Source organism: Gallinula chloropus (assembly GCF_964237585.1).
Source record: "Gallinula chloropus genome assembly, chromosome: 16".
Taxonomy (NCBI): domain Eukaryota; kingdom Metazoa; phylum Chordata; class Aves; order Gruiformes; family Rallidae; genus Gallinula; species Gallinula chloropus.
Genome location: NC_140101.1, coordinates 7,665,241 through 7,809,419, shown reverse-complemented (window position 1 = coordinate 7,809,419; position 144,179 = coordinate 7,665,241).

Here is a 144,179-nt window from a genome sequence, read left to right as displayed (position 1 = left end):
CAGCAGCCTCTGTCTAAGCTCAAAGTCGAGACTTTGCAAGAGCAAAGTTTGATCACAGAGTCAGAGAACGGCCCATCAGTTAGGTATGAAATTATAAGGAAAAACCCCACCTGGATTCTATCTGCATTGGAAACCCTAGAAAAGGAAGTTATTTTATAAAATAGAGTTACGCTTGCAATTTTAGCTGTCAGTTTTCCTGCGAGAACCGATTTGAGTTGGGCTACAAATGTCTCTGCCTATGAAGCTTACACATTCAGTTCTGAAAAACAGGTGGAGAGACCTTTTATCTTCTCTTGGTGCTTGATTTGGAAGCACTATTGTCGTTGGTATCAGAACCAACATCACAATTCCGGCTGTGAGACATCAAAAGCACCTTTTACTATTGATTTCAGTGGTCACAATTTTTTGCCCACAGTACAATTAACTGGCTCATAAAACCAGGGATTTTCTTCACCTGTTTCTGAACAGAAATCATCCCAACTGCAACTCTGAGGAGTGTTTTCTGCATGTGGGAATGTTACACCAGAGTAGAACACACCAGAGTAGCCTCGTGGTGCATGTGTCTGTTTGCCACAGGCAGGATGAATCTGTCCACTCCTGGCAATGTGGTGTGGGTGCATCACTAGGATACAGTCAGTATGTTCCTTGTGATTTCACGAACGGAACCTGTCCAAGCTGCCAAGGCACAAAGTGAGGAGAACTAAGTTAGCAGGTCACTCATTTTGCAATCTACCAGGTATTCGTGCTGTACCCAGGGTGCCAGATAACTGCATTCTCAGTTGTACTCAGAAACACACCATCACAACCTGCCTTAAACTCATCTGCTGCTTTGCACGGGATTGGGTATTACCATACTTGGCATAATAAAATGAAATATCGATTTATTTTCTGCTGGGTAGGTATGAACTACATTACAATCACATCTCTGATGGCTGCACTCCTCACAGCTATGCAGCCGGGCATGTGGGTACAAATGTCCTTCCAGCGAAACACTAGAAACACCCATGGAAGTGGAAGAACTCTGTGGCTGTTCCATCACCATGAGCCCTGTTTTACTCAGGAGGCTTCCAGAGCTTCCAACATCACACAGCAGAAATCTGGGCAGATTTCTATTTCCTATGGAGTGAAATTCCTGGTGCTGGGCAGTTCTTCAGTTAGCAGGAAGCAACGTACTTTAATTGGCTTATGCAATATTACGCTGCTTCACACATTATTACACCTATGTAGCCTTCACCAGACACTTCAATTAAATTTTACAAAGCAAGATACAGAAGATAATAAAAGACGGCTTTGTGCCCCTAAGATCTCGCCACGGAAGGCAGAAAATGGGAGCAGGAAGCAGAGTTGTAGGAGCCTGAACAGACTTGCCCAAGGATGCAGAGACAAGAGGCTTTTAACCGAGGTCCAGTGGCATCGACAGTATTGCTGCTGCCCAGCACGACTGTATCGAATCTGAAGCTAGAATTATTTCTTCTCTGCTATCTTTTGCATCATCAGGTACTTGCATTTTTTGGTCCAAAAAAAATTTACAACAAAACCTCAGCTTCATATATAACTTCCAAGGTCACTTACATAAAATGTACAAAAAGCACATTTTTGTTGATGGAATGGCCTTTTGCTAATGAGGTAATTAGTGATATTACAGCAGGAAAAAAGGGGGGGATTTCTTTCTCCTTTTCTCCCTTTTTGCAAACCCAGTGAAGTGGCAAATTTTGTCGCATTTGCTGTATGTGCACAATATTTCAACCAGCTCTACGAAGTAATGTGTTTTTTGAGTAGCTACTGTATTTGCTGAAACTAAGTTATAATAATTTGATGACTAGGAACAAGATTAATCCAACGAACTACTATTCTCATGACAATTGCAAAAATATGGTAGGGGACAGAGGTAGTAGGAATGGAAATGTTCAGGGCTTCATCAGTGAGAAGCCTGAGATGGAAAAATACCCAGCCAGAGTTTTCGGGGGTCGTATCTCTTGAGGTGCAGCAAGGCAATCAGTTAATTTCTCTGTAAGAAAACCAGGAGCGGCAATGAAAACTATCATCAGAGGAAGCATGAATATATGTACAATAGAAGAATAAAAACCAGCGAAAGATATAATTACATTAAATGATAGCAACTGCCATGTAAAAGTACCAATGAAAGTAACAAAAAGAATTGTCATTTCCTTTAGAAATGATGTTTGATAATATCGCAGAGTCTTCACATCTCCTCACACACATGGAGACGTGCCAGTTATCCAACATCTAAGGGGAAAACAAAGAGCCCCGTTCCAGCCTCAGTTACAGTACAATTGGGAACGGCACTTGGCTTGTCAGTTAGGATGTGACAATCAAAACTGCAGCTCCCGACTGAGCGATCTTTGGGGAAGGGGATGGGCTTCGTAAAAAAAGAAAAGAAAGAGCTATATCATCTAGTACAGAGCGACACTGACCTACCTCTTGTTCTCTCACCATATAAATAAATAAAGCCACCAATAATATTAGAAAGAATTTTTTGTGAAATGGGTCACAGATTAACATTTACACAGTGAAGGTATATGAGACAAATTTAGTGTAAGCAAGCAATACAAACACATTACATAAAGGTCTAACATTCATTGAGGATAAGGAAGTGTTTTTCAAGTGTTTGTACCAGAAAACTGGGATTCAGATCTAGAAATAGTTTGCTGAAGTTATGGAAGAAGAGAATTATAGAACAACAACAACAATAATAAATAAGTAAAAAATAGTCAGAATTAGAGACGGTAAGAAAATTCTCTGTCCTCAATCAGAATAAAACCCAAGGGTTTTTTTCTCCTGCTACCTGTTAAAACAGCATTTTCCCAAAGTCAGATGTTAGCATGAGTGTTTTGGCACCTGCTGGGCTATGGGATACCATGGCCCAAGATTGTCTACATTGTGGTTTATGAGCTCATCCCAATACTTCTTTGGGAATGATTTTGCGCAAACAGAAGAACATGACTTGTTCATCCCACATCCAGCTGGGTGCATGACCACAGGGCCACAGAGCAGAGACCCACCCCAGCCTGTCTGGTGAGTGGGTGATCACAGGATTCATCCTGGATGTGAGGAGGGGTATTATAACTACTGTTCGTAAGCTTTCTGATGTTCTTAACTTTGCCTCTACCATTGGCCAGATGAAACCAGACATAAAAAAGAACCCCCAACTGTTCTCAATAACCCTTGCAAACATTACGTGGAGAAACTGGCACCGCCAGTCAGAAAGTGTGGCAGCGTAAAATTCCCAACCAAGTAGAAAACTGACCCCTTTTAAGTTCTATGACATCTTGCTCGCTGTTGCATACTGTTTTACCTCTCTATACTTGACCTGTGGTGTCCCTGCAGAAGTTTTAACCACTGAAGTCTTAGTACGAGTGAATTTTCTGAATAGAAACTATGCATTGGAAAATGCACAGGTTTCCTTAGCTTAATGTCAACACATGTAAAAAAAAGTAGTAAGTGGGTAATAAAAATATTAGCTTGTAACGTTAAACCCTCATGGCATGGGTGTATTGGCAAAGGAAAGGGCAAAGCACTGAAAGACCAGGACTAGGGAAGTTCTCTCAATCAAGTGACTTAAACATAAGAAATTGAAGCTTGCAGAAGTCTGAATTGTAAAACTGACAGAACTGCTACATTGGCTTTCCTTAAAGTTATGAACTGGTTGGCTCCTCTCTTTTAATAGCAAACAGTGAATCTGGGTTGTCCATCAGCGGGCATGTTGTAAATCGGGTACCGCGAGAGCAGGAGAACCCTTACTGCAAAAGCCAAAATGCTCCTGTGATGGACCATGGGCCTTATTGCTGGGCCTCACAGCAAGCTGCACAGGAACACTGCACCTTCATTTGTATCAAACACAGCAAAACACACAGATCCATATGTTAAAACAGAGTGTACACCCTATCATGACACACCTTGCTTTGCCGGTACTTGCTAAAATGGGAACAGTCGCCCAGCCTGTGACGCAGTTGGTTATATTTACAGACAAACCAGAAGAATCGCGTATTAAGCATTTTACAACTTGAGGTCAGAGTAAAGCTAGGATAAATTAATGTAGCTCAGCTGAAGCCAGAGGAATTGTGCCCATTAATTCGCAGCGTGCTGCAGGGACAATACACTAACAACAGGATGGAGAGATGTGCATTCTTGTTCTGCTAAGGAAATAATGGACCCTCTAATTTACTGATTCAAAACCAGCTTATTCCATTTTAGAGAAGAATGAGTTGGGTTGCACCTATCCAACAAATTTGAGAATATCTATTATTAATTTACTTTTTATGTATTTTTATTGTAATGGCTGATAGCAAAACTTGGGAAGAGTATATGGTCCCACACAAGCAGCTGTGAAAAGATCTCCTAGAATTCAGACAAACTGCATTGTTAATAGACTACTCTTAGTGAAGAGAGAAAACATAGTGTCAATCATGCATGCTGACAGGGTGCAATTAACCCAGCATCAAATTGTAGAGAGATGGATGGGACCAGATGGTCCTGTTATCCTAACAAAGGATTATACAGCAAGTGTCCTTCGGAAGAAAGAGCGTTTTTTAACATAGACCTTTGGAACAAAAAAAGATGATGTGAACTAAAGAGATGTTACAGAAACTGGAAACTAGCAAACGATGTTTTAAATATGAATTCCAATAGTTAATTATGAGCTTTAAATACAAATATGTGCTATTTTTTGATCATAATGATGTCTACTGAAATTTACCCAAAAAGGTGTCCCAAGAGATCGATGTCAAACAGAATCACTGAAAACAGAAAGCAAGGAATGATCGAAAACCATCAGTCTTGCTGCTCCTGAAGAAGTGATTTTATTTATTAACCTAAAACCGGGCAAACGCCGCTCCCCGAGTCTGCGGCACTTATGGGAAATACTCTGAAACCTAATTAGAGAGGAGCAACTGCTCAGCACCGGGCAGAGCACGCCAAAACCCTTCCCAGGGCACCGCTGTGACGAACATTTGGGATCGTTCGGGAAGAACTGATCCTCTCTCCCTAATGAGACAGACAAGTATGGGAAGGATGTAACAATTTATGCAAAGAAATCGGGTAAAATAGGTTAATAGGAGCAGTTTCTAACAAAGTAAAATCTCAGCTTAATAGCAGAAACACACTACTTGGAAAAAACGCCACTCGTGAAAAGCCCATAGTACTTGTGCCATTCCTGGTGTGGGAACATGGGTCTTAATTCTCAGAGCCCCCTGACAACTCAGGGCTCATCTAATTTCCTTCTAAACATGTGGATCTAACCACATCACAAGAGCATACTACATTGCAGATTTCCCAGATAAGGAAAAGGCTGGAAACAAACCAAAATGCCCTGGCACGGTGATGGTTAGGCATTAAAATACTAAGAAATAGTAACAATGCTCAGACATGAAATTATATATTTGACTATACTGACATAACTGTAGTAATAGTTACGTCTGCAATATTTTGAGGGAATCTCTATATTCTTCCTAAGGAAGTTTTAAAGCTTTTTAGCCTAAAAAAAAAAAGTCCAAAAGATATGAGATACAATCCATAACCACCTACTGAATCACTCTCAGGAAAAGACCCTCCTGGGATTCTCTCACTAATTGCAGGATGAGTGACCTATGCCTTCAGTCAGCAGAATCACAGAATCACCGAATTGTAGGGGATGGAAGGGACCTCAAGAGACCATCGAGTCCAACCCCAAGTACTGCTGTATCTTCGAATCAGAAGAAAGCAGGAGGGAGCTGTGCAGTCATACCCAAAGCCAAAGGAAATGTTTTGTGACGCAGATCAGTGTAACCACAACTGAAAAAAAAAGGTGACCTGCTCGATGCCTTTTCAAATTACCCAGTCTGAAGAACATCAGCTCTCTTCCAACTAAGGAAACGATAAGAGATCTAATCAGCAGATAGAGCACAGCCATAGAAAAGGCACATCAGCATACCATAACGAAAGTAAAATAAATCTTGGAAGTTTAATACCCACCTTTCTTGGACTTAAATAGGCCCCTTTGGAAAACTATTTTATTGTTTCTCATTAAATTAGAATTGTGCTGAGATGCCACTATCTACCATTTCCTATTATTATTTATGTAAAAAACTTAAAATAAAATCACTGCATATTCAGCATTCCCCCGTTAAAACAAGACAGAGAGAAAATCTGAGTCCTGTTTTTCCTTAATTCATGCTAATTTAAAAACAGAAAGTTCTTTACTTTTTTCTCCCAGTTTGCATCTGCATTTAAAGATAGCAATATTTTCTAATGATAATTAAGAACCTTTAATTTATTGGTTTATTACTTCTGTCCTACATTAACAGCTCTTACAGAACCAGCTCAGAGATACCACATGTGTGAACGCACTTAATTCCTCTCTCATTAACCTCAGAAACACAGAGTAATTTCTAGCCAACTCACACCACAAGTCAGTGGATTTTCTTTGCTTCCCAAGTTGTTAGTAAAACAGAGGCTCACAGCACAGCCATGTGTCCCAGGTTTGCTGCTCACCGAAATTTCAGCTCCCGTGACCCTCCTGCGTTAGGCAATTACTGCTATAAAGAGGAGCTTGTCGTGTATCATCATTTACATATTAGGGTATGTTCTATTAATGAAATGTTAATATTTTTGCACAGTTTGCTCAAGGCAGGATGCTGGAATCAGGTTGGCATTTTTATCAAGAAACAGAAAGCGACAGAGATTTACATATGGATAAGATGAAATTCTCCTGGTGTACACTAAATACTCTTCTTAATAACGCAACGGAAGGAATCAACACTTCTAATTTGCCCACAGACTCTTCTTATTTGCTACCAAAACAGAGTTACTTAAATTTTTCAGACGTTTTGGTGTTTTGTTTATTTCATATTCACTGAAGTGAGTGGGAGTCAAGTGAGGGCATGAAGGAGAAGAGCTGAAGAGCAAGGAAAAAGGACTGACTCGCTGCCCGTGAGTCAAACTGGGACCAGGGCAGGGACTGTGGTTCATTTGGGTCCTTGGATTACTTCTCTCTGTTCAATCAGGGATCTCTTAATTACTGGGCTCAAGAGGTAGGTTTGGGAGCCCTTGCTTTTGCAAGGACCCCCAGGACCCTAGGGAGGAGCAGTGAGTGCTTGCAGGTGGGATGAACTGAAGAACGGGGATCGAAACCTCAAGGTCAGAGAGTGAAAGAGCTCCATTCTCATCTCCTGTAGGATCCAATGGAGATAAGCACACAACTCAGTGATTCCTACCAAAGATTCAGCGTGATTCATCACAGTGTGAAAGCGGTACAGCAGAAAGCAGCAGCTTTTCTTACAGTGAGCAGTGAGGACATCAGGGTTCTGTCCCAGATCAGCAAGCCTGGCTCTCCATTACCCCCCCAGCATCTCGCACTGCAAAATGAGCTGCACTGCTTGATACTTCGCAGGAGAACCTCCCCAGAAATAGCTCACCCCTCCGCAACCTCCCAAGCTGGTAGATGAGTTACTCTGGTCACCGAGAAGCAACAGTTCTGCTGCTGAACTCTGTAGCCAGGTGGCCACAGAGACAATGTCATCATTATTACTTAAAATAACTGGCAAAGTTCATGCAGGCTGATGAAGAAATATGCAGCTGCTCTTACCCTTATAAATTCCCTGCTCTGTGCCAGGGGGAGAGGGCTGCTCTGGCTTTGCCTATGCTGTCCCTGGCAGACCTGAGCTTTTATAGCTGCAATTTTCTGCCCTGGCAGAGTCTGTCTTTGGAGATTCCACAGTCTCCTCACAAAACCTGATGTCTCCTCCTTTTTCTCACTACTGGGAAAAAGAAAAACTTTAGAAAAGATAGATGCTCTTTGCCCCCTGCTTCTTTTTGGACTGGTAGAGAACTTTGGAGCACCTGCAGCTTGGAAGGCAACGGGGCTGATCACACAAGTTCATTAGTGCCTAATCCACAGTTTTCAGGGCTGGCGTGCCACAAAGTTTCTGCCTGAGCGACCTCGACAGGCAGCGGCGTAGTCATATGGAGTTTTTAATAAGTGTCAGAAAACCTGAAGTACTAACGTATCCCTAATGTTACTTTTTGGCATCGTTATCCACTAGAGATGAAAGAAGGAAATTGAAATGTCTGTTTCCAGAAAAAAAGAGAAATCTCACCTGGGCTGAGTGTGAGGGAACGAATGGCTCCAGAAACCTGCTGGAGGGTTGGGAAAAATCCCTTCCAGCTCCCTCCCTCCAATCCAGCTGGGGTCAGTTGGAAATTATCACTATTTGACATCCAGGCAGGCATATGTTTTGAAACAGGCTTTTCGGTTGCCTTTGGGGATGAGTTACCAATGAAAGCAGTTGGCTTGACTGCGTTAGTATTTATTATGTCAAGTGTTGACACTGTGTCCTCTGTGGTAGGATGTGGAGAACTGAAGAGACTCTGCTTCTCTTCGCAAAGGAAGGGACACAGGGGTGGTTGGATCACAGAGGGTCGGGAGCAACCTGATCTGTCACATGTACAATGGGAAAGAAAATGTGTTGAGCTGTCTGACTGCATGAAGCTCCCCAGACAATCGGCAGAAAGCCTCGTGCTGCCGCCCTGCCGGAACGTGCTCCGGGCATCAGATGCAGCCAATAGGCCACAATCTGAGTCTGTAGAACTGAGTTTGTAGCCTCAGAAAAGCTGTACTGTGGACTAAATTGTGCTTTAACCATCTTTTCTTTTTCCAGTGTAGCTAGTTTGACTGCTGTTACTAAAAGTCAAATTATGAATGTGTAAGGAAAGCCCAAAATTTGACCCTGTATGTCATGTGTCTATTTACAAATACATTCTTAAACTATCAGTGTGATGTTGGTGGTAAGAAGTTTGGTTTATATATATTTTTTAAAGACTATCTTAGATGAAATTTATTTATTTTTTTTAAAAAAAGAAACTAATCTGTCTTTGAGCAAATGAATGTGATAATTTTAAGGAAGGAAGTTTCTTTTCCTTTTTTTTTCTATTTTTACTATTACGCTTCACTGAATAATTTGTAATAAGCTTTGCTTTAAATCAGCATTTTCTCAAATGGAAGAACAACTGATGCTAAAGTGTATGGTAGATTATAATACTTGTAATTTGCATAAAAATAAAAAATGCAGTTTATCACTAGAGTTCTCTCTAGCAAGGATTTCTAAAACCAGTGGCTAGGAAATATTGTTGGTTTTCAGACCACACTTCATCTAATTACACAGAAGCATATCCACAGAATTGCAAGGGTTCATGGAAGAGATAATCAAATCACAGCCATTCAGAATGAGAGAGATGCTCAATGTGGAACTGCTGATACAGCAATTTAATTACAGCAGTTTAACAGCAAAAGACTAAAGTTCTTTAACAGATGCCACAGGTTTAATGGTTTTGAGTACAGAAAGGGATACAGAAATTTAGAAAAACTCCAAACCTACCACAAAAGCAGGTGAATACTCAAGTCAGGTCTTCAGGATGTACCATTTCTTTTCAGACAGTTATATTAATATTTTCTTGGAAAAAAGCAATCCCCGAGTGCCCAGCACAAAGCAAGCATGTAACTTGAGTTAATTCAGAACAGTGGGACAAAAGGCAAACTAATAATTTCATTTAGAAAATTATTAATAATCTCAGATGTATTTCTAGAGATATTTGTGTAGTGACTTCTACATTTATTCATGTACAAGTGAAAAAGGGCTTTATTCTCAAAACCGGATCTTTGTGACTAGAGCCATCATAAAGATGCTTATTGAGTCAGGAGAGGTTTTGCCGATTCCCGAGTTTGAAACAAAACAGATCTTTTTTCACCTTTGCAATGTGCTTTTGTTGTAGAGTGTCAAAACATTGCAGCCAATTATGGTGAAAGTTAATCTAATACCCGTTCTTTGAAGGCAATGTTTCTGCTGCTGCACAGTTCCTTAAGGGGCTTTTACTGAAAATCTGGCCCCGAACCTCAAAAGCTGGCAAAGATGAACCACTGAGTTCTACTTGGAAGCTATGTGGAACCTAAACCAACATCAATATTGAACACTTCTTGGTCTGGAAAGCATGGCAAAGACCATAGTCTGTATTATTTTTCTTTTAAAATTAAATAAGTAGACATTATACCTTTTAAACAACAATGCTACTATTTCCCTTCCTAACAGTCAGTTCTGTATGAACCAGGTAGTCTACATGGGAATGAAGTACCAGGACTTACAGCTGCAGAGATCTTAGTGCTGAGGTTTGTGGGGTTTCTAACACACACCATTTGGGTGCTTCACTGGGAACGGGTTGAAGAGAACTGATTTTGAGATGAACAGTATTTAGCATGTTCCAGAAATCCTATCCTCGCAATGGGTCTCTGGGTGGTGGTTCCAAACTGGGAATATTCACAGTCGCTAATCCTTTGGCAAATTCGAGTCAATGGGGACCTGCACAGAAAACGTGCAGCAGAACAGGGAATTACATTCAAATATCCCCTGGGCTTAGGCTTTACTACTGGGCCATCCCATGCAGCACTGCCACCTACACTGGACTAGCACAGAATGTGTAAAAGATGCGCTACGACAACTGGTGTAAATATCACCAACAAGGAGTGATAAGATTACATGGTTTGGGGATTTTTTTTTTCCCAATTTGTACTGGACTTTAAAAAAAACCACCCCAAATTCCATTGAAACAGCTCACACCTTGTGCTCTCCTAGCCAAGTCACACACTGTTATTGCTGCTTTACATGATGGACGCGTTACACAGAGCAATTGCATTGCCACGTAAGATTTTGGAATGCGTATTTTGCTTCTCCCACTATTTTTATCAGCCCTAAACTTAATGTTGCGTTTACACAGGCTTCTCACATCAATGACACATAAATATCCCGTGACCAAAAATGTGTCAGAAGCACATGGTCCTTTTTTCCCTTATTTCCTTTACTTTTTCCCCATTATTCCTTCTGTTCTATTAAAGCCTGCATGCATTGGTTGCTCTCAGCTTACAGCCAGCTTAACTTGTTAGGCACAGACCTGTCCGCTGCACACTTTAAACATTAACGTGCAGGGTTAAACCTGAAAGTTTTGATGGCACAAGTGGTTTGTTGGCCACCTCCCACTGCCTGCATCAGGGATGGCCCTGCCTGTGTTTATAGAGGAGCAAGATGTGGTCTTCTAACATCCGATGCGCACAGCTGCAGAGCCCAGCCAGCAAAGGGAGGAACAGAAACTCCCAGCCTGGGGTTGGAGCTGAGCATCGTCAATAGGTTCCTCGTTGCTAGGGAAACGATTTCCTTGGTAGCTGCATGTTTGCCACATCTTACTAAATTGGTGTCAATCTCAAGCAAAGAACAATGTGTTGTGGCATCATGAGAAATAAAAACCCAAATAGGCTTAAAGTTTATTAAAGACTAATTTAAAAAAGAAGAAAAAAAAAGCAGCAAACCCCAAACCAACCCCCGAGACACATCCTGAGCTGCAAACACTGCAGGACACCCTTCTGAAAGGCACCAACTGAGGTGTTAGCTGCCCATACAGGTAAAAGTATTTGTGCAGTAAATAATAGAAATCTTTTGTCTCCTAAGGATCTGAAAGGCACCCTTTGACAGGGTGCGCCCTTTCAGCTGCAGAAATCCTTGGGCTATGCATGCCTGTGGCCCAGCAGCACTAGGATCCACATCCTCACTTTTTTCTTCCCGTTGATGTAAACATTAAATGATGGGTTTGCCCCTCTAATATTACACACTGTGGTACCTTGTGAACTCTGCGTGGGCAGAGCAGATTCTGAGTGTGCTTAAGGAAACCCTGAAGTGTAAGAGCACACCGCACAGCTATCGGGGAACATGCCACATAAGTGGCATCAGTCTCCATCTTACACTACGAGCCAACCAAATCACGTCCATATGGTTATCAAATAAATACAATGAACGCAGCTGAAGAACAAGCTCAATTTGATCAGGTGAACTGCACGGAGGAACACCAGCATTGTTTCTATAGCTACTCACAGCCTTACTCTATAAAATCAGAAAACAACCCCCCTCGCACTGTTCCAATATTTGTGCCTTTCCCCAAATGACCCAATGCATCACTATATTGCCCTGCTCAGGCTGGTTTGTCCAGACTCAACATACTCAGTTTGTGGCAAATTACATTTTTTGCAAGGTTTTTACAGCCTTGTAATTCATGGGGAAAGGAGGGACAGCGAACGCTTTTCTACATGGAATAACTGAGATGGAATAAGAAAACAACAAGTGAAAAGCACCATAAACCAGAGACTTCTCAAAAAGTGAGATGCTGGAAGGGAACCAGTGCAAGGAGATCTCTCTGAAACACACCACAGCCAAAGCCTCCCGTTCTTCTGTTCCTTGGATAAGCCTTAATGCTGACATTAATCGTTCGTATATCTGAAAGTTCAGAATTCTGAAGGTGCCCATGCTTGATGGCAATAGACACTAGAGGAAAAAGCTTGAGAGAAAATTAATGCACTGAAAACAAACAGAAACCATCCGGACGCTTCCAGTATACAGATCATTTAACTACCAACACAATTTGGATTTTTAAAGCTTTTTTTTCATAGTATTGAAACCTCTTCTACATCACATCTATCAACTCCAGGAACAAAAGTTTTCCTCTTCAGAAATTGCCATAAGACTGAGATGTTATAAGCGACATTCAAGACAGGAGGTGACCACGAGTCATTCCGTGATGATGTCAGTCCTAGCTCATGGTGTGCTGCTGGATTGGATGCAGCAGCAGAATTTATGTGCTCTTTACTACTTTTCTTGGAAAAAGTAAGCCATATTTTGCAAGCACAGCCCAAGCTGTGTGAAGTCAGCTCTGCTCAGCTTGGCTGGGCTTTGCCAGCTCCCAGTCCCAGACAGAGAAAACCCACCTTCAGCTCTGCATGTGGAGAGTTCCTGATGTCAAGAACACTCACTGGATTCATCAGACTAATGCAAAACACCTCACAAAGTTCCCTCCTGGCCCTCTGCAGGGGAACCAAGGAGACACTGTCTGAGATGCTGCAGATCTAGGAGATTCGTCTTAGGTACAAAACCCGCAGTAAAGCCTACAGTATGGGATATAAATAGAGTCTGACCCGCATTTGATCCCATTCCTGCTTTCACTAAGGAGAAATCCAGTAGGGTGGGAAATTTAAGGAGAGACTATGCAGGAGGAAAACCCCATGTAAGCAGGTTGAATGGAGGGAGCAGTGAGCAGAAACTGGCTGCAATGCTCTGTGCAGATGAGGTGAAGAGCATGTGGCTGTTCCTGCTTATACTCTCCCAGACCCCACCTATTCAACAGGAGCAATATGAAGGCATTGAGAGCAGTTTGGTGGTGGGATGTAGAGTCGCAGGCAGAGATGAGCTTTGCTGCACCTGGGCAGTGGGGCAACAGGATGAAGGGGGAGTGTTCCTGAGCTAGCAGGGTCAATGTTTCCTGAAATGGCCCTTTGTAGAGGAGGAGCTCTTCCAACTCCAGAACCGCTCTGGGACCGGTCAGAAGACACAAGTTCGAGTGAACTTCTGCTCGACAGAAGACTCAGTTCAACTGAAACAGAGACAAAGGTAACAATCCATCTCTTGCTAGTGCAATCTTTCTTTCTTTTTTCCTCAGCATGCTCTAACATTTGAAGTTCCTGAAGGTACCACCTTTTACAGCATCCTCAAGAAGAGGTCAGGTGCACGTCACTTAGTTAAATGTAACCCAGATTGAATAATAGGTGGGTTTAATGCCAGGCACTTTGTATATTTGGATGCTGTTTGTGGCTGCATTAAGAGCAGTCAAAATGAACTGTGCTTAGAGGTGGTGTGTTTTTCAGGTGCTTCTGTTAATTTGTATTCTTGGTGCTTATGTGGATCATACCTTCAAAACTGATGTGCTCCACAGGAGCAAATACATCCTGGCCTCTCTTCTGCTAATTTAAATCTGCTACTTAACACTGAGATCAGAAATACTATGAGATATGGGAAATAAAAAGTGTATCAGAGGACTTTAATGGGGACATCAAGGTTAATATCTGTCTACGCTCTTTCTTGAGAAACTGCAAGCAAGACAATTTATTGGATTGGACCCGAGTTTTATGTTTAATTATCTAAAGCATGGTTTCCTTAGCAGCACAGCTCTCCATTGCCTGCCATCTAGAGAGGCAGCAGACAGAGTCGCGATGAAATCCATCAGCTGGGACCTGAACCAAAGGTTACACTATGAACAGCAAAGTCGGGAATGCCGTGCAGAGGGCTGATATGATAGACCCTAACAAAAAGACTTCACACCAGGCTAACGCTAATAGGAAACTGCTAAATATTCATTAAGCCACTCTGCAACAGCAATATTTTAGCTATCGCAAAAATCAAACTACACAGAAGAGCAAATAAATGGGAAAAAAATATTTCTTGGCATAGGTTCCTCTGCCACTTTATTTCCTTCCAGCCTGGAACTGTGGGGACACATGAAGTTTCCTGCAACTTCAAAATAAAAGCATTGCAGATAGCTGGCTGAACAAGTGGAATATCACACTGGCATTTCGGTATCATTGGCAGCCTTCCTTGATTATTGACACCACTGCTCCCCGTAACAGCCTGCAGAGCTGCAGCCAGCATCTCTAGTATTTGTCACTGTCACTTCACAAGTGCTCGGCATTGTTCAGGAAATTGTATGTGTAAAGCAAAACTGCCTGCGACCAACTTCGACAAGGGAGCGGGGATGTGAGGGTGCTTGAAACTGAAACAGAGGTTTTATGTGTCCTATTATGTGCCCCAGCAAGAGCCATAAATAATTGTGACAAGGAGTTTTTTTTTGTGTTACATGTGAAAGTCCTTGACTGTGCCTCCTGCTTCAGCTCCCCCTTCTCTCTCATGCACTACAGCTGCCAAGCTGCATGATGATAGATGGCACTATGCAGCAAATGACAGCCGGATAGATTTTTTAGTTTGTGCTTTAGAGAGAATCAGATATGCTGTATAAAGCAATAAAAAAAGCATACTCACAAGGTGGGTTAAAAATAGCTAGCACAGCAGTAGATGAGTTTGCTGCTTATCAAAAAGTTAAATCTTTACACACAAAGTCCAGGCGATGTGTTAATTCTTTTAAATCTTAGCAAGTAGCAACCTTAAACAGACAAACGCATCGAGTTGGGGTTTTTTTCCCCTCCATCTTTGAATGCAGAATACTCTGGAAGCCTGGATGTAAGCTCTTCTGGATTAGGACAGCATACAAAATGCAAATGGAAATAGAATTGTTCCTTTTAGTGGGACAAAGGAAGCCCTGAGTCCATACAAGGTATGTTTGAAAAGTTGGCTCTCAAATCAGATTCTGAAATATGAGCCCTGTAAAGTTTGAGTCATCAGGCCACTGAAGTTAGCAGGACTCCTTACTAAGAGATTCGATGAAGATTATTCGAGAATCCATATGGCAAATTATTTTTATCCTTGATATATCATATCTGGTGAAAACCACATATTTAGAGTTTTAGCATATATTATGTTCTCTTATATCTTAAGATATAGTAATTTGGTGGTGACAAAACAGGTAGCATTCAGAAAAGTGGGAATTTGGGTGTGTGAGAGCACTCACAACATGTTGGTGGAGTATGCCTTCCACAGGCACAGGCAGCTACCAGGACTGCACAGAACAGCCAGAAGGAAAGGGGTGTGCAAGTGCTTCTGTTCCACACACTGGTACAACCTGACAATCCCCTGTACAGAAGGAAGTGGCTTTTTCTCATGCTTAATATTTTTCAGTAATCAAATATGATGTCCTTAAGAACAGGATGTTCCCCTGAAATGCTCGCCCTGCACATCCGAGATGTGCAAACTTGGAAGTTGCTCTGTCCTTTCCACTGGATGTTAACTTTCCTTGTTCTCCTCCGTGCTGTCTATTGATCTAGATCCTGTGTAACAAATGGCCTGGCTTCCCAGCCACCTTGGAAATGTCATGCAGGAGTCAACAAAAATACTTAGTGTATGTTTTATAAAGAATTACAGCTGGCTCTGAATTACTCTGGCTTTCATCTCAGAAAGCCCAGTCTGGATGCTCTCTGTATCGATGGATGAGCAGAAGTACCAGGAAATGATTCAGTGAGCCAGTGAGTTTCCCAGTTCACGGACATGACAGCCGGAGACATACTTATTCACTCTGCTTCTGTCTCCTCATACACTACACTTGAAGCTGCTATGTAATTTAAGAGTACTCAGTATATCAGATCTCAACTGTTTTTCCCCCCTGATTTCTGATGAATCATGCTAGGAAAGCTGTGGTTTTAATGCTGGAGGATGTGACATAATGCAAAACAGCACAAGAAGTATATTAAAAAAATATGTCTGTCAGACTTTATATTGCTGGAAGGGGATAATTTGAATTATATGCCCATAATTCAAATTTGGGGATAATTCAACACCCAAACAGATACGTTTCTGGCTGTACCCAGTCATCTGATATAATACTGGCTGTTGTTTATTACTTACTACTCCGTTGTTATAGCATCACCTCCCCACGCTATGCTTAGGGGACAGTTTACATTTCCATAACAAAATCCATTTTCTATAGGTTACAACTCAGTTTACATTTCACAGAGTTGCTGCCTGGCACATGAATTTCAGTTCATGTCTGATTGGCTTGACTAAAAATAACTTTCAAAGCAGCTTACTTCTTTAAAAATAATTAATCGATGCCATGGAAAAGTTTCAGAGTGTGTAGTATCATTTCCCAGCCCAAGGAGTTTTAGCAGCTCCCAGCTATTCACTCAAAAAGGACCTATTAATGTCCTTTTTACAAGAACCTGATGGATTTAGGACCAAATGGAACTACTTAAATAACCAGATGTTCCAGCATCGCTATATTTAGAGGTAAGGCAGAGCAGCAATACAGAGCATTGCTCTAAACCTGAAAGGGAGCATCCCTCTGCTGTGGCAGTGGTAAGGCTGAGGTTCAGGGTACCCAGTGTGCCCATTGCCATGTCCCTACCACTCACACGGGGTGCAGGATGATCTCGTGGTGGGTCCTGGGTGCTGAATACCACCAGGGATCAAATCACTGCAGGGACAAAGGTTCCCACTGACTCTGGTGACTCCTTAGGTCAGGTGTGGCAAACTGGACAGTCTGGAGCAGAGGTATGTGTGACAGCTTAAAGAACAGAGCCATAAATGCCTCATTCTCACCATGAGAAGCAATGCTGGACATTGTCCCTCTCCCAGGCCGTGTCTGATCTCAGACATTCTTCCACACCCGCCTCTTGCACTCTCCACAAAGTTCTGGTTTCCACTGGGATGCTCTCTGCTCTCATATTCCAGCACCCTCACTGCACAAGTAGAAAGGCACATATTGACCTTTGATTTCCCTATCACTTCTCATTTTCTCAGGACCTCTGGCCACAGCAGGGACGAGGAGTGCTAACAAAAGCCAGAGGAACTGACAGGGAATCCCACCTCAACACCTGATTTAGTGCTTGCCCACCAGAAGCAATGAACTACAGATTGGATGTACGTTCCTGCTCAGCAGAAGAACTTCTCCCCATCTCCCAAAGGTGTCTCTTTCGTTTGCTGAAATACTCTGAGATAACAAAATATTCTCAGCCACATAAACAGAAAATAACCTAACAATCTCTTCACACCGACACACTTTCTTCCTGTGCCTGGGAAGCTATTACAACATGAACCAAAGTAGTTACGAGCATTCAAACGGGGAGTCAGAAAGTCTAAGCTTGTCTACCAGAGAGATGCATGGTCTAGTACACACGTGAGAAAATGTGAGAGTTGTACCTGCTACTGGCTCACCAGACCATATAATCATGCTCGCTGTTTTTTCTGATTAGTTCTAGAAAAATAATTATTTATTTTAAATCTGCTTGAAGAATTTAATAGAAAACAGTTGGTATTGACAAATATATGTAGTCCTGTCCTAAACGCAGAGGTTTGTATCTCTGTGTGCAATGACAGCTCTAACCTTTCCACATCTCAGAATCACAGATTGGTGAGGTTGGAGGGGCCTCTGGAGATCCCCCAGTCCCACCCCTGCCAGAGCATGATCCCCTCAAGCAGGCTGCACAGGACAGCGGCCAGGACCATGGGGTTTGGATGTCTCCAGAGATGGAGACTCCCCAGCCAATCTGGGCAGCCTTGCCCAGGGCTCTGCCACCCTCCCAGCAAAGAAGTTCCTCCTCAGGATTAGGGGAAACTTCCTCTGCTCCAGTTTGTGCCCACAGCCTCTTGTCCTGTCCCTGGGCACCTCTCAACAAAGACTGATCTGTCCTCCTGAGCCCACCCATCACAGGTTTCTCAGCACTGAGAAGATCCCCCGCAGCCTTCTTTTCTCCAGGCTGACCAGCCCCAAGCCCCTCTGCCTCTCCGTGTCAGAGAGATGTTCTGGTGCCCTCAGCATCTCCATAGCCCTTTGCTGTCCCCTATCCAGGAGCTTCCTGCCCTGGGGCGCCCAGCCCCACACACAATATTCCAGATGGGCTGGGTGGCTCCAGGGATTATGTGACCAGCCAACAGCTGCTGCAAGACAAAGGTAATGCAACCATACTCCCAAATTTGGGCTGAGCCTCCCCCAGCTCCCCCCGGAGCAGGCAGAAGGAGGGAATGGGGTACAGCATAGCTCCTGCCTGGGCAGGACACGGAGCTTCACCATTGTGTGGTACTCAGCAGAGCGAGGCTTAGAGAGCAGGTTGTGAGTTTGGACACAACCTTGGACTATTGTATTAAGCTAGTGCCAATGTTTTGGTTATTGTGGGGTTTGTGATCTCAGCCTTCCTGAGCAGGGTTCATTTTAAACAACCATCACAAATTTTGCACAGGTCGATACATGTGTCTCTAATCATTAGAGCCAAACTAGGGTTGCACCTCATAAACATTGTCTTTGTTGGAGGAAAATGTTTTCTTTCAGGTCAAACTGAATCATTGGGCGAGCAAGGAGGAGGAAAGGGGGAGTTTGTTATGCGTGTCTAGTCTGTCCAAGAAAAGACGGGATTAACAGCTAATTTCCTGCCATTATATTTCAGCCCCAAAGAAAGCTTTTTCAAAGAAATGACTTGCATCTCAAAATGGCTTAACATCTGCAACGAGCAACGATGAGAAACTCACCAGGACACAGGCTGAATTCTAACTCCTCCTTTGTAACTCTTTCTGCCACAGTGGTATGAAGTTGTAAATCCGTGCCTGCACCAGCAAAGAGCAAACAGTGCCTGCCCTGAGCCAGAGCCCAGCCCTGGTCCTGGAGGGGTGTGCTCTGGTCTCTGGAGTGGTGAGTTTTGGAGCTGTTCTGGTTCCACGAATCCACATGAGTCACATCTCTTGTGATCGCATTTTCAATGGCCGTGGAAACTGCCATCAGTTTGAAAGGCATGGTTAGTGCTGAGCATCAGCCGAAGGCATCAGAGTCCTGAACCGTCTCACTGAAAAGCCACTTTGGTTCTGGTGCTCTGAGATCCCCCCTCCGGACTGTGCCCACTATCTGTCTCCATGTAATCCAAACTGTGCATAACTGCAATTCCTGGAAAGGAGGATACAGGCATCATACAGGCATATATAATACCCATCCTCAGTCCCTTGTTTTCCTCCTGGAGCAGAGTATTCTGAGTTCTTGAAGAGAGGCAAGCAAGAGCACCAGGCCTGTATAATGTCCCCTCAAAACTTAGCAAGTTCCAGGACAGAGAAGAAAACAAAGCCAACTCAAGATGTAAGATTACCTGAAACTTTCTGGGCACTGCTGCTGCAGGGCTGTGCTTGCTTGGAGCATCCATGGCTGGTCCAGCTGCCGTCAGGAGTGGGCAGCGGAGCACCAGTGGTCACCCGTTCCCCTTCCTTGTCCTGTGCTGAATACCCAAACGTGGGCAGGCAGCGGCTGCAAAATTATTTGGAGCCAGGATACAAGGCATTCCCCTCCAGCCCCATGCTGCAGAGAAGCACAGGGGACCTGTGTGGGAGCCTTAAAGTGTCCAATTACCTTAATAGGCACAGTCTCACCCTAAAGTTATAAAACATTTGGAGATCTACAGATGAGCAGAAAACTGTATGTAATGGTGAACAAAGAGTTATTGCTACCTGCACGGAGAGACCGAGCAATTTAAACCACCGTGCCTGTCTTTGTAGGTTCTATCAGTTAAGCGAGCAGACGTGTATAGTGATAAATTACTGAGAGTCAGGAACGCTGTAAAACTCCCTGGAACAAATTCTCTGCTGATGTAACTCTGCTGAAGTCAAAGGAACAATGTCAGGAAATTTGGTCTGTTAAATTAAAACAATATGGATTAACAGAGCGTTCTGGATGCATTTCTGTCTGCATCAATATTACCATTAAGTGTTGTGGAAGTGTTGTGACTCCTTTGGCAAATGAAGTGAAAGGGAATATTAGCTACTGAAAAGGAAACAACCTATGACTTGGCAGATCAAATAATTACACTTAAAAACTGTACTGTGTTTAGCTGCACTTTAGCCAGGTTAATGTAACAGAAGCAGAACATGAAGCAGAATCTCATTACTCTCCACAGCATGTTTATCAGACCTCACGTGTCTTTAGGTCACCGCATGGGTGGTTAGTCGAGGTCACCCTTCATACCCGTCTCCACCTCGCATAGGTGATGCTTTTTCACAGGGACAGGTTTCTCAAGCGACACTTTCTTCCCAGTGAGCCCCATCTGACCTGTAAAAAACACAGCCCAGAGCCTACGCTCCCAGCAGGAAGGGTATTGACTGTCCCTTCCTGCCTGGCGACGGGGCTGTGCGTGCCCACCTTACAGACATGAATCCATCCTTTGTAGAAACATCTCGGCACCTCACGCACACCCAGGGCCACCTCACTCTGCACTCAGGGGAGCTGCACCGGTCCCCATCAGCGGCATGCATGAGCCCCAACGGATTGTCTCAGGCATCAATAAGATAAATGAGTTTAATTCATCCTTTGTGTAAGCAGGGACGACTCCTAGAAATTAGGCTGGAGTTCTGTGTCTCGGCTTAATCCCAAAATTCATTCCTCTAAACAAAAGTCCTTCTTAAAGCCTCTGCTCTTCTGTCTGTCAGTAGGAGTAATTTGTGACATATATACTTTAAAATTTCCCCTTCTAATAGTCCTCACCATAAAAGATGTCTCAAAGCACTCAGTGATACTGGGTCAGAGTCTGATTGCAACTCTCCACTATCTGAAAAACAGTCTGTAATGCATTTGTATCGCAAATTGCATTTATTCAGAGCCACATAACAAAAGAAGTCAGAATCCAGATTAATTATCGTGATTATACTCCAACTCAGAAGTCAGTCAGTCCTCACTAACAGATTTCTTTTCAAAGGTTTGCACAATTGCTTATGGGAGTTTCCAGCTTTATGCACACAACCCTCTGAGTACACACAAAGGCCAATAAATAAAATAAAATTAAAAAAAAAATCATATTGCCAAAATTAGTGGAAAAGCAACGCAGCGAGAAATATGTATTTAACTCTTCCCCACAAACACAAAGTTGCTAGGGAACGAGCAAGCGCCTTGCAAACTGCCAGTACAATTACATTTACAAAGAACTGACAAGGATTGACCTTTGCCTACTCCTTCCTGTCTGCCTTTTACCAGGCATGGAAAAGCCTGGTGGCTTGACAAACAGATTTGATGGGCACATCTCCAGACAGCGTGCTGTCTGGATGGGCGAGGTAGCCCTCTTCTGCGAGTCTGCTAAGAACTAAAGAAGCTTTTAAGAGCACGGCTACTGTCAGTGCTTAGCTCTTCTAGTAAAAGGTGGTCTTCCCTTCCCTAAGCTTTTGTAAGCTTTGGGAGTATGAAATTTGTTTAGCACTCTAAAGCACGGTGCTTCCAGCCGATGCCCAGCCAAACAGCCCTGTCAACAGCTATTCATGAAATTGCTGTATAATTCTTGGGAAAATAAATAAATAAAAGGCCGGCTCGTGTTTCCAAATGTGCCCAAGGAAAATTTACCAACACTTCTGCAAGTGGAAACAGTCCAATCCTACAAAGTTACAGGGGTTGTGTAAAGCATCGTTGTATGGAGGAGATACCCTGACTTCCACAGAAAACCCTCAAAATGCATGGAAAACCAACCCCCCAAGTGTTATTTAGTATAACCAACTATGGAATTCTGTGCCATCGTGTATATTTTAATAATTGCAACTTTCAGTGGTAGTGACACAAAAACAATTACTTTTTTGCAATTCCTCTGTGTATATGCATTTGAAACTACACAGCCATTAAAAACAGTCTGTCGAATTAAAGGTTGTGCAATTAATTAAGTGCAAATCCTGTAAAACTGGACCAAGGAGAAAATTCATCAAATGTGTGAAATATGACCTATCTTGTCCACAAGACAAATATGTTTAAACAAAATATGAAAATTGATGACAAAATTACTGGTAGCAAAATGCACACAGAGCAAATACGAGACAGCTGTACTTTGATTCAGCATGGGAGGTTCACCCTTACAGAATTTGTGATTCATTATCTCCACTGTCTTGTAAAACTTTTCCTAGTTAATCTCTGAAGTACGGCCTTTATATCTATGATAGTAAAAATTCTCAATAAAAATCACATATAACTGTTTAGCAGTGATTTATTGTCGCTTTTCAGAATCAGATTAAATCCATTATAAATTGGATGTGGGTATCCAGCCGGAAGCTTTTACTCTGACACCTGAAATCTCTGCTTTTTGTGGCCACTCCTTCCAATTAACATCCCGTGTCGCTGGTGTGACCCATGTTGGGACAACCAGCCAGGTGGGCGCGGGCCAGTAGCAATGGCACATGTGGGTCTGCCCCTGCTCTGTGCCTGGAGCGTAGTCTGGGCTTAGGGAGGTTAGGTGTCTTTAGCACCTATTTGCTGCTAGGCAGGAACTGAGTCTTCACCATGTTGACAACCATGAAGCCAGATGCCTGGATCAAGTTGAAGCCCATAGGGCTCACAGTTCATAGACCAAGCATTGGTATGGCTGGTCACCATCTTCTGGTTCACCTCTGCACACATGTTTTGAAGGGTTTTCCCATCCAAAAAAAGTAAATGAATCCCCAAATGAGACCTTCCTTGTTTAACTCACAGCAACCCATTGACTAGGAGGTATGTGGAGAGCTGTCGATTCTCTGCCTGGCACAACCTGAAGGTGCATTCTCAGTATCTCCAGGATTTACTCTTGGGTAAGGCCACAGCTGTCTCCTGTTGCCAGCTCTGGGCGCAAGTCTCCGCACACCAGTAGAAACAACTTTTTTTTCTGATGAGCTGCAACTGAAAACCACTGCAGTGGTGTACTGGGGAGTAGGATTTCCTCAGTCATGTTCAATTTAGTGTGTAAAATTAATTACATCAGACAAAAATAAGATGCAGAGAGTAAAGGAGAAGCTGATTGTCTAAAAATATCAAGATGTGAAATTCAAGGAATCCGTAGAATATTTATATTACACGAAGTAGAAAGGATCACAAGAAATGTTTGGGGGAGCCTGCAGCCAGGATGGGCTTGACCATGGGGACAGGAGCACCAAAAGGGTTTGTGACTCTGCCTTTTAAGCTGAGAGAGATGACTTCCTCCTCCAAACCGAGGAGCACAGAGTGAACTGCCTTTCCCTTCATGTTCTACTTGCAGCCTAATAGGACCCAGCTATGCCAGTGCATTGCTCCAGAGAGAGTAGGAGCATGAGACCGGGCATTCTGTTAGAGAAAATCACTCAAATATGCTTAAAATTAGGTTGCTTATATTTACACACACACACACACACCCCCCATTGTCTTCCTGAAGGACATATGCAAGCTCAATGATTCCTGAGGACAGCACATTGTCAGGAGCTGTGTCTTCCAGCAGCTGTGGTTGTAAGGTGGGCATGTATAATGTTCGCTAGGCATATTGTATTACATGCACTTGACATTAGAAGCAGGTTTAAGACTTCACAAATCAAAATCAAATTGTAAAGTGGATGGTGGAGAGGAGGCGGACTGCAGGGAATGCTAGGAATACAGCCTGTTATTTTCATATTAAAATGTAATGGTGCCATTAAAGTTAAAACCACTGTTAAACTTGATTGAGTAAATTAGTTAATTAACCATAGCATCTAATGCATTCCTCCAAGGCATACCTCAGTTCCTCAAGACAGAGGCTTGATAGAGTTCCAGTTGTACATTATCCTAGCCGTGAATTTTAGTATGATTACACTCTTGGAGAGGCTCACTGTCAATGCAAGCTGTCTTCTGGATTTGAAGTTGATTAAATGTTAGCCAGGAAAAATTGATAGGTTTCTTTTTTTACTTTTAAGAAACTCATCACATTTAATAAAACCTTTTTACTCTTTCTCTGCCCTTTCTCAGAAAAAAAATTACTAAAACAAGTAAAAAGCGGGACATTTTGGTTATCTCTAGTTAAGATTAACGAAGGAGGATTTAGTTCCATCCTGCCACAGTAGAAACACACTACAGTCATGCCATACCAAACCCACTGGCCGGTAAAGCTCTGAGGTGGTTCCCATTAGCTTATCCACACTGAAGCATTGGGAAGCCTTACATCTACATTACGGCAGTGTTCAGCCCAGCTCCCTTTATCACCTTACATGTGATTAGTAGAGAAACTCTGCTCAGGAGGAACAAAAGTGCACACAAACTATCCTCATACATCAGAGGTAAAATAAACACATGCAATACTGTGTAGAACAAGGCCCATCACTTATAACCCAGCTCAAACATTACAGCAAAGTCACATCTGAAGGTGTAGCTCCCAATTCCGCATGGGGCAACCTCTCCAAGAAGGCTGAGGTCCTCTGTGGTCCGGCCACCGACACCTCTAACTTAAAAATTGGTAAAAGTGAATCAGCTTTTTTTCCTCTAACAAATCTCTACAGCTTCAGATCGCTGGTGTCATTTATATGGTTAAAGGTCTAAGCATCACTCGTTTGTATTTAAAATACTTTGGCTGATAGAAAAACTGCAAGGAGGAAAATCTGCAGCTCTAACAGTACAACAAAAAAAGTCTGGGTATGCCCCAGTGAGACTGAGAGAGTTCCCTTGGGATGCCACAACCAATCACAGCTTTTCTTCTTTGGCTTTTCTTCTTCAGGGGAAGAAAGATGAAGGATGCCAACCATCAAGAAGGCTCTAAAGCGAGCAACAGTCGCGTTTGTCACCAAAGCTGAAGGTACCTCTCTGTGCCAAACATGCCTTTCCATCGACAATTCTTTTTGGCTGTACCAGAGATGTTGCTCACTACATCTGCAGATGACATGCTTAAGATTCACTGCTACAATCAAAAGCTTCAATGCAAAAATTACTTTCAAATAAAAAGGAAAAAAAAAAAGACACAAATAGCGTGTCAAGCAGAAGGACTGGAATAAAAGAATTGAAACAACATGCAAAAAGTATCGTTCAGGTTTTTTAAATAGCTAAAAAAGCAAAGGTTACCAAGAGAGATTCTTCAAATATGACATTTGAATTTAGTAGTTTGAATTTTACTCAAGCACCATTTCTTTGGAAAATCTGGCCACAAAGCTTGGATGGGGGATTTTTTGTCAGCCTACCTAATTTACAAATGAGGTAGAGTAAAATACAGATTTTCTGATATGGAAATGCCACGTGAGCAGGAAACTAGCTTATTTGGAAATCTGTGTTGTATTAAGAAATAAAATGTATCTCTATCAAGATAGCATGTTCAAGATTGAGCATGTTTTCCTTTAACTACTTTATGTTCAAAGCAGTTGGCTGAGTTACTGGTTTGTCATAGGCACCCTTGCAATCCATTCTTACTATGTTCCCAGATGAAACTTAATTTCTTTTTCAACAGAAATTTTTAAGACTTATTGTGTTTTCATTTACACAATTGCTCAAGACTTTCCCAGCAAACTACAGTTTTCACAAAAGCAAACCCCCCTGTGCATGCCAACATCTCTGCTCATGATTGGTCATGTTGCCCCATCAGCCCATGGTGATGCCTCCAGCACACTGCCAGGTAGCAGGCCTGCGAAAGGTGTGGTGCACGTGCTCAGAGCACCTTTTCTGGGGCAGGTATGTGTCCTTTGACCCACACAGCAACACACAAATGACCAGGCAACTTATTTTCACTCTTCTGAGTGCATGACTGGCCATTTTCTAATTTATTAAGCATAGCACTGCCACAGAAATCTTCTCCCCCGTTTTCATCGTCTTGGGAATGCTTGATTTTGAAAACATTAGGACACAGCCATGATTCATAATTCCCTTATGAAAATAAGGTGAATTTTCTGCTTTAAACCAGCCTACAATGGATCTATCAAGCTGCACTGCTCAGTTTTACATGACCTCTTTGAAGGTATCCCTCCTTTCTCTCTTCTGGCAAAACCGATAACAAAGCTTCCCTAAAGGACATTGGCTTTCTTTTTCTTTTCATCCTTGCTAAAAGATACGTCCTGGAAAATCACTCTCCACATATGGATAACCTCAGTACAGAGTGCAAACGTGACAGATTTCATCCACTATCTCACAAATGTCCAAGAGGTCATAAGCAATCTGAATGACAATTGCTCAGATTTCTGTGTTTTCTACCCCATAAAAGTGTCTCCATTTGCTAAGCAGTGCCCAAGCGTGGTGTACCTCTCTTCTGCATCTTACGTATGACAAATATGCTATTTTTTCATTTAACTTTTTTTTCATTGCCCACTTGATACAAACAAAGGATCTTCCTGAAGGTCAAGCTATTGATCTAATTCAACCCAAGAGGCTCATTCCCTTCCAGTGACAGATGCAAGGTACCTGTGGGATAACAGACCCACGGGAATAACCTATGAAAAGGACAGCGAGGTGGGTCTTCAAAGAATGCTGCTAAAATTGCAGCATTTTTGAGTTGTTTCTCCTTGATCTCTTCTTGACCACAGAAATGAAACTGTAAAGAGAACACCAAGGAACTTGGGTGTAAGGGATCTTATGTACGGTCCTTGTGGCAGACCCCTGAATTAATAGCAAGGTAAAAATACTTGACCATTATCTGTGACACGGACTCTTCAGTTTTACTGTTAAAAATTCTGACCTTATCCAAATTCTACCTAAAATTAGAAGCCATATGACAGCGTTTGGCTGATCTGGGAAAGGAATCTGCTGAAGAGGAAATTCCCTCTTGAATAATTAAGTAACTCACTTTTCTCTCTGTTTTTCTCCCTTCCTCATCAGATTTTTAGTATAGGAAGGAAGTAACATTCTCTTTCCACTGTTGATGGGATAATACTGATGATCTAAGTCATTTCTTGCTACTTTTATGTATTTAATAAGGCATCTAAAATTAGTTGTTAAAGTCAGCTAATTTTACCAAATTATAGCAAGTAACTTACTTAGTGATAGGTAGGCATGACTCCACTTTATTCAGATCTTTAACATACACAAAGAATTATGAATTTACTCTGTCATAGTGAACAACAGTAGTGTTATGTTTTTAACTACTCGGTGATAAAAATTACTCCATAGCAGTGCTGTTACTTAGATATTTATGCTTGTGTTCCTTTTCAGAAATGTATTCCTGGATTTCTAGTCCACAAGGTTTCACTGAATAAGGGCAAGGAATACACTGGTCACCAGGAAGGATAATGGCACAGGTAGAGCTCTGATCAGACAGGATGCATAGGCATATACAGCAAAAAAAAAAAGGAAATAATAAAATTCCACTTATCCCAATAATGGTGCATCATGGGTAAAATCAATGTACATATGAGAACACAGATCATAGACTAGCACTAGTTTTATCCTTCACAGTCTTTCATCTCGATGACAATTGATGGTCTTCTCAAATTAGAAATTTTTAGTGCTCTGGTTGTGAGAGACATTCCACTACCTCGCTTCTCTCAGTTGCCTCCTATTAAAATTGTTCCCTCAGAACATCCTCTTTGTTAGACAATTTGGTTTCCCCAAGGGATCCTTTTTCTTTCCCCCTAACTCCCTTCCCTCTCTGCATCTCCACTCTAGGCCATCGTGTTCAGCCAGATACCTTCAAGCTCACAGGTCCAATGTTCTCATTCTATGACTCTGAGCTTTGCATCTGGATTTTTATTATTATTTTTATTTTTTAACACAAATTCTGACAGCTTGTAACCAACTACCTAAACCACCAGACCTTCATGTTCTTTCCAAAGTGATTTACCCCTCTTTTATCACTTTCAACCCCTCCTTCTCAGCCTCAGAGACCTGACAACGTTCTTGACTCCTTTCTCACCACATCCCCCACTGCAGCACTATGGCTGCACTGCACCCCACCTGGGAAACACTGCAGCTCTATTATTCTCCTCATTGTTGTAGTGCTGGTGGTTGTTGAGGCCACTCCACGCAAGGGTCGCTGCAAAGTCAGTGACCAGGAAACCTCTGTTAATCCATTAAAGCCTTCAGAGTTTACTATCTGAGAAATTCCATGCTCCTTGGCACCTCAGATTGCTCGCTGTGCATCACACCAGCTAATAGCATCCTGAGTAGGATATATATGTATCTGTCTCCATCTCTGGAACACAGACCAGGAAACCACATACACCTTCTTGTCTGCTGCTTCTCTTGGGTTTTCCCTCTCGTTTAAAGCATGGGACTTGGCATCTCCAGGCCAGCTTTGTGCCGGCACTGGGGCTGGGTACAGGCACTTAGTGCTGTCTACATCAGAATTGAACTTTGTTAGGGCAATACACTAAAGCCAATACTGCGGGGACATGAACCCCATAATAAAGAGTTAATCCTAAATAAGTTTCATAGTTTTAATGGATATTTAACAATAAAGAATTATTGTTTTCTTATTTAAATATCCACCATAGCTCTAAGTACCAGTTGACTCTGGCTCAGTGAAATGCAAATTTTGTAAAATCCAATCCATCAAGCAGAAATTTTACTACAAAAGAGTTTCACAGAAATAATAGCTGTCAGCTAACAATTAATGCACCCAACATGCTTAAGTACTGCACTGAACTTTAATGAAAGGTTACCGAGTCTGTTAAATTGCTTCATACCTTGTAAGACTAAAGTTAAGCAAAAATTAACATCACTATTCTGGGAAAAGAGCGTGCAAACAAAATTCACCTTGATAATGGGGGACTGTAATGTTTTCACTTAATATTTTGAACTATGATTCCATTAGAACGTTGTCAAAAAACTAATAATGTGACTCCTCTAATGTTCAGAACAAACACGGTTTGGGATTTCATCAGAAATGATCCCTCAGCAGACATGGACACATGTGAACATTTGGAAACACACTCAGCTCTCCTCAAATACAAGCACAGAGACACCCTGGATCTGTGGTCCTCAGTATTTACCCTGCTGCTGACCCAACCCGCGTTCTGATAAAGGCTCATTTCACCAGCTGGAAAAGGTCATTCCAAAGCAAGGCACTGCAGCAGGCACCGCCGCACACCGTTTGGCTGGGTGTTTGATAATGTTTCTTGTACTGTTAGCACTCCGAATAGGAGGCACTCTCCTTTGCTGAGTTCTTATAAACATTCCCACACTTTAAGTAATACTTGGCAGCTTTACTACTGTTGTCAGGAACTAAAAGGTGCAATAACCCCATACACAATATAAAAGATCAAACCATCAGATCATAACTCATTCCCAAAGGGCAGTCCAGTAAAAGTGATAAAGGAAACCACACTCCAAGGACTTCCTCAGGCCACTGCCCTGGATCATTAGGGCTACTGATACTGCTCATCTATTGCCAGAAGCACACAGCTAGCTCCTTCCCTGATTATCTCTCTGTCCTGGCCTCTCCAAGCCATCCCACTGTTGTCTACAGGGGTAAAACCTCCTCCTCAAATGGGTAGGTATTTAAGCCCTTTGGCTATCACTGTGCTCCCTGATTATCAGTCTTTTAAATAGCAATATTTCACAAAACAGTGCTGAACATGACTGTGCAAACTGCTTGCTATGGCTGCGAGGATGACAGTTTGGGAGGAACAGAACCAGCCCTTTTTCTTTCTGCTCACTGAGGGTCGCAGACATGTAGTGATGAATACACATGTATATTTATGTTGGAGATAGCTTGAGGATCAGACCTAGGCAAGTACATTTGCAACGTTAACCTTTATGCCTGATGAACACACAGTGCTCGCTTTGCTATGTCACCAACTTCTCAGAATTGCAGATAATCTTTGCTTAAGGACATACGAAAGAAGAAATTACACACAGAATTAACTGAAAGAACAGAGTCTGGCTCTCAGAACTGCAGGTCAGCTGAAGGGTTCAGCTCTGAACCTGAAAATAGAAGCATTTTGAATGGACATGCGGAGGGCTGAGCGCACTGAATACTGCAGGACGCAGCTCTGCGTGTACACAGAGAGGAGAGAGCAGCTGTTACACGAATGGGAGACCTGTTCCTGTCTGAAGCTGAGCAGCTACCTGTGCCCAGTGTGAAGCAGTTCCCCATCACCACTGATCAGCTCTGTGCTGCGGCCACGCAGGTGCTGGCTGACTCAGACAGGATCACTGCTTGTCCCACGCTCAGGCCCCAAGAGCTCACAGCTGCATCATGCATGTTGCCTTCTTACTTGCAACCATAAACTAAGCAACCCACTGAGTTTTTCTCTATTTATGAGGATATTTATCAAAGCATGCATACAACAGGAGAAGAGAACTTCCCCCTTCTATTCTCCACGCTGAAGATTGCACTAACTGTCAGCCCTGGATAGGATGCTGTAGGAAGGCAGCTGACCTCAGGGAAGCCAATGATCAGGAAAGGTGTAACAGAAATGTTCATCTCTTTCCCTATTTACCTACCAGTAGAACTATGAGTAGCCCAGAAAGCCAAAACAAAACAAAATTTAAAAAAAAGAAAAAAAGAAAAGGACAAAAATCAAGGACAGAGCACACCAAGACAACAGAGGAATCCCTGATGCACTTCAGCAGTAAAGTTTCATACAACCTATTGCTGTGTCCCCTGCAGATAAATGTGCAGCTTAATGTTCCAGACTGGTAAATTTGGCATCTTTCACACTCACTAAATTCACTTAATTAAAAGTCTCTTTTTCACCGTTACTGTCAGAGTGCAACATGTGTGCGCCCTTGCACAGTTCCATCCACAAAATGAGCCCGTGGAAGGTTCTCTTCCATGCAGATGTGCCACATATAAAATGCAACCGATACCACAACCCTCCCCCACAAACACATTTTCTTGAGATTCTCTAGACTATATTCATGAAAAATGATTTACAAAATACAAATAGATTTTGGCATGAAGTAAGCTTAAATTGACTGCTTTCTATCAGGAATTAATATTAACCAGAGCTTGTCAGTTACTAAATATTTATTTTAGGAATACATACAGCCTCTGCTTTCATGTAGGTTAAGCTGTAATCTTTGGCTTGTCAGTTCCAGGATATAGCAGTGGATAAATCATGCACTCTTGAACTGATAGATGTCAGAGCCGTTGTATACAAATGGAGGGATATGTCAATGAACACCCTAGTTTAGGTTACATTTACTATAAACATTGACATTCCTTTGCAATGAGACCATTTGCTGGCTAAGCAGTCACAGCTTCACAGGATTTGATGCTTTTGTGCTCAATCAGGTTCTAATGATTTCAGATGTTTGCAATTAATGAACCATTAGATTAATTGGTTGAGTGGGGAAAGACTGGCTTAAGAATTGGGTCAGAACCACAGACAAGCTATTACCTGAAGTGACAGCAATCACCAGAGGCAAAACAGTGAGAAATTGAATTAATGATTTTTCACTCTCTCTTTCACTTTTGGCAAAAATTAGCACTGGACCGGTGTTTAAACTGAGAGAATATTATAAGCGTTAGGGGCAAGGGGTGAAAAAGAAACATTCTCATCGTTCCTCGCCTTTCTAAGTGGAGGAGCTCAATCTTCACCACACAGGCTCTCTGTTGAATATAAAGAAGTTACCATATTTCTTTTGGATCATCCAAATCCCCCCCCAGCTTTCTTCCAAAGTCAATGTATAATATTAATTATGTACCACATAGGGCACCTTAGTAAGATGATTAAGTGTACTTCAGAACCGTTGAAATAAATAAGCCCAGCATCAATATATGATCATGTAGGCTTGGTAGAAACCCCAGGGTAGCCATCCTTTAGATAGTGTAGGTAAGGACGTCTACTCCCAGTAGATTGCTGGTGCTTAAATTCCAACAGTGTGACAAGTTATCACAACGAGGTGATGGTGGTTTAGCTGAATCTGTAATTTCAAAGAGTAAAATTAACCCTGGATGTACTATAGGGTTTGGACCGTTTTCTTCCCAGGAAAGGGTTTTCTCTCACTTACTGATATACTCCTTCAAAATCAAGCGTATCCATTGTGGCTGTCACTGCTGTGTGTGTGCTTCCTACGAGAGGCTGACTGTGCTTTTAAAGAAAGAGAATGCACATCCTCCCCACCATGAACTGGTTCCAATGAACCCTGGCTTAAAGGAAGGAGAACATGTTGGACATTAGAAATAACAGTGTGTGTGGTGTTTTCTTAATCCTGGGTTATGTGAAGGCAGCATTACAGTTCATGGCTGGAATGCAAGCTCCATAGCACGAGTGAACATTTTCCTTCTCCCACCGACTCTCCACAGACTCAAATATTTTAAGTTGCAAAAAGTATTTCTGTTAAAGTCACTGTGTTGGGATATGGCTTTAAACTACCTCGAGGAAGTTACATATCCCTTCATGGTGCAGTTTTATTCTTGGTATAGTGAAGCAGCCAATAGACACTTCGTGAGACAAAGTAAACAAAGATTTTTAGCTTTGTTATTATTCCATAAGGAAATGTAATTATTCTGGATCTTCTTGTCCTTTTATTCCCCTAAATATTATTTTTTTGCAAGTCAATTGAAATGTGGTTTTTGATTTTTCAGGAAGTGACTTGGTTACTGCTGGAGAAAAAAAAAGGTTTGCATTTAAGCCATTTTAAAAGTTAACTATGGATTTATATAAATTCAGAATGTTCAACGCAGATCTGCTTTTGAACATGAAAAGAAGCTCAGAACTTGCAATTTTTACAAATGAAACGTCCCACTGATTTCTGAATAATAGCTAGGATTAGTGCCGTAACTTTAATGCCACATATTAACACCCATTTCCATCTTTTTGCCTATGCCCTATTTAGGTGGTTAAAGTCGGATGTATAAAATTTTCACGTCTTTCTACCTGAATTTACAATCTAACCTATTGTAAATAAATCTGCTAAAACAAGCAGACAAAAAGAGCTTTTTAAGGTTTCGCTGTCGCACAATAAACCAGAGCCCACTGGGTCAATGGGAGACCTTTCACCAACATCAAAGACTTGGAGACAACAGAAGAAACAGAAATACTGTATTTTCACGTGTATAACCCATGGGATCTCTAAACAAAGGATGCCTGCGATTCAGAATAAGTTCAGAATAAGTAGGCGTAGAACCAGAGTGGCTTTACCCCATAGTTCTCTATTCCCCCAAGGACTTTCCTGTACCTGATCCCAATTGCTGCCACACCACCCTTAGATATTTTCCCCCCTCCATGTCAGGAGCCCTCCACCAAAAGCTGCAGAAATTGCTGTAATAAATGTGACAATACATTAATCGACCTTAACAGCCCCCAGTTATTTAAGACCTGAAAAGCAGCTCTTCCTTTTGACTCCTTTCTATTAATATATCACATTCATGAGACAGATGAGCCCAAAAAGAGTCTATGAGACTCTCTCCATTGGCTTGAGCATAGACTGGAAGAGTCATTTAGGACAAATGCACAAATAATCCTATTTACCTGAGTATTCCCAATTAACATCAGTCAGACTACTCAAGTATGTAAGAGCTTACAGAACGAGGATCACTTGACTTAATAAGAGCTTCTTACTTATATCTAAAGTGTAACACACACTCATTTCAGTGGGGGTGGGGGGTGTTGGGAGGAGAGGAATGCAAAACATCCAGAGATAGGATCTTATCCCTTACATGAAGAACAAAAGATATAAATGCGAATCATTAAAAGGCAAAACCAAAAACAAAACCTCTAAAGGCACTGTAAATAAACCCCTGTAATTATGCATCACAAAAAAGTCAACTGCAAATGGTTCAGTAATCTCATTACCAAGCTTACTAATAATCATTGCAATATTCTCCATCTCCCCTAAGATAATGAGCAGCACGGTGGATGTTGTAAAAATAAATAAATAAGCTAACAATCAACAATTTCTCATCTAAATATTTAACAAAATGAATCGGCTTGCCTAAAGGTTTGAGATTGAACCCTAGTGTAGCAAATTTTTAATTTGCACTGTTTTCCTAGTTTTAAAGGGGGAGCGAGCTCAGCTCATCTGAGAACAGAGTTCAAACTAAACAATGCTTTCTTGGCAACCTAAAAATAAAAAAAAATAAAACATTTTTAAATATTTCAATACTACAAAATTAGCCTAAGTTAAAGGCAACAATTAGTAAACAACTTTGTCATATTCAGAACAGTATCTTTCCCATTAACATTTCTATAGTTCCCCAATTACATTATAAATCAAAAGTAATACAAACAGACAATGTAATAATGAGAACACATAGACTGCATCAAAAATTAAGATACCAGCTTTTCCTGTACTCTTGGATCATTCTGTTAACTTGGCCTAGTTTAATTTCTTGGCAGCAAGAGTAGAGTCAGAGAAAGTGAATTTATACCTTGGGGAAAAACTCCTAAAATTTGATCTGAAAATTTTCTGAAAGGCTAACAACTCTTCTTCTGAAGCATAGGGCATGGCATTTTAATTCCTCAAATCCTACTTTCTGCTATAGGTCGGGAAGTAAGAGGGAAACTAAGTCACGAAGGAATTACATGGCACAGGGAGGCACTGCACTACCGCCTCTTGGGTTAACTGCCAAACCACTTCTCTATGTTTCCCTTTCACCTTCGTGTTTCTGGCCCGCTGGTATCTCCTCCTTCACTGTCAGTGTGTGACTACTTCTGGCTATGAAAAGGATCTTTCAAAAGCCAGTTGGAGCAATCCCAAATACTCCAGATTTTCTCCTGCAGAGGGACAAGAAGGGAAACAAACTGTACCTGGGCACCGGGTCCTGTGGAGACATAGGGCAGGGCCAGAACAACTCATCACTTTGCTGCATCTCTGAATTTGATGGCTTGGCATCCCAACTCGGCTCACTGCAAATGCACTGGCTCAGTATCTCTCCGCTCAAGTCCTCTGGTTTTTTGCTTATCTGCTACATTTCTGTCATATCCATTTACTACATTGGTGTCCTTTGACAAGGAAGAATTTTAAAAAACCGACTAGAAATGGTTATGGCAGCTGTGAATGCGAGTGATACTACAACAGAGGAGAGCAACTGACTTTGGAAACAGAGAAGCAGAACAGGGGAAGAATTAGAGGTCTTAGATATAGGATAGGGATAAAAATATGTCTTCATAGTTTTTAAAGCACACCAGCTCTGTTAGAACCTGGCTTGCACACAAGATGAAAGCACAGGGGTGTGGATAGGGAAGCACAAGGATGTTAAAATAAATGCAATTAATATCTGTGTTTATCTTAATGCACATACTTCTTAAAACATCACTGCTGCTACACCAGAGATGAATCGTACAGGGTAGAGCAGGAGATTAAATTATGTATTGTTCCTTTAACACTTTCTTCGGTTAAATAACATAATATTTTCAAGGTTACTGTTAAAATAACAGGATTGTCCAGTGGAATTTATTCCCACTGGTGTTTGTGTACTGTATATATTTATACCACATGAGCAGCCCATAAATTCTCCTCATAAATGCTGTTATCTCCACCGCTAGCAGTTTCTCATTTTTATGGTGGTATAACTTTAAGGTGTGGTATACGTACCATTATACCTCATTGCATACAGCTTCTGCTGCCCCATTAGGCTCTGTTTCTGGGGGGGTGCGGAGCTCCTTGTCCTCCCTGACGTCATTTGGTCCTCCTCTCACCCCCACCATCACCACAGTGAAACGGCCTCATGAGCACGGTCACCACGCAATAAACTACAGCTTCCTACTCAGCCCACCCGACCTCATCCAGCTCTGCAGAGTCTAATTCCCCATCTGACCACCTTTCATCATCCAATCTACTCTCCTGATGAGGAGCATCTCTTCCACAAGCATCACAGGAAAAGAAAAAAAGAAAAAATAAAAAAGAAGAAAAAGGAAAAAAAGAAAACAGGAAAAAAGAAAACAGGAAAAAAAAAGGAAAAAAGAAAAAAAGGAAAAAAGAAAAAAGAAAAAAAGGAAAAAAGAAAAAAGGAAAAAAGAAAAAAGGAAAAAAGAAAAAAGGAAAAAAGAAAAAAGGAAAAAAGAAAAAAGGAAAAAAAAAGAAAAAAGGAAAAAAGAAAAAAGGAAAAAAGAAAAAAGGAAAAAAGAAAAAAGGAAAAAAGAAAAAAGGAAAAAAGAAAAAAGGAAAAAAGAAAAAAAGAAAGAAAAAAGAGAACAAAAAAAAAAAAAAGGCTTCCAAGAAAATCTCATCACAATCCCACTCACTTAAAGGTGGCCAACCTGATTAGCAGGAACAACAAAAAAAGAGATACATGCAGAGAGATAACTATAGATTATAGAAAAGTTGCTTAAAAGGTCATCTAAGCTGGGAATTGCTTAGGGTATAGGGCATAGCTAAGACAACTTCAGAGGGGGAAAAATGCCCATGCTGGCACTTGCAATAAGCCCTGTGTACATCCTAAGGGGTATGTAAGTACAGCAAGCCCACCCCATCTACGGATCGGTGCGGCAGCACATCCCCTCTCACAACATGATTAGTATCAGCAGTACATGGAATTTACTTGCTGCTCACATCCATCTGTCCTGAAGTTTGGTGCTGCTAACTCCAGACTTCTGAATCTGAACTCAAATGTTGTTTTCTCCAATTTTCTTTCCTTTTATGACCTTTTTCTGTTGCTACCTTGATTTATGGTCATTTGTGTGATTGCATTGCTTTGCTTTATGGCAGTTTATGTCATTCTGGTCTTGTCATAAATGACTACCATAAAGTGAGGTAAAATATCATAAAACATTAGTGAGTCACTGATATTCAAGGTTCTTGAGTACAAACGCTGACAGGTAGCAACCACAGAAGAACTGTGCCATTCGAGGGATGTATCATTATGAATACATGTGTGTACTGGGATCTGGATGAACAAATGCCACTATGACTTCGGTTGTCAGTGGAAACAATTTAAAAGGGCAACACTGAGTTATTTTTGTAAGTTTAAAAGTCTTTTATTCCTACACTGGTTTCTTTCACAGTAAAATGCTTGGGAAATGGAAGCTGATCCATTCCCCTGCAGAACTTATTATTGTATTTCATGCATACCAAAAAAGGGTGTTTAGGAGTTATTCAGCTAATAAGCTGTCTGTAGAAACCAGGTTACTTGTGCGGGATGATCATCCTTGCTTGTTTGTCGTCTTTGTTCATCTCTGGTTATTAGCACCGAGTTCCGTGCAGCGCGTCTGTTGTGCTGCAGTTGCTGGAAGGTACCCATCCCCAAAGGTACCCATCCCTTCCTAAACTGATTATCCTGATGTATTCTACCTGAAGAAAAAACACATCTTATCCAATAACCTAAGCGCTTATTATTCTTATTACCTTTTTTAGCTAAGAGTATTCCAAAGCATTTTGTAGTTTTTCTCAGTTTAGAAAAATAAACCGCTGCAATCACACGCTTCCCAAATAAATATGAAAATAAAAAACAAAAATCTTTTGCCACTGATGTTTGCATTATGAATCCTTTGTGCGTTAAGAATCGATAATCACTGTTTCCACTATGAATTCCGACTATTGGTTGCTGGTACTTTATAGGAGAACTATTCTAGATTGAAATTGGGCATTTGCTGGGTTTAAAACTGGGAGCACATTACCATTAAGAAATATGGAGATAACAGTTTGGAAATTTATATTTGTTATTTCAACATAAAAACATTGTTCAGATTTTTAAAATAGCTTTTTTTTACTTTCTATTATTACTGCAAAATAAAAGACCTATAATCTCAAAATCTATTCATTCTATAGTGACATTCTGTTATTTATTGGATGATTTCTCTGGATACTTTGGGGAGAAAGTTATTTTTAATGTAGGCTGTTTTGGTTTTTTCTTTTCTTTCTGTGGAAGACCACACTTGTAAAGCATTTTCATTACATATATTGTTGCATCTAACCTCCAACACTGAGAGCTTGACTTCACCCACAAAGGAAAATATTAAACGTGAACCCTAATCTCCCTCAACCATACCAGCCTTCCCCGTGCCCAACGCCAGACCTCTCCCAGCTTGGAGATTTGTAGCAGCTTCTTGCTGCTTTTTAATGCAGTAACTGCAGGTAGCACCACTCAATATCCTTGATACCCAGGGATCTGATTCCGCTCTCCACCAATCTATTTTATTCCAGTCTTAATGGTCTTGGCCTTTTACAGACACACTCAGCTTAAACTTACCGCCTCATCTCAGTCCCTCTGTGCTGCCCAGGTAAGCTCGAGTCTGACCCAAAGTCCCCTCTGGAATTGGAAGCCCATCACGTGTGGACCCCACGCAGTGCTGCACAGCCTCTGTGCTGACCCACTGCCCACGCATGGTTCCTGGTGCTGCAATGGATTTGCTGAGACCAAGAAGCTTGTGGGGTGCAGAGAAATAACAGGGGCTAAATTCTGTGAATTCTGCAGTCTGTAGAGTCATTGCCACAACAACTCCATTTGCAGATATCCCTAATCTGTGTAAGCAGGAGGGGCACTAATATCTTCTGGAACTACACATCCCAAAAGCACAAAAGTTTTCACATGAGGGCGGGGAAAAAGTGGAAAGGAAAATGAAGTCTCTTCAGCAGCCTTACAGCCAGTGACTCGCAGGAATGAGAGAAGTTCAGGAAAGGTAAATCTTATCGGAAGTGTCCCACTGCAATCCTAAAAGCTGGTAAATGAGAGCAGAGCTAGAAAATAATATGTAACCCACCAACTGAATGAAACAGGCACTTGTACAGCGCTGGGATTACATACTGCTTTTGGAAGCAGTTCCCCCCACACACTGCTATGTGACTTCTACACTAAATGCTGGAGATGTTGGAACATGAAAGAAGTTGCCCTCTTGACACCAAACAGTGGCCAAAGGGACGGTTTCAAATGACTTCTGACTTCTAATGCTCCCGCAGGAAAGTCTGTGGAGAAAGGTGCTGTGTCCAACCTCACCTGTGCTGGGTGCAGAGATTCTGCAGAGTTATCTCGGTACTCGGGACAATTAATTTCACTGACACTAATGCTTATGAAACAGGGTTTGTGTCCTGTTCCCTCTGAACGCAAGGACAAAGTTCCCACTACCTTCAAGGATGATGGGATCAGGCTACCTGTCCTTAACACTTGAGAACTGCTTCTCTCAGCACCGGAGCTCAGCTACCTCCTCGGTACAGTCGTCATTCTGTGCAGAGCAGAAACCTGGAGCAAAACATCCCCGCCAGCAAAACTGCAGAGGAAATTTATTTGTGTAGGTACATTGTTGGCACTGACTCTACATATGAATGCCTGGTCACACCTGAGAAATGATCCATGTGATTTGGGCCTCTATGACTTCAGGAATCACCATCTCAGCACTGCGTATGATCAACTCGCATCAGATGATCTCCAAATTACATGAGACGTGAATTTACCATTCACAGCTGCTACCTGGGGATGAGCCAATCCTTTCCCCAGATCAGCCAGAACACAGGGTAGGATTTTCTCTTGCTCTCTTTTTATTATTATATTATTGAGGAACACCAAAAACCTGCCTATTCTTTAAGAAACAAATGCATTCATCACCACTGATTCCCAGCAGAATGCACGAACTAGTGTATCTGAGCTGCTCTAAGAGGAAAACCAGGTTTTGCTGTTAGTACCATGGGATATTTGGGGTTTGAAATAATGTGGAAAAGGATCTTTCCAAAGTGGCACTTCCTGCACTAGAGGGGCACTTTACCCATAGCTCTGCTTCAGTAAGACAGATACCCATGTTGTGCCCAGTCATTCAACAGCTGCAGAAACTGTTCCTCTTTCCATAATAATGGATATTCTCTGTCAAAATGGATAGACTAGCATTTTCTTAGGGGGCAAGAAAACTCCCACTTAAAATTATGTTTGAAAACCAACATGCATCTCCCTGCCCCTCAACCCTCCCCAAAAGCGGACTGGTTATTTGGAGTATATTTTATTACCATCATCTTCCACTAAGCACCATCTGAGCTGGCTGGATGTGTACATGGGAATATCTGAAATTTTCACTGGCAGTAATTGGTAATGAAAGGTAGCAGTTATTGGTTTCCTTTTTTGGTGGGAAGGCTTTGTGGGGTTTGTTTTTGTTTTAAACACTGAGGATGTAAGATGAGGGGTCGGGTAGTGAAAAGTTCCTGCTAGAGTTACTGGAAATATAGGGTCCCTTGGATATACTGTCAGTATTTTTGAAGAAAAATTACAGTTCAACTGACCAACAGTCCTTATCTTTGTTAAGTTAAAACTCTCAGTGGGAAGTTTGGGAAAAGATGTGTTCAGGAATTCATTTTTATGGAAAACACACAATTTCTGTACAAATTTGGAAACATCAGGTGTTAGAATTTCCAGTAGGATAAAAACAGTAAGAATCACCAAACCTCTTCTAACTTGAGACTTCTGCTTCAGCGTTTTGACAGATGATCACAATTCCTGCCTAGTAAATCAGTTAAGAAATAATGAAGTGGCTTAAGCAGAAACCCCTTGATATAAACTAAGCACAGAGTGAGGAAAAGGGCTTTGCACAAAAACCAGAAGAGCAGAATCTTTACCTGTGCAGTGATCTAGATCGAGCATGAAAAGAATAAATTAGAAAAGTCTTCTGTTTCTTTGCCTTGTTGAGATACGAAAGAGAATGCATGCTCACCCAAGCACAAAGAAGTCATTGGTTTAGCGTTATGAGGACACTCTGCATGATCTATTCCAAGCTTTGTTACAATTATTGTGACTAAAGGCTGAGAAATTTAGCACAACTGAGACTAAGTGATAAATAATGCTTAAGCATATCTGCTTCCTGCATTAAGGAGACAGACTAAAGAGTTAATAATGCCTCTGATCATCTTTTAATAGCCTCTAGATGCTTTCACACAATAAATAGATCTGTTGTGAAAATACTTTGGAACACACAGTGAAATACCACATGCATTGTGCCCTTTAAAATGCTTTAAATAGCACAATTATAGATTTAAAGATTGTAATTGATTTAAATTGGTGGTGGAATGTAAAATTTTATATGATGCATGAAACCTCTTAAGGCTTTAAGACTGTAATTATCTTTGTCAGTCTCATATTGCACCCCAAAGCTTTTCTTTTAATGATTTAGACATTACAGAAAGTAAATGAAATGTTCACACGTGTTGCCTAACGAAATGCAAAGCGAGCAACCACCCAGCACTGTACCTTTAGGAAGAAGAGCTGGCATCTGGGTTGGGTTGAACTCTGAGTTCCCCAGCCCCAAAAGCTGAGTAAATAATGAGTACGTACACCCTATATTAGTGATGTTCACACATTTAAGTGCATTACTTCATATGTACTAGTCTGAAACCTCAGCAGATGCTCTCTGCGTACAACAAACCTTTGCTGGTTGTTTACATTAGGGAAGTGCAGCTGTGGGTATCCAAATCGGAGATGCAGCTTTAGATGAGAACTTAGAGAAGGTTCTCAAAGCCAGAGAAACTAATCAATTATTCACTTCTGTATTGGTGAAGAACACATGGCAGATTTCAAGCTCCTATTGCACTTACACATGAAACAGCCATCAGATACTTAAGACACTTGAGTTGGAGTTGGGCATATTTGAGGTTGGAGTACTTTGCCTATCCCCCACACATCTGTCTCTCCTCTTTGAAAGGATTCCACCAAATTTCCAACAGTTTGAGTACATCCAAACCTCAAAATAAAATTCTGCCTCAGAAGAGCACAAGTCCTGGTCAGAGGAGAAGATACCACCAGACTCAGATTCAAAGCACAATGGAGTCAAAACCAAACCCAGGTTGCACCTTTAACCACTGATTCTTGTGATATGAAAATCTGATGCTGTCTGAAGCCTCTAAACAACATTTAATACCAAAACAAAAACTATAAGTAGCTGAAAGAAGAACATTAACTCAAGAAAGATTATTTCTGTTTATCTGACCCATATTTGGAAACGTAAATCAATTCAACACAGCCCAGCTCCCTTCAGTAAATGAACAAGAAAAAATCTCCTCAAATCTGTTTATATTCCTGCAGATGTCAATGCTGATACCATTGCACAATGAAGTAAACAATTAAGAATTTCTTTTAACTTCCGCTGCTTTAGAAATGCAGTGAAGAAAAAGCCCTCAGTGAATCAATGAACTAAAAATGGATAGAGTCGCTAGGAAAAGAGATTGTATTTTCAAGCTAAGAGGATATTACCAACAATAGGTAGTTAAAAATGGAATTAACAACTAATAAAAGTGGTGAAGCATATCTTTTTAAAGACCAATTTGAAAGGCTTTCCATTAAAACAACAACTTTAGTCACAAACCTCTAGGTAATGCAATGAATAGTAATATTTGTGGGCTTGTGGGGGCCAATTACCTTCGACTCCGTATTTATGAGTTTCCAGTCCCAACGGGACAGGTACCAGAGTTTATTTTGGTGACGTGAGTTTCGCAGAATGTTATGCATCAAAGTAAAACCTTGATATATAAGCTGACATCTTTTTCCCAAATTGACAGAGGAAATGTGGCACATTTAACAGTCATTATGACCTCAGCGAAAGGACGGACACATCCAGGCTGTTGGGAAACAGCATCATTATAGCAGCAGAAAGATCACCAATTAATGTGAGGTGAGAATGATTTGCTACAGGAATACTGTTTGTGTGTCCAAATTTTTAAGGTTGAGAGGAAAACACTGATATTCATAATACTTAGGTGGTTGGCACAAATAAGGCAATGTGTAATGTGCTGAGGGAATACACAGCTTTCCAGAGTACATGGAGAATAACAGAGTGTCGTGTTTTCAATGGCCTCATATACAGCAGTATTGTGTTGGTGTTTTAATGGGAAGCAACCAAGAGGTAAGGAAGGGAAATGAGAGAAAAGGAAAATTAATGCCAGCGACACTGATCGGACTGCAAAATCATAGAATCATAGAATGGTCTGGGTTGGAAGGGACTCCACAGATCATAGAGTTCCCCTATCACAGGCAGGGCCAGCAACCTCCAGGCCTGGATCTACACAGGGTTGCCCAGGGGCCCATCCAACCTGGCCTTGAACAGCCCCACAGATGGGGCACCCATCACCTCTCTGGGCAGCCTGTTCCAGCCCCTCACCACTCTCTGTAAAAAACTTCTCCCTAATATCTAATCTAAACCTTCCCTCCCTTAGCTTTAATCCATGCCCCTGCCATTATCTACCCTTTTTAAAAGTACATTTATTGAATGTATTATAAAATACATTTATCAATTATTTTAATTTTCTCTCTCTCAACACACATCCAGACAGCTGCAGGCTGAGGCTCCAAGGGAAGCTAAAGGTGCTTTTTCCCCTTTGTTTCATTTTTTGGGGGTTTTGTTTTAAACAGCACATGTGCAGAGTACAAAAGAAGCATGTGAAAGGTTACTGCTACAGCATAAAAACTGAGATACTAAAGAAGGTGAGTGTGTGTGGGTCAGCACAAGACAGTACCAAAGAGCACAAGCATGTGGATGGACATGAGCTCCAGAGCAGAAGCAATGCTGTGTTTAGGGGAGAAGGCTGGCAAAGAGCATAGATAGAAAATAGAGAAACCCATGCTATTCTGGATGATTTATGTGCTAAATATGGGAAAAGCTTGTGTTAAATTAAAAAAACCTCCACCATACAGGGCACCTAAATACAGACTCTCTCATCTTTAGTTTATGGACTGGGAAACAGAGATAAGAATTAAATTTTAAAGAGTATCTAATGGGCTTGGCTGGGTAGGAGATTCAGTCTCACAGTCTGCAATGCCAGACTGACTTCAGATACCACCGAGCCCATGGAAACCAGAGTGACCCCACAGGCCAAGGCTGTGGGAAGTCTGGAGCTTCAGGAAACTGGGACCAAAGTGGTTCAAAGCAAACCAGATCAGTGGTAGTAGGGAGTTCAACCTGAGTTTGACACGCACAGGGCAAGCACAGCCTGTTACTGCTGCGGCCAACAAGGTACTTACTATGGGAAAAGAAAAAAAATTAATATCATTTTCAGATTTAAACATTTGGCCAAGGTTTTCAGGAAAAAATCTCCTGCAGCAGTTGCCTGCTATTTTCTTCTACCCCCCACCATACTGTCATCCTGCTCTGAGTGCTGCACATGATTTACCAGATCCTACCTGTCTAAATGATGAAAATGAGAAAGCTTTTACCAAGTATGTATATCATAGAAATGTAACTATTACATACATTGTGCTGAATGTTTTTTATCTGGCTAAATACAGTAAGACCATTAATATGAATACTAAGTACAGAGGTCTGCTTAAAAATCCGCAAGATGAATAACAAATCATAATACTGGCAAAGCAAAAAACATCCTTGTAAACCATTCTTTTCCAGAAGCCTTTGAAGATTCTAGTGGGCATTTGATAGTTGATTTAAAATCCAGCATGAACAAGATCTATGGGGCTGTGGAATAATGTATTGTGGACAGTAAAGGAAACCCCACTGTTTAAAAGTAGCCTGGAAAATAAAGACTAGAAAATATATGGTAAGAAACAACCCTGTACTGGCTTGCTGGGTGAGTAGGTAAAGCCTGAAATGTCTTTTCTTTTTCCTAAACAGTATATATCTGAAATCTTGGTCCCATTAAAGTGAATGGGAGTTTTACCGTTTATTTAATCAAGGCCAGGATTTAATTCTATAATTTAGGGTTGTCCTAATGAAAGAGCTTGGTAACCCAGCAGCCTTCAAAGAAGAAATGTGTTTTTACAAATTATAACTAATTTTAACTAAATAACTATTTTAGAGGAACAGTTTGAAAGTGTTTGCAATGTCTATCAGCTGCCACCAGTGTCTGCAAAGACGTCGAGTTTCCTGCAATTTGCCTCCCAGGTTTTCTACCTTTTTCATCATTCCATCCATGAACCAAAAGAAAACGCTATTCAGCTCTTCTAATGACTGAAATTATCAATGTTCTATATGATCTAGACTCTGGAGCTGGAGGAAAACACAGACTGTATCAAGCATAACAAAATGTCACCAGAAAAGGTGGGAACGGGGACAATAGAGCAAAGGATGTTTTTTAAGGATCCTGCAAAGCGCGGCAGAGACGCACCTCAGCAGTCATTATCATAAAATTCCCATTAGCACTAAGAAATAATGTTAATGTCATCCTGCAGCATGGCAAAAGTTTATGTGTTCCAAGTAGGGAAAAGTGGCCTTATTACTTGTGTATGAAAACAACATTTCAAGCAAAATTACCTCACACTGTCTCCCTTTGTTTCCCAGCAGGATAATGGACTCCATTCTCTTTCTAGATAAAGGATATACACGCAGGTAAAATTTGGAGGCAGCAAATAGAAATGTATTTGCAAATATCTTACCGTAGCCATTTGCACACACACACATAAATGTGTTGTATATGTAAATAAAAGTCTTGCAAACGGCACTGTTTCAGATGCCTTCTAGAAGCATCTTCCCCAGTGCAACAGGAACTGTTTAAAACCGGCCCCGTGCAGGGCTATTGGTTTGGTACTTCCACATTAAAATGCAGATAGAAGATTTTATTTCTCAGTGCTTAAACTACAGGGACTCTTTACTGCACTGATGATAGAGCTGGTACAGACAACACCGATCAGAAGTAAGAAGGAAAAGAAAGCTGTGAAGGGGAGAGACAATCACTCAACAGGCTGTGGCCAAACCTCCTCCAGCACCGATGGGCTGGCACAGACTGACACCGCAAAGGGTGACAGAAGGTCCTTTCCCGCTGCTGCTCAGGACCAACTGAGAGGTCTGCTCTTTGGGTTTTTTTACCCAGCTTATCAGAACATATTTGAGTACCTGCTTTTCTCTACCTGCAATTTAAGCAGGCGCAGCATTGCCCAGTCTGTATTTCTTTTTGGCAGCTTATTTGGCGTGAGAGTGCTGTGACCAAATAACTCCCTACTGACCTTTCCTGGTTTGTTATATAAACTCAGGTTATTTTATTCACTCTGCTGTTTAACCACCTAACAGGCCAGATTTCCTCCTCTAAAGGGATGGTAAAGGATGGTTTCTTCTTGTTCCTTTTAAGAAGCCAAACGCTGGAAAAAGAAACCATTCTAAAGGTAGCTGTGTATTCAGCACAGAATGCTCATCTCTTTTCTCTTTCTTTACCTCTCTAATTTTCAGCCTGCACAGGGAGCAGGACTTCCCTGGAGTGCAGACCCATGCACTTCACAGCAAGAACTCCTTGCAAAACAGCATTTTGACTCTACTTATCACTTCCCACGTTAAACTCCTCCAAGGAACAAACAACTGCCCTAAAAGTTTGTGGCTGGCTCGCTGTACACCACCAGTGACCCCAGCTCATCTATTACACTGCCATAAGAAGAATCAGTCTCCAAATCCATTTGTCTGCTTTAATACTAGGTCTTTTAGGTTACAAATGGAACAGATTTTTATTTAAACCCCCATCTACAAGTGTCATTATCCACAAATCTGCTCATAAATGTTTTGGCAACTGACAAAAAAAATTAACTTCAGAAGAGGAAGCCATTAGGATGAAAACATTTCAAATCATGTCATTCATCAGATCTCTGCTCATCCAACAAAACTTGCTTTTGTTACAGGCAATTGTGGCACTTAATCTCTGTACTTTTCAGCAACACATTTTTCTGATTAAAAAAATATAATCATACTGGCAGTAGTTAGAGATAGAAAAGACCTATTAGTTCGCTAAGCCTAGCTCCCTTCCATAGCAAGATATAATCCCTGGCAGGAAGTATTTCAGATATTAAGTTGATCCAGAGCTTAGTTTTAGCCAAGGGACAGAGCATGGAAATCTGTATGTGGGTGTCACATCACTTGGAATTTAAAGAGCCAAAAAGCTGCTCTTTTCTTCTTCTGTGGTACAATCATCCCCTTCTCCTGTCCTGTGTAACTCCGGACTGTGTGACTGAAGTTCAGCACTTCTATGTTATGCCATGGAAAAAGGTGTGGGAAACTCCATTGCTGGGTCTGCTGCCAGGAAAGATGTGCTGCAGGTGGGGCCAGCCTGGGGCTGGGGGCAGCAATGCCTCTGGGGAGCGGGGCGACTGTGGGGTGGTGAAATGCAGCAGGTGATGAGAGAGGAAAATAGCTGAGAGGAGACTGAGGAAGGGATCAAGTCCTTTCCACAGAGCTGCTGTATGGAAGACTGGTGGGAGCACTTTGCCAGGGTCTGAAGGGGATGCTGATACTTGAAGTGGGTTCATTCGAATCCTTGCCCCTATCCCATGGTTCTTCAAAGGCACGGTTTGCCTCGATCTATGAAGGAGTCATTTTCTCCCTGTTCCCTTCCTCCCATCATGTCACAGTCACAGGCCAGATCCATCCCTTCTGTGCACAACACCAAGCTACTGGAGAAGAGGCAATAAAACACCCTACCACTGCCAAAACAGCAGCAGCAGCTCAGCTGGACCCACGAGAGGGTGGCAGATGAAATCTTTTAGTTACATTTAATCTCAAAAAAAAAAATAAAGAGGGGAAAAATAAAGAAAATCCCTTTTTTTCTTGGAATTCCAAAAGTCAAAGAAATTTATAAGGAGGCTATTCTTCCAGTAGCCTCCATCTCAGTAAATCCATCAGCAATGAAAGGCTGTTCATGACCTCCACTCACCCTTTTTAATTTAGGCGTCTCGATGTGGATATGCTCCTTTAAACATCTACAAGAGCTTCCTCTTCACCTTAACATTCTTATGTACAGGTTTCTGTACAATTAAGGAATTATGAAGGCCTGAATGAATGTAGTGTTGTTAAATTTATTGTCCACATATATCAACACCACTCAAAAGATTTAGCCCTAAGTTTCATTTTAAATACACGTCTGTTTATGTAGCTTGTAACGGCATTTAAATAATGCTTACAGATAATAATAATTGCTTCTTACCCAAAACCCCAGTGAAAAAGAAAGAACCAAACTTTGAAGCCCAACCTACAGCATAAAGAAATAAATTGCTATTTTAAAGTTAAAGTTACATAATAACATACATTCCAGTTAAGGGGAAGTGAGCTGCGTTCATGTTAATAGATACAGCACAACCGAAAAAGTAGAGCCTGACTCTGCCTCTCTGCCACCCACGTCTTATTTCCAAGGTTGCCTCCTCCAGCTGCTGGATCTTCTGGATGGGAACACAAGACAAAGAATTTAGCCTGACAACTTCTTACATACAGGCAGCCCCCCTCACAGGACACTGCTGAATTCAACCAGCCATCCAAAAAGAGAGGTGCATGTGCCCCTGCGTGCTAATTTACAGGATTAGAGGAAACAATCTGGTTTGTCACCCCTGGAAACCAATAAAACCTCTCCCATTGACCTGGCTGTATGTTGCTTCAGACCTCAAATACTACCCGAAAAACACAAGGTAGCTGCATAACCCCAACTGAATCAGTCAAAAAACCCGACTTAAATTTGGCACCCTGAAATTTATTACATTTTAAATTTATCCAGTAAATAGGGAGCATTTTTCTTTCATATTTTAGAAAAATGTTTAAAATAGTTTATAGTTCAATAATATAATCATTAGAAGAAAAAGATGACATGATATTAACATAGCTACCTAGCTATATGTTTTTAATTTGGAAAATTGCAATCAGAAATGGAAAGATGGAAATTTTACAGCTATATTGAAGATGATCAGAAGAGTTCTTTCCATAAAGGTTAACAACAGATAATTACTTTCCCAGGAAATCACTAAAATGACATGATTTTTCTGCTTTGTTTTCACTGAAGTTTTATGATGCTCCCTTCTTGCCACTTAGCAATGAAACAAATGAGGTTAGATGGCAAAGATTATGAAAGAAATTAGCAATAATGAGTCCAGTAACTAAAAACATTAGTAGAGAAAATTGAGTTGACCTTACTTTTATAATTATTCATTTTCTTAATTGTTTTTTCTGGAATAATTGGAATGAAATTAAATAATACGAAGTACAACCCTCACGTGTGACCACACGTTTGGCATAGATGAATAACCTTCCCAAAACCAAAACACGTGGCCCATGCGAGGGGTCACTGCCGGGCAAGGGCCTGTTCTGAGCTGTGCCCCAGCCACAACACGACAACAGGGATCTTTTCTCCCCTAACCCCACACTTCAGGATTAACGCACCCCTTGCACCAAAGCCTGGCAAAGTTTAAGTGCGTGCTGTTGCCAGTTGGGAGGCAGGGAAGTGGATTTAACTGATAAGCACTATAGTACCTGTCCAGCTCCAAAGTAACTCATTTCTTGGTTGTTTCTTTTCAGCTACATCACTGGAGCAAAGTGGAAGCCTACCAACTTATCACAGCTGCTACTGCGTCCTCCTTAGGCAAACGCAGGGAGGGTTATCCTCTGCCTTAGTTAAATAAAACATCTGCCCCACGTCAGCCTGGGGAAATACTGAAGGGGAGCAAGTGTTTCCCTACACCCGCTGATGTTTGCAAAATCCATTCCTGTGTTATCGAGTGAAACAGTACGATTAGTTCAGTCAGTTAATAAAAGATAAAACTCGAATACTTCTCAAGTTCAGGGTTACAGCCCTTAATATTTATACAGCAGACAACTTTGACGTCGCAAAGCTCAGTCTAAATGCTATGTGATACGCAATCCCTCCCACCTTGTGTGCCTTTCTTTTCAGAGCTGCATTCCCGGAGATGAATATCAGACCACCCACAATTCCAAGGCACGAAATTTTATAATAAAGGGAACAAGGGCTCTTCTGAAATCGGCTGAAGTCGTGCTGACTGTTTAAAAAGCCGAAAGCAAAATTTAAGGTAACCTTCCCTTCAGAACTGTATGAATCTCTTCCTTCCCCGCTTTGTTCTTTAGCTCCATCCATCTGTGAAATACAGTACTTCACAGATGACGGATATTAAGAAATTAAGGTCTCCCAATGCTCGTGTAAAGTAGAGAAGCACTATTATTGTTGTTATTCTTATTATCCCTGCCTTGCAAATGGGAACCCGGAGTCCAGCAGCTGAATGACTTACCCTCGGGTTACACACAAATCTACGTCTGAGTGAGAAATCAAAGCTCGAGCTCCCAGATCTGTCCTTTAGCTTCAGGATAGCCCCAAACCAAGTCAAAGAGGTTTAAGGGGTTTTTTTTCAAATGAATGGGTCGAACTTAGAGCTAACCTGGTTCAAATCTCAAGTCGGTACCCAGGCTTGTGGAGATTGCCTTGGGCGTGCAGGGTTTTTCCTGAGTTGTATTTGGAACTCCAACATTGCTGCAGATTCAGCATCAACAAAACGGATCCTAACACCCTCTTGTGAATCATGCGCCAAACAGTTCCACCCCATTCTTGTTCTGTGTTTAAATTCAATTAAAAAAGTAGTGCTAACGGGTGGAATGATTGCTGCTGAGCCGAGATACACCACGCGTTTAGTTTGATACATTGCTTCATACCAAGTCTGAAATGGGGAGATGGGAATTAGCGGGCTCCCTCTCCAATTATTAACTCTGCAGAAACACACAGAGCTCAGCGAAGGGACATGGTCCCAAGCTTGCTGTACACAAACAACCTTAGCAGCTGAATGATGTGAAGGTACGAAGTGGCCTTCTGCACACTCACTGCCCACTATGCTCTTGGGTTCTTTACTCCCTTTGCCAACAGACCTGAAAACAGATGCTCCTGATTAAAGCACAACATAGAGCACAGGGCCCGCCATAGCTCGCAGTGCGGTTTGGATAAAATCATCCCACCACACAAGGGTGCTGCTCAGCTGCACCCAGTATAGGAGATCCCAGAGTGTAGCCCGGTGCCATCCCTGGGCTCTGCTGAGCACGCTGTGCCCAGGGCTCCCATCCTGCTGCAGTGTGGCCCATGCACTCAGGGGCAGGCACAGCAAGGCAAGCCCAGGGGCCAAGGCATCAGGGTGTCTTTCTCCCTTCCCTTCTAATGCCTCAAAGATAGGTCTGAGTCATCCCAAGCCCGTTGCAGTGACTAAGGAGAAGTGGGTGATTAGAGAGGAAAAGATATTTCCTCAAAGAGTTCATTTCTATCCAGGTGCTGCATCGACTCGCGGGCAGGAACCTGGGGGCAGTGACCTTTCTATGCACACAGCAAAACAAAGACACCACATCCCAATGTGCAAATTCACAGATTCACAGAATCACAGACTTGTAGGGGTTGGAAGGAACCTCCAGAGATGATCCAGAGATCATTAAGTCCAACCCCCCTGCCAAAGCAGGTTCCCTTGGACAGGTCGCACAGCTAATAAAATCAAAAAGGGGAAGAATAAAACCAACAATCTCAGTTAAAAAAACAACAAACCAACCAACATACAGACCAGTTTTCATTTCTTAAATAAGGAATTAATTGTAAAATTGTGTACATCTATGTCCATGTATGTAATTCCAAGGGCAGTCCATGATCTTTGATATTCCCAATTATGCATTTATAATTACACAGAAATTTAACAAACATAGACGAGCTTATTTAAATGAGGCATTACACGCTGCCTGGTTGTAACAGACCAATAAAATCTCATTCAGAAATTTGTCATTAAAGCTGTATTTGTCCATTCCTATTTATTAAAACAAAAAAGAAAAGGGAAAAAAATACATTTGAGTCATATTTCCTGTGAGTTCATCATAGCCTGGCACATAACATTTGTGAATTTTATTCAATTCATTTAAAATGATTTCTAACACACAGGCAGCAAGTTAAGGACTGCAAGGAATTCAAATGATCACCAGGCATGCAAGATTTCTCAAGAGACAGCTTTCAAACCGCAAGTGAGGTATATTTTCCTTTAGGAATTGTACATAAAAAAAAATTAGATCTAATGACTACATATTTCTCAAAAGAAGACAGGCTTACTCATGTTGTGAAATCAATTGACTCACATACCCTTAAAAGGGCAGGTACTGCTCTCTGCAGAAATTCAACCTGCGATGGGCCAAACTACAGTGCTCAACAAATTCCAGCAGCTCGAAGCCTTGCAGGACTGGAGGCAGGAGCACTGTTTCTCATGGGAGAGGCTCAGACCCCCTCTGACACATTTAACACGCCGTCCCTTTCGTGCTCCCCTGCTCCTTTCCCTGCAGAGGAGGGTGCAGCCCCCCCCCGAGCTGTTGCCCATCACCTCCACAGTGGGAGGAAGGAGGAAGAGAAGGGCTGGTGCTGCTCCTGCACAGCAGCTGCAGCACCTTGGGTACTGCACTGGGGAGTGCTGGCCAGGCTGAAATAGCTCCTAGAACATACAGTGAAGCCTCTAGGTTTTTAAAATAATACTTTTTGTCCATTTACCTTTGCCTAAGACATGACTGCCTAATTATCTCTCCTCCATGCTCTCTCCCTTGTGGTTCTCCTTTCTGAATTTCATGGTTTTCTTCCCTTGCTGGCTGACTCTGCTCTCCTCCTCCCATCAGCAGCTTCACCTACTTTTCTACCCCTCTTTATTCCATTCTTCCCTAAAGCACAAATCCAGGTCTCATAAATCCACTATCTCTGCTTCTTCTTCACGTCTAACGACATTCCTTTCCCTTAACCATTTCCTGTTCCCAGCAGCACCGGGCTTTTACCAGTTCCTCTCATGAACACGCTGGTTGTTCCACTCGCCATTACTCTTTAATGTTCTTTCTAGGCGCAATTTCAGTGGTTTTCTCCCCCCTCCCAGCATTAGGTTTACAACTTTTAACACTTAGCTTAGTGTATAAGAAAATGGTTGTTATCTGGGGGCTGTAACAGAAGCTGAAGATAACAAATATCACCGGGTTTGTTCTCAGTAAATCAGAATTGCTCTGCAAGCTTTGTTACCTGGGATCACAATTAACCTTTTATTAATCAGCCTTTATAAAGAACATACCTTCATTTTCCAAATGAAGGAAAAGGCTTCACTCAAGTCCCCAGGTTTGATTTACAACCAGTAGCTCTGTGGACTCAACAAACAGAGATTGCTGACTCCCGAGAACAATGAACTTGTTAGTTAACAGAATTAACAGTGCGTTGTTTAACTATAATGACAGCAATAAAACAGGAGATGTGAAGTTGATACAGTCACAACTGAATCGTAATGGATGAGATATTTACGGCAAAGCTGTTAAAACATTGAATAAAATATGGGAAGAGCAAAAGCAGATGTGATTTTATTCTTCAGAGTTGAGGCTTGTAAAGTATGAGATAGCATGAGTAATAATCACAGGTTCTAGTTCACAATGCATTAATAAATATTGATATGATGCCAGTGCTGAAACTTTCCAGATACCAAAATAAAGTGAGAAAGCATGCTCTTGCATTATGTATTGCTAAGTTTAAATTTTACGGCACACATGGTGATATATTCATTATGATATTACACACTCCCCTACACTCTCTCTCACACACACACACACACCTCTATTTAGGACCCGAACAAGCGTTCAGTTTGCCAGTCACCAGTGTTGCAGCCCCCACTGCTGCAGGTACATCCCCCATAGCAGAACTGACAGGATGGATCATGTAAAAGCTCTTTGTCTATTTTAGTGCAGAATTATCCACCCAAGCGTCCACGGTTTGGGAGGAGGCTTTGGGCAGATCTGGCTGACTTGGCTCTGCAGCACACAAGGCATCGTTGATGGGGCTCCCTCGGTGGTGGGACGCCGGGGGAAAGGGCTGACACCCTACCCTGGGTAGTAACACTCCCAGCTCCTCTAGCCAAACCCTAAAATCATCTCCTCTATGATCTTACAGAGCTCTGATGGCATGCTTTTTTTTTTTTCCCTTCCCCCAGCGATGGTATTTCTAGCTAGAAAAATGATCACAACCTGATCAGACACCATTTGGCTGCAGTTTCATACACAAATTAAAATAGCGTAAAACCAATATAAAGCTAAACAAGAAAAAAAAAAAAACAAAACCAAAAACCCCAGACAACTCCAAATCTGAATCGGTTTCCTTCATACCTGCTCAGACACATTTGTGCTGGCATGGCCACGCTGCCAGCTAACGCCTGTTTGCAGACATAAAACACCTCACAAGTCTGTACAGAGCTTTTTTGCTTTGTTTTACTTCAAATGCATTCATCAGCCTAAACGACTGCTTCTGCATTACTAAAGGACAGGCACAAAGCAACTTTTCTTCTTTCCACTGATCCCAGCAAAGCCCCTTGCTCTCCTTCCCCCCCCCCACTCTCAGAGAACACGAAACAAGCTACAGCGAGTTTGCATCCCGTACGGGTACCACGTCTGCGTGTACTTGCCTTGAGTTCAACCTACAGCAAGAGAAGGCATTACCTGAGACTGTACATCATGTGCTGTCCAAGCATGGAACACCTGAACTCTTCTCACACTTTGGTTAGTATTCAAAAGCTGGTGGCAACCGTTGCTACTCTGAATGCCATTATGTGTATCAAAATGCATAATTACATGGTATTTCATTATTTTTTCTAGAAAATTCCAGTCTAAACCCCTGGGAAAGGTTGGGGTTTTTAAAATATATATATATATATATATATATATATCTCCATCCATTCTTTCCTTCCCAGAATGGATATAACTTCCCTGTGACTGACTACAATATGCTGCTCTTCATTAATCATCAATCTAAATCTCAAAAGGAAGAAACTACAACACCAAACCTCGCTTCCCTGAATTAAAACCTCTCTCTCAAAGGATATCCTTTTCTGATTTCAAATCACGAAGCAGATTTACGCTGGAACAACTTTATTTTGGCTGGTCAGATAGAAGGACCCGTGCGCTGTGTGTGAAGAGCTAACAGTTCGCATCTGGTACGGGGCTCTCCTGTGGTTGTGATCAGCCTGAATCAAAAGCTGGGGGAGGAGGGAGGGAATGAACCTCCAAGGTAGTTCTTCTGATTTCTATACGGTTTAATGTAGTTTGTTAGATATTTGTCTGTTATTGCTACATCGTGGGGGGCATTGGACAGGGGTTCTGAAAACAGCTCTTCAACAGAATACCCCAAGTCTATTTTGTGCTTTTCAATTTCTACCTATTTCCTATCTCCAGGACACATGTGTCTCCCCACTACAACATTTTTGTGGGGGTTCTGTTATCTTTGCGCTAATTTGGGCCAAGACTAAGGGGGTCACACATCATCTTGGTCCCACACACCCAGAACTCCCCCAACACCAAGAACGCCCCACATGCACCCAGGTCCTTTCAATGTGGCTGTGCCTGTTTCTTCAACCCAGCACCCTGCATTGCAGGGCAACATCCCAAAGCACATGAGCAGGTCTTGCTCTCTGACAGCAATGGTGGTTATTCCCTTGAGCATCATGCACACCCCAGCCAGAAATTCCCTCCTGGGGTAGGCATCTGCTCTCAGTTGCAAAGCTTTCTGTTGTGAAGGCCACTCTAATATTCAATGCTGTTGCTATTAATTATACCCTCTATAGGGCGATAATTTCGCAGATGTGACAGGGGAACATGGTCCAATTCTGTCCCAGCCTATTCCCAACCAGTAACTGAGCACCACACAGCCACTTTCTCCCCCTTCCCCCTGCCCCCCAAAGGGATGGGAAGGACAGTGGGGAAAAAACCTCGTGGGTTGAGATGAATACAGTTTAACAGGATAACAAAGGAAAAGAGTGATAAATAACAACAATAAAGATAAACCAAGCGATGCACAAATGCAATTGCTCACCACATGTAAAGAACCCGCCCCCCTGATGCCCAGTGTGTTTCTGAGCAGCAATTCCACCTCTCAGGGGCTTCCCTGGTCATGTATGGAGCATGATGTGATAGGGGATGGAGTGTCCCTCTGGACAGCTGTCCTGGCTGTGCTCTTCCCAGCTCCTTGTGACCCGGCTGGGCATTGGGAAGCTGAAAAGGCCTTGCCTTTGTGCAACTACAACTATGCAGCAACATCTAAAAACTTCAGTGTGTTGTCAGCATTATCCTTGTACTAAATCCAAACACAGCACTATACCAACTACTCAAAAGAAAATGATCTCAGACAAAAACAGAAAAAACCCTCAAAAAGTCTTGATTTGCTCACTCACAAGAAGACAGAAGGTGACCTTCACAGTGGAAATCCCCCCACGTGAGAGTGGGGTCTCACAGCACATGACCACTCTTGGGTCCCAGATAGAGAGGATTTTCTCTTCCCCAGTTCCTGCTGGGATCCACATTGCTCTAAATTCATTCTCAATACCTGTGGGATGTACAACAGGTGAGGGGCCCTTGCCTAGCAGCAGCAGTACATCTTTCCTTTCTATGGAGCGTAGGATGACCAGGCACCTGTACAGATGGAAGGCTTCTCAGAGCACAAATAGTAATACAAATTTCCCAATCAGATAGCATCTTGACTCTGGCATTGTGAAGTTTCTTACAAACTTTCCTGAATGTGGCCTTAAAAAACATTCCACTGTGGGTACAGTGAGATTCACACCAAACCAAGGCAATAAGCAACAAACTGTACAAATTGGCATCTGATGTAAACTGGCACCAGTCCACTGCAACCAGCTCATCAGCATTGACTTGGATGAGCCGAGGATGTAGCCCTGCAAATTTTATCCTAGCCTGGAGCAGGTCTCACCCTGGAGTTTCTGCAGTAAAAGGGAAATTGCAAGAGTGGAAAAGGACCTGATGTTCACATATGCAAATAAGGAAACTGCATTCAAGTATCTTTTCCTTGTCACCTGAAAGCAGAGAACCCAAACCCACAGAACCCAAATCCAGGCCCTTCACATCCTTAATGTTATTATCCATTAGTCTGACCCACACCTCTTCGGAATCAATGCTCCCACATAACGAAGTGCCCTAGCAGCTTTGGAAAAGAAAATACCAGGACCTACTTTGGAGGCATCCCCAGTTGTTTCCCCAAATCTTCCTTGAGGCCCTTCACATCCTTAATGTTATTATCCATTAGTCTGACCCACACCTCTTCGGAATCAATGCTGTTATTGATGTTAAACTGTGCAGCTGATTTAGGTTTCGATGACATATGGACTCCTGTCCTCTAGGTACTCAGCTGCAACCACCAAACTCATTTCACTTAGATCTCAACTCCAATAGAGTATTAGGGATAAACGGTCAGTGCTTTAATGGTCATTTCACACTTCATCATCACGTCATCCATTCTCTGCATGTGCCACTTAAGTCTTCCATTCTGTTCCTTCAAATAGATCACAACAAAAATGAACATGACAAAACAAATGTTGAAAAAAGCAACCTTTGCTTGTTGTTGGTGGTTTTTTCCCTCTAACTAAATGGCGAATTGTCCCATTATACTCATTTCCTGCAAAATATGTATCTCCAGGACCTTCAGTGCAGCAAAGCAAAGCACTGCTACAGTCATCTTCTGTGTGGAGTGCTTCTGTTTTACATACTGACACGCATTTTAACATGAAAAAGGTCAGAGATGGAAACAGCACAGCTTGTTGCTGTGACAGCAGACATTTAACAGAAAGACTTCTGGACACACTACAGTTTAAAATAATTTAGTAAAATAATTGCCATGATTGATTTTTTAGGTCCCCGAGTTCATACCACACACTTTTGTGTGACAACTCCCTTCAGTGGTGTTTTTTCTTTCTTCTTTTTTTTTTCCCCTTTCTCCAGCAATGACAAGAAATGCATTTCAAGTAAGTTCTGGGCTGTTGTCAAAGTTTGATCAGATTCACAAACTCCACCGTCATTTGTTGGCTAATGCCACTCTCCAGAGCTGCTGCCAGCCCTTTGTCCAAACAGCTGGTAGCATAAGGCTAGCAGAAAATCATCTTGTTAAATGAACTTTCGATAGCCTGCCCTTATGAGGAGCTAAGCCCCACTCGTATAGAACATAGCACTTGTTTTGCTGCAACACAGACGTTGCTACAGCAATGGCCGCACCAGGACTGCACACTACATCTGCCCCTGAAAATAATTAGTATAGTTATTATAAATGAAAGCTGGGAAGGATTATAGTTGGGGGAGAATAGGAACTGTGAGACACCAGAGAAGTAAGCAAAGCTGTTGAACTTGGGAGAAGCACAAAGCCCACTACACAGAACGCTGCACAGCCTTGGCACCACTTCATTTTGGCTACCCGATTTAGGCACAACAGGCTCTGCCACACCAAACCCTGCAGAGCTCGTGAGTTCAGCTTCCTCCATGGTCAGTGAAGACATGTACATGCGAAGACAACCTCAGGGTGCCTGCAAATAAGGATCTGCTAATCTTTGTAGAGTGATGTGCTACAATCCCAGAAGGAAGTAATCTAAATTTACTGATGGTGACACTGGTACAGTGATTATATCACGTTATATATATAAAATGTCAGTATGTATATAATCAGTATCAATACCGATTCAAAGCTGTAAAGTCGATTTCACAATGTCAAGTCAGAAAACCAAGTCACTTCCAAAGGGAGAAGAATTAGTAAAAGGGTTATCGTGTTCAGCCTGAGTGTGTAACAGAGCATCCATCCTAAAAGTGGGAGAAATTATCCTAGTCCAGCTGGCCAGAGATTTGCTTTTCAGAGAGGTGAGTGATTTTCACAACGGGGTCCCAGCACATCACCTGGCTTACCTCAGAACTCTTCAGCACAGAAACTATGAGCCATTTTTGCAGAAGGGCTGGAACTGGAGACAAGGCACCTTGCAGACCTTGTGGTACAGAACCTTCACCTGGGCCAACACATCACATTCCCAGGGCCGTGCAAAGCCTAACCACCCAGTTCCAGCAGCCATCATGAGGTGCCACACAACTTTGCCTGTGAGTTGGCAGCTTGTGCACTCTTCTGATCTGCACAACACAAGAAGGACGACTCAAAACTAGATTCTGCACTTTGTTGGAAAGCATCCCTACTCACGGGGTTATAGAGAGCACAGCAAAGTGTGTAAGGCACAGACCATCAGTGACCTGGGCTAAATATGGTCTGACCTTTCTACGAATGGTCTGAGAAACCCCAGTGGATGGGGGATCTCATGGTCCTTAGGCTTTATTTACATATCTCCTCACTCCTTGACTTCAGAACCAGCATGATTTGGAGCAAGGTGTACCACCATACTTCTGCACAGTCAGATTATCACCCCCTCCCACCCTTACACACATTTACACTTATTAAAAAATCACCTGTTTGGCCTGGATCACAGCCCCATTGGGCAGGGAGAAGGAATCACAGAGTAGAAACAAATGGGAAAAGAATAATAAAAAATAATTTTTTTAAAAAAAAACCAGGAAATACCAGTGGCAAAAACCCAAACAACATCCATTGAACAAAACATGCAGAGGGGTTAGAAATCTAAACAGGGATTATAGCAGAGGCCTTGATTAGAAAGAAATCAAATGGGATTTTGTTTTCATTTTTAAGTATAAGAATCAACATTTGTTCAAAATAAAATCCCTATTCTGATCTCCATCCTGGACAGCGAATGATGAAATTGGATGTTTTTCTTAAATATAATTTTGATGAAACAATAATTCAGTAAAAATCCTAGTAGATACGGGAAAATCAAGAAAATGTTACAGTTCAAGTTTCACTTCTCCCAAGCAGCACATGTTGGCTTCCAATGGCAGAATGCTGTTCATGTGCATCCATATGAAATAAAACGGTACAGAAATGCCAAAGATGGACAAAACCTCTCTCTCGAGCCTCATATGGTGATTTTAGAGGGGAAAAAATAAAAACAGCTTTAAAATGAGGTTTTTAGAGCATAGCTAAAACTCTTGTTTTTGCTGCAGGAGGGTGATGGAGAGGGGCTGGAAGGCAGAAATCCTTCCCAGGGAGGGGGAGGCCCTGGCACAGGGTGCCCAGAGAAGCTGGGGCTGCCCCTGGATCTCTGGACGGGCAGAAGGCCAGGTTGGATGTGTTGAGGAAGAAGACGGATCAGCCCTTTCCTTGACACAAGGGCAACATATCCCTCTTCCTTGCTCTTACCCTACTTTTCACAGTACATGGGCCACTGGTCCTGAACCTCAAAGTGTTTCAGTATGAAACAGTTGTTTTTCCAAACAACAGACAAGAGTGGCAATATTGTTGAGTGTGTATCTAAGCACATACGCTGCACATGGTTCAGATATGGAGTTGGAAAGCTATTCCCCTTGCCCATGGTCCCAGCATGGTCCAGCCAGAACACAGACCTGAGGTGCCTGATAGCCCCCTCTCAGATAAAGGCCCCAGGCCTCACAGGCCCCGCTTTAAGCTACATTATAATGTGTTCACTTGAAAGACCTAATGCAGCCATTCCGCGACAGCACTGCGAGTGCAAAGTACTTCTGATAAGAAGCGCAGCCCTTCGATACGTGTTGAAGCGCTTTCCTTCTCTCCCATTCGTACTGCACTTAGTTTTTGACAGTTTTACACAAACGTCAAACTTGCTTTCAATCCCCTGCCTCCTCCTCCCCACATTTGCTGCTGGTGCATTACTAACAGAATTAAAACTTGAAAATAGCCTTAGGCTCTCTAACCACTTTTGAACGGTATGGAAAGTTCTATTTCAGAATATAAACTCAAAGATACGAATTTTGCCATATTTTTAAAATAATTAAACAAATGTTCGTAGCTAAAATAATAAAAACGGGCTGTAAAATACAAAGAACAAAAAAAAAAGAAAGAAAAATGGATACCGTGTTGCAAAGGAAAAAGAGTTAGATTGTCATGAATCTGAAAGGAAATCAATAGGACAACTTTGGAGACCCATTTCAATCTGTTGTTGACATTGTTTTCTAGTAGTAATTTTCTCAAAATGTTAACAGTATTGAGTTTGCTTATTGATTCTATTATTTTTGACCTTGCATTAGTGTGGGCTAATCTTACATGCCATAAAATTTCCTTTCACAGCTAAAATTATTGTATGGCTCTAGGGGAAAGTTACAATCAGGTCACAGCCCCCTTAGGAATTTGATGAGCATATAACTGGCAATAATGAGTTATTTTGGCGCTCTCTCTACCTTTCTGTTGTTTACATTTTATTACAGAGTTTAGGCAGGATCGTCATACGAGTGATCAGAGTATTGATGAAAACACCAAAATCATCATAAATGGGAAAGTAAACTTAGATAGGCCTAGCTCTCTGAGAGGCGATGGTGTGAGCATGCAGACAGGGAGCGAGCTGAAGCCAGTGTACTGCTGTTCTCATGGGGATGCGGCTGCAGACCATGCTGCAGCATTGCAGCACACTATGGCATGGCAGCACGCTATGGCATCGTGACATGATATGGCATTGCAGCACGTTATGGCACACCAGGGCATGGCAGCACACTGAGGCATCGCGGCACACTATAGCACACTATGGCATTGCCAGCTTTGCAACACTGATGATTCAGCAGCAAAAAGGGTGACTCCACTCATCTGCTACAACCCAGTAAAACATGACAGAACAAAGAGGATGGTGAGGCTCTCCTCACAGCACAAGTTTACACCGTGCAATCTAACAGACATGTGAGACCTTCTTTTCCACCATTTATACTTAAGCATTAATTACACAGATATTATTTCTGCTCAGGATTCCCATATTAAGTGTTCGGAGTGGACAGTGCTAAATTCATCAGCAGCTACTGAGGTTCGAGACTTTAGCACCATCACCAGCACTTCAGTGTTTCTCTCTGTTTCAGGGAGGATCTTCTGCGACTCCTTTACGTGTCTGAGCACTTCCTCAGTAAAGAAATGGAAATTTCAAGTTTCAAGCAGCACTGAGCTGACATCTAATGCGCTGCGCTGGACACGCGACTGTGCTAAAAGTACAGGTTTGTGAGCAAACTGCATATACATTCGGGGCTAAACAGTTATTTTCTTAACATCACAAATAGCCTGACATTTTGAGTTCCTAATAGCTACGGCGGCTGTTTAGAAAGCATCCAAACAGCCGACAGCCAGGCTGAAATCCAAAGGAGGTATTTTGGATTCTGAAAACTCGTAAAGGTCTAGACATACCCAGATGTTCCTTATAAAAGAACTTTAACACCAGAGAAAAGACACCCAAAGATAGGCTAAGTGCCCTGCTTGAAGGCTGCATAGTATATACGTCCCCAGAGAAGAGAGCTGGAGGGAGATTTATTGTTTGAGGCTTTTAGCCTCAAGCTTAATTTTTAAAGGTATGTATTTCCCTAGAAACAGAATAGTTCCATTTAAAAGTCACAGGTGCCCTGAAGCTCTGCTTAGAAGATTACTTCAAGTTTCATTTAATAATGGGCTTGAAACTTGAGTCAAATTATTTATTACAATGGGCAATATTTTTGTCTGTTTTTCCCTCATGGTCATCTTAGGTGCTAAAAGGGCTCAATAAAAATTAAAAATGATAGCAGCTTATACTGTTCTGCCGATGAAGGGATTTTCTTTGAACCATCTTTAAACCTGATATATAGTTCAAACCAAGCCTTCCATGTAATCCTAAAATAAAACAAGCAGCAGTTCATCCCAGTTTATCCCAGGCTAATGTATCCCAGTCTCATGTTTTGTTTTTACAGTTTGGATGTCCAAATCCTGACAGCATCAATCACTGGGAACACAAACATGAGTTGGCACAAAAATGCAGTAATTAGAACTAGATCAGTTTCCATGCAATGGTTAAAAACACAGATTTTTTTTGTACAGATAAGGTTTGGGAAGTTGATCAAGAGAGAGATCAGAAAGAGCTGGGCAATTTGGAAAATTCTGAAAGTTTCACCCTCTTGCACTGCATCTTGTTTAGCAGAAACCCCCAAATCTTTGTTCTCAGGAGACTATAAACACAAACGCACAGATGCACACACAAAATCCAGTACAAAGGAAGGATGACTGTTGTGTGTGTAAAAGTTGTGATTTTAAGACAAAATTTAAAATAATAAAGAATTTGAAAATGTGATAATTTCAAATCAAAATGAGAACTATGTTTGCAGTTTGTTTTAGAAACAGCTTTTGTTCTTCACCCTCCATGAAGAGGACCAAGTGGCCACACATTTGGTAATTTTACTGAATCAGTGTTTTCCCACTAACAACAGCATAAAAAAAAAGATTTAATCACAACGGTGTCAAGCAATGTTCCTATACTAGGTCATAAGTGGAATTTTTCCTTAAAGAAACACATGATCTTCTTCTAGAAACACAACAGCTATCAGGGCTTTCTCTTACCTACTTTACACAGTTGAAGACGACACTTTATTAACTACAAGAAGGGAGCACAAAGCTGCACAGTGAAAAGTTCTGTGTCGCTGCAAGGTCTTTGCTGTCGTTACAACTCCAGCAAACAGCTCTCATCCGACCAGCTGAAAATGCCATCGTTGCTGCAGCACAGCGCTTAAGCCCACTAAGAAAATACTTGAGCACACGCTTAAATATTATCCAGGTTGCCTAATCTGTATTGTCTACTTTTGCTGTTATTACATTTTTGTGGTATTGGATAAAGAACAAAGCAAAAGTTGGAGAAGATTTAAAGAAGCACGAAGCCAAAATAACTTACAATAGTGGAATTTTTTTTTTTGACCTCAAGGGGGAAAGCCTTTTCCAAGACCTGATTTGATAAACAATCAGATTTGTTTCTCTACAGCCCAGTTGAAAGGAATTTAAGAAATCAAAATACACAGAGAGATATTTTCTCTATTAAAATTACATAGGCATGAGTATCTTTTGATATTTTTGCTTTGAGAGAGTTCTTAAACACAGACTCAAGGATGAGACAAGCCCAAGCCAGTTATTACAAGACCCATCTACAGACACTTGCAGAAGCTCTTGCGTGCAAGAGTGATCATCATATATGGGTTCCTAACATGGGATTCTGAAAAGGGCTCGAGATGGTCAGCACTTTTACAGGCACCATTAAGTCTAAGTAGAAGTTGACAGAATTTAGGGGATGAGTCTCATTTGAGCTATGACTATCTTATACATCTTTGGCAGTGCAAATGCACCTTAAAGTGAGTATAAATTACGTTTGGTAGGAGGTAAGAAGTTTCAGAAAAACAGCAATGAAACAGGCCATGAAACCTGAGCTTCAAAGTCACTTTGGTGCCTTTTGAAACTGTTACAGAAAGCTTTCAAAGCCCTCTCAAAGGCAGGAGGAACCAAGGCAGCAGCCTAAGGAATGTTTCCTGTGACTATTTTAAGTATGAATAGGGATCAACACACTCACATGCATGTGCCCACTGAGTCCCTGACAAAACATCTGTGTGTTGGTGGGCACATTATAATTACTCTTAGGGTTATGTACTGATGCATCTGTTGCCATCCTCTAAGGATGCTGAATTTCCCAGAACAGTAACTGCCTGTGATGATACTGAAACAGGCACACGGATACCTGAATATTCTGTACATGGAAGAGCAACAATATTCCACAAGCTTCCAACTTGCTTTCCCGAGAGATTTTCAAGCCTTTTTTCTCTCCATTCCTTTAGGTAGTTTGTTTTGTGTCTCAGCAGGTTTAAGCACTAGCACTATAGGGTACCTGAATGGGACCCCCACTCTTCAGGGAGCCTGCTGTATTAGCTCCAAGAAAGCTGAGGCAATGCCCCGAGTCTCAGCTATTAACACCCAGATTGAGGTTCCCCTCCACAGTATGGACACTTCTACATAAGCTGATCTTAGGTCACTTGAGATAACATGAAACGTGTGCACTGATTTTTTCAGGTTCTGTGGGAAATGGAGCTTTTTACTGCTCCTGTCCTGAACAAACACTCTGATCCATGTGCCCTTGCACCACCAAGTGAGGGACTGCACCTCGATGGCACAGGCACGCTCAGGAAATCACTGCAGGCTGTGATTTCAAGAGGAGGGAGACCTCTCCCACGTTCCTAAAGAGATGTGAAACAAGGGACATCTCAACTCTGCCTCCCAGTTTGAGCTTCTGCTCAAATTTTTGCTAGTTTCCTGCTGAATAGGCTATGTTGGACTGTAGCCTAATGTATTTAATCCTCCCAGATGAGAGGGAGCCGCTTATCAGGCGGGGGGGGGGGGGATCTGGACACTGCTCCAAAACGTTGAAAATTTTGGTATGATTCAGAAGTTTCTTTCCACCTGTGCAATCTGTGCCACCAGATGCCTACATGACTAAAAAACCCAGCCCTTCATTTCCCCGGCTGTAAGAGGGAAACACAGGGACTGCAGTACCTGACTCACCCAAGCTGCAGTTTAGGACACAGAACTGACTGTGGAGCTTTTATTGCCCGTTTCAGTGCCACAACCAAATGCTTGTTTTCAGCTGCATTTGTCTTTAAATCAGCTCTGAGAGGCTCTTTTCTGTCTGTTACCTCAGATTTTGCATGAATTAAGCTCATTTTGTCTGCCTCATTTCAGAAAGACAGAAAATGATGTGTGCGCTGAGGATGAGAACCGGCGCACTGAGCGGTGGCCTTGGGTTACTCCCTGCTGGGATTTATATCACCAAAATCCCTTCCGATCTGTGTGCCCCCCCTCCCCCTTCTTTCAGGATTACAAATGAATTTCATTTGGAATCAAATTTAATTCCATGCTACCTGAGCTCTGCCACCAATCATTTATCTGTGATATATATTTATTTAGGTTTATACAATGCATTTAAAAGCCATCTATGCCAGGCCTCCAAGGAGCCTTTGCCACGTATCACTCAGTAAACCAACACAACATAACACGTGTTTAAGTTCTCTAACCTGGCAAAGACACATTAAAACAAGAGATGTCAGGCTCGGCTCCACCAGTCTCTATTCTCTACTCCTACCTCCTCAAGTGATTTTCAAGTTACAGTCCCCGAGCCCATAGGCTCTAATCCATAATGGGTTTGCAAAGCAAAGAAACATCAGTTTACAAAACTATTACTTGGTAATGGAAGTTCTACCTATCAAATGCAAGGGGTGAGCTCCAAAGCTAGGGTGTCCCACTGCCAAACTGCCAAGGGCAGCAGTATCTCTCACCTCTGCTCACTTCAGTTAGAATATCACTACACCAAAAGAAGTGGTAACTTAAAGATGTGTGTATCAAATAGTGATAAGGTCAGAAAAGCCACCTTATTTGCAAGCCAGGCTCCAGACAGAGCTGTCAACCAGCACCAATGTGATAAAACTTCTGAGAAATGCCACGAAAAATGCCTGCTGTACGAAGCACAGAGGAGAGAAGCGTCTATGAAAGCAGCTGTGGGTTCAGAAATTGTAGTAACAGGTAGCAAATAGGAACCACTGCATCTCGTTGTAAACCTGTCGGAGAGACATGATGATTGATAATGTTCCCTGTTGCATAAAGCCAAGAGCAAGAATCACAGGAAAAGAAAAAAAAGAATGAACACTCTCCCACCCTTCTGTAACACCAAATTCATTCACCTAAAACACATTTTCTTATAAGCACTGTGACAGACAGAGGCTCGACAGACCAAGGCCAGTATCCCACTACTGTACCCAGGCTTGATGTGTCTGCTGAACGTTCCCAAACATTCATTTGCATAAGAAATTACCCACCCTGACAATTACTCGAATGCACAGTCAGAGTAACTACAGAGCGCGATAGATTAGCTGTGCTTATTTTTGTGTGTGTGTTTACGTCACCAAGCTTTCCCCAAATCTGGGGCCATTATGAGGATCACCACTTCCTAGCACACCTTTCTTTGTCTCCAAACTCGGTCTCCCCAGTTCCTGGAAATAGCTACTAATTCATTATTATCACTGACATTTCTTGCCATTTCACCTGTTTCCCTAGCAGTGCCTGTTTCCTCAGCTTCATTATTATCAAACAGCTCTGCTGTGATAGACTGCTGATCCTCATCTTCATATTGATTAATTTCATTTTCACATGCATCATCCTGATTTCCAACATCTTCAGCACAGTCGTCTTACGATGAGTCATTTGCAAGACAGATTTTCATTACAGGAGTCATCGTCGGCGTAGGAATGCGCTGGACCAGTTTCAGGTACAAAGCCACATTCTGCTCAGCCAGATTAGTATAAATTAGAAATGCATGTACAAAACTTAGTGGAATTATTCAAAACCTCCAGCAGTGTAAGGAATAAACTGAATCTGGCCCACAGTGTTTGCTTCTCTCTGCCTTTTGGCTGGCTCGGGGAAGGAATATGCCAATCATACTTGGGCTTGATCATTATCAATGTAATTAAAATGCAATTTATTTTTTTGGATTAATTTGTAGATTAAACAGAGTCATTTTATTATGTTTATCTCGGACATCTAAAATATTTAAGCATTTAACATTACCAAGTTAGCCAAATAAATCTTTAATTTAGTATAATTAGATTTGTTTAAATTAAAAAATGTATTGATATTCCAAAATAGTTTCATATTCATTTGGAACACTAAATTAGAACTTAAAATAACTTGTGGCCGTCTGTGCTTTTTCACTGTACAGGTCATGAAATACTGTTATCTAATACAATGCCTGCTCCTCTCTACATACTAATCCAGACCCTTACAACCTATCACACCATATCATCAGTCCTTTGAGCTCATTCTGGTGAGAAGAGAAAGACATCGGCCATGTTTAGTGGCTGTGTCTATAGAACCCTCTGGAAGGGTTCAAAAGCAGTTGGGCAAATTCCTAGCAGGAAAATCCATCAGGCCAGGTTTGGCTGAGCAAATCCGAGCCATGACAGGGGGTGTTTCGGGCAGGATGTGGTACTCCCCCATGTTCAGCCACTGGCTCTGCAGAGAGGGCACTGCCTGGACCTCTGGTGTGAACCTCGACATGAGAACATAATGGCTTTAACAGGAAGATTATTGCTCTCTAATGCCCTTCTAAAATCTAGAAGCACCAGATGAGGTTGCCTTCCTTTTAATGGGTGCAATTATGAATGTTATTGTAGGTCATAAAATTACCAACTATTGTATTAAAACCCAGTTGTAGAGCCAACTTCGGTGGGTGAGAGGACTTGGGAAGCAGCATAGCCAACGGAGACACACTACATGATACCCACTGCCCAGAAGCAGTGGTACCTTTCCAAAAACACACTCTCAGGGCTGGAGGCAGAAGCATTATCTCCACTCTTCCTCTCTTGTGAGCTTTTTCTTCTCCAGGAACAGAGTCCAGTGGCCGCTGTAGCAAGGTGTCAGCTTGAGCTGTGGAAAAGGGGAAGAGAAGGAAGAGAGGGGCTGGGGGGTAGGGGGAGAGGAGCAGCAGCACTCTGAACGAGGACCATTCAGATGAGCATTTCTGGCAAAGCCACCCCGATTCATCTTTCCCCATGCTCTGGATTTCTTCAGGCTTTCTTCCCTAAAATCCTTTTCTTTTTTCTTTGACTCTCCAAACTGCTTTCCAAACTGCACACACCTCAGAGCCCTGAGCAGATGTGGCTGAGCAGCACGGGACAGAATGGAGGGATTGTTTCACATGTCTTGGGAAGGTCGGGGTCATCTCCATGTGATCCAGCTGCCTGCCACAGAACAGCATCGGTGACTCACTCATGCTCCATCGATTGACTTGCAGAACCTCGCACTAAGCAGTTGTTTCCCTGTCTTCTTTTGGCTCAGTTGATTATTCTGTGCTGAGGCACAGGACCTTGAATTTGTCTTTCTTGAGCTGCATCCTCTTCTTCAGGTTATTTCCCCTGCACATATCACTTTGAATTCAAATCCCGTCTTCCAACATAATCACAACCCTTCTCAGTTTGTGTCATTTGGAGCAGTAATAAGCACTCTCTCTGGTCCATCACACAGATCTTTAATGAAATATCACTAGACCTACAGAAACCCACTTAATATATCTTTCTAGCTCTACAGTAAGCCATTGATAAGTGAGTTTTTCAACTAACCAGTATTTTCAGCTGGGTCATGTGGTTTACTGGGATGTCCTGTGAAGCTCTTCCAAAATCCTGTGCTGAAGAAATGGGCGTTCGAATACGGACACCATCCCTGGAGAGTGGCAATGAATTTATTTTGAAAGGAAATCACTCAGAGTTTTGAGATGCTGGCAGTGAGCGTTAGTATTTTCACTTGCTATTTTTATGTGTTCCAGATGCAAGAAAACAATATAAAAAGCAGGATCTATCTATCAGTTGTCAAGTATTCTTCAAGCCTCACAGAAATTAAAATCGATTGATATTATATTCCAGGGTTCCCTTCAACTCAGCCTGTCCATGGGTGCACACATGCGCCTCCAGACTGCCATGTTTTCCACTAAACTCTGCTACTACATTAAATTGTGCATACACATGAACAAGTTTACATCCAGTGGTACAATTTACGTGAAGGTGACTACAGAGCCTGTTATTTGCTAAATGCAAGTCCAATAAGGCATGAGCAGGACTTTGTGCAGGAAAAGCTTAGGCCAGTTTTTCCAGAGACTTTTTGTATGTCTAGATAGAAGATGAGCTACCTAGAATCTCCTCCAGACAGAGAATTACCTACGGACCATATAACCATTGGGATGGTTTTGGCTACTCCTCATGTTTACTATAGTTATTTTGCACTTCTCTAGCAGGGAAGCTTTAACAGGAGGTTCAGATGATGTAAGATACTTTAAGATTATTATTTTCCTGTCTTGCCACTCTGGCCAAGTCTCCTCCATGCACAGATCTGTGTCGGCACAGAACTGCACTTCCAGGTGTGGCTGCACCGACATTTTTCACATTTCCCTCAGAATCCCTCTTGCTGCCTTTTATAATGGTCAGTCCCTATGTTTAGGAAACTCTTCTCACCTGATGAAGCAGCCCTTAAAAACCTTGCTTTACAAACCCATTCCATAAGCACTTGCATTTTTCATGAACTTTGGGTGCATCGGGTCTCAAGGATGGTATTTCAACATTAGGGAAGAAAAAACAAAAGTGCCTAACATCAGAAATCCTGTGCTATTAACAGATCATTTTGTTCAACCAGTTTAAAGAGCAGGACTGGAAAGCAGCACATTAACCTTGATCCTACAGCTTCTCTATGCAGCGGTGAGCAGACCAGCAGGTTCTTGTGGGACACTGTACCTGTCTTGCCTTTACTGAGCTAACTCATGGGGAGGACAGTTTTATGAAAACCTGAGATCCCTGGAGAAGGGTGTCAGGCTCTGTGCAGATGAGGAGCGGCAATCCTGTGCGCATATCCTTCTGCACATCATAAAGAGGTGACAGTTACGATAGTGTTTATTAGAGTGGAAATTTTTCATGCTCCTGTGGCATCTGATAACTGCTATATGCACTAACGAATGACTCATGAATGGCTCTCAGAAGTAAGCCAGAGCATAAAGTAAAACATTCAAAATTCAAAGGGAGCCTTGGATCTGCAGGCACATCTCTCACACCCATCGAGCTCTGAGCGTCCCAGTAACGGGCCAAATGCAGTCTGTTTCACAGTGAAGCCTGGCACAAACCAATAATGACACAGACTGTCAGCTGCTGGCACCCTTCCTTTTCAGACACAGGCATCTTCATGGACCACAAAACAGTGGTCATAATGTGCCATTTGTACCAAGTTTCTATCCAGCATTAATTTCACATTTGCAAATTACTGCTTGGATCTCCTAAGATAAAAGTTGGAGTGTCTGAAGGAAGAGGAGGTTGTTTTCAAATCTTCTTTTTTCCACAGCACAGTCCTGTTTAGCCTTATGAGAGGCTCACGTGGACACCAGCAAACCTGGTGCGTGAAGATGCCCACACCCGCCAGGCTTCCCAGCACCACTCAGGAGACAGGCTGCTCCAAGGGGAACCAGGTTGTCAGTTGGGAAACACCCTTGAACACTGGGACGAAGATGCCATTTACATGTTTGCTTCCTAAAAGAAACTGTTCATGTTGCCTTCATGGTTCTGGGTCTGCTGTGACTAAAGGCCAGGGAAAACAAGTAAGGAGATTTTCAGAACTTCCTTGGAACCCTGGTGTTGCCATCACTGCTGACGAGGAGCAGGATGTGTCAGCAGGCAAGTGGCCCTGACCTCTGCACCAAATCATTCTTCAGCCATCTAGTCACCACTGCAGCCGCACTGACCCACCATCCCCCTAGCCCTTTTGACCCTAGACAGGGGGGGTCTTAGGGCACGGGTAGCTATTGAGAAAGCAGGAATCCACACCACAAAAGGTCTGCCATAAGGACACACGGCTCCTCTGGCCACAGAAATACAGGACAGGACGCTCTCCAGAGTCGGCCACCGCCCCCCTTCCTCTCTGTATCAATATATCCACTCTGCATATCACTGAAGTAGCAGATGAGCTTCTCTTCCCCCTTGATTTTCTCCAGATAATATAAAATTCAGCATTCAAGGTGCTCTTTTAAAAGTAGGTTACCTCCCGATAAAAATAAGAGTTCATATTTGTGCTGACAATAGTGGATGATGTTAGTACTGTGCTGCCTGCGTAAAAAAAATCCCACAAAACACCAAGAACAAAAGATACCTTTACTTCTCACTCAAATTCCCTCAGTTCGAGTCAAGGACACCTCTCGCTGCTTCAACTGGCAAGCAAACGCTATCACACTTCAACCAAACTGGGGATTGCAGACTCACAATGAGGGACAGAGACTTTCATGACTGGAAAGACTTTTAGAGGATGCTCTTTCTTTCCCTGAAGAAGAAACAAAAGCGTGGATTTTTACAGGAAAGCTCCATCCTCTGTGTGTCTGTCTCCCCCCGCCTCGGAGCTGTAATTTCTTCGGTGCTCCCTGTAAGATCTCTAATCTTTACAGTCGGGCACAAAAGCTGCTAATATAAATATTTGCAATACTATCATATGCTGGAGAGTCTTGAGCGATGAACTGCTGCGCAGTCTGCAGCCCGCTAGCTCTGGGTGCTGCTTCCATTATGCAGGAGGAATGCGGTAGCCTGACAGAAAGCATTAAACAACGGGCAGGTTTTACACAGCGCTAACGATGGGGTCCGCCACTTCAGAGCACAACACTACAACGCGTTTGTACTACTTCTAATAAGACAGGGATAAGTAAATCAGGGTCACCAAGTGGACTGTTCCAGTGAGTTATGGAAGGGAGAGTAACAAACCTGAATTTACAATGCATGCCCTTTAGCTAAATCTGAGATTTGTTGCAGTTATTTTGGCCTTATTAAAGTATAATATTAACGTCCATAAGAGAAAATTTGTTATTCCAAAGACACTTCTATACCAAACAATGCTATATTTAGAGACGATAACTATCCTGCATTGCATAATCTGGCATTTGTGCCACAAGGGAGTCATACGGCATTATTCACTAATGACAGAAAGGCTTCTGGCTCCTTTTCCTGGTGTAATAAATATCTCTTTGGAGCAAGAAAACCAGAGGGGGGGGTACTATGGAACTGCAAGTTTGGGGGGTTGTTTTGGTTTTTTTTTTTTTAATTGAAATTGCAAATTAGTCTGAACTGTTTCCAGTCCTTATGAATCATTGGTGCAGTAGGAGTTAAAATTTATCAAGCTTTTAAAAGAAAAAATACATCAAATAGAACTACCAGATCACTACTGAAAATACAGCATGAGCTTAATCATGAAGAGGGACCTGTTAGTATTTGATGCAATGCACAACTTTGGCAAACTCAGGCCAATGGGACGGGGTACCTGTGAGCTAGGAATCATCACTACAGGCTGCAAGCGCAGCATGGGTTTGGGCTACTGCTTCTTCAATGAGGATGATATTTCACGACTATTCCATGGCTGGACTGGTCTTGGGCTACAACACTCTATGAATCAACTGTTCTTGGCAAACTAACTGAAGTTTCTTCTTTTCAGGAGATTTTGGCAAGCGGAGTGTGGTTCTTAGGCACTGTTCTTAGAAGAATAACATTGGTTAGACAGCAGAGACTAAGTGTTTTGGAGGAAAAAAAAGATTTGAAACCAATAAGCTGCACATGCATCCTGAGTCGCTAAATCACCTGGTGAAGGAGGCAAAAAAGTCGCTTTCTTCACACTGTGCAGAAGTGTCATCCTTGGGGCTCTCCCCACTTTGTGAGAGGCTCGGCCCTTTCCAAACTTGCCAGAGCAGATCTGATTGCCTGTGTTCCTTCTCCTGTCCTAGTTAAAAGTAGTTTTGTCAGTTTGATGATTTTTCCTCATTCTCAGCTAGGCTAATGCTTTGGCATTGGTCCTTAACAGCAAAATGGTTTGCAATGAGATGGCCTGTCCCAGAGCTCTCCTCGTGAGCTTTTCTACATCCCCAGACAGTCAATCGCTCCTGTGTTAAATCAATTTGATTGTAAAAAAAAAAAAAAAAAGACTAAAAAAATCCAAGCCCCATGAAAATAACCAAGGTAGTTACTGTCGAAGAGTTTCACATCCCTCTCTGCCCCTAGGGATCTGATCTCTCCGGGGGGTCAATTCACAAGGCAAAAGCCATGGGTCTCTCCAAGAGCTCCCCAACCCAGCACAGCGCAGTTTGCTGCAGGTGCCATGGCAAGAAGGGCGGAAGCATGACAGCACCAGAGCAAGAATCACCCAAAATCTCAAAAAACCCCCACTCCTCTCTCAATGTTGGACCAGCAGGCTGCAGGTATCTGTGGGGCTAACAACACTCTAAATTGACAGTGCCCCAAATTCCTCCCTTGCTGGTGTTTTACCCCCCCTTCCTGATATTTTACCCCCCTCCCCTTCCACCTCCATGCTCCCCATGCTTGGCAAGATGTTCTGGAAGCTTACTGCTGGGTGACAATGGGACACACAGGTTATCAGCACCAGAGACTTAGGAACTCCTCCTTCTAGAGATCATCCTGTGTCTATGTGCCTCGTTAGCATTTGTCGTTTTTCCAAGAAGATGCCTAAATGAGTCTGACAGACATCAAACTTACGTTGTTACTCATAACGAATAAAAGAGGAGGGCCACACTGGGAGAGCAGCTGGCTATTGTCTTCAAAATATTTGCAAAATGGAAAGATCTGATCCCAAAAGTGCAGCTTAGCAAAGTCTGTATTTAGGAACTCAGGGGGCTGGGAAGAGAACTTGGTGGAGCTGCTTCTCATTAAGATACAAGTGCAGAATAAAATGGAATGCAGAAAATTAAATCTCAATGGTTTGTGGCATTTTGCCATTTACCTTCAAGTTAAAAAAAAAAAAAGAAAAATAGAGAAAAAGGGAAAAAAGAGAATCTGATAAAGAAAACAGAACCAGGGGACTGAGCAGAGAGCATGGCAGCAAATAACAAAAGCCAAACGTTTCAGAGAGCTACCCACAGCCCATCTCCCACAATGCCCCAACAAGGCAGAGAAGACACCCCCACACCACAGATCACTGACTGACAAGTCACTCATCTCTGGGCTTTGTGGTGTTTAGGTAAGAAAATGCCATCCAGATTTTCCCCTCCCCTAAAAGAGGCCTGTTAGCCACTGCTCTTTGAAGGCAAATATTTCTAGAACACTGTAAAAAGTATATTGCTTCCTTTTTATAGAGCAGAACCGCTCTGCAACAGGTAAATACATATGTTCTTTTATATTTTTCATGCTCTGGATAACACATCAAGGCATTTTATAGACATCAGGTCAGCACTGACACGTAACCATCGAAACCGTCAGCCTCACAGAAAGTAACAACCCATCTCAACTCTATCCAGACGTAGGAAGTGAAGACAGACTCTGCATCACATCGAAAGTTCACCAGCCCTTTTAATAGGCAGAACACGATTATTTACCCTGAATTCAGCCAATCCAATTAGGATGAAACAACTAGAAATGATGTAAGTACACGGAGTCGATAGCCATCCAAAATGAGATCTATTACAACATCACATTGGCCGTTTCGTGCGGACACTGGGGAAAAGAAAATTCAGGAAACCCACAAACAGATGAGTGTGTGTGTCTTCGATCTCCTTCCATTCCAGCTGTGAGAAGTCAGGGGGACTTCAGTAAACACTGGACCAGAAAATGAAACCTGCCACAACCGTTGTGTGAGATGGCTTCAGGCGCAGTTTCCTTCTCTCATCATTAACAATGCATATTCTGATGAGACACGACCATTTCAATCTGCTTCGAAAGCCCAAAATAAGATTCCAAAAATTTTATGCATATTGGCAGACATGTATTTTATACAAACATGATTTTCCAGTCAGGTCATAATGCCATCTTAAACTCAGAGTAAATTTTTGCAGCTAAGTTATAAACCCCTGAAAGCAGCATTTTATAATGGAAATGCTGATATAAGCTCAACCAGAGCAGCAAGAAGAGTGCCATACACTATAAAAATAAAAGTGAATCATAAAGCAGTTAAGGTTTGATTACTATAAAATACCTGGGCTTAAATTTTTGATACAGACTTTTTTTTTTTTTAAATTACTTTTCTTGACCTAGAGATACTTTTTGGACAGATAGTGTCTAGGGAGTTAGATCAAAGATCCTTTTTGTAACTTCAGAATACAGCACTAACGCATTCGATGGTCTCCTTCGAGCATAAAACATGAGACTTTGAAAGTTATTTGGTCTACTTGTAAATAACAGTGTGAAGTGGAGCTCGCAATTAAAGAGAAACTCCTTCTCTAAACTCCAGCCAACCGAAAGCGAGATTTACAGGGGTAAACCAAAAGAAAATAAAAAAACCCAAAAAAGAAAAAAGGAGAAACCTCCCAAGATTTCAAAGATGCCTGGTAGGAATATTTCTTAATTGAGCCATGCTTTAGAGCTGCATGGAATTGTTCTTATTAAAAATTAAATAAGAACAGAGGAGAAGAACATGGGAGCTTTCGGGAGATTAGAGCTTTGTAAGATTTACTTAAAAGGTTTCTATTAGACTTCAGGGGTTCTCTCACATGTGAAAAACTCACCTAACAGAAAACAGCCCCAAAAGCCAGGGTTTGAGCTACCAAAACCCACCATCAGTTGACTGGAAAAAAGGAAGGAGGTCTCCCGTCCCGAACCCATAGTAATGCTGACGTTGAATCCATGGATTTTCTTTGTCTGCTAAATAATTAGCTCATCATTTTTTTAAAAATTTCACATGTTCCCTTTCACCTTCCCTTTCTTCCCACTATTTCCCAGGTAACTAATTGGGACCTCACTCTGGGCTGCTCACAGCAGCCTTGTTTCCTGTCTAACACCCAGCCAATTGCACACAACAAACATTTCTTTACACTTGGCTATGTACGATGAATCCCAACATCCACAGGGACCAGGGATATTGTATCTCCGGTTAAATAATCTTCTATAGGGTGAACAGGATATAAAACGTGGCTTAAAGCTCTTGCTGCAATTCAGGGCCCTTCTGGAATTTTATCACCTTTCTTCAGTAAAACCACAGGTTTCCTTTGAAATCTTTAAATATGCCACCTGCTATCTTATTTTGGAACCCACCTGCAAAAAATGGAGCTTCAACATTCATCAGATGGGGACAAAAAACGTTCTCAGTTCTTTGGCTCCCATCTGTGCTAACCCTGCCTTAGCAAATGCACCTTCTGCGCCATGCCAAGCTTTCAAGCGCTGGCAGACTTTGGGGATTTCACAAATGAAACACTTAATACTTCTGGGCAACCTGAGGAGCTCTGCTGATCTTTGTGCATATTACGTTTCTAGCTCACTCGGAGTTGGCTCATGGACCAATTTCCCATTAGGTTTTTATCAAAATCTCTGATGACACATTCCCAACCCATTCCCCTCTTTGCAAAGCTATTACATGTTTTAAAAGGAGCTAATCCTGACTCCCACATAACTATCGATGGGCATAGGAAGTTTCAAAAACACTGCTGATTGTGGCTTGGGCTGATACTACAGATAGGTGGAAATAAAAAAGGCTGCTAATAGGCTCAATATACGCCAGTGTAACAGCAATGCAGGCTTTATTGCTTGCTTTCGTTTAAACACATCGCTAGTGGCCTCTCAGCAAACACCACAAACTCAGAGTCTCTCTCTGCTTCCACTACAGCAGTCTGGAGTCTCCTCTGCCCAGGGGATGGAGGATGGCAAGAGGAAGAATGGGTCAACACAAGTTCCTCCAACAAGGGCTGTTTGGTCAGGACAGAGGACACAGAGACAGCAAGTCCTGGCGTTTTCGGCTCAGCAAGGATTTACTACTTGATCTTTATAACTCCCATCCTTAAAATACAGAAATGATTAAAATCAAGTAAGTGGTAAGAAAAGGATGTTACTTCTGTGCCCAGTTCTTCTGGGAACTGCATTACTTCTGCAGTCAGTCCTTCTGGGAACAACATTTCAGAGCTGCTGGTGACTCTGGGCTTCCCAGAGACTAGAACTGAGCAAGAAACCAGAATTAATAATTTAATCTGAAAGTTTAGGCTTTTTTCTTAATGCAACATTTATCAGCAAATTATGGTTGGGCATCATTGTCTTTCAATTAATTAGAATAACTGCTCTGAGCTTTAAATTAGAAAAAAAGGGCAAAATAAGATATAAAAGAAAGAACAAGGTTAACAATAGGAGGGGAGCCAGAGGTGAGCAATTTAGACAAAGGCTTACAATATGGTTGAGTAAAGAGGACAGAAGACTCCAAGATGGGCACAGTAACAGAGCAGCTCTAACAGCTCGGCTGAGCATTACAAGACAGTGCAGCCCGAAGGGCCACAGCACCAGCCTGATGCTGATGTGGCAGAGAGAAACGGCACAGCAGTGATCAGCATGGGGGAGAAGGACACAGTGAATGGTACACAGGGAGATTCTCGAGTACGTGGCAAGTGCAGCCAAGGGACAGAGAAGGGAGGAAGGGCAGGATCTCTCTTACAATTATTTCCTTTAGAAAGATGTAAAGAAAAGGAAAAATTGTGAGTGGCTTAAAAGGTGTATAAAAGGGAATAACGAAAGTTTCAGGATTAATTTTGGGAATTAGAATTAGTGCTGCTGTGAACTCTACCAGTGTAAAAAATAGCACCACAGATTAGGATGATCTTTACCACTTCCTTTCCAAAGGAGCAGTGCGCCTGGCCTGGAGCCATTCAGTGATTGTGACAAAGAGGAAAAGGAAAATAAAGGCAAACTAAAATACACCCCTAAACCCTTTCTTATTCTACTATGCACATTAGCTCCGTCAAATGCATGTTCTTCATGTGTAGCACTCATTCTTTCAGTATCCTATCCTGCTTTCAGCATAACTACCATAATTATTGTTTTCAGTGAAATCCAAGGTTTTCTTCATGCACACTATTTTTAAAGGGAAAGGTATGTACACTTATAGAGCACACACATCTATCATATAATTATATTCCTTCTTCATTTGAATAGTCTATCATTTGCCTCATATCCCCATATGAATTTCAAGCCGTGAGCAAACTTGAGCAAGATCGAAACTTATGTGCAACCAGGTCATCAGGTTTTCTTTTTTTTTTCTTTTTTTTTAAATCAATAGCCTGCTAAAAATATGATGGTTAATCATTTTAGCAATTTAGGCGCTTATAAAGGTCTCCCTACAAATATTCTTCTCAAAGCCTTAATGTCCCTTCTAAAAATGACACTGCACAACCAGCACCACAGCAAAAGATATTACATTTTCTTAAAATGCTAAATACCTTCTAAAAAAAAAATCTGAAAGGGATTTTTAGGTTTCCTGCAGCAGGACAGGCTGCCTTGTGGCTGCAGAATATTAAACTGCGATTTCAACACAAGAGCTCTGCTCTTCGGCATTGACACACACGCTGCTCTGAGGCTCTTGCATGTCTCAGTACGGAACCAGGGTAAGTTTTTCCAGCTACCTACAGCTCAGCTTCCCCGTCCTTTAACTGGAGATTACAAAATTATCAACAATTTGCCACTAGTGGTCTGAAGAGTCACCAAAATAACCCAGATGTAAGTACAAGGTATGATTAGGAAAACATAATTTTTTGAGGAAAATCTCTTGCAACCCCTGTCATTACAGAAAGTGTCATTTATGGAAAGGTTTTACCTGAGAACCTGTTTTTATAAAAGTTTAATTATAAAAATCTGAATAATCAAAGGCAAAATGGATCAGTACATACTGATATGCCAGGCAGAGACAAATAAATAAGTTTATTTGTCTTATTCTCTGTGTAAGATACCAGCATTTTAAAATTCCTATTTCCAGCAGAGCCAGGGACTACACCAGTTTGTCAGATGATCGAGTAATTAAATGTTAAGTGTTGACTAACAATGAAATCCAGTCATAGAGAATGAAAACAATGAAAGCTAGCAACATGTTGGGGAGTTTTTCAAACAGTAAGCTTCTGTGAACTTAAATATGGCTTAGCACATATTTATTGTAGGGGCTGTGCTAATGCAAGCCCCCTTCTCCCTCTGTTTAGGGTCATCAACTGCTCAGCCAAGGGTCTTTAATTGTTTACTGACACCGCATTAGCCTCAGATCACTTCTGTTCTAAAAGTACACCAGAATAGCACACATGAAGCGAATACATCAACATTTTGTATATAACAGATATAAGTCTAATGGGCAAAGCCTCCAACTGCTGCTGCCATTCATTTTGATAAAATACTAGCCATGAATAATTAGTATTCATTTGCTCTAATTAAGGAATATAGATAATGGAAGCTGGATTTAGAATAGCGTGAAGCAATTTTCTGGGGTCCATCACACTCAGGTCGTGCCAGACCCAACCAAAGCCCCAAAGTGGGCACTGCCCACGTAAGGTGGGCACTGGGCTGCCAGCACCCTGCGCAGCAGGATGGGCCGGGGTCAAAGTGCTGTACCAGGACCACAGAGAGATTTCCAACAGCAGACATGGACTGCAGTGTTCCTCAGGCCCTGCGCTTCCCAAGCACTGTGAATTATGCCTGAAGCAGAAACGCAGCACTGGAAGTACAAGTCAGCATAGCAGATGCACAGATGCTTCCCTTTATATATAATTATGCAGTAAATGTGGATATGAGTGAGCAAGGAGTACTCATACAAGGCAGAGAGCTTTTACAGCTCTGTTTGTAGTTGACTGGGTGCAGATGAGCTGTGCCCAGTGGCAAGAGCTGCACTGGGGAGACGGAGGCTTGCTTTGCTGTCTGTCCCTGCTTCAGCCCATGGATAGGCTTGGCCAGTGTCTCTCTTCAGCTGTGTGCTAAGATGCAAGGCACCAAGGAACCATCATATTGAAACCACTGAAATTAAGTTTCATCATCATTTGGAGAGATTCTCTTTGGGAAAGGCTAAATACAAGCACCAAATTACCAAGAGGCATTAGGCACTGGCCTAAAGTGAGCATTTATGTAAAGAAATACTGGACTGTGAGTTCCAAAACACTGTGATGGTGTCCCCTTCCTCCTCTGTTTACCTCCCATACCTGACAAGCTTGTGGCCATCTTCCCCAGGCTCAGTGTGCGGGCCCTGCCCAGCAATACCCCAGCCACAGCTATCGCACCCAGACCAGCTGGCAGAGACAGCCACCATTGACAGCTACTTAAAAGGGCATTCTCAGGCAGGGGACACATCTCTGTGCCCAGACACCTGCTCCGTCCTCTCTGGGGTATCGGAGGCTTCATTTCCTTAACCACGGGAGGAGCAGAGGCGAGGCAGCCCTTGCAACCGCGAGGCAATTGCTCTGGCTTCTGTTACCTGCCTGCTCAATCCCTGCCTGCGCCGTTGCATTCCTAAATTTCAGCCTTTTACTGCAGGCGTTGGTGGAACAGCACTTGTGATTTTTCAGCTGTGAGTAGGTAACCGGCAGCACTGCTGTTCAGCGCAGATACAAACCTAAGACTGTGTTTCTGCTAGGTTTCTAAGCAGCAGGCCCCACTTCTGTCTGGGAAGGGTGCTGTTAACTGCTGCTTCTCAAGAACAAAGCAGAAGAAAAGCACTCACTCTGTCTCCAGGCTCAGCAGAGGAGTGATACTGTCAGTAGCTGCTTCCAAAAATCATTCTGCATGAGTGCCCCTTTGCTGCAGCTCCCTGGGAGGCTGGCAGCAGTGCATTGGTCCTGGCTGGGAGACGGGGCCGGTAGTGCTCAGAATCCCAGTGCGGAGGATGAGCATTCGGGCAGCTGAGCTCTCGCCTTGATGGGCACACAACAGCTGGCAGCAGAGGTATCAAGGAGCCTGAGCAGAGCCCTTCGCAGCACCGACAAGCCCCTTGGCTGGGGTTGCTGCCGTGGCTGCGAGAGCTTCACGCCCCAAGACAAGGAGTGCTGCACGTGAGGCTTGTGGGTTTAACAGCACATGCTGGGAAACCAGGAATCAAACCTGAGGTCAGAGCTAGAGAATAGAAACATATCCTCTGCTTATAATTCTGTGTTTCCTCTGGAGAGCAAACAAATTCTCTATTGGCTGCAGAGGTCTCTCACAAAGCAAGAGATAGGAAGACGCATTCGGGGTTTGAGATCAGAACATGCAAGAGCAGCCGTATGACTGGTACATCTAAACCAACCCCAACAGTTCACATCATTGTCCTGAAATAACATTGACAGTTGTGGGCAACATGAAGCTCATTGATAACTATACTATATACATGCTATACTTATTGTGTTATAGTTTTGGCTTTCCTATCCTTTGAAAGAGCAAAATCATTGGCACTTCAAAAGGAATTCCCACCCAAATTCCCCTTAAATGCTGCCCCTTCACTAATCCATCTCTGTTTCCAGTCAATTAAAAAGAAAACTATTGTGCTTGTCAGGTAAGTAGAATTTACAGTGCAACAGAACAACGTTCCACCTCTGAGCTTCAAAAATGGTGAAAATCATTTCAATTCTTTTAAAAAGTCACAAAATGAATACAGCTTACCCCAAATCCCACTTTTTTTGTTCCCCTCTTTAAGATACCTTCTGGGAGGAGGCCAAATTACATACTAAGCACTTCCAAAGGGCTTAATAACACAATCAGATTTGATGTGAAAATGGTTATAGATTCTGCTCTACAGTAGTGTTAGTTGGCTCAGCTATAAAATATCTATATCTCTGTATCAATGATAGATGACCCAGTATAATAAAAGATCTTCACTTGCGTGTATGTTAACAATTAATGGGATGTATAATGTATCACATACTGTGTGTGGAAGGTAATAAAGAGGTATAAATGAGAATTACACTGGTTAATTGGTGTCATTAATGGTTCTTTTGTTCTGCTAGAAAAGCAGTATCTTATTCTGAAGATGATATTGTAGGGCTGACTGCAGACTTCAAGTCAAGGCTGGAGATGAGTTAAGAATACCAGCTCAGCTATGAAATTGCTTCTACAGGGATGTTTCCTGACATGGAACCCACTTAGAAACCCAGATTCAGTCCTATCAAGTGAGCTGGTTTCCTCCTTCTCCTGCCTGCCCTCGGGATGGTCCAGGCTTCACAGAGCATCACTGCTCTCCATATTTCCCAGACAGTCACAGTCCTGGCTGAATTTGTGTTTCAAATGGGTGCAGTCATCTTGTGATGCTCTGTGCCTATCCAGACTCAAGCACAAGCACCGACTCACTGCAGTGATGCTTCTGTGATAAACACGGTTTTCCCCCAATTGGGTGTTTTTTAATTAAATTTTTTCCCTGCCACAGAAAACACTTGGTGATCTTCACAACGAAACCCAGAAATGGCTGATTTTGATATTTGGGATGCACTGGCCTAAAAGTGGGTGTCACAACGCCTTGCTGAGCAGGACACCGTTTACATCCAAGCAGGACCTTTGGAGAAATATTTTGGATCCTAAGAGCTCTGACAAGCCAGGGGACATATGCAGAGCCAAGAAGAGCTACATGAAGAGCTATCTTCCTGCCATGAACCCAGATGTAAACAGAAGAGCACAGCACAGAAGAATCATCATTTTAAGGAATAAAGATGAAGAAGAAGATAAAGGGTTCCCAGAGGAGGGTAGAAGGTAGGCACAGAAGCAAGGAGTGGGCATGCCATTACACCAACATTTCCCTTTTGTTATTGAAGATGAGTTTCACAGTCCCTGAATAAATTCTTACGATCACCAGCTGGTTAGAAGTTGTGTAACACTTTTTATACCACACTCAGAACATTTTTTGACAGATAGGTGTGATTCAAGCTATGGAGAAAGGGAAGGCGGGGAGTTAAATAGCTTCTCCCGGTGCAGGGGTGAAAATGGTACCTGGGAGTGAAGGCCAGGTTTCCAAATTCTACTCTATCCTCAAGAATCTGCTGACACTCCTCGACTTGAGAACAGAAAACACATGATGATGCAAAGCACTGCAAAGCCTCTACCACTTCAATACAAATCTACCAGCCAGTGGCTCTGACTCGACAGCTCGGGAGGAGAGCCAGCACACATATATCATTTTAAAGACGAAACCTACTAACCACACCAAAAAATATTTAGCAATTATAATAAAAGATACCTTTTTAACGAGTGACTTTTTAATCAGCTCTACAGTGCTGTAAATCAAGCTGTGCAGGATGTTTTCCAAAAGACTAAGTGCTGAGCCACTGAATTTACGCGGCCTGACAAACGATGGGCCATATAGCGCCCGCTGACACGATCGGGAGATCTGAGCCGGATTTAAAGCAATGCAGAACTCTATAAAATCACTGTATCATATTCAGAGTTTTGATTTTTACATCCTTCTTCGGTATTTGTGTGCTAATGTGGTGCTTGTGGAAGATGCCAGGTACACCGAGGCCATTTTCACCCCAAAGCACACACTCAGCACCGCAAAAGTATCATAAGCCTCTAGACACGCTGCTAAATTCAACGTTTGATGCTAAACATTTGGATCAAATAGAGAGCTATGTCTACATGGGCAAGCTCATGCAACATCCACCTCTCCATGCTCTGGGGTTGGTAGACGTGGATGTGCCTTGAGGCAGTGGGCAGCAATGTGTCCCCCCCTTGGCCTGGCCCTACCTGTGTCCCCAGACACAGCGGGAGCTGCGTTCAGTTTAATTCTCGTGAATCCACTGTGGAGACAGCTGTGAAAGACAAGTGTGAAGGTCAAATACATGAGACCCTGACTGAAAGCTTCATGCCTAATCTGAAATTCTCCAAGCCTAACAAGGTTTCTTCCCAGATCCATGTCCTGAACAGCGACAGACCATACAACTGTTTTTTCTTTTTCGAGTTTAGAGCTGTTCGTGCAGCCAAACCCAGCATCACCCCCTGGGTGGTGGCTGCTTGTTGAATAGCCAAGCAATGAAAGATGTTTACCCACAGAGGAAGGTCTGGATTTTCCAAAGCTGTTTAATCATTGCTCTGGCCACCACTGCTAAACCAAAGACATTTAGGGGAGTAATGCACCTTTTCAAACTGATCAAGGCACACCAGAAAGTTCATCTCACCAGTTTTAAGAAATTAATTAAATAACAACAATAATTCAGAAAGCATCACAGAGATGAGAGCAGCCATCAGTCAGTCTAACTTAACTCACATCTGTAGCAAGCTACTGTTGGAATAGGATGCCTGAAGAACACAGACAGACCATAATACCATTACTCTCACTAACCCCTGTTACTGCCTATTTTACTTACACCTGGAACCAGCCTTGAACCCCAAATCAGGACCTTCCCATAGCTGGCTGGAGAGCATTAACTTTTTCCCCCTCCATTCTCCCACCACAGACATCTGTAGGTTTTAAAAATTTTAGAGCATTTTGAGTACATCGTTTCTCTTGAGCAAATTTGCATAACTAAAAGCAAACAGGCGATATAAAAATGCATTTGTGTGATCATCATTTTAAGGGGTTGACTAAAACCTTTTTAGGGAGACAATTAGAAATGCAGAGGGAGTGTGGCTGATTTATGTGTATGACAGATTCACTAACTACTCTGTCTTGGTATATTCTGAGCTCTCTGTTCCCATCACCAACTGGTAAACACCCCCATTAAATATTTCTCTTTTGACCTGGACACTTATATTTCATTAGCATACATTACACATGGGCCAATATCAGAGTAATTTATCCAAACTCAACTTCTGTTGGTGCAGGCGGATTTGAGAGTGGAAAGTTGCATGCAAAATTAGAAGCCAGATAGAAATAAGGTCCTTAAACTACCCAGGAAGCAGTTGTGCCTTCTAAATAATTTGAAGGTTATTTAACCTTAAACTAGTCTCTCAAATGTTTGCATATGTTGATGTTTGGATGATAAGATGGAGAAGAAAGAGCAGTGAGCTATTCGTTAACTGCGCAGGACCCATAACAGTAAATGATGCCTGGCATGCTGCCTGCCCTTCCCTGCCACTGTCTGTCTCTCCAGCTTTCCTCTTAGCTCCAGTGCTGCCAATGACCACCATCATTTGACACAGTTTCCTCCCTACTGGAAACACCCTCTGTGGGGTACCTAAACCAAACAGACCTTATGTTTATTAGTTACATGGGTCCTTTTTCCATTTCTCAAGGATGTCTCATGACATCTCTGCCCTGTAATTAATTATTGCAGTTATGTGGACCAAAGGGTTTCGTCACAGCACCAACAGTGACACAATTTACTAAATTCTACACCTTCCAGGTTTGGAATTAGTTTTTTTTTCTTAAATGCTAGAAAAACTTTCATCAGCTGTTCCAAAGCATGCGCTGTCTTGTCTCAGAGGCATCCCAAGCACTGAGGCCTAGCAAACTCGCCATTCTTTGAGGCAATGGGGAAAACCAAAGTACTTCCTAGAGGAGCCACAGCATTTCTGTTGCCAGATGAAAATTTCAGGTTTTACTTCACTGATGGTGGCTAAGTGTTCTCAAAAGGTCTCATGGAAACATGAGTCTTCGGTAAAGTGAGGATGCATGAGCTAACTCATGTTTTTTAGGACAGGAGGTGCAGCATATCCCCCCCGCCCCCCTCCTCGTCAAACAGCCCCTGCAAAGGCAGCTGACCCACACACAGCCTCACAGACCTGGATGGGACTTCACACAGGCTGACACGCAGGACAGCAGCTCCGAGCACACTTACCCCCAGCAGCCCATCTTTCTCTTCGCCTGGGCTCAGAGAAGAGTCACCTCTGCCACCACCAAAGGTAAACCCCATCGAGGGGACAGGAATAACAACTGCAACGTTCAGAATGTCACCAGAGCCCTTTATCCCTTTATTATTCCTAGTTAGCCTGTCAGAAAACATTTGCTACACACAATAGTGAAGAAGCATGGCAGCAAGTGAACAACCAGAGACTAATCCTGACCAACTTCAGTTCGTTATTTCACCCTGGTTCTTACAGGATGAGTTTCTAACAGAAAGAGCAAAAGGATATTTTGATATTCTTTCATCCTTCATTGTGCTTAGGTTCTTCCTGCTGCAATCCTATTACCCACAATCCCGATGCAAGTGAGTTTGTGCTGCTCCTGCTTAAGGACGTGGCCCAAGACAGCTCGGTCCAGGCTGTCACCTGGCACCCCCTGTGATTTGTTCACAGGCTCTTCGATTCAGTGCAGGGGGGTTTATTTTAGGTCCTATACTCTGATCTCAACCCAGATTAGGTTTAAAAGCAAACTTGATTCATTGTTGATTGTTAACTTCAAATTATACATCTGGCTGTACTCCATCTGCAGCAGCTCCTAAGGAAAACAAGGTGTACAGAGACCCTATTTTTATTTTGAGTTTCTAAACACATCATCTTCAGCCAGATCGCTTCGAAATCCCTGTTTTCTTTAGCTGCCATTGACTTCCTCGCAGAGCAATGTGCTGAAAAGGACACATCACATTGCCTCAGAAATCAGAGATTTAGAAGTAAAGCTACAAGGCACGCAGGAGGCTCACAGGCAATAGATAGGTGTATTACAATGTGTTTTGATCTCTCTGTGCAGGAATATTCCCACTGCTATTGATAACAATTGCATATACACATCCAGAGGCAGAAGCACACATATGTTTGGTTACAGATATTTTTTAAACTCAGGAAATAAAGGTGCTGGTATTGTTTCACAGACCTATTAGGCTCAGGTGGCACTATGAAGATGAGAGTACCCTGCCTGGGAAATAATTTCTGTTCTGGGGGCTTGTTTCTTTGAATCAAAGGCCCTGAAAGTTTATAATGCTCACTAGAATTGAGCAATAATTTATTGCTTACAGATATGTCCGTGTGCTGAAGTGTATGGGACATGGGAAGAAATCCTGGACTTAAGTTAATAACAGAACCACCACACCTTAAAGGGGTGTTAGGATCTATAATTTACAGCCCTAGAGCAGATATTGGACTCTGAAAGCTTTAGTTTGAACTTCAGAGAAGAATCACTGACTTTTAGGAATCACTTGACTCAACTGAAACTGCTGCATTACAACATATCTCCAGAGATGTTGGCAAACAGTGTTTATTTAAACAATTAATCAGGGGAGTGGGGAAGCACCATAGCAAAAACTATCAGTAGCAATGGTTAAGATTACATGGACACAGGACAAAAATCAGCACGAATTAAGTAGTAAAAGAATTCAAAACTTCAGTGTAATAGAAAACCAGTCCTCACATATAGGGGCTTGTGGTTAAAAAAAGAAGAGAGCGTGCTGACAGCACCCTTTTAAGTGTACAAGCTTTCTGTGCTGAAGAATATAGTCTGGTTGAAATTAGTATAAATCTCACAGTGTATTAAAGCATCAGAAGATGAGGGTAGCTATGGTAATTCTAGCACTTTATTAAACACCAGACAAATTGAAGAGTACATTTCCTGCTTTTTGAAAGAAATGAATGATATCTCCTGATTGGGGAATGCTAAGGGCAAAGGAAGCTGGCTGGAATGGCTTAAAACAGTACTGCAGTACATTCATCAGGACATTTACTGTGGCTTTTCATGGGAAAATGGTGGAAGGAGAAGGGGGGGGAGTGATTTTTATTGCAAAAATTAATTTTATTGCAGTGCTAACTAACCCTCTTCCCCCCTGGAATCACACACAAATAAAGAAAAATGACTGGGAACGCTCTCCCCTCTTTGTGGTTTCTCAGCCCTCGCTCGTGCTTTCAGCGGCGCAGTGCGAGATCCGGGCTGTGCACTGCACCACTCTGCTGCCCGGGCTACGGCAGGGAAAACAGATACATAAAGAACGAAGAATCTGATTAAGAAAAGTACATTTATATTTTGACTGTGTTTTATTTTTAACATAAACCATCTTGGAAAAAGTTTTATTATTTAGCATTTATGAATGACTAGATTTTAAGAGAATTGTAATATTTTTTTAGGGTATTTCAGCTCTATGAGTTATTTCTTGTAGATTCAGATAATGACATTATAAATCTTTCTGTGGAGGCAATTACTAAGGCAGAAATGGCCTATTCCCCATTGGCTTTTAGGCTCAGCTTACTGACATATTACAAGCAGGCTTACCATGGTCATTAAAAACTGATCTGGGATTTATTGTACCTCTTTAAACTCTCAGTACTTTGAAAAGTATTGAACAGAAAAGAATACAAGGTGAAGTTACAAAGAGATCCAACGAAGCAATCAGGGGAAAAATAGGCTTAATTTATCCCAGCAAGGCCCACCAGAAGCGCCACAAAAATATCTGAAATTGAGCTTCAGGTCCTTAATAGAGATCACTCACAAGAACTATTAATCATATCAAATGGAAACACTTTAAACAGAGGGGCTGAGAAATACAGGGGACATCAACGTGAGATTACAGGGCAGAAAACAAAGCCAAGATTTTAAGACTGGCGATAATGACAAAGGAGCTGCCCAGCGCGGTGGCTGAGAATGGAAAAGTTCAGCTACAGCAACTTTTCTTGCCCAGATCCTGGTCACCTGCAGCGCAAGCAGGATTTTCATCCCTACTTGATGCTAATGCCAAACCTCAGATCAGTGTCCTGCAGTGGGGGCTCAGGGCAAGCTGGTGGCCAGCGGCAGGACAGGCACTGCAACAACCCCCTGGGAGCACAAAGGCACCGTTGCCTCATGCAAATGGAGCTAGAAGGCGACCAGAAGAGGAGAAGGACTAACTACCACTGCATTTGGGCAGGACTGGTGGACTCGTTAACAGGCAAAGGTCAGTGACATTTCTGCTTCATCACCCACCAGTTAACCTTCAGTTCTAGGGTTCCAAGGACAGGAGAGGCATCTTCAGAGCAGCTGCTGTCCCAAACCACTTGTTCTTCTGGGATGCACCCCAGGAAGAGGGTTCAGAGCATTTGGGAGATTACCTGATGCAGTGCCCACCTCCCACTTCTTGGGGTTTTCATCCCTGGCTTACAGCTTCCTTCACAGGAACGAGCCACTGCACTTCATGGCTGTGCTTTATATTCTCCTACAGTTGTCTCTAGGAATCCCATTCATTTTAGGGAAGAAACCCACCAAGGGTGACTGGTGTCGCTGGGTGTTATACAGCTTTACAAAATACAGCTGTTACCTATACATTGCTGCAAGTAAATAACCGAACCCTCAATTTTACCAGCACTTCTCTCTCTGTTAGCAGACCACTATTGCCTGAAAAGAATACAGCTTCCCTGCCTCTATGGGGTTTTTGAGAGCACTGTGTGTGGTTTTAATTCTCAAAAGTAGGTGGCAATTTGGTCATCTTCCTAGAAAACTGAATAGGCATCAGATTTGCCACAGAAAAGGGTTCAGCACCTCTCTGAAAGCCATGCTATGGATGTTTGAAGGCTGTTGATCTAAGACCTACATGTCACTTCTGCCTTGTACATCATCTTGTGCTTTCTCAAGATGATTCTGACAGGCACATACATATTCTAACGTTGTACAGTATGTTAGGTTGGTCAACACTCATTTTAAAGAATATATTTTAGCATAATATTAATTTCAAACCTGAATTTAAAAAAACACAGCCTTTTCGTCAAGTTTGCATTTTCCAGAGAGATTTGTCACTCTAAAATTCTCTTTACTTTTCACCAGGAATAAACTGAACTGTATTTGAAAATAATGACTTTAATTATAATTGGCATATCTGAGCCTACAGCTAGTGCCAGTCACTTTACTAAGTGACATTACTTATGACACTGGCAAGATCAGAGTCTTTTATCACTTTTTTTTTTAAATTATTAATAGGAGACCAATTTCCAACCTTCTCTAATATCTGATTATCTCTGGATAACTGGAGACGGGTAAAGATAGAGGATCGCATCCAGGACTGGGCCCCCACTAGTAATCCCTAAAAATCCTTGGGATTCAGAGTACAGAATCTTCTTGAGCAGAAATTAGAAGATTTACATTCCCTTTGACTAAAGTGGCTGTCATAAGATTGTGGTATATAAATCAGGGGTGAGGAAACCTACGCCCTAGACCTAGGCACAGCCTGTGACCTCAACTCATATTTTTGGTGCATGTTAGCATACAATCCACCAAAATTGCCTGACAGACTGATTCATCACTGCTAAAGCGATGAAGAAAAAACTGCCAGTAGGAATGGCCTAGTGCCGCACCAGAGCCCAAGGAGTGGGTGATAGCAAGGGCTAGCGAGGGAGAGCAAGGGAAAGACTGGTGGGGCTGGGTACCTCTGTGCAGCACCAACCTGTGGGCAGCACCCAGGGGATGGGTGAGACGAGGGAACAGGCTGCCCAGGAAGGGGGTTGAGTCACCAAACCTGGGTGTGTTTAACAGACAGGTAGACAAGGTGCTCAGCGGTATGGTTTAGCATAGAACAGGAACAGTTGGACTTGGTGATCTTAAAGGTCTTTTCCAACCTGGTGATCTGTGAGGGGCACAGCATTACACCCTTTGCCCCTCCTCTTGCTCCTCACGTGTTTGCCTTGCTCCTACAGCCCAGCTTAGGCTCACAGTCAGTGCTTATCTAGCAAAACTAGCAAGGTTAATGTAATCAGTAAGAAACAAGAGCAACACTACAGGTTCATTCTGAGCCAAGGAAATTCACCTTTCCCTACAGAAGAGCGGAAGCCAGTAGACCTCACTGCACAATGTGGCGCCATGTATGTGGAACCTGCCTCCACACATGCAGAATTTGTCTGAAATACTCTTTCCATTAAGACAAAGCTCATTCGGACCCACTCTTCCTCTTTGGAACGTACACAGCATTGATTTACACTTTAGTAGTAATAACTTCAGCTATTAGAGTGCTCTTAGTATCCTTTTTAAATTGGCTTCAGGCATTTGGGGAGCCATTGTCAGGCCATCTAGAATGTAGATAAAGGGATCCTATGGCAGAGTAATATTCTGTATAAACTTCAGTCCAGGGACGATGATATATTTCCCATAACTCTTGCATTGCGGGCATTCCGATAACATGTGGACAAAGTGTTCCAGAATATATATTACATCACCGCCCCCCTTATTATTCGAAACACCAGCAGAATGAATCCCCTCCAAAGTCCAGGAGATCCGCAGTCTAATTTTGTTGTTAGTGAAGACCTCAATAACCTGTAGATTATTGGGACTGCTAGTACAGACATTATCCAAGGCTTAGCCTGACATTCGAGCATTTGTATCCGAATCTGAGTTCCTTCAGCATCCTTAGCTGGGTGACACTATGCTGCAGAATGATTATTTTTTTTAAAGTATTATTTTTTAAAATTTACTTTCCATAAAATGTAGAAGCATCAACTATAGTCATTCTGGTTTAAGACAACAGAATCTGAGTTCCTTCAGCATCCTTAGCTGGGTGACACTATGCTGCAGAATGATTATTTTTTTTAAAGTATTATTTTTTAAAATTTACTTTCCATAAAATGTAGAAGCATCAACTATAGTCATTCTGGTTTAAGACAACATACTTTACTGACAACGTTCAATTCCTGATATTCCAGAAATGAGTGAATAGCCCTCCAAGAGACTTAATTCTGTAACGAAACCACGTGAGAATTATCCTTCTGGTAGCTGTTGAAATACTCTGACTGACTGGCAAAATCAAAATGGCAGCGACTAATATCAATATTAAAATGCAGATTACCACTTCGATTTTTAAACTTAAACTTAATGGTATAGCATCAGCTGCAAAATATGAAAATGAGACCCAAGTCCATTCTCTACCTTATAAACTCGAGTGGTTAAAATTCTGCGTGGTTTCCGTTAGCTTCTTTCAAGTCAGTATCATAAGGAGCCCTTCTCAAGGGAGTTAGTTTGCACTTTTCAAGATGGAAACAACAGATTCAGGCACACGATTGTGTCAAGGGAACTGCTGAAGTCTTTTCAGACAACCAGAAAGAAAGGAGCCAGGCCCTCAAAGATGGAAGTTAAAAATCCTAGTTTGCATTTTATATTATAAACATAAGGATGACTACAAAGGATAACCCAGATGCTGAAGTTGTGTGAATGTAAGGTAATGTTATTTTTTCTTCTGGACGCACCATTATACAGACACACATGGATTAAAACAACAGCAACCAGAATTGTAGTGCAGCTGGAAGTCAAGGGTACCAAAACCACACCACACAACAAAGTTTGCACCTACAAATACACTAAGGAGGAATGGTGAAGCACTGCTACAGCCAACAACAAAGAAGTGTGTACAAACATGCACATCTGCATTTTATCTTTGCTTATACCTTTTATATTTTTCCTAATGTGCTTCTACTTATTTCCCATATATTTCATCAGAAGATGTCCTACCTGAAATCTGGGTTAGGAAATCAGCAGCTGCGCACAGACAGATGCAGCTCCTGTGGCACGATGGATGCAAACTGTCGTGTTCCTCCTGCCCTGTCCCAAGTTCCTCGAAGTGTTGGCTCGTCCCTGCTTGGCTTGCTTGAACCTGCAGGAACAAGAGGTTGGGTTATGCTCAGTACAAGGGAATGCCTCTGCCAGTCCTGCACAGAAGAGCCCTGTGAAGTGTAGCCTCCAAAAAGTGGGAAAAAAGTTCCCTCCAAGCACTGATCCCACTTCCCTGTGATCAGGTGGATGGCAGTGCACAGGTTAGATGGGATAAGCAGGCAGCTTCAGAAGTAAAATCTCAACAGTAAGAGCTTCAAACACACAGGGCAAATCGGGGACAGAAAGCACACCTAATCCCAGTATTCCTTTGTAACCAGCAGTCCCCCACTGGCTTCCTTCACAGCCATTACAATAAGAGAGTCAAGGCTGTTACCAAGACTAAACTGAAACATTTCCATGATAGTTGGGTAGCCTGTGCAAGTGTATTTCCCAGACCATGAAAAATACGGACTAATTTTAGGTTTGGTAATTTCAGTTTGGGATGTCTATCTAAAAAGACCTTTTCCCCCTGCAGTGCACGTGGAACAGAGTGAACTGAAACATCTATAGGTTTGTTACTGTAAACTACATAACTTATTGATTTCGGTGCCACACCAAAAGAGTCCTGGCATTTCAACAGACTCTAAAAGATTCCCACTAATGTAATCCCTGGGGCACGCTACAATTCTCAAGTGCCAACTGATATCTTCCCCAAGTGAACCGAGTAACCTCCAGGAGTCCCTCTGAGCCTATCCTGCAACTCTATGAGCATTTGGAATCTCCATTTTCCACGTGGTATCCCTGGTGTTAAGAACACCAGTTAGCACACTCAGAAATGAACTGTGCAGCAACCACAATGCAGTTAGAAGAACACAATTTAAAACACATTTACTTCGTGGATAATACAATATGTGGTCTTCCCAAGAGTAACTCTCCTGACCTATTCCAGTCACAACCCTTATTTATAGGTGGTGATGGAATGAGTGAAACCTGCTGCTCCTCAGCAAGAGATTTCTGTGATGCAATAACCGAAGGAGCCATTGCAGAAAATTAGGTCGCTGTATGATTGTGCATGAAAACTTGAGGATTCATAAGATCATAGAATTCTCTCTGTAGTAAGAGATTTACAGGAGAGAAATATTTCCCTCTGTACACAGAGGGCCCAGGTTGAATCTGTGATGGAACAGCTGTAATGCTGAAGGAATGCAATGTGTCAGCCCAGCACCCTGGAAGAGCTAAGGTGGGGGAAAGAGCAGCTCTTCAGAAGTTGCCCTTTTCCTGCAGATTGGCACGAGCACTACTGAGTCAAACTCACGTCCATCCAAACCCAGTACCCATCTCCAATGCTTATACCTGAAACTCATGGTGTTTTTTTGTTACTGGGGGAATAAACCTCCCGTAATTATAATGGAAAGATCAGATGCATAGAACTTTTCATGAAAAAGCAGAAGGCTCACACTCCAAAGCTAACGAGAGGTTCTGATTGTCCAGGCAAGGTTCAAGGTATGTTGTAAGAAAACTCAAGGTACAAACTGAGATACAAACGACATAAGCCATAAAAAGAAATCACTTTATACTAGTTTAGTGAAAGGAAGTCCAAGTGAAGTTGTATTGCACTAACTTTTCAACTCAAAAAGGTGGTGAAAATGATTGGCAGATGTCTTCAGGACAGCCTACGTATTTGTTTTTTGGGGGGCGGGTTGAACTACATGGCTGTGAGAGGTGAGAAAATATTGGGACAACTCAGATCTTTTTGAATCATTTGCCTGCTTTGTAGTCCTTTCTACCTCATCCTCTGTTATTTAAAGGACTAAAGCTCAGAGGTATTAATAGTTATTCTTGAGAAATATTGAAGAGTAGGTGAAGTGACAAAACACAGGAGACAAGGGAATGGGAAAAAGAACTAACTAGGAGATTATAAAGGAGTACCTTCTTTTAAATTTCTGGGAAAACTCTGAAACAAATTATCTGTATTCTGTAATGATGACAGGCAGAAGAGTTTGACATTTTGCTCATGAAGACTGGCTGTTGAACCAAGGTAAATTTTCCTTTACAAGGAAGGAGGCTTTGTGGACAGAAAACAGTAGATGCCATTAACTTTTAAAGAAATTTCTGATTGCTATAAGATATCTTGTACTTCAGCTAAGGAAACATAGTTCAGATAAAACAGTGCTGAGGTGGATACAAAATTAGTTTCAAAACAGTACTCAGAGTATTTATCAAAGGTTCATGGCCGGAACGGGAGGCTGCACGAAGTGAGGATCCACGAGGGACTGTGGTTGGTACTATTCAATATTTTCATTAGTGACCTCATTGACGGAATAGATTATGCTTATTACATCTGCAGACAGCATCAAATTGTGAGTATGCTGGGAGACAAGATTAGAATTCAAAACGATCATGACAAATCAGAGAAGTAGTCTGAAAAATGGGATGCTGTTCAAAAGGGACAGGTGCATCAAATTTCCTGTAGGCAGCAACATTCAGCAGCACACGATGAGGGAATAACTAGCTAAGTAACAACTCTGTGTAAAAGAATTCAGGGACTGTGGTGGATCATGTGTAGCTTCTATCAAAGTCAGGCCTCAGCAAGAACAGGCAAGAACCAGACCTGCGTACTTCTGTCGCCTGAAGCTTTAGGTGACAGAAGAAAGTCACATGCAAATACTAGCAGATTATTAAAATAACCTTTCATATTCTGCTTAAAAATCCTTCTAGTTGCAGACATCCAAAATTTTCTGCAGAGGTGCAAGGGTACTGGAGAGATACACCTACCACTGAAATCTTGGGTTTGAATTGCTGATAGGAAGAGATGCTGATGAGAAGAGTTTTACCTCACTAATTCTAAAATATGGGTCACTTTAGGAAAGAGGTGACGTGATCAGCTACTTTGATGCACTTGAGAGACAAGAGTTGTGTGAGCATGCATTAAGTGCCTGATACTCCATTTAACTAGTGAGCAGTACAGAAAGTCAAACAGTCATGTCTTTTAGAGGGTTATAAAGGAAAGACTTCAAAGGAAAAACTGGTTAACAGGCCTTGCGCCAGAAAAAGTCCATCAGTACTGAATCCACTGGGGAAAACTGTCCAGAAAGAGCATATTTATATGAAAATATGACCATAGTGCTGTTGTCAGGATCAGTAAGCCTTGCGGTGATCTGCTGATTAAATTTGCGCAAGACTGACCTACACAAGGATTTACTCAATAATCCCATCCTTCTATCAATTCTTAGACACACTAATAACACAAGCCTGGAATCAGCTTCCACACTCATCTGGGGCAATATCTTGAATATTTCTGTATTTGCATATCTTGGCATCTTCAGAGCACCTATTGCATTTTATCTAGATACTGGTGCAATGGTCTGATACAGATATCGGACAAGAACAGAGCTCGAGATCACAGCGCTCTGTTACTGGGAAGAGAAACCACCCCTTATGCTGCCTGTGAGTGTTATCTGTCTTTACCTGGTATTTTTACCCAATTTGATGCTGTCCACACCATGTTTTAAGCAAGCACTGAGCTCCAATTTGCACCAAGATGAATGATAAATAATGGCAGTAAAACTCATTGCATGTAACTTTCGGTAACATGATTTACTAAAATGTCATTAACAATTAGGATTATGTAAAAACACTATCACAACCCAAACCATGGAGGAGTACTATGTAGGGCATAAGTAACAACCAGATAAGGCTGTTGCAAATAGTACTTTCTCTCTGACCCTAGCTCATTAGCAAAAAAGCAATGATTTAAACTACCTAGCTAACCTCTTCCAGAGCTATAGTTTATAATCATAAATCAGGCATGTGACTACCTGGAGGCATCGGGGAGTTTGCTGCTACACTATGTTACAGAGCTAGGAGGGAAAGAAAGTTCCTATTATTGGATCATGCAGTAGACATTGGTGCTTGAAATTTCCACTTACACTACATTAGCTCGAGGCAGTTCATTTACTAAAATAAAAGAAACAAAGTGTAAAATATTCACTGACTTGCTCAACAAAGCAATCAACGAAAGGGAGAAAGAGAAAGAGGGAGAGAGAGGGAGGGAGAGTGTGATTTTTTCTTTTCCCCCCTGCTATCACACTGTTGATAAATACCATTAGTGTTTTAAAATTATCTCACCCATTCAGTTTAAATTTAAAAGTATTAGTGGTATTATCAGTCTGTCTATCCATCTCCCTTTATTTTGTCTGTCTCCTGCTTCTATTTTGTGTGAAATTTCAAGAGATGAATCCCATTTTCTATTAATTCAATGGCTGTCATCTTGCATTGCATCATGTAGCCCAGATCACAACAATGAAATCTAAGGGTTTAAATTAATAATATTGCAACACATCACTTTGTAAAGCGTTGTACTCATCCATATCTAGCCCGCTCGGGTACCTTGCCTCCAGTCTGATGCCTTTCACTGGGAGCTATGAGTGGGATTACACCTGTACAGTCGCGAACAATCTGTAATTGGTAACCGAATCCTCAGCCTTGGTGGTGGATAGCATTACTTTAATAGGGTGTTGAGATTTAACAAGATGTTTTTGCTTAAAAATAAAATAGTTGGGAAAAGCTTCGGGGAATACGAGATCTCTGTTCTCTGAGTGGCATTTTCCACACCTACAAATATATGCTGACAGGTAACTGTATTGCATTACAATTGCCTTACATACAATGTCAGCTAAAGCTACATGGAAAGTCAGCATCTTGGAGCACCTATGCATCATGAAACAGCTGATAGATTTGGTTAACTATTAGAAGTTCAGATATAATTTCATTATAGCCACTAATTCACAAAAAGGAAAGGAAGGGGGGAAAGAAAGAAAGAAAAAAAAAAGCCAAGATTGTGTGCATGTAAATCATCAGCACCACTACAAATTCAGGAAGGAATAAAACACTGTGCCTAAAGGAAAATAACACGAGATCAAAAATACATCCTATCCAACATTTACTGTTGTTATTCAGGCATGTCTCCTATTATGTTTTGTCATGTAGAAACAAATCCACTAGTGGGAATCTACATTTTTAGTTTGTGAATGTTTCTAAGAGAAAGGATAAAGAAGAAATATGACCAACAGCTCTTCGGTGGCCAACCCAAACTACAGGAAAGAGCTGTGTGGCTGGGAGCGCCTACCTTTCCCTCCCCTCTCCTCAGAGCATGCCTGAAGCTGTAAGAATATTCATAAGTCTTTATATACTGACAAACATAGGAAGCACCCGGCAAGCAGATAGGCACAGAATTATATGGGATTCATTAGATAGCTGCTAATCGTCAAATAAGTTCCAGCCCAACCTGCTGAGTGTAAATGCAAATTTACCACCTTTGGAGCTGCCTCATTGTACAGCTATTGATTTATGTTTGAATGGGAGTTCAAAAAAAAGTTGTCTTTTGAAGCCTTACTATCTGAGCATGGCTCCTTTGTCCAGGTGTCTGGGGGATCTCTTGCTGCAATTTTGATCTTTGTATTCCAAAAGCCTTAGAGAGTCAATTCAGGTAACTTAAAAGTGAGATATAATCAGAAAGGATTTGGAAATAAAGTCTTTGCCTTGTCACATTAATGCGGCCCTATCAAGTGGCAGTTTATCAAGAGGCAGCTCACAAGGTTTTAATGAGCATGCTGCCTGTTCTTGTACAATACTAATTAATCCCATTTTTTCACACTGGTGTGATTGCTTCATGAAACCCGCATTGTTTTATGCTCAGCAGCAAAGCGGGCTCTCACTGATTAAATCTCCTTCCCAGAGCTGGAGCCTGACAACTGAATTATACCTTGCTCAAAATAATAATGGGTATCAGCTAATAAATACGGTTTAACACACACAAAACTATGCAGCCAAAATCACACCACAAAATAGGAGTTTGACTTATAGGCACAGCAGTGTTTCATTAAACATCTGTATTATAATTCACTGGTTTTCCAACTGATGTAATAACTTAATTGATGAGAACAAAGACAAGCTTATTTATTCACCCAATTGCTTGCTTCTTGACTAACGTTTTTCCTTGGTGTTATTGTGGAAATAAATATGCAATATTCTTTTTATAGAAGTCTAATTTAGGCCCTTTTTTTCCCCTATTGAGAAGTCAACATCGCAATCTGTTTCTGACAAGTTCTTGCTGCAGTGAAGCAGACCGCATTATGATAAGACAGCAGTGTGTTGTTTACCCTAATGTTCAGACATTCCAGCAAAGGTGAGAGAGGTGTGATGCTTCAGGCAGTTAATAATGAATAATTGTCTGCAAATTTACATTACAGGGTTCAAAAAGCTTGTTTTCTCTCTTTTCCTTTCCCCGTTCTCCCACATGATTTAAAGCTTCTTCCACCTCAGCCAGGGAAGGGATAACTGCAAAGTACTAATGAGAAGTACAGCACTTTTCTCTGCAAGACCAAGTCAAATTAGGGGCACCGTAGAGATAAAATAATTTGGGGGACATAAAAAGAGATTTTTTTTCCCCCCTCCAATCAACAAATATAAAAAGATACAGTTTACTCCCTTACACAATGCATTGGTCACACACTGGATGCTCAAAGCTTAACGTCTCGTTTTGCTTAAGGACCTCTGCAGAATGCTACTTTACCACTTCGACAGGATTTCCTTTGGAAAGTGCTCCCTGCAGCCAGTAAAACAGAAAAGCAATCATTAACCTTGGATTTAATATAGATTTATATATGTAGCTTTGGATGCCCTGGGAGAAACTGTTTATTATTTATCTCTCATTTGTAACTGTGACAGAAAAGTATGAGGAATTCTACAGCTGGATCTAAAGAAATAAAGGGGTGGGATTTTCAAGGGAGAAAAAAAAAAAAAGAGTCCTACCTCCATCCCCTCCAGCACCATTAACTGAATATTGCAGATGAATTTAATGGGAGTAAAAGGAGGAGAAGTTTCACAAATACAGTGTTTATCCCTCGCATCACCAACCTGAAATATTTACAGCCTAAAGAGTCCCTAGCAAGAGTTGGGGCTGTAGAAAACACACTTTCAGCATAAGCATAAGAATACTTTTCGTTAATTGTTGCCATAGAATTTCTTGCACTGGGATTTTTGCTGTTAAGAACACTGGTGCAACCAGCACTTCCACAGTTTTAAGAATTCAGGGTAATCCTTACAAAAAGATGACTCGAAACATGACTTGGAAGGGGTGCATTCCATTAGAAAGGACAGATGAGAAGGTGCTATCAAGATAAAGCTTGGAATATGATAAAGATAGCAGCTCTTAAGTTCTGGTGCTTTTCAGTAGAATTAGTAAAATGAGGAACAAGACAGGTTAGAAAATATTAGTGAAAGAAAAATAAATCCCTTTTCATTTATTCCCATTTCATTCCTGTTGTTGTGAGAACGTAATTTAGCTGAGTCTCCCTGGTCCCCACTGAAGTCCTCAGCTGATGCACGTGGCAACTCTCCCTGAGGATCTTGCCCATGCAGCCCTCAGATCTTCCCCTCCAGACGTGACCAGCACTTCCCAGGGTTCCCACCACACACAGTTGTGCCAACCAGGATCCCGACCTCTCTGCCAACCATGGCACCACCACGTTATTCCATCACTGACTGTGCGATCACTCACATGTCTGGAAGGAGAGTGGGAAGGGCCATAAAGGCTAATGGCGCGGAACGGTTCTTCCCCCGGCACGCAGTCAGACTGCAGAGGCAGAAGTTCCTGGGGAATCGGGCACTATATCTATCCTCAGAAATGCTGTAATTCTATGACAGGCCAAGCTATAATTAGATCATGACCTATGTCTGATATTAGAACTCAATTTGGAGAATTTATGTGCCATGTGAAATAAAAATAATTAAAGAGAATAATTAATTTATATTAGAAAAACAATATTAACCATCTGCAACAATGACTTCTCCATGAGCAAGTGACACACATATTGGCATAAAAATGCCCAAACAACTTACTTATCCTTTATATACAAAAATACACAAAAGATAACTTTTGGGGCTCAGAGTCAGACTATTTTTAAAAATTTGCTTTAAAGAGCAGAAAGATTTGAGCCTGACCCTAAATAAAATAGCTACTACATTATTTTCTAATAATTTTCTTCAGAAAAGAAACCCTTTCCCTTTTTCTAGAGAATCTAATTATTCAGTGACAGCAGTTGGCTGACTTGGGCACAACACAACATGTCAATTTTCAGTTGCTTACACAGTATCACAGAAACTGTTAGAAATTGTTTTGAAATCTGGCATACTTTTCAGTCATCCTAATTCCTCCAAGTGAGCCAAACCTGATTACATTTGGCTCACCCACAAAAGATCTGCAAGATGGGGAGAAGAATGAGTAGGAAAGGGAATCAAAAAAATCAACAAGATTTCCTCTCCCCCGCTCCCAGCTCTGTCTTGCTGCAGCAGCAATCTCCTCCTATACTACCTGAAACTGCAAGGACTGAAATTTCCCAAACTAATCTAAAATTCTCAAGCTTGGTTTGGTTTTGTTGGGTTTTTTTAAATTTTATTTTTGGAATAACCAATATTGCATCTACAAGAGAAGGTTATAACCTGTCCATGAAGCAATAAATCCCCTACTTCATAGATACCTACTCAATAAGTCTCCCTTGAAATTTGTGTCTGAAACCACCCTTCCCCACTGTAATCTGTGCTGGGTCTTGGCTACAGCATAAGAGCAACAACAGTGAAAACATCCTCACCAAGTTCATCATACACAGGACATTTTTGGAACAGCCAGTCATGGGAAATACATGATGAAAATAGGTAAAACATTCCAAGTCTGAACATGAATTCAGGTGCAACAGTGAAATGTCACTGAACTACATCAGGAGAGTCCCTGGCTCTTCACGTGGGACCTGTGGTACTTTGGCCACACACTGCCACCCCATCAGAAACGTTCACCAAAAGGCCCGCTGACTTCAACTCTTCCTCTGACACCAAATTAAGGTGATGGCTTTCCTGTTAGACCTAACTAGAAAACATTCATGTTTATTACAAAACATCGTCCTTTTCCAACTGCCAGAAGAATACATGCTCTGTGAGCGTGGCAGCACAGACCAGAAGTCCTGTTTCCAGCAGGAAATCAAAAAGCTTACTTATCTTTAATGCAAGAAAACGTAATTCAGTCTATGCTGTAACGATGGGATTTTAAGAATTTTGGGTTTTTTTAGGATTCTTTGATAGAGGAAAGGAAAATAGTGAAGGCCATTATTCAAATGTTTGCGGACCCTTTTAGCTAATGGATTCAAATCTATAATTCTGCTCTTGTCAACAAGATAATTCTTCAATCGTATTAAGACCGTCTGACTCAGTTCAGTCCAAATCTTCTAGGACTCCATTCAGCAAAGCAAATAGCATTCCCTCAGAGGGAAATGTTCAGAGGGGAAATGTTTACACATGATATCTAATTCTCAGGTTATCTCAATGTTTTCTTGATTTATTTTTGGAACAGATAGAGATTTCTTGTAGGTGTGGCTCCATTTACATAAAACCTTGTCCCCTCCATACACACACAAAGATATTCAGAATAGCTTAATTTTAGGGCAATTGCCCGTGTCCTCCAAGATAATACCAGATGTTTTTACACTAGGATTTCAGAGGAAAGTCTGTGCCTTGTCATAAGTAGCTTATAAGGTAAATAGTTTAAAAGTTTAATTATATTTATGCCTGCACAAAAGCTTGCCTCTCCCTTCCCACGGTACATTATTAAATCAAAAGCTGAAAAGTTTTACACTAATGAAATTCAAATTTAAAAAAAAGAATATTTTAAAGAAGTATCATCTCTCTGCTCCTGTGTGACCACCAGTGACAGACCACAGCCTGAAGAAGGGAACAGCTGTATTTTTAGAGGCTTGTGGCACAGTAAGTCCCACCCAAGGCCCAGAACCTAAGTCCCTTAAAGAAGTCTGGACAGATGTTTTGGTTCCCACTGGAATTATATTGCCATTTACAACACATGTATCAAGAATTATGGAACATGTCTTTGAAATAAGATAATAAGCAATAAAAGTTTTAGCAGCAATTTGCTTGACTAGCTTCATTTCCACCTCTGAAGGGAATTCTGGAAACAATCAGAGACAATACCCACTGCTAAGGAGGTTTAGATAGCAGCACTCAACTAGGGCATTTTAAAAAGCATTACCCACCATGAGACTAGTATCTAGCATCTAAAACCCAACATCAAAACCACCTCCAAACTTTCTGCATTGTCTTTTAATACCTCAGTACCGGAATTCTTCAGACAGATATTAAACCATGCTGATTAAATCACGGTTTCTACTAGGATTATATAATGGTCCTTCTAGGATTTAACACGTATAAAGCTGTTTGTGCTTTGCTTTTTTCCCTCCCCTTTTTTCTTGTTTGTGCTGGTGTAAAGAATGTTCTTATTCTATTGACATAAGGCACTTAGAGCACTTATTAAAATAAACTCAAAGAAGTCAACAAAGCCATAGAATTAAGCAGCACATGTGATGTAAAGCTGGATTTAGCATACTCTTTGGGCATCACAATGCAACCCAGGTGTGAAACATAAGCAAATGAATGCCATTTTTTAAAAAGTATTTTAAACAATTGCAAGAAGCAGATCATGAACTGCTGCTGGGCTCAGCAGAGCTCACCAATAGCTGTCTGGATGCGGTGCTGGTCCCAGGACCACATGCTGATTTTCTACATAGGTCAGAAATAAAAAGGTATTGAATATTTCCCATGTGAAATAAGGCAAAGTGGCTGTGAGAAGGTGGGTACCATAACCCACTAAGTCACCACTCACCTGCTGAGCCACCGTAACCATCATGAGGTCTGTGAGGGTGGCTTGAGCCAACCTCACAACAACCTTAAAAAAAAATAAAAATCACTAGTGTTTTGAGAATCCTCCAGCCTTGCAGGAAGGTTTCCATGGTGCTTTATTTAAATGGGAAGCATGAAATACTTCCCTGGCTTCTCGAGGTTGAAGGAGAAATGGGACAAGCAACTGTGCAAACCTTTTTAGACCAGGCTGACCTTTCTTGGCAGACGCTTAATCAGGCTTCCTGGAGTGGTTCTTAGTCCCTCTGTTCTCCACAGAGGGTTGGAGATATCCCTAATATTCTGAAACTAAAATACATTAGATTTGATGACCTCTTCTTCATTTGCTGCCATGTATTTCAGAATTAGAGGTGGCGGCAGCCCCAATTTTACCTGAAAAATATTAGCATAAGTAGGAAGAGAGGAAAGACAAAAAACTCTCCTTAATACAGGTTGATATGTGACTTTGCATAGCACTTTGAATGTTATTAAGTGTTTGAATTTCTTCCTGTGTCTTTTTAGCCTAGATGACTGTCTTTCTCTTTCCCTGACAGCCTCTGCAGGACCAAATTGACAGCTCTTTAAAGCAGTCTGACAAAAAGCAGCATTAATTAAGTCATTGCCGGACTGTAATTGTGTTAAGAAGTAAAAATCTAATATGAGAAAAGGTTAGTGAGTCCTCTCTTGTGTCAGATTTTCTACTCTCTATGAATATTAATGTCCTTAATGAAGACAATCTTTGCCTCATCAAGCCGTTGTTCTGCATTCAGGTGCCAAATCCCTGCACCATTGATTTGTTTTTAAAGAACAAATATGTCAGGGGAGAGTGACTGTCCTGTTTCTTATCAACATCATAGCGAATGCTTTTGTATTCCTGGAAAGAGTTTATAGATTTTGTGTGCCACGTACAAGCAGTGCCTGTGATGGCACAGGAGCGGCGGGGAGGGGAACAATGTCGAGGCGAGGTAAACTAGTTTAAGTAATTTAATAGAAGCGTTACATTTTATCGTGTTAGCTTTTTTGTGTGTGTTAGCAATATCCATATATTAACGAGGTTATGATCAGCAGTTTTAATGATAAAATATGAATTATCTCTCCAGAAAAAAAATCCTGCAGTTTAAGCACTGAAATGAAGGAGCTCAGTGATAAGACGCTGATCATCTCTTGCTGATTATCCCTCCCCTCCTTCTCCCGATCGAGCAGATAATGATGATGGTGCTGATGAATGATGATCCTTTTTAAATAGGTTGAAGGCCCTTAGGAGTCTAACTCTGGTGAGGAACGTTTTGTGCACTTCTTCGTCTTCCCTGCTCAGCCCCCACGTCTCCCATCACTTACTACAGCCCTCAAAGCTGTGCAATACTCTGCGCTATTAGTTACTACAGTATTGCCGGTACTTTTTGGTCAGAAACAGTTGCACCTAGTGGGTCTCTGACTCCCAGCTACAGCTCAGCACACCACACTGAAAGGCAAAACTATTCTGGTGATTCTGGATACCAGATCAAGTGAGAAGCCTACCGAGAGCACTGGAAGGTACATGAATTTCTGTAGAGGGTATTTAAAAGATTCATGCCCCTTCTGAGAGTCAAGAGGTAATTAATATTCATTTTCCAAGCAGAACTCCTTATAACAGCTCAGTTTTTAAAGAAATTCTGGTATTTGTGTTTTACTGCTGAAAAGTAACAGGAATCTGAGTAGCGTGGTTCTTTTTAAAGAAAATCTCAGCATATGTTACCCTGACAGAGCTGCATGAGAATCCTTCTAGACAAAATTAAACATTTGAAGTTTTGAGATTGATTATGTCTGCCAGTTAAGATGGATACAATAAACGTTCAGGGATGGTAGCACCAACAGCTCCAGAGCGAGATGTACAGCAAAAGGAGCGGAGGAAGTTTCTGACCTGACATACTGCAAAGTACAAGCTCAGCCTCTGTGAAAACAAGAGTGGAACATCTACAGGAATCACTGCTGCTGAAAAAGATGCATGAAATTTGGACATAAGGCAGAGAAGGGTCGCGGTGCAGTGCAGGTGGTGGGTATTGGCTCTTCCTCTGCCAGTACATCTCTTTTTCTGACTTTAGACCAATATGTCCAGCGATTACCTGTACAATGTTTTTTCCCTTCAGTTGGTCAAGCTGGGGCTGTGTCACTGGGTAGGACAGAACAAGGTGCCTAGAAAAATGGTTCCAGCATTCAGCAATAATTCGGCTGCAGGCAGTAAGCCTGGCTTGGAGCAAAAGCAGTTGATTTCTGAATGCCAGACTGGTTGTCAAGAAAAGTTCAACATTTTTAAAAGCTGGCTATGGCACAAGACCTGAACTGCTGTGGTTCCACAAAGATAGCAATTCTGAAAAGTCTGAAAAATACCAGAAATCAGGTTAAAAATGGATTAAAACTAGGACCTTCTAGAGAAGCAACAAATTGGGTCTCAAATATATTTTTTTAAGGAAAGTGGAAAGCTCTGACCCTTCAACTTCAGATTTGAAAAACTATTTATTAATCCAGCATTGTCCCCTAACTCCTTAGCATTTTAGTTATTCGTATATCTAAAAAAAAAAGAAGCAATCCTGATTTTTAAAATACGTACGTGATGTTAGATATGACAACAGAAACATACGGTGTTTAATAGAGTAGTGGCACAGTGACCCACTTTGGAAGGACATGTTGGGAAAATTTTATGTAGCCAAATAAAGGCTTATTGCAAAACTTTTCCTTGACAAAAACATTCTTAATTAGAGTGGTGTCTGGCAGTACATGAAGATGCCAAAGTTTTTAAAGAAAAAAAAGACAACCCCACGCCCAACCCAGTGTCTGCCCTTAGCCCCCTTGACAAGGGAAAAGAAATTAAATGCCATATTCTTTCCTCATTGGGGAAATCAACATTGCTGTCCTTCCACTGGTTTAATGTAAAATCACCACCTGGTTCCAGCACTACCTTAGGCTAGCACACGGGTCTGAAAGCAAGCCCATGGCACTTCATTTAAACTAACTTGAGTCAAATTTGCTAGAAGTGTTTGCATCACTGGACATCAACTGAGATACTGATATCTATGGTAAGATTTGCAGGTTTCCAAAGGCAAGAAATACCTGCCACTAGCCCCCCTGAAGCAGGTGACGCTGCAGCGATGGTGCAGGCACAGAGGAGAGTTCAAGAAGGACAAAGGCAGCTTCTCATAAAAGGGAAAAAAATTTTTCCCTGAGTTGGAAGGAGACTGTCTGGAACTTGATTCAGCAGGTTAAGTTCTTGAACGCTGCTCTATGGAGGTTTGGGCAGAGGATGAATTAGTTTGGCTTTTATTCAGCTTGTCTCACCTTCCAAGTAGGATTGTCACCGCTAAATAGAGCTTCCCCTGCTTGGAGAATTACCTTCCGAGGGCCTTGCTGGAGGCATCCCCACCACTCTGGAATATCTGAAATCATACAAATAATATGATGCCAACTTCCCTCAGCCCAAATTCACATTGGCTCCTGTGCAGTGAAGGGAATTACACTAGATTTGTGCTGTCGGTGACAGACGGTAACTCAGAATCCAGGTGAGTGAGTTATAAATACAGTGCTGTAAGTTCAGAGCCTCTGACAAACCGTGTAGGAGTTGTGTTTTTCACACTCATTTTCCCCTCAGATTTCCTTTTCCATTTTTTTTTCCCCCTAACTGGTCCATTGTAGCTTATTAACCTAGAAGAGTTCTCTCCTGGGTCAGCCTTCCCTAATTTAGCTTTCCCGTTGTCCAGCTGACCCACTTGTACAGCAGACAGACCCTACAGAGGGCACTGAGAAGAAAACGTGTAGTGACTTCTGGGACTGACAGGTCAGTTTTCAATTACTTATTAAAATAATTCCTCATAATTCTAAGTTACAAACCTTCTCTTTCTTCCTCCAAGTATAACTCTCTTTAGAAAGACAAAGGCTGATGTCTCACTGGGTCTACAGTCTTTGACCCCTGCGTCACGCTCGTGCCCCTATATCTGATCGTTGTTCCTCTGACATCCTGCTCCCACCCCTGCCAGCATAGCTGGGAGTCAGTGTTGCTAAAACACTTGAGATTATACATAAACACATTATTTAAAATTGTGTGAACATTAAATATAATTACTTTCTGTCAATCAAAACTTACACACAAGTGAAATAGCTATATTCCAGGCTGTTTCCTATTTGTCTTAAAACTCATGGAGGTCTCAAAAGAGTCAAAAATAGTCAGTTCAGCACTAATAATCTTTTTCAGGGCATTACCCTACATTTTGGCATTTCTTCACCAAAATGCCAAACCTTTCTGACAAGTCTGCCTCTCTACACTTATCCCACCCTCACAGAAAATTGCAGATGACAAGGAGAATACCAGCCAAACTGCAAAGAACATTTTTCTCCCCCCTACGGAGTGAAATTTTTTACCCTAATTTTTCACTGTATTGAGAAACTTCCAAGAACACCTGCCCAACTATGGTTTAAGGGTTTCTGCCCTACTTTCTTTGTTCTCTGAGTGCTAGCTCCCCTCTGCATGCAGTGTGAGCCACGCACATATCTGATACTCGGGGTTGCATTCTACCAAGTCCTAGCTATAGGCAGCCTGGCAGATTAAGTTCAAGCTTTGAGAACAGAGGGGAGATAATTCAGAGGCTTCTTATTACTTCTGATCTCTGAGCTGTGTAGGGATCACAGCTCTGGGATTGCATCTGTTCCCAAAATTTTCAAAACAAAACCAGCTTCTATGAATAATCTATTTTCTTACTATTATGTAGCAAGACATTCAAGAATCATTTAAAAACCAAAATCTCCTAGAAGAACACAACAACCTTCAGGTGATTAAAATAACCACTGACAAGGGGAATTCACGGCATTTTTTCAATATGTATTTCCCTGCAAGAACACTCACACAGAAATAGTGGCCTTCAGTTGAGAATTACTAGAGAATCCACACGGATTGGGGACACACTTAAAATATGGACTTCTGGAGGTGCAACACAGTTCTTTCTGCAGCTGAGCTGAGGTAGGAGGTAGATTTGCATGTCCCAACCTAATCGTGACCTTGAAAGATCACCAAGAGACTAGCACTCATGATTTCCTTCCCCACAAGCAAAGCTCAAGCATCCACTTTTCAATGTATGAGCTTTATAATTTATTTTCTGTGTGCAGTCAGCTACAATGCCTGAGATATTTCCTTGGATGTTTAATATTTTTAAGGGGCTTGTCCAAGAGCTTTGTACCACAGGCACAGGGGACTGGGTGCCCTTCGTCCAGCTCCTGTATCTCTGTAGGAAACAGAAGCTTATTCCTTCCTAGCCTATAAGTATGCTTCAGATTTGTCCCAGAGAGACGACTTCTACAGGTAAGAGGATATAGTAGCAATTCCAACTATAAATAGGGTTCGAGACATGAGACGAAAGAAATTGAGGTGTATAAATGAACCTTGCTATAACACTGACCTAGCTCCTTCTCTCCAATTAATTTAATTGAGAGTTTTGGTTTACTTAGCACTTTTCATCCATAGATCTAAAAGCACTTTATAAAGCAATGTAAATGTCAATATCCTCATTTTACAGATGAGGATAAAAGGGCACAGGGAACATATATGAATCACCCCAGGTCAGCAAGTAGGTGGCAAAAGCAGGAATAGAAACCAGTCGTCTAACTCTGTCTGCTGTGCCCCCATCCATCAGGATCTGCGAATTCCAGGTCACTTAAAGAGCTTATGGAAAATCCTCTACAAAACAGAGCTACCCCTTTTACGTACCAAGGTGTGAGCATCCCATCTGCAGAAATCTTCAGTCTTAAACTAAACCTAAGGAACCAGAGCTGTACAGAATGCCAAAGGTTGTACTTTTGGAAGAAACAAAGTGACGTTTTTTCCAGGTTACTATGAAAAAAATTCTATTGCATCACGCTTCTCCTCCAGGAAAGGTTGTGTTTTACCACATGCACTTAGAACTATTTTTCAGGCAGCTCAATGAGCTATTCAGGGAAAGAAACTGGATTTTATCTCCTGAAAGCATATATTCTCAGTTTTAACTTATTTTCTCTGATGGCAAAAACATTAGGAGGTGACCAAGGGCTAGAAAACATGGAGTCATAGTCAATGGGGTATTTTTCATCTCTCAGCATCTCTGTCTGGTTGGTGTTTATGGGAGCAGCTGAACCAATCTGTCTCAGGAGTTACCACTTAATTGGTTGTTTTTCACAGAATATATTGGAGTATTCCTGGACTATTTGAGGTTCAGTTAAAATACTTCACAAAGTTTCTCCATACTCTGCTTTATAGTGACATGCAATGACAACCAATGATTCTCAAAATTCTCGATAGGCTGTTTTAGCTACAAAGATAAATAAAGGATAATATGATATGAAACGGAGCTTAAGCTATCACACCAAGAGTCTGAGCCGCAGGATAAAGTGAATCTAAATTGATTCATCTGCAAACCCACAGCTGAGAGGGCAGTTTACAGAGAACTCATGTTAGTCCCGCAATGGCAAGCGGCATTTGATCATACTCCAGTGCAGATTCATGGGCTGAACCATCAACAACAGCTACGTCGTTAAGTCAAAGTCTGCATATCCCGTTGCTGCCTTCCACACCGCCATCTCATCTGAAGGACTAGAGACATTAAGGATATTTGAGACGTTCCGTCAGTGGTTTATGTCACCCAAGGCTGGAGAAAAGCAGCAAAAGAAATGAGATCTGGAGAAACAATCACTTCTTCCTATAAATATAGCGCCAAAATTGGAAAGCGAGCTGGACTTTCTGATACTAACAACATTCGCATACCATTTCCTTAGGAAGGACTTGCTCTCCAACTGTGAGCAAGATAAAGGTTGTTTTACTAATCAGAGGCTTCTGCAATTTCCTTACGCATCTTTTCTCAAAGAGAAAGCTCAATGACCAGTCACCCTAAAGCATTTAACTTTTGAATCCAAAGAAGGGCAGGTTTTGCCATTCTTTTGCCGAGCTCCCTGTGAATAATACCTCTGTGATATTTCAGGGCTTCAGCATAGTGCGTGACTCATGAATTCTGTAGTAAATAGGCCAGACTTGCAGCTCCAGGTATTTTTAACCTCCTAAGCAGAAAAAGGGAATATTTAGGATAACAAACGAATATGAATTTAACAATAAAAATAGAAAGATCACTCGGTATACAGCACTTGGGTAACCCTCTGGGACAGAGCTATACAGATTACCATATGTTCTTTTCCAAGCAATATAAAAAAACCCCACAACACATCACCAAACCCGGAGACAAAATATGCTTTATGAAATTCTTTACAGTGTGATAGCACTGATGCAAAGCTGTAGCTAAAATAAATACGATACCTTCCTTGTGGTACTCTAAGGCACTGGTGACCTATCAATTTCTCAATCTGAGCAAGAGAGAGCTAAAAGCTGACAGGTCTTTCCCAGCAGAACGGCTGATATACAGCAAACAGCTACAGCTCTGTCCCTGACTATTAGTTGTGACTAATACAAAGTAAGCAGATGCCGAGAATGCCCCGGGCTAGCTTTGAAATGGGGAGATCTCATCTTACCCTCCTTCCACCTCATACACTGGATGGGACAATGACTACCTGCAAGAGGCTGATCTGGCAATCAGAGGTGTCCTCACTGCGCTCCTATGTTTTTCCACATTCATCCACTATACAGCAAATAAACCAACCTGTCTCCATGAAATCCTCATTCCCGTGTGCCCCTTCTATACAGGGACCACTGGTGCGCCAAGGCTCTAAGCAGAAGCACGCAACACCTCATAAAAAGCCTGGAGAGCAAAGCTCTGCCTCACAACCTTGAGCGGAGCACCACAAATCAGGCCAGAGCTAGAGGGGGACGAGGATGCACCAAGGTGGAAAAGCTCCTCACAGGCATGTGGGACTGGCTTCCACAACGGATGATAGCACTTGTACTTCCACGCTCACATTTTCAGATGTCTATCAGATTCAAGTGCTTAACTCCCATTGAATTTGCCAGCTTTTGGGCAACTAACTCCCCCAGGCTCTTTCAAAAATCCCATCCGTAGTCATTTTCCTGTCCTTGTTCTTACTAATTAGGACGATGCTCCTGCGTGTGACTTTACAACACTGCAGAGGATTCTCCTGAATATATGTGGGGGATGAGGGGAGCTCTCTTATTGAAATTTGATTCAAAAGAAGGAAGAAAAACATTTCTATCCACATTAAGTTTTGTAAAACCATTTAGTGTTATGAAAAGCCTAATGTTTAAGCCTAAACTAAGTAGACAGTGATCCTTTAAGTCCCTGTCTCCCAGTATATTTCACCATTCTATTCTTTGAGGGAAAGTTAGATTTGTTCTTCTTTCACTTTCCAAAGTCCTTGATGGGTTATTTCTAGAGAATATTTAAATTTGTAAAGTATTTTTGTCGGCAAAGATATCTACAGAAATTTCCTCAAACTCCAGCGCGTATTTACCCACTTCACAGAATTTCTTCTTCCATTTTCTATTAATATTATTTCACTGGGATCAGTCTCTGTTGAGAAATTTCGTTTAAGCTGCCTAGCAGTCTTAAAAGAGGAAGATCTATTAATTTAATCATTTATATGAATCATGTCTAAATGATCTCAGCAGAGAAAATGTGTTAGCCATTTAAATCCCATCATTACATATTATATAATAATTACCACTAATTCTAGTTTGGATGGGCCACAATATTGCTTTACATACCTAATATATTCAGAACATCTACCTTACCAAGCTCAGTCTTTTTGTGACCTTTGAGTTTATGCCTGTCTCTTGATTATGAACATAGGACAGGCTCTCCAAGAAATTAGACATGCAAAACACATACCCAGTGCCACATCTATTTGGCATGCAGAACTACCACTTTTTTTTTTTTTTTTAAATATCTCAAGTTCTTTTTGTCTCTGGAAGATATCAAGCGTGCTATTGATACTGTTGTAATCAAAATAATATTTATTTGTTAAGTATTCTCGGTACACTCACTGCTGTACGTGACACTAATTCACACTCTGCATCAAGTTGAGTTTACGGTGCAAGATGGGGTTATTCACAGGAGAATTCAGGGCGTAGCTTCCCCTGAATTTCCAAATCCCTCTGCCTTGAAAGGGCTGTTCAAACATCGCGTGTGCGGGTAGCTATACACATATGAATTGTATGTACGTTTTTGTCTACAGCTCCTATTGTCAGAGTTTGCATGGATCTTTTCCAATGGAAAAAGGAAAATATTAATTAGCCAGCCGAGATCTCTGCACGGGTCTGAGCATGGCTTTTACTATACACTATTACAGAGCACTCATGCGTGCAAGGCCCAGGGAGGGAATAAAAACTATACAGCAATGAATGAACAAGCTACCAAATTGCTTCTCTGCCAGGCAACCTCAGTAAAGGCCATCGACATCCAATCCCTCACCAGGAGCCAACCCACTTCCATGTGAACACAGCAATCCAGCATTACTCAGTAAAAACAGGTTCGAATGCTCTCCACGTACCACTGGCATGATATGATGCTGCGAGCATGGTGCTGAGCTGCTGGCTGGAAGAGGGCTCCGTACCCAGGGCCTCAGGCAGAGCTCCTAGCCAGCGGTTTTGGGAAGGAAGGCACAGCTCTGAGCACTCCAGTACTGCTTACAGAGGTGGGGACCTGGTTTTGCCTTTGAGAAAGGTTGAACGGTCTCTCTGCCATGCTAGAACAACATGCCCAGCATGGCGACTCCATGTAATCCTCTCTTTTTATTGTTATTCTTTCTTCTTTTGCACCCGCTCTGTGTGAATGCATCTGCCAGCAACCTTTCCTCTATTCTATCAAAACTGCGACACAAGATACGCCCCTGATTAATTACAGAAGAGTGAGACTTCCAACTCTCATATCCCAAGGGTCAGATTTATCCCTGGTGTAAGCCAGAACTCAGGAGTGAGACAAATTTGGCCCTAGGTGACTTTTTTCCCCCAATAACTCATTACGCCGTCCCTTATACAGCTGATGAATTGAGCCCCTTGTGTTCTGTTTGTAACCATAATTAGTATTCATTTTGCAAGCTTAAAGTTCACCCTTGATACAGGACTGAGCCTAATGTTAATCACTGCGGTGTCTTACCGCCTTTGACTCTGATCTGTCAGGTTTGCATTACTTGTCCCATACCTAATTTTTTGCCCTTACCAGCCAACTAGCACCTCGACATCACACTGTGTCAGAATTAGAAACTTTTGACAGATCTGTAATCATCTAGTTCTCATCAGCTCTGTGCATGTTAGTCACTTCATTTCCACATTCTAACAGTTAATATGCCTTAATTTCTCTCACTTTGTGAATATTTAATTCCTCCCTTTTCAACATCATTTTTAGGTTGTGTGAATCATTTTCAAAGCCTTTGCTATTCTCCCTCCACTATCATCTGCATATTTTATGAAATGGCACAGTTGAATCTCTGAGGGCTCTTGATAAAAATGAAACTGGCAGGCTGCTCATTAGTTGTTTACCTGGAGCTGTGTGAATCCCCTAGAACGGTGGATTCCCATTTGGGTTTGAATTAGGATATTCTGACACATAAGAATTGAAAACCTTTCCAAGCTAAGCGTGGTTCTTCCCCCCTTCCTCCCCTTCCACCCCAATTAATAGCTCTTCTTCTAGGAAGTTTGCATTCCTGTGACCAATCTGATGGTAGTACAGCACCTCGCACACCCACACCTAAAACAACTGGATTGTTGAAAGGTGAGAGACAGAGGCTGTAGCCAATTAGCAACTCTAACGAGGGGGAAAAGTGTCCCATCAAGACAACACAGAGGGCAGCATGACTCAAACGGGAACTTTTCAGGCTTCCAGACTCACACCAACTTGCTGGGACTTGAGCTGTGCTTTATTTAAGCTCATATTTTAATGGACTATTAATCAGAAATTATGTTCAGTGGAAATAGTGAGTAAAGTACTTTACAGTGACAGTACCTGGCGAGTCTCACACAGCAGTTACTCAGGAAGAACAGCTGTCATTATTTCCTTCATCTTATTTATGCAATAGGGCTCCTTCGTGTCCTACCACTGAGACAAACATGAGCCACAATGAGCAATTCATGACTTGGGAGATGGAAGGAAGGACACCCTTGTGGTTGCCTGAACATCCTGGATTATCAACAGAAGAGTTCAGTGGATTATCTGTGCTTTCCCTGGAGCAGAACAGCTTTTCCCCACTGCCTTCATACACCCCCTGCCCCGTGCTGATGGCAGGCAGGTGCTGTTTGTGTTTCCACACTGTTCTCCACGTCATCTCCACAATAAACCACGTCACTGCTGTCCAATAGTTTTAGTTTATACTATCCACAGTTTACATTTAGCTTGATTTATTTTTGTGCTGATATCATGCTTTTACTTTTCACAGATTTTACCTAAGAGCAGTAATGCTATCTCTCTGGGCACTACATTTTTTATTATTTTTTTTTGCCTCTGCTGACTTCATAAGTAAATAGGGGATGGGGCCGTTATAAATAAGGGTAAGAGAAGGTTTCCAGCTGCAGAAGCTGCACCAGCATTTGTACTTTAGTCATACAGGTGTTTTGGAGAAAGAAAAGGCAAAAATAAGAAACAGAAGGCACTTGGTTTTGATGGGAAGCATCTTTCTATTTTATCCTCATGTCTCACCTAATACATCTTGGCCTTGGCACATCTTTCATAATTTTGTGCACTGAAAATACAAATAACCAACAGCAGAGCTTGTAATTAAAATTCCACAGAGTTTCTGGCCAGTTTCTGATGTTACATATTTTATTCCCTTAAAACGGACAGCCAAGAACAATCAGGGGCTCACTTCTCTAGTCCCTCTCCTTAGTACCAGTTGAGAGGACAGATGAGAAACAGGTTACTGGTGTATCACGTTGTTTGACGTCAGCTCTCAATCTAATCATGCAGCTCATACAAATTGTTGTAGTTGGTAAAATCCCAGCTTTAAGAAGCTCTTGAATCTTTAGAGTTCTAATAATGAAAACTGATATTTTAACATAGCCTTGTCTAGAGTGAGGGTGCATTTAAGTAAGCCTTACTGTAAAGATTCAGAAATTGGAGATATAGGTGTGTTTATACATAAATATTTTTCTGTAGTCTGATGAAGGTCAGTGGCCTGTAGGGCTGGGTTTTTAATTCTTGGGTTTGACAGCATTGCATTCTTTGATTTGTTATATATGCTTCAGTTCTATTACTTTTTAATTGGACACGAGCATGCCTACGAACTGAACTCAGTCTCCGAGGGTTTGCATAAAATTAGCCATGACGTGGGGAAAAATGGAGTTGTCACTGCAACTCAAAACTACCAGTTATTGCAAGTAGTTAAAATAACAATAGCCATGAAGATGCTTGTGCAACATCATGTCATTAAGCACAATAAGCAGCTGGTTTGGTACAGTCACACCTTAACTCAATTTTCAAAGATTCTCTGCCCCCACTACAAGTATTTAAAATTTATCACTTTCTGCATTTTAGTATTTTCTATCTTCTTAAATATCAGTTGGATTCAGAAATGCTTTTATCCAGCTGACTAGAAGCTTACACACCATTTTGGTATATTTGCCTCACCCAATGATGTCAGCCTTTCAAAAATCAGAAAGATCTCATCCTTCACTGAAATTATGCTTCAAGAAGGCATTTGCTCTGTTACAACTGCGCACAAAAGAACTTTAACAATTATTTTATCTGCTCGGGTGAGTTAACTTGTGACTCTCACCTTGCCATTCTAGCCAGCTTTGGTACCTTAACACAAGGAACATGAATGAATTCACTTCCAGTAATGTGTTGATACACATCAGGACAGACTTTTAAAAAATCATTGTCTATTTGATATAGAGCATGTCCTAGGCAAAGCAAAGGACTTCTTTGGGAAATGAGTCTTTAAAGCAGCAGTTCAACTAGACACTGAGCCCTTGGTGTGTTCTTGCACTTGATGGAGGACACCTACATCAACCTGCTGCTGCTTATCTGCACTGACCAGAGCACGGCATGAGGCAAACAGGGCTCTGCCAACCCAGAGCCACATGAGTAAGATGAAATTCTGTTTTTCTTCAGATGGGGTATTCTTCTGCTCACAGGAAGGACAGGTGACAGTGTGGTTACTCTAACAGAAAAGCAGAACACAACAGGGGCTATGAAATTATGGGGGGTGGTGCTGCAAGAGTACATCACCCCGAGAATGGAGATGGGTCAAGGGACTGGAGACACAGGAACCCCAAAGCATTTGGTGTAAACAACTGAGAGACTTGACCAGAAAGTCAAACTCGGTCTGCAGAGACACTGCTCTTTTCTGATGTGGCTGTCAAATTTTTCTACAATTCTTTTTGGAAGAAAAGCCTTCCAGCTTGGCTTGGTACGATACGGAGCCAGGGCCTGCGTGCCTCCACTCTCCCCACCCTTCCCTCCCGCATGTTAAACAGATCAGAGACTTGACATTTCATGTTGTTTGTTTGAAATGATAAACTTAATCATGAGTGAAATGTTAGGAAGTGACAACGCTGGCCACAGTAAGGTCACTTCTCGGTTCAGCCAAGTACAATACAGCTTTCCCCTTAATTGCATTGCCAGTCCTTGCCACAGGAGGACCCAAGCATTTGCAAGTGGGGAACTGAATCTGTCTTTGTGATAATTAAACCATGGACCTCTGTAAAGACTGCCAAATCTGCCATATGGTAGTTTTATGACCTAGACTGCTGTTATCTCTTGAGAAAGCTAACATCCTAATCTCATTTTAGTTATCTGTGATCAGAACCCATATTTCTAGAGGGCAAAACGCAGGAGTGCTGCTTGTCGCAGAGCATCCGAAAGCAATGAAATTTCTATTTTTTTTTTCCAGTGGTTCACATTAATAAAGCGAAGCAAGAACTCATTATTGACATACTAGAATTAAAACAGAAATCGAGAGGCTAAAGCAAAATAACCTGTGGGATACCTGCACATAGATTGTAACATCTTATTGTGAAAAATTCCTGGGACTTGACTTTGGATAGATGAGCACTCTGATGAGTAATTAAAACACTCATTGCAGGAAGGTTGCGAAAAGGCCACTGAGTTTTTCCAATGCAATCACATTATTTTAAAACACAAACACAAGAAGCCAGGGCCTTTGGAAGTCTGATACCATTTATCACAGCCACACTGCTTTAAGAGCATCCTCGTGAGCTGTCTGAGAGCTGGCCGAATATTTCACAGGAAAAGCAAGCCAGGCTGTAGGATGCCTGGTACGAAGGACGAACGCATCGGAACTGGTGCTGGATAATGCTTTATGCCTGGCCCTCCTAATACTTCTATCATTTCAATAAATTAACACTAATCTGTCTTCCAATCTGCGATACATCCATCTGAGCACTTGCACTGGGATGCAGAAACACATTGCCCTTTCAAGCTCAACCACAGAGGCTCCCCCAGCTGTGGTCACCTCCTCACACACCTTTTAGGGCTGGATCATTTTGGTACCAAAAGAACACATCTGCTCCTTTCAGCAAGGTTCTCTCTCCAGAAGTGCACTGAAAGCATGAGAAACAGGTGGCATATTTTTCATCTCCCCAGCAGCAGGCAAACACACAGGTTACACTCTTTGGTGGCTAAGAGAGACTTAAATATGGGTACCTTTTGTACTCAGAACTGCTTCTTGAAGGTCCTTGTTAGACGTTTGGGGATGGGATATCTCTTGGCAAAGTCAGACCTAATGGCTACTCAGGTCCACACTAAGTTCTTCAGACCAATGACCTTCATTGCATTTATCTGCCAGACAGTCTTATCGAGAAATTACACAGGTCTGTTTTTACAGAAATATTCTGGTTATATGATCTAGATAACGTAGCCTGCTATAAATCACCCTGGTTGTCCCTTGATATTTTGAAAACTGATGAGACTGCCGATTCTTGCTTCTTACTTTGTATGCAAATGATGAATTATAGATGGGAAATAGGAAAAAGAAGGTTTTACTCATTTGCTGGATTGAAACAGACTGGATTAGTGAGCGAGCAGTAGTACCCTTGGACTATTTATTGTGACATTGCTTAGAAAAATTCAAACCCCAAAGCCTTCAAATCACTGGGGACATTGTTAGCCTTCTGCAGGAATTATTAAAATGTACAGAAATGTATGAGCATCACTTTATAATAATTAATCAGGGGCTGTTGATTAATAAAGCTCATTTTTTAGTCCCGATGATTCAGGGTATTATCCAAAGGACAGTGTCCTTGTCATATTGATTAAGAAACCAGACTTTGCCGTGGAAAAGAGCGTAAGAACAGTCGCGCTTCTTCCTTCCCCCCTCCTCCCATATAAAATAAATATTGAATGAGAATATTAACTCGTTAACCTTGACAACAATTTGTAATTTTCATAAGGAGGAAAACTCGCATATTCAGCAAATAAATTGCTGCAGGGATTTCAGGGAAACAAATTGGAGAGAATGAAGAATGCTACCATATGAATTCTGTCGTTTTTATGGGCTGCGATGATAAATTTGTTTGGTTATGTCCCTCAATTAAGGCCACAAATACTGCAAAGCGTCAGGAGCAAGTTAACCGGTGGAGCTGGTACAGGGAAGTCTGGGGTGACAAGCTAAGGTCATTCGGGAAGTTAAGTTTTCTTTCTTCTTTTAGATCTAGCTCAGATCTGGAGCAAGCATCTTAACCGAGTTGCAGAGTACATCTTCCACACAGCGTATTAATCCCCTTAAAGCCTTTGTTAAAAGATAACTCCATTTATTAGGTATTGCATGAGAAAATCTTTATGTGGAATTAACAGCACCAGTCACAGGTTTTACAGGGTTATCTAATTATTTTGAACAGAGTTTAACCAGGAATGCAGGTAAAATAAATAATCCGTAAGCTGTTTACCTCTGCAGTTGGTGAGGGCTATTTTTTAACCCCTATAAAAATGTTATGCTTTGAGACTCAAGCCGAATTGCCATTTTAACGATTACAGGAAAAATGGACACACTTTGCTCTTTCATGTATTTCCAGCTGTAAAAACCTTATTTGTTCAGATCATTGCCTAAGTCAGCAAGCACACATTTCAGCATGTGCCTAGTTTTAAGCTTGTTGTGCCTCAACTGACATCAAGTAACACTACGCACGCTTAAAATTAAGCATATGCTTAACTGCTTCGTTGGATTACAGCCTAAATTATCTATTAATCCAATTGCACGGTTTCCTCTGATCACCGCTGTCTTGAAATTCTTACTGTACAATAGATTTAATATAAATGCATTATGTTTGTCAGGCATGCCACTAGATTTGCATGCCGTCCTTGTCTGCCTGGGCATATTATCATCCATAGGAGAATATTAAAGATTTAATATGATTTTTAAAAATTTAATTTTAGCGACTTTTTGAAGGATATGAATGAACTGTATCTTGTTTGGGAAAGTAAAAGGAAAAATTAAATAAAAGTGTTTAATACTTTAAAGGTCCAGATGGGGAAACATGAGGCGAATGAGAAAATGCACAGAGAAAGTAGCAGCCTTGGAAGAGAAAGGCAAGACAACACACGCAATATTTGCTAGTTAACGTTTACAGCCACAGTGTCTGGTGTCTGATTATCTTTGGATTCCATTGTACTCATTCTGCAGGGACTCTGGGATAGACAGGCACTGTTTCCCTGGCCTGTCTGTGGGAAGCTTAGGCATAGAGACACTGGCTGCTGTAGGCACACCAGTGAGTTCCCATTCATCCAGCCCACGAGGGCAAACGAGGTGCCAAGGTATTTTGGTGAAGGGGATCAGTGAGATCCCAGCAAGTTTGCTGCCACTTTGCCTTTCCAACCTACATCCTTCAGTGGTGTTTTTTCCTTCGGGATTTCATGCACTTTAATGATACCAAGAGTCATCCTAAGTACACTTAAAAAATAAAAGTGCCTCACAAATGCAGCATTAAGTGACTCGTTCCCAAACCCACAGGGCCCTGCCAAGGAACAGGTCTAAATGCTACGTGCCATGCCACCCCCCTCCTTGCATCCGGCCAGCCTGAGCCTTCCCAGTGAAATCCTGGCTGGCCTGTGGGTGTGCTGGCAGTCAGACCAGTCTAGCAACTGGAACAAGGTTACAGTCCAGCAACACTTGTGCACAAGTGTGGAACCAAACTTTGTGTAACCCCAATATGACACTGTTAATACGAAACGATGGGGTATGTGCTCAGAGATGCATTGTGAGCAAATGACTGCATCATAGAGGATAACAGCAATAATGACTTTTGCTAGGCCTTTCTTGTTCAAAAAGTGTTAAAAGCAAAAAATAAATAAATAAAAATAAGAAAATCCCTGCATTTCTATTACTGGTGGCACTGGAATATAATCAGGCAGTACCTGCAGGATAAATCAAAAGATTAAATTAAGTTGGGATTTGAATCCCCACTAAACAAAGAATCAGACAGAGATTACGTTTTTCTGGACTCGGGGCTCAGAATAGCTTTCAAGGGCCTCTCTTACAAACATAATATCATTATTTGCTTTGACCACTGGTACGTTAAAGAAAACGCAGGAGAGGGGGTGGAAGGGGGAGTAGTCAGGCAAGATACAATATGGAGAGCAGTATGGGGCATGCTAATTTTTATTCATTGCCTGGCCTCCTGCCTGCTTCTCCGGAGCCTATTCAAGCCCTAGCCTTGGGTTCTGACTCTTGACCGATATCTGTCAGCATGTTCTGCATCCTGCCTTCTGCCGCTACTTTTGTTCAGCCTGATATTTTACCTTGCTTGTTGCGGGAGACTGATACCTGCTGTCCCTCCACCCACGCTGCCATCTCACAAAGCTATTTATTCCCTCTCTGCAAAAGCACAACCACCGAAAACCCTCTACCTTTGGAGAGAGGCCATTCAAATACAAGCAAGATCAATTTTAATCACAGAAGAGTGCAATATTTAGAGGCATGAGAATCACTGTACTGGCCCTGACCCATGGCTGTGCAGTCCTGAATCCCTCTTCTGCCAGCAACCAAAGGTGAAAAACACCAAAATACACAAAATAATGGATGACTTATTGCCCAGAAGACACCACTCAGTGTTAACAAAGGTAGATTTACCCTTAAATATTAACTTCCCTCCCTCCTCCTCATACTCTGTTTGTTACAATCAACCTCATCAACTCCTGAGGATTCATGATGTCCACACGATCACAGAACTCCTGTCCGAATCCTGCTGCTCCCAGCCTCAGCTGGGTATCAGCAACACGTCCCACCACTGAATTCTAGCCTGTGGTAACTTTTTATAGTGCAGGATAAATATTTTCAGACCAGTCTGCACAGCCCAAACCCAGTGTGACCATTGGCCAATTTAGTGATGCTCATCTCACATTGGAGAACAAGTATGCTGGAGATTCTTTAATGTAGAGTCCTGAAGTGCATTATCTGATAGCAGCACCCTCAGATTTCAAGTATTTCACAGCTTTTGGATGATAAAAATAATCCCAGCATGAAAAAGAAGAAAGAGAAGTATCTCCAAACCTTCTTGAAAGTGGAAGTGACAACAGCCTTACAAGAGTGCATTTGCCAAATCTTCAGCCTTGGAAAACGATGTATTTGAGTTTCTAGGGTTTAGTAGGCACTGCTATTTTAAAAACTGATTCAGCTTGTTTAGACCCCAGAGCCGCAACTCCATCTTGAGAATAAGCTGCTGTACACAGAGCTCCGCTGCTCTTTTCATCCAGACAGACAAGTGTTTCTGCCAGGTTCCGCACCCGTTTTTTCACACACCCGCTCAGCTCCGTCTCCACACAGAGACCACAGGCCCAGCAGCGGGCAGGGAGCGTGTCAATGACCCATTAGAGGCCTGACATGACATTTATGTGCACGTTTACCAGGGTTGCTCTCACAAGCACAATAATTACACACACAAATGAGGTCTGAAATTGCCCTTTTATGAAAATTCAAACCTTGGTATTTAACTATTTAATAAGACCCTATCTTGCATCTGATTTGCAAATCAGCTGTTCGCATTGAGCCTGGGGTTTTCAGGGAGAGGAGGTCTCACACGGGTACATGGTTCCTGTGTCTGCTTCAAGTGCTCCTTCATGGAGCGCGTGTAGGAATCGGGCTGCTTTTGGTGAAAATATTCGTCCCACCTCTTCACGTGCAAGTGCTGCACGTGACTGCCAGATAACCAATAGCTGGACAGGCAAAACAGGCAGCGGCTCACCTAGAAAGGTGAATCCCAGAACTTCCTAACCACCCTAAAAACAGGTCTCCAAATTTGTCACAGGGGATTACAGCACTGCAGAGCACAGAGTCAGAGCAGTCACAGGATCCTGCTACACACACAGGTAATCTTCAACAGAATTTTACCAAAGTTGTGGGGGTTCAGTATACCATGGAATACATGCATTCTTTTATTTTTTAAAGTATATTATTTTATGGTTAACTCAAAACACTGGGGATGCTTTCAGGGGTTTCTTCCTGAGTTTACGGGGACAGAGTCGAACACTGACTACCTTGGAAGTTTTACCTTTAGATTGTTTTCCTCCTTGCTGCTTTTCCTCTGATACAAGACAGCCGCTGCTTTGGAGATTCTGACATAAGTGTCAGATTTGAGAAGAGAAGATAAGGAAATTTCTCTTCCTAATCTTTATCCTATATAAACAACGCTCAGCAGTTCCACGTCAGCCTGCAACTGAAGATCTCCCAATACTTCATGAGGCTCTAAGTCACAAAATACTGTATCAGGCAGTTAATCACTGTACCAGTGGGAAAACAGAAGCACAGAGCGTTCAACTGATTTGCCCAGAGCCACATGTCAAGTTTGTGGCAGAGCTTGGAAGTAGTACTGAGATCACCTGGCTCTCAGTCTCCAGCTTTAATAGCAAGACCATCTGTGCTCCTAGACACTACGACAATACAAATACTTTGTTCTGCTGAGGAGTTTTAATGAGTTGTACGTGCATACAAGCGTGTGTCCAGACCGATGGAGTATGTCTTCCCTGGGAGGACGTGTAAGTCTACTAGACAAGTACTCATCACTGATGAAAGAAGGCAGCACTCTGGCTCTGTGAATCAGGGATTTTAGAAAAGAAAAAATAAAATAAAGCATCCCCTCCCCCAGTCCCAACCATCCTCTCCTTCCTTACTTTGCTCTGAGCATCAGCAGGGGGAAGCAGGGGAAACTTCTTCTAAAGAGGAAGGCTATTCCTCCAAACAGAGGCTATTCCTATAGAAGACTAAGCCACCAAAGCAGAAAGATTTTTGTTTCAATATTTACTACAAAAACACCTTTGAAATATCTGTCCTTTCTATAAAGCATTCTAATCTGATATCCAGTAGCAGATTTCGCTCGTGCTGTTGCTATGAAAACTCTCCAGTTACCTTAACATTACTTCAGACTTCAAGTAAAAATAAAGGGTGAGAAACACTGTTAAGAGAACACCATCATCTAAACCAAAACTGGATTTTTGTGCAGGAAAAGAAATAGTTGCTGTTACATTTTCGCTGATTTGCAGCAAGACGATGCAGGGAACTCAAAGGGACTGAGTTTACTCACACAAAGCCGTAATTTTTCAAGAGGTTTCTGCAGTAAATTTCCCTAAATATCCAGGCGAAGCTTCACTCCAACAAACCCTGCAAACATTTTGATCCGCTTTGTAGGCCAATAGACCATAAATACACGTACTTAAAATGACTACTTTTAATAATAAACTAGAGCATCGTAAATGGCAGGATCTCAAAGATCCGTTCAGATCGAGTTTCAGAGGCAGGAGCTGATTTGTTTCAGGGACCATTTATCTTCTCTGATAATTAAGTTTTTCTTTCAAAAAACTCTCTACCAAAGTAACAATTCGTCAAGACATCAGGAGGTCCAAAATAAACAAAAATATTAATTTCAAACTGCGACACACTGTCAGCATGAGCTAAATTCTCACCACTCATCTCCAGCAACTCAAATCAGGCCCAGTTTTCATAGGGAGTTATTTCAAAGGGCAGCTGTATCACACCCTGGTTCCATCACTGGTGCCCACCTTGGGAAATGTCATTTACATCAGAAGAAAGTTGATGTGCTCAGACCAATTCTCCTCCCACCATTCCTTCCCTGAGCTCCACCACACTTGGTTCCCCTGTGGATTTGTTAATAGCTTATAACCAGTGATTACACACATCACTCGATGGCCCCAAACTCACCAGCCTGAGTTGATACACTTTCTTTGCAGAGGTTCCCCTGACCTTCCAGGTGACAGAAATGCACAGGGCAGTGTGGAAGAGGATAAAATGGCTAATGCCAGTAGCCAGCCTGAGGATTTTATAGCCTGACTATAATCACAAAGAGTAATTGATTACCTTACCTGCACAGAAGTGCCACACTTGGACACAGCTAAGCCTTCCTCAGAGGTGCTGAGCACCTTCATGTAGGGCAGCTCAGCCCCTTGCAGAATGTAAACAAGCTCCTTTTTTCCTCCACAGACACAGGAAGGAAGCCTATTTCAGAGTTAGCAAGCTCACACTCCCTGCAGTCACAAACAATCGTTTTCCACAGTATGATAAAGAGATATCAGGATTATTCTCCGTGATTAAGCCATTGACAGGCTGGCATGCTTGCAACAAGCATCATGCCAGGATTTATTAGTAAATTGGGCCTACAAAGTTCTCCAACCTGAAGTTGTACTGGCTCAGCAATTTCTTCAAGTGATATGATAAAATGTTTTCAGAGTGTCATGCATGCAGGTACACATGGCAATAATTACCAGAGTATTATAAAACACAAAGGGAAAAAAGTGCAGTAATTTGCACTGATTATTAAGCAAAAATAGGAAACTTTAATAATTAATTTTTGAAATCACTGAAAGGAGAAAATAGCATACCTTCCATGTGCAGACACTGAAATTAGATTAGCTTGACAAGCCCATTTCAGAGGGAACAGGAATTCTTCAGTGCATTTATTTAATAGACCTTGAACATGTTATGAAGCAACTCTTTATTACAGCATCCTAAAAATGTGAGTGAAAGGATTTTAAATCCCACATCTTGATGCTGCTTTTAGATTAATACAAAACATTGAAAGAATCTGAATAATGACAGCTTGCTATTCAAAGCTGCCTTTAACAGGATCAAGAACAGTGTAAATGGGACTAATGCTCCTATGTGGCAAACACACTTCTCCTAGGAAAAGCACAGGGAAAAAAACCCAACCCAACCACCAAGATTTCCTGTACATACACCTTGTAGCAAGAGTCTTGTCACATCCCATTAGGTCACTCTCCTCAAAGCTCATACGTTAAGGACCCTATTATTCACTGAGCACTTGCAGAAGGAATGGATTTGGCCAGCCACACTGGTGTAGCTTTAGTGATAAAGCCTCACAGAAAATACCTTATAAACAAATAATTCAAAAGCTGAACTACTTGAAGGCTGCTGTGTTTTAATATACAATCCAAGGGAAAAAACCCCACACAAACCACCCACAAAATGAGTAGGGTTTATACATCAACTTTGTACCTAAGTGAATGAGCTCAATGGAGCATTAATGACTAGATGAAGCAATCATTAGGCATAAGTCTGAGCATCTGACCCTGAGGTTCCAGGTGTATCAACCTGAGCCTGACACTCAATCATTTCTCTAAGTAAAATTATTACCTAGTTCTTCTAAATGGATTCCAAAACAATCCACTGCCTCTTCTTTTTAAAGATTTCCACGTCCACAGGCAGAAGATGTCACAGATAAAATTATCAGCAAGAGCCACTTGGTAACTGCACCTGCTTTGATTGCATCTTGTCTGAAAGTGAACTCCCTTCCCCAGTCACCGCGCTGCCTGCATCAGTGTCAGATTTCTAAAATGATATTGTCTGATGAGGAGCAACCAAGAACATTTACATTGCTTCATGCGACCGTTTCTGTTGTTGAGCCAGTGACCCCTGCTGTGACAAATATGTACATTGCTCACACATTGACACATGGGCCCTTTTTTCTACCACTCTCCTTCATAAATGCACCTGACTTAAGAGTCCCCAAGAACTACATCCTTCCCTGACGAGTCCCATTCTCACTGGACTTCAGGAGGCTAAGAACTGTTCTCATCCTTTCCTTAACCCACCAGAGCCCACTGCTGGGACCAGGGATAAAAGCCTTTAGCAATCCAAAGCTGCTTGCATGAGCAGCAGTACAGAAGGTCCCATTACAGAAGGGGCACTGCAGTATGATTTAAAGTCCATACAGCAGTACCTGGAGCTAGATTATCTACTTCTATAGATCAGCTTGTTCCATCAGCTTTATTCACTTGGACCTGACCTTTTGATTTTAAAGCTTTAATAGCAACTCTCTGCTCTTCAGAAATTGCTTTTCCCCAGGAAACTCACTATATATTTTATTTTTTAAGTAGGAAAAGAGTTTTACAGCCATTAATGTAAACACTGGCAGTTGCATTGAAGACAAGAACAGCCAAAACATGGAATCAAGTCAGTTGTATTCCTACAGGCAGACCTGAAGAGAAGGGGATTGAAACAAAGAAATCTGGGAAGCTGCAACGAACCAGGTCTGAACTGCCTGGGTCATGGACAAGGGTCTTCCTGGCAGGGATAGAAGTGATCAGTGAAACTGGGGCATTGTTTTTAAAGAACAAACAGGAAAGACAGAAAGGTACTGAAATATGGCTAATGAAGCAGAAGAATCTGCAGAGGCTGCAAGAGGAGAACGGAAAAGGACAGGACTTCTTCAGGTTTTTTCCTTCCTCTTTTCATTAGGCTGCTTTTCTTTTTTTTTTTTTTAGACTGAGCAAATATTGTGTTATATATCTCTGTCTCATTGTCTTCTGACACCTGAGTAACACCTCTTACTGCTGCCAAAATGGCTACTCCAGTGCTAGGTCAGACCAATTATTTCTTAAATGGTTTGTATTCACCTGCACTTCAAATGTGTGGCTTTGAGAAACAAAATAACAGCACCTCATTCTCAGGCTGCTCCAAAGATCCATTATGCTAGCAACACATCAGTCTGCTCAATTAAAGAGCCAACGACTACAAAGCGACTGTATATCATTTGTATTACCTTTCTGGAGCTGACACTTTATTCACAAATATCTGACTCCAAGAGGTCCTTTTCTGCTTAGCTATGTGCTTTATCCTAGCTTGCATTTATGTTTAAAGAAAAAAAAAGAAATCAGCAATGTGATTTAAGCAAAGATTTCTGTGTCCTGTGCACGGTTGTTTCTTCTCCATGAGAGAATTTTGCCATTCTTTGCAGTCTGCTTCACACTGGTTTGTTAGAGGCTTTCCATGTCCCATGGAATACCAGTCTGAAGGCACACTTTCAAGGCACTTGGGATCCAGTGTTTAAGCCAGCACCACCGCTTTGTGAATAAGCTTAATTCCAACTCTGTTTTGAACTGCACATACATTAAAAAAAAATATCTGCATGAATTCATTATACCATCTAATGCTAATTACATTCAGTTTTTGCTGAGCACTCTCCCAGGTTCAAGGAGATTGACCAGTCCACCTCTCCAAGGTGCCTGCTCCTCTCCCTGGTCCCCCACATCTACTGCAGCTACTTGGAGCTGCCAGATGAATCCCTCTCATCTCTTCTCATACTAGTATTGATTCACCTTGATGTAACAGCCCCACCCAAAGCAGAGGTTCCAGAAAAGACATAACCAGGCTCTTTGGTTATGTAGGTACACAGGCCAAGAATAAGAAATTGACAGAAACAGGATTTTCCACAGTGATACAAGGAAAATTCCTCTGTGATAATTAAGCACTGAAGTTGGCTGTCTAGATAGGTCATGGCATCTCTAACCCTGAGGTTTTCAGCACCCAACCGAGCACAGCCCTCAGCACCCTGGTCTGAACCCAGTGTTTCCCCCACCTTTGAGCTGGAGGTTGGACCAAAGACCTCCCAAGGTTCCCTCCAGCCCCTGTGATTCTTGGATAATAAGAAGCAATCATGAAATAAACCCAGCTATTCCAGCATCAGAGGTCTTTCTCACAGAAGCTTATTATGACTGCCAGAAAACTTCAGGCAGCTCCTTGCCGAGCTAATTTAAAATAACAAGACAGAGCCCTGAAATATGAGGTCTTATTCTCCACACTTCCAGACTTCCATAGTAACTTGCTTGTATGACAAGTTTGTATAAAGCACTACAAGAACAGAATTCTCTACCTACTTACACCAGCAGCAGAGACACACATTCATTTGCCATTCAGAGGCCCAAATGGCTCTGTGACTCATTTTTCCTCCCCGACACAGCCACGTAAGCCACATGTGCCTGGGAAAGAGCAGGATCAGCCCTATGGATGGCATAAGACAGTAAACCCCTTCTGCTCTGCAGCAGAGTCGTGGCAGGGGTGTTCCAAGGCCTCAGAACAGCCCAGGTTGACTTCTGTTCGAGATCTCAGGAGGAGGTAAGCTCGGCTCAAGAAAAGTGTAAATTCTGCCTAGTGCAAAGAAAAATTACTTTGAATTAACTGGATAGATGTTATGAATAATCCACATTAAATTCTTAATTTTGGGTTACGATAGAAGACTTAATAGTGGTCAGATACCCACTGCTTATGCAATTAATTCTTAGCGAAGAAAATGAATGAGAGATATAAAATATTTTAGAAATAATCTTTTCGTACAAAAACAATGGAAATTTGAAGACGGATTAAGATTTAGTGTCACAACAGATTATAGTGTGAACAGAATACGTCCTTACAGAAATCTATTTAACTAGTGATATCCTAGAGGGAACAAACTATAGGACTTTTTGACATGAAAAATGTGAATTTGCTCTTTGTGTTTACTAGAGCTCACAACTGGCAGGAAATGAGGCATGAAATGTATTGTCAAACATACAGTGTTCAAATATAATGCATTACTTTAGGCTGAGCTTTGCTTTTAGGGATGCTAGCTCTCAGACTCCCATAAATAAGTATATTTTTTAAAAAATGGATCAACACCCCAGTAACTATATATATATGTGTGTATATACACACACAGAGAGGTATTGCTACAAAACCACCCAAGTTTTGTGGGTTTTTAACACATCTGGCTCTGAGAAGAACACACTTACTATTTGTTACCTTTTCCTATGATGAATTAGTAATTAAAATATACTAGAAGAAGAGTATTATTATACTTAGACTAACAAAATCAGGCAGAAGAGGCCTGAAGCACAGCAACAGGCACCAAGCATGTCTGTGCTCCGTCACACGCAGCTCAGGTGGGCTTCTCACCCACCTCACACTGAAATCCCAGCGAGCAGAAAGGTGATTTGCTGCTGGTTCTGCGAGATGACCCCGACTCCTGTCTGCCCTCTGTGAGACCAGCGCTGGGACCGAGGGCTCTCACCAGGCACTAGCAGAATGTAGCTCCCACTTACTCTTAAGTGATAATGAAAGTATCTATCTTAGAGAAAAGTAATTGAATCGTAACTCAAGACCTACAGACTCTGGTGAGGAGGAGCAAGAACATCATCCTTCTGCGAAGTATCTTTCCAGGATATTGTTTCTTGACTATGGCCAGAGACATCAGTACCAAAAAATCCACTGGAATCTAATTGTTCTGGATTGAGGCCGTTAAGCAGCAGCACATACAAGCCTGCTGTTCAGGGCCACCTATGACACAACCTATCCTATACGTATGATATTCTCAAAGCAAGGGAGGGATTGCTCAGAACATAAGCTCAAGGTAAAATGAGTTGTACACTTATTTTACAGCCACAATCAAGCATGCAAAAACGCTTTATATAGGTGCAAACCCTAGGTAATGCAGGTAATTAACTCTGCTGTTACCAGATCCTCTCTCGAAATAAAATTCTTTAGAGTTTGTAACAAAAAAACCTGGAATGAAATTGAAAAAGCAAGACAACAAGAACCAGGAATATTTCAATACAAAATATCTTTTTGCTTTGATCACAGGAGAAACCTGCTGTATGGCAATGACTTCATTAAGCTATGGATGAAAGTGGTTGCAGGTGCCTTGCTGGATAAGGGTTACATAGAATAAAATACCATTTTGCTAGGTTTGTTTTCCTTAACTTGGCTTTTTCTCTGCTCCCCAGAACAGGCTACTGGCCTAACATACAGATGTTGGTAGGAGCAGGCTGATTTCTTGCTCTTTGGAGTTTTACAGTGAAACAGACTGTAAAATGCGTCACGCTGACTTTTCAGCATTGGGAAGGGAAGCGAGGCTAACTATGGGCAAACCATTTATTACTGCTCAGCCCTTAATGGAAGGGAGACTGCTTTGCTTCTGCTGCACAGCCACGAGAACCAGCAGAGTTATGGCAGGGATGGATATGGCCCATTTTCCTTAAGTCGGTGTCATTCATTTCTACCAAAAAGAGGCAAGAGAAATTAATGGTTCTCTTTTATCCTTCATACTTTGATTCCTTAAGTTATTGAACACTTTCTATTCCTGTATGATTGAAAGTGAACTGATAGAGGCAGGCACTTACCAGAAGCAAATCCCAGAACAGACAAGGGAACATATTCTCAGCTCTGTGCTAGATCATTTCACTGGAATTAGCAGCAGCTTTTTCCTATCAAAGATCAAAGCCTTTCCATGCAGCATGGTCATCTGGGCTGAATGGGACAGCAGTTGTAGAAGGACAGGCTGCAGTTCCTGGGCACCGAGGATGGGGTCACTGTGTGGGTCTCACCCGCAACGCCTGGACTGCAGCATCAGTCATCCCCACGTAGCATTTATATAGACTATAAATCTGTGAGTGTCAGTCACCAAGCTTTAGAGGGCCGGTGGTGTTCAATCACATCGGTAAGGTCAGGATCTAGGAATGAGTATGGGCTTCAGAAAATGTTCTCTACGCTGTGGAGCCATGGGAGGAGAGACTCAACAAAATTTGAATCCTCTTGTTGCACTCTGTAAGGTAAAAAAGGTGGGTTTTAAAAAAAAAAAAAACAAACCAAAAACCACCTTCACATTATTAAGGGGTTTTCTTATGTTCTTATGCTTAAGCCTAGAGAAAACCAACTTTAAAAAAATCAAGTTCATCACATGAGCTGTAATTCGTCTGTTAGGTAAATAAATTAATGGGAAGTCAGTCCATACCTAAAGCAATATATTTAGCATGGCAATGCCTTTCAAACATCTAACCTTTTAGCTGCATGCACGATGAGTGCTTTTGACAGTTTTATTAGTTGAATAGTTGTCCATTTATGAGTCCCATCACATTAGGAATGGGGTTTCTGTCTTTCTGCCAATATGCTAGAAGTGGAAACTTGTCTCTTGTGTTTTCTCTTCTTCGAAAAAAACGTCAGGCAAAGAAGACAGGTCCAAACAGTTACTAGCCATCTTGGCAAACATGCTACTATTGTTTATAAATCCATAAAGTCGTTATTGTTTTGGGACGCTTTCTGTTACCTTACTTTTTATGACAGACAAGTGACTTCCCATGTGTCAAGGTAACCTGATAAAATGTATACACAAACCACTTGTCTTCTTTTCCCCTTTCACTTTGAGCACAGATCCCATTACCAGAGCAAAACAGAACAGAACTGAACCAATCAAGATTTTAGCACAGAATGAGCCAGAAATACTTCATATTTAATAAGTTTTAATTTATAAGAGCCTGCATCACCTTATCTATAAAGCACTATGCAGGACTGGCTGGCTAAGGCCCCAAAGCAGCAGAGTACAAACATGCATATAGCTGTAGGTATGAGAGCAGTGTCATCACATCAGCTTCAACCTAAATGTCTCCCAGTAATCTTCCCCTTGGGCAAAAGTCAGAGCAGAACTGGCTGAAGATGGACCTCTATAACCAAGAGGGGTTTGCGTGGCCCAGGGAGAGCAGAATGTTTCTCCACTGGTGACCATCCATTCAGAATTTCTTGTCACTCACCTACTGACACTTCAGCATAGGGACTCTGAGCTTAAGCTGAACTTGGAGGAGCCTCAGCTTAATATTAGCCAGGAGTTACAGCCAAAGAGATCCCCCAAGAGCTGAACTAGACACATGACTATTTAGGGGTACCTATGTTTGTATTAAAAAACAAGTTAAGTGACCTCTTCAGACTTGCCAGAAGTTCCAAAAAATAACAGTTGTAGTTCTCACTTATGTTATTTCAAGTATTTTGTTACACCCAGTGGTATCTAATATTTTTCCTCACAGAGGTTTACATAAGTAATGCTGGAAGAACAGTTTCCTTACAAGAGAGGAATTCCCCTTTTTGACAGAAACCCATTTTTTCCTTTCCAAAAAGAGACCGCTTCACTTTGAACCTTTGGCTGATCCGTCTGTCCCAGCTCTCTGCCTACAAGCTCTTTGGGCAAGGAAACAAGAAGTAGGAAGTTCAGTCTACTGTTGAACACCAGTACAGGTTCAGGACCAGGAAGGGACAATGCCACATCACATAAATGCTGTCACACACCTAATTCTCCCCTCGAAAAGCCATGAGAAGTTCTGCCCTCCACTAATACCCAGTGACCAGTCTCTATCCTTGATAGCAGCAGAAATGGATTCAGCTTCAGCCTAGAGTTATTAGTTCTCACGTCATCACTATCTTTAACTTTATAACTTATACACCCTGGCTGGTTGGAGAGGCAAATCCCCCTCCAGCTTGGCCTCGCAAAGTTCCTCTAATACAAGCGACTTTTCTCACCAGCCCCAGCAGCAGGCCTGCTTTCCACATCCTAACATTTGAATTCATCTTTCAGAAGAGTGCTAACAGGTATTTAGGATGTCTCAGGAGAGATCAATAGCACTGGATCATTCCCTAGTCCGCCTTGGGTAAATTCAACCACACTTTCTCCAGTTTTACGTTTGGCTCTTCACTCCTTACTACGGTGTTCCATGACCTCAGATGCTAATCAGGTCAGACTAACGGGCAGAGGGAGCCAGAAACACTTTTACCCCTTTTGTAAAGGGGGAGACTACGTTTGCCAGCCTCTACACACAGCCTGGCAGCCCCCAAATTGTTGGATAAAAATCCTTGCTGCCAGACTTGGGTGGTTTCCTGGGCTGGTTATTTCAGCACAGTGGGATGGAGATTCCCATTCCTCCTGGCTTGAGCGCATTAAGCCCTCTGAATTTTGTTTTCACCTTGGATAAAGTCATTTCAAATTCTAGACACCTGCTCGACTTATCCACACTGTCCTTGATCCCATCACCCTTTTCCAAAAACAGAGGCACACATTTAATTTTGGTGCTGTACTTCCATTATCTTTAATCCAGCAAGCAACATTTTCAAATACTAAGAAACAAATTTTGAACAGAACAGCTTCCACTGCTTAACACAGCATTCCGTGAGGCTGAGTGTTTCCCCCCTCAAAATGCCAGCCTGTTCTTCTTTCCTCTCTGCTATTACCTGACTATAGACTAGGCCTGTGTACAGCAATATACCACTGGCACGGGACATATGCTCTGAAGTGAGGTGGACATCACTCCTACTACTCGTGTTCAAATTAGAAAGAGGATTAAACCCACCTCCCATTTCAGTCTGCTTATGTTATTTCATCTGGCAAAGCCCATGCAGAAATTAATAATAGCTTTCCCATCTGCAAATAAAAGTATGCTACTTAAGATTTTTGGCAGTGAACTGGCATTTTGTCATTTAATCATTTCACATCATTACACTGCAATATGCACTGTAATGATATGACACTCCTAAATGACAAACACTGGGTACCTCCTGTACTGGAAGAAATAATGTAATAGGAAGGAAATTATACACTTAAGGTTGCCACAGTTTCACTCCCACAAGTTGGGATTAAAGTATAGAATAGTTGCAAGGAGAACATGACCTACAGATGACCAAGATAACCCCGGAGCACACGCTGACTTCAGACCCAGAAATACCAACCCTGTGCTTGGATCTGGGAAGGGTCAAGGGTCCTAAAACCATGCCAAAGAGCTTGTTACAGAGGGAGATAGTACCCAGCACTTCCCAGGGTCAGAACACAGACGAAGGAAAGCCAAAGCCTCTTTATCTCTCTGGCCCACTTGATTTTGAGGATATATTAACCTTTAAGCATTTTGGAGAGATGCCTCTGGAGATCACCTGCCAAAGCCCGATTTGATTGTCTGGTGTGGTGACAAATAGGGCAAAAGCAGGTAAAAATCCAGCCAAGCCACAAGACAACACTTGCTACCCACCACATGGCAAGCCTCAGAGCCCTTTCAAAGCAAGACCTAAACATCTAAGCCCCCTGAGGGCCTCCAAGATCCTCAGAATTGCTATTTCCCACCATTTCTTCCTACTATCAAATTCAACTCACATAAGAGGCCAGTAAGGAAGCCGTAAATAACAGTCTAAAAATGTCACTAATGTGCTGATAACCCCTCTCCTGCTGCACATCCACTTAACATCAAAGTGCCACTTCCCACCTTTCCCTGAGCCTGTCAGAAATCCACAACTAGGAGAAGTTACAGCTGTGAAACACCTGGAAAACCCCCCAAACCACTGGTGTGTGTGTGTTTGTGTGCATTGAGCACTTGGGAAAGCCACAAACACATCTGTGCCAGGGGGACCTTTTCATCCTAACAAGATGCAGTGCACAGGTGTGACCCTTGGAGCTCCGGCTCTAAGCACAGCCACCAGATCTCCAGAGGCACAATCAGGGTCCTGCAGCCGGATCGGATCCGGTCTGGCAAAGAGCTGGCAGCTGGGAATGCTAGAGTGCATGGCACTCTGCTTGAGACTTAGCTACTAAGCTGTCTTTGAGACTACTGTGACAAATTTATCTCCAGGAGATACTCAAGGGCCATTTCAGACCCCAATGAACAGGTTCAGGTGCAAACACCTTTTTGCCTCTCTCTTCGGTTGCCTGAGCCGTTCTGAGCCTCACCACCAAGCCTGTCAGAAGACGTTAGAAGAACTGAGAAAGAGACAATAAAATTCTGAAGTGAAGAGCTCTTTAAATATTAGCTCAGCTGGTATTATCATACATTTTTCCAAGTTCAAACATGATAAAGTGATTTGAGAGTTTGCCAACTCCATATTCAGGGGAAACATGCAGAGAGAGGAGAAATACTGATATCTTTGATGTAAGTTCTTTTTCTTTTCTTTCTTTTTCTTTACTTTAAACAACAGTCTTCTTAAAACTCATTTCAGAAGCCATCAGAAAATACTGGAAATTACACAACAACTTTAGGAGCAGAGAGTTGCAGGTGGCAAGATATTTATTTACCAAAAGAAGCTACCCATGAATGGATGAGTTATCCCAAAGAAATGGTTATTTTCTTTGCCATTTTATTCACAGAAAGAGCCCTATTGAATTTCTGCTATTCAATCATTTATTATTCAGTGGCTGAGAACGCTGGCTTTTACATTCTTCCCCACATCAGTAAGGAGAAACAATCCTTAAAAACAAATTCCTGAAGTGACAACGAACTTCTGATTCTTGGTATTTAATGAGCAGCCCTAAACATCCCTCTCTTCAGGACATGCTGCATGGCTATGCACAGCAAAGCCACTTTCAGACTGGGGGGGGGATTGGCAAGTAGGGCACTTGAGAGGTGCTGTGACTTCAATGTGCACCCCTCTGGCTTGGGGGGAGGATTTGGGGAGGGGTCTAAACACTCTGGTTATGCCAGAAGTGAAATGGGTGTTCACAGACGGGGCCATGATGGAAGCATGCCACAGCCCCCTGTCAGCCCTGCCCTTGCTACACCACAGCCTCTGCTCATTCCACAGAGCATATTTTGCCCAACTCATTCTAGCACACATTCAAGGCTGAATAACAGACTTAAAGGCAAAGAGTTTCAGATGATTTGAATCTCCTCACATTTGTCAGCCCCCGGTAACACTCGATGGCCCACTAAAAACACCCCAACAAAACAGACTCCAATACACAAGCGTTCATTAAAATGTAATAATACAGATAAAAGTTTACTTAATCCTGCTTCAGAGTGCCATAGAGAAAAAGCAATATTCATTACACTTGGCACGAGCAAGAATGGTGAGTGGGAGCCAAAGCAGTCCTGGATGCTTGCTTGTTTCCTCGTCTTTTTTAAAAGCCTTTTTTATTTTCTTAAATCATTCTGCACTGGCATGTTCACTAAATGCAGAAAAGACAGAAGGTAATTACATATCATGACTCATTAGCAGAAAAAAAGGAAAAGTGGGAGCGAAAGCAATAGGTGGGTGGGGGTAAATTTACCACATAATGATTTAAAAGTTTTGGACTCCTGCACACAGGGGGGAAAAAAGGGAAGGAATTTAGTCATTCAGACTGTGAAATTCTAGGAGACTAAATGTCTACTTAAATTATTTCATCACATATTCATTAGGCCATCCCAGGGAAAATAGTTATATTATTTGATGGGGGTTTAGTTCTCTTCTGGCACCCTGAAGAAGACAAAGAAGAATGGACAAATTGAACAAAAAGTGAACAAAGAAAGGGGCAGGGAAAGGCAGGCAGAGAAGTCTTAAAAAAACCCAACAAAAAAACCATGGACTTATTGAGCTATGGCATAAAAATCCAAGGTCTAATTTCAGCCTCTGACACTGACTCCTGCACCACCAGCCTTGTTGCTTATTGCTGCTGGTCCTCATTTAGCCATCCGTAATGCCAACACTGCTGTTTTCTGCTTGTTTGTCTTCACTAGACTACAAATAAATCAGAAGTTATGTTTTAACATGTTTCTTCTATAGCACCAGGCACATAAAGGAATTTATCCTCTGAGTCCACTAGACTGTAAACCAAATAAATATAAATAATGATAAAAGAAAAGGAGAAGGAAAGTGAAACACTTATGTGGAAAGTCAGAAAAATCTTTGTTTCATCCATAGTTATTGCCCACAAACTTCTCCCTTTAACTACTAGGGTTTGCTTTGGTTTGGGTTTTTCTGAGGGGTGGTGGTGTGGGTATTTCCTTTGTTTTTTCTATTAAAATTGTGAAGCCAGTTCCTTTTTAAAAAATATATAATATATCCCCTTTTTGGCTGTTTCACAGTAGAGGATACTCTGCTTACTCTCTTCGAATTTTAAAACCTGGACTTAAAGACCCAGGAGAACAGAATAAATTTTCTGCTATTTTAAAGAATTAGAATGTGTTGGGGAAAGACTTGTACTTGGCTGGGAGCTGGTTTATTAAAAGGATGTTGCAGCTAGAGAGAGGGAAAAAATAGGACAAGACATCCAGTGGGAGCCATTGTTCTCCTTGGGGCAGGCAGCAGAGCTCCACATCCAGTTGGGGAGGGAACGGTGCACTCAGACGAGCTCCAGCCAAGTGCAGGAGATGGAAACTAATCTATCCATCACTTAGCCAGATCTGCCCTGTACAGCTGCATCTTCTTATTCAGCTGGAAGAAGGGACAAATCCAGCACATCTTAGCAGCAAATTGGCCCTCAACAGAAAAGCATCAGTGCTGACATCTGGGCACCAGCATGTGATGGATGCTGATTTCAGCATGCCAGCTCGGTGTGCAAGGGGCTTCCAAAGCCAACACAACCCAAGGTGTTTCAGGTAAAGACCCCAAACCTCTGCAGCTGGGCCAGAGAAGAGTAAGTCCCACAGACTGAGAGGGGAACCTCGTGCATCACCAGCAACCGCTGGACATCGCTCAGGCTGAAGGTTGCAGAGGTTTGTCCCAGTGCTTCTGCAGGCAGTACGGCTGGTCTGTTCACAGAGAAAGCCCCTTGGGAAGAATCTTCCTATGGGAATGTTGTTTTCATTAAGGCCTCATTAAGGATGGCGGTACCGTAGCTATCCCAAACTCCTTCAGAAACACCAGCCTAACTCCGCATTGTATTTTAACCCAGACAATTCAGCTTTACCCCAACAAGTCCCAAAAATCTAGCAGGAGGGAACATTACACATACTGCAGCTACAGGAGGAGTGAAGAGACTGTCAACAGCAGAAACTCAGAGAGCAGATCTTTACTTCTTTCTGGCTGACACTATGCTTTTGGGCCACAGCTGCACCCTTTAACCAGTGCAATACTAACACCCTCATATAGGAGCCATAATATAAGAGCACTGCTTAAAGACTGGGCCTCAAATAACCAGAACACGACTACTCCAAGGATACAGCATACAAGTCACACTGCCTTCTGTGATTTAAGTCTGGGTTTTCTGTTCACACCACAACTTTCAGAGCATCAGTTCTTCATATTACCCGATGGCTGTTGGCATCCGGCACATTGTATCACACAGATTCCATAGTAGGATTCCTGTGCTCCCAAGCATATACCAAAACAACTACAAACTTCTAAACCCCTGGCTAATGGAAACATTTAGCACTCGGAAATTTGCTTTAAAAAAAAAATAATAAAGAAATCAAAGTAAGTGAAACCCCCAACCAGCATTTGTGACCCCTCAGAATAAGCCTCTTTGCTGGTACAATACTAAACACATTAACCGCTTTGTGGAGGTCCCAGCGATTTTCAGCTTTAATGCAGCCCAAGTCTGCCTCAGAGTCACAGTCACACGTAACCAGCACCGCAATTCTCTCCAATTTAATACCAATAATCCCACATAGGAAAGAAATCATAACTCTTAACTATTATTTGTGATGACATCCGCCTTTTAACTTTAAGCAGTGTTCTTTAAACATCTCTAAACTTTTCCTATTTCTTCCCTGTGCCTTGATATGAATTTGCCTGTCACCGAAGGCTGTACACAAAGAGAGACACAGACACCGAGCACAAAGATATCAGGAAGTGGTTTTCCTAGCAACAGTAATCATCTGAGAGATCCCAGAACATCCTTCCTATTCATGCAGCATTTTGTGTTTTGAATAGTGCTGACAGGTGAAGTGGATTCATAGTATTTAATACAAAAAATATTGCTGTGGATGGGTATGGCACAAAAGCAAAAATATCCACACTATTCATGAACAGATGAATTCACTGTTTTCATAACGTTCCAGATTATTCACTAAGGCACGATTTCAAAAGCAAAGACTTTCACCTTCCCACAGAATGAATAATCCCATGTACTGCACCGGAGCACATTCACCCTGTGGTTTGCCAGCACACGAGAAGGTGCAGACCTGCAAACTGCTGCAGCAAGACCCTTCCTTTAGACAAGCTTTGAGTTTTATTTTCCCCATTCCAGATCCAGAAACTAAGGTGCTGCTACCCCAGGAAGCCCTGAGCAAGCCGGAGTCTCATGTGCCGAGATAGAGCGTCTCTGTCCAACACAACCCTGGGATGCAGCCCCAGGATTAAGTGACTGGGGGGAGTTTAGAGACATCAGTTACCACGGAGGGGATGCAGCTACTCTACAAAGCTAACCCAATAAAGTCCCCAAATCCTTGCTGTCCCACAAGACACATCAGATCACATAATAAAACAGGTGGGATCACAAATGACTGAGAGCTATTCGGCATCCCTCTCTGTTCCAGCTGGAAGTTCCCCACCATGAGGCTTTTTGTTCCTTCAGCTTTTTGCCCTCCCATTTTTCCATACTTCCCATTCATATTTCTGCTGTCTCATGGGAAGCCAGACACAATAATTTTCTTCCCGGGGCACATCTCAATTGTTCTCCTGTTGCTTTTCCTTCCTTGCACTCAAAAACGTGCCTTCCAGGATTGTTTCCCAACGCTATCGATTCAGCAGCTGCATCCCAACCTCCTCACATGAACCTACTGAGCAGGCACCACTTACTATCCAGAACACTGAAAAGCTTTTCCCTCCTGAAGGTCTTTTCTGTTTGAGTCTAATGTAATAATTACCACCACTGCCTTAAGAAAATTGCCCAGTTTCTTCAGGAATCTATCTAGTTTATGTCCTGGCCTTAACCTTCCCTGCACTCTGAGTCTTTCAGCTGTCAGTGTATTAAACCCCTTCCCCCCTACACCTGCACCCCAGGGTATGTGATGGAAACATTAACAAATTCTTGGCTAGAGGCATGCCAGTGGATGGGACTTACTACCTGGACAATTCATTACTGGTTTGGATTTTTGTGCATTGAAAGTAATAAGAAATTAAATTGAAAGGGATAAAATCAGAATGAGAATAACTAATGGGAGCATCAGTGAGAGTTCAGGAAAGACAAACAGTGGCGTAAGGGACAGGGTTGGTTTAAGTTGAGTTTGAGGGAACATTGGCACAGTGGCATTTCAAAAGCATAAGTTAACTGCAATTGAAATATAGGGGGTATGGATTATAAATAAGTGTGATAAGAGAAACTGCTATTACAAAGTTGTGAGATAGCAGAAGGTTAATCAGCTTCCTTCTGCTCTCTGGAGCTTTTGCGTTGGATCTTTTTCCTCCATTTGCCCTCTGTCTTCTGCAGTTGTTTACACTGATACAGAGCAGTTATAAAGTGCTACTGGTCCAGTAAAGTTGGCAGGCTCGCTTTGGACTGCTGCTAATCCTTATGCACGACATGCTTTACATCCTAGTGCATCAAAATGGAAAACTAAGCCCTTCTAAGTTTCAGCTTGATAGAGAGGGTTCTTCCCCCTTCTTAAAATGTATCTTAGTATCTTTATTTTTAAATAAAAATATTTTGATAATGTATCCCATGAAATGTTATATTAAAATTCTTGAATCACAAGTATTTCGTAACCTTCTAGAAATACTCATTGATATTTAAAAAACCCAAATCCTTCATGGCTTCAAAAATGCCAAGGAAAGAAATGCTATATTGCAGCCAAATCTGCTCCCTGCATCTCACAAACAGCTTGAGGATCTATAATGAGCTAAAATAAATCTTTAGATTGAAGCACTAATTAACTTTGGAGTTGCTTGTCTTGTTATGAATCTGAGTTTCACAGCATTAGCCAGTCTCCAGGAACTGTCCCATGGACTTTTTTCCTCTTTAAAAATAAAAAGCAGCATTACATAGCTTTATTTTCAAGGACAAGAAAGACATGCACAGACAGCCAAATTCATTACTGCTCCTCTCCAACCTGCCTGTGGTGTATTTGGCCTTAGAGCAGTGAAGGAAAAGGTGACTTATGGCATTTGGACATTTGAGGAGTCAGAGCTCTGCTGAAGCTCTCGAACATGCGAACGATCCAGACCTGCTTACTGCAATAATTAATTGGTTACCGTTGTGTTTACAAGTAGGAAATAACATTATACCGTGCTTTCCTGAGATTGAAGCTGATTTCAAACAATCCTGCAGCAGCACCAGTAAAGGCTTCACAGAAATCCCTGTGCCACACCCTCCACTCTTGACACAACACTACTGGTGTACAAACCAAGTTTGGCAGCTCTCATAAGAGATTCCCTGGAAACAGTGAGGTTTAAACCAGGAAAAAACCCACCTTTGTTAAAACCAGAACATCACTAGGTGTGATGCTAGGGATAAAGCTGGGTGCAGGAAGGAGGGACAGAGGGATGCGCTTTTAAACTCACAGTGAAAGAAGCCATGAGGCCCTGGCATGAAAACACTCACAGCAGAGACCCAGCTCTCGCCTTCGGATGTCAATTCCAGGTAAAATGGGTCTCAGCACTTTCAATAAGCAAATATAAAATCATTGGTATTTTTGCCCTTTTCTCCAGAAGCCCCAGATGAGGAGGGCAGCAGCACAAGCTTGGTGCATCATCTCCTCTAACAGTGGCTATCCCTAACCTCAGGACCTAACCTTACCCCAGATTAATAACCTCACCTGGCTCTAAGGTCCCTGCCTCGGAACTTGGCCACACGACAGAGAAACCCAGGGACAGCAGCATAGGCTCAATCTGCTCTGTTATTCCTCAGTCTTCTCAGTGGGAACTGCCTGGTCTGCCATCCACAGCCCATGCCCAGCTCATTGCTACCTGATGCACTGGTTGACACTGGTGGGATGGCTTTTCCTTCCCAGACTGGGCTGCGTTTTTTGGAGGCAGCGCCTGCACCCAACTCAGAAGTACAAGCATCTAAGGCTTTTATGGTTTGGGTGGGGGGATACTCCTAGATTTAGGGAAAAGCCAGCTTCAATCCAATCTCTGTTCACTCTGACCCTTCCAAATCAGCACATCAAGTCAGGTCATAGAGTTTGAGAGAATATTCTTCTGGCTATGTCAGGATCATTACACTGTGGACAATTATGAAAATCATATTTAAGGTTAGAATAAGATTCTTCCTCCCACAACAGAGATCATACCATGAATTAAATTGGCCACTTTTTCCCCACCATCTCAGCTATCACCCCAATTAAATTAGTGGTATTACAGTTCCAGAAATACCAGAGTTTTTGGCTCTCAAAGGATAGTGTTTTTTTTAATTACCTCTTAAACAATATATCCTTGGAAAAAGAAAAAAAATATTAATGCAATTCCTACAAATTCTTGTTTGAGAATCTAAGAAATAAGGCAAAAACATATCATCCAAAAATCACATTTCTGATCAATAAACACCTTTGCAGAAGACAGCTGTGGTCAGCAGATAGATGGGTATATGCTTTAATTATTAAGCAAGTTGGCAAGAGACAAAAGATCATCACTAAAAAAAACCCTTTCCTTTAATAAAATGGTTTGGATCTAGTTGAGGTTTCTTTGCTCAATATTTATCATTTCACATATCTTCAAAAGGGAACAATGAGTATTTTGATAAATGGATTGAAATGTTTAGCTTTACAATAGCTCTTGCCTCAGCACCTCAGTGTCCTCCCCACGTAAACTGCTGCATGGCAGCTCCTTACAGAGACATTTCTCTGCAGGCCAGAGAAATAGCTGTGGACTTCTCCAGGTAGGTCACTAGAGGGATTACTTCCTCCCATTAGAAGTTTAGCCCTGGGACTAAAGGCAAACTTGATCTAACCAAAGGTAGTCACAGAGGCTCCCAGGTCCTTCCTTTCCTCCTTCCTCTCCCCCCATCTCCAACTTTCCATGTAAAAATGAAATCAACCCACCCAAATCACATCATTTCTGACTCGTGTGAAAGACGAAACTTCTATAAAAACAAACCTCCTACAGAATAAAGTATCTTCCCCTTAACATACCAAGTGTGTCCTTGCGGCTCAAGCCCCTCTCAGGCCCCTCAAAAACCACTGGGACATAAATTGCCCAGATCACACAAAAATGGACTGCAGCCCCGCAGTATATACTTAAAAATTCTACTCTGTGAGCTACTGAAGGCCTGTGAAAGTAAAGATGAGCAAGTACAGCAACACGTGTCTATAAACCAACCTGCAGAATGGAATAAACCAGTTAAATAGAGCGCAGCTCTACCACTGCTGTGCCATCCTCTGCTGCTATGGAGTCCATCTCCTCAGCAGATATGGTCCTGCCAAAGGTCCATCTATCTCATTTCTCTAAGTTCAGAGATTCAGGGAAATAAATGGCTGATATTCTTAGCATAAAGCAAACAGAGGGAAGAAAAAAAACCCACTCAGCTGCATGAACTTGGAAGCAAGCTCCACTGGCACCATTGCTTTTAGCAAGATGCTATCTGACATCTTTTGGCTGAACAAGTCCCTTTTGTGGGGAGGATTGTACAGCAAATATTTCTGAGTAGCATAATGTTTGTTGGATATTGCTCTGTTAGGGCAGCTTGTGTTTTCACTCTATTCTGCTTTTGTATGCGAGGGTGTGGAATTTGTTAATCTAAATAAAACTCAAAATAGACAGCATGGCTTAAAGAGCTGCTGACGCCTGGTGGGAAATTTTGAAAGAGTTCTCTGTTGAAAAGCAATCCTCTGCATGAATCCATCTCCATGATTCGCTTTGCTCTAGGTCTGCAGTGCAAGAGGAAGAGGATTTAGCCGTTTAACAGGGATAGAAAAGACTTTCAGCACAACACTAACTTCACTTTGTGGGTGTTTGCATTAGTCTCCCTACCCATCACCACACAAACTTCTGATTCAGAGCAGAGTACAGAGATACAAGGATACAATATCCTCACATTCATAACCACAACTAGTTATTCCTCAGGCCTCAGATGGATGCTCCTGGCACTAGTCACTCTGGGCCAAACCCTGTGCTGAGACTTGCTCTGGACTCCCAACTTACAGCCACTTCATTGACTTCACATCCTGCACTGCAGATCCTGTGCCAGTCTGTGGGCCTAGGGGGTGCAGGACCCCCACCCCACGGATGGCAGGAGAGGTTTGGTTCCCCCTGCAGAGTGCTAATTGGATTTTTCCTGTATGAATCCAGTTCCCTACCTGGGTGTCTGCCCAGCTCAAGAAGTTTTACTCCCGCGTTACACTCTTGCCCTGCAGCCTTCTGTTGTTTCCAGATTTGTTCCTATACATTGCTTATTATTTGTACACTTAATGTCACATTAATTCCCTTTGCGTCATCTCTGCCCTCAGGTGAGGATAAATTGAAGTCTTCCACAAGAGCCCCCCTCAAATTTCAGCCAGCATCAATGGAGACACACACAGAATTGTCTTCCATGTCCTCTGTGACAGACAGCAAGTACCTGGGCTTCGGTATACTAAAAATAATTCAGCTCTGGATTTGCATTTTCTGATTTAAGCTTAGAAGTTTGGCCTTTGAGCAAACATTGAAGCTACAAGGTATCTTGCATTGATAACTACAAGGCATCATAAGCTACTGAAAAAGACATCGCATGTATTCTTTATGACTGAAATCACAAATCCTTCACCAGCATCCATAAAGAAATTCAGATCATGGCAGCCTGAGGTCTGCACTAGAGATGTTTTACATTTTAGAAAATCTTTAGCTTGGTTACCTGAGCCTAATGGACCTTTGCTAGTTTCTGCATCAATATAGGCTACATTTCTTCCTTATCACAACCTCCTTGAACAGGAAGCACACACACACACCATCCT